Source organism: Cryptomeria japonica, chromosome 4 (genome assembly GCF_030272615.1).
Source record: "Cryptomeria japonica chromosome 4, Sugi_1.0, whole genome shotgun sequence".
In the NCBI taxonomy this organism is placed as follows: Eukaryota; Viridiplantae; Streptophyta; class Pinopsida; order Cupressales; family Cupressaceae; genus Cryptomeria; species Cryptomeria japonica.
In genome coordinates, this window is record NC_081408.1 from 529,179,248 (window position 1) to 529,323,426 (window position 144,179).

Below are 144,179 nucleotides of genomic sequence, written 5' to 3' on the forward strand. Positions count from 1 at the left end.
TGATGCTCATTCTGAATTTCCTAGTTACAACACTAATTTTTGGTTTGAAGTGACTTTTAAACTTTCATGTTTAGTGTATTCTATTTTGGCATCTTCTAATTGTTGGAATTGTGTTAGAACTTCAATATTCACTTTGTGTGCATTAATTTTTAGATCTTTGGCATTCATTAGTTGTTGGAATTATATTTGAACTTCAGTATTCGCTTTGTATGCATATTTTTTTTGAATTTTAGTATTCACTTTGTATGCATGTTTGAATTTTGGCATTTTCTTGTATTTTTTGAACTTTGTATGAAGTATGTTAGTGAATTTTGAAATCCCCTTTTGTTTGATTAATGTTGGCATCCCTTTATTGTTTGATTGAACACTGACATCCTCATATATTGTTTGTGTGTTTATATGAAGTGTGTGTTTGATTTTTGGTATTTAGTTTGTGAATGTGTTTGAATTTTTAAATACATTAATTGTTTGTTTGAATTATTTTTAAAATTATTTTTTATTTGTGTTTCACTTTGGCATCCACTAGTTTGTTGGATGTGTGTTTGAACTCTAGGCATCTAATTTGTGTATATTTATTGTTTGAACTTTTAGCATTCCCTTTGTGTGCATGTTTGAATTTTGGTACCCTCTTATTATAGTTTAGAATTTCGGCATCCTCTTATTATATTTTGGAATTCATTTAGCAATCACTTTGTGTGCACGCGTGTTTATGTGAAGTGTGTGCTTGAGTTTTGGCATTTACTTTGTGCATGCGTTTGAATTTTGGCATACATTAATTATTTGTTTGAATTATTTTTTATTGTGTTTCACTTTGGCGTCCACTAGTTTGTTGGAAGTGTGTTCGAACTTTAGGTATCTACTTTGTGTGTATTTGTTGTTTGAACTTTAGCATTTCCTTTGTGTACATGTTTGAATTTTAGTACCCTCTTATATTTCAGAATTTTTGTAACCTCTTATTATATTCTAGAATTATGTGCACGTGAGAGAGAGAGAGAGAGAGTTTTGGCATGAATTTTGACATATTGTGTGTGTGTGTGTGTGTGTGTGTGTGTTTGTGTGTTTGTGGACATGCATTAATTTTTATTTGAATTGTCTGTGTGCATGTGCGTGTACGAGTTTTGGCATTTAGTTTGTGCGTGTGCGTGTGGGTGTGTACGTGTGCGTGTGTGTGTGTGTGTCCGTGTGCGTGTGTGTGCGTGTGCGTGTGCGTGTGCGCGTGTGCGTGCGTGCGTGTACGAGTTTTGGCATTTAGTTTGTGCATGTGTTTGAATGTTGACAAACATTAGTTGTTTGTTTGATTTGTGTATGCACATGTGCATGTGTGTGTGTGTGCATGTTTGAATTTTGACATGCATTAATTGTTTGTTTGAATTATGTGGGTGTGTGTTTATATGAAGTGTGTGCTTGTGCGTGTGTCACAATGGATGAATTGTAAGACACATGTAAGACATTAAAGTATTTGAATATATGATGGTATGGATGTGTATATATGAATAAATGCAATTTATTGTAAATATATTTATACTTATTGCATATATAACTTCTCCCTTTTAATTGCATCACACCAAGGTTGACTACACATAACATAATATTAAACCTCACACTTTGGTTAAGGTTTTCTTGTCAATAGGAAGGAAAGAATTAGTAATTGAGAAATAAATATTTTAGAGGTATAACATCATCATTATACTATACCAATTTTTTCAGATAAAAGGCTTAATCCAAAGGCTTGCTTACAATTGCTAAAAGCTTCTTATATTACCATTTTATGATGTAAACTACAATAGTCTATTTTATATAATGTCATCAAAATAAATAGGTAGAATATGAGGAGATGGGAAGTGATTAGACATAAACTAGCATGCTTTTTGTTGAGGTATCCAAAAGACCCAAGAAAGGATAGCTTGATAGTTGTGCATTAAGCCATATTTTATTTGTGTATTGATATTGCATCAAATGATTTTTTTTCTATTTTTTTTTATATCCAAAAAATAGATTTCATTCAATTATGAGTATGCATGATCAACACTACTATTATACTATGAATTTTTTTTATCATTGAATCAATAAATATTATCACAACTATTGAAGCATGACCAACTACCAAATTATATAAGTACTACTTAATTATTTGATTGGAGACAATGATTGGACCTATCAAAATAAACTAATATTCCTTAGTGGAATTAATAAATAAAATCTATCATTATATCTATAAACTTAATAAAAGCACTTACCGAAAGTGTAAGCACTTATAGAAACAAGAAGAATTACATAAAGGTAAGATGAAAAAGGTATGCGTGGGAAAAGGTGGAGGATAGTAGCATTAAAATTCTTGATAAACCCTTTTTGGTCTCTCCATTTATGTTTGGATGAATCTGCGATGCTGAATAATTAATAGTATCCTAACTCCGGGTGAAAATTTGGGGGGTTTGTAATGTATTTTCTACAAGTTCTAGGGATTTTGAAGCTTTTTGTGATAGAAACATTTGGTTGATGCTAAACCAAAGAAAGGTTGGTACACTCAGGGTAATAGCTGGATTAAAGAAGGATGTATCAAAGTGCACCTAGATAGATTTCTCATTAATTCCGAACGGATTCAACATCATTTTAAACTAAAGTTTCACCTTTGCAGCATCAAATCATTGGCTAACGTGGTTGGAAGGTTAGAATAAAGGGGATTCACTAAATTAACAAGGAACAAAATGTAATGTTGATAAAGCTAATATGCTTGAATGATGTAATTATTGAGGCCACTCTTTGCTCAAGAAAAGCCCCTAAGCCCCTAGCCTAGACAAGTTTTAAGCTTTTTTATTTTTTTTAATGGCATATTTTTGGGGATGATGTGTGGAAAGCAACTAAAGAATGTAGAATTAGGAAAGCTATATCTAGAGATTAGAATTCCAACTTCTTATCACAAAGGTGAAGATTTCAGTTTTCTTTGATGCCTTTTGATCAATTTCTCTATGCAATGTAGTGTATAAAATACTACAAAATTTGTAGCCTTAAGACTAAGATCCCACCTCAATAGTATAATCTCAGAAAAGACAAATTTTGGATGGGATTGTGGTTGCTTACGAAGCTATTCGATGCATCATAGGTAAGAATAAGGATGGGATACTTCTCAAATTAGATATGAATAAAACCAATGACAAAGTTTCTTGAGATTTTCTTCTAGGAGTCTTAGTTAAACATTTTGATTTATTGAGAGCTAGCGTCGGTGAGTTTAAAGTTGTTTTTCATCAATATCATTTTTTTTTGTCTTGATAAGTGGAATCTCAACTAATCTTTTATCCCCCAAACATGAATTGAAACAAGGAGACCCTTTGCCCCTCTTTCTCTTTCTTATATTGGTAGAAGCTTTGGAGTAATCCTTAAAAGAAGGGGTGAGCATAAATAACATCAAAGGGTTACAAATATCCTCACTTGTGGAGAATATTTCCCATTTCCAATTTGTAGATGATACCTTGTTCTATGGGGAAGCCTCTATCTAGGAGGCCAAGGTTTTTAAGAGGAAATCAATGTGTTATGAAAAAGCTACAAGCCAAAAGATTAATACTAATAGTTCAAAGATTTTCTTTCTTGAAGACCACTGTGACAAGTCACTTAATATTCAAAGGATTTTCAAGTTCAACATAGCTAAGTTGCCCAACACTTGACTTGGGATGCCCCTAATAGATAACAAAGCATCTGGAAAATTTACCTTGGTGAATAGTGTACAAAATAAGTTATCCTCCTAGAAAGGTAAGTGATCGTCTTTGACAAGTCCTTATTACTCGTTCAAATTTGTGTTATATCCATTTTTTGCATCCCTAGGAATATTGTTAAGGTAATCACAAACATAAAAATATTTTTTTATGGAGAGGGAGAGATGATAGGAGAAAATACAATTTGGTGAGCTGGGATTTAAAATATGAGGATAAGGAGGAGGTAGCAGTTGGCTTCAATGTTTTCAAGTTGATGAATTGAACCTCAAGTATGAAGCTCCTATAAAAAATGCACGTAGAAAGGGACAAATTGTGGAGGAAGATCTTGCATTCAAAGTAAATTGATATTCATTAGAAAGGTAGACTCGTCACATAATGCATGTTACCCTTGCAATTAGGGATTTGGAATTTTAATAAATCTTGCAATGTTTACTTCATGAAGGATCCTAGGTGGAGAATAGGCAAAGGAGACAAGGTAGATTTTTGGAAGGGCACTTGGGTTTGCAATTTGCCTTTGTCTAGAAATGAGATCCTTTGCCACTTGGCTGGTATTTCGAAACTAAGTTGTGGATCTTCTGTCCAAGATTACTTTCAAGTGAATTGAAAAAGAATATGGATAGATATAAGAGAGCCCACACTAGAATTGAAAGATGCTACAACCCTACGTAATTCCTTAGTGATTGGACAATTCCAACTAGGAATAAAAAGGATTGTGTTTTTCATATAAGACCTTGTTAGGTTGAGTTTTAATTAGAGAGTTTTATTTAGCTCTTCATGAGGGCTTTATAAAGGCAGCTTTGTTTCCAAGTAATAAATTTTAGTTTGGTCATTGTCTTCCAAAGGCTAACACCTTTCTTTGGGTAGCAACAAGGGAAAGAGACTTCACTTGGGATAGACTAGTAGAAAAGGGATGGATTAGTCCTTCATGGTGTGTGCTATATAAATCAAAAGAAGAATCTAACCACCATCTCTTAGTTAAGTGCTCCTTTGCCTCCCAGATTTGGAATAGGTTGTTGGAACATGGGATTTATCTCCAGAGTTGCTTGCAAATCTAACGATTCTCCTAAATAATTAATATTTTAAACTCTAAAGTCTTGGTTTGGAATTGATCTAAAATATTCTCCCTTCCTTCATAGTGTTGATTGAGAAAGCTCCAACAAGAGGATAGAGAAGGTTTGTAGTGGAGGGAAACTCTAAGGTGGTCATTAATAACATGAATGGTGGTTCCAAAAAAAATTGGCTTGTCGATATGGTGCTTTTGAGTGCTCTAGGTTTTGTGGGGAGATTTGACACTATTTCCTTATCCCGCATTAAGAGGGTTGGGAATTTCGGAGTTGATTGCACATCCAATCAAGGGGTCCTCCATAGTCTACAAGGAGGTATGAAGAAGTGGTGTGGGAAGTTCCCAAGTAGAGCTCAAGCTCTTTTGGTGAAAGATTTGAAGAATGATGGGGGATAGCAACTCAATAAATGGATACATGCATTGGGAATAGTGATTGCTTAATGATGAAAATCAATGCACATATAGAATGATAGTCTTTTTGAGCTTGTGGCATTACAAGGAGTCACATTATGCAAAAGGTCTCAAGAGGTTTTAGTTTGAAGAGATGAAAGGATGACAATGCAATGTTAAGTGGTTGTTCATGGCCAATAATGTTGTGGTCAACACTTTGCTAGCAATTAAGGCCTTCAACATATGACATGCTACAACCTTTAGCTTAAAAGAAAATAATGGGCAATGAAAGAAGCAAATGAATGGAGAAATTGAGAAAGAGGTTGTGAATTTAGTCAATGATAACCAGTTGGATGTTGGTAGGGTTGCGGAAGACATTGCAAACTATATTTCATCAAATGTTTCCAACATGGAGCTTAGAATCTAGATGCCAAGGACGTGGGAGGTGGTGAAGGAGATAGATGGGGATCAACAAGTTACCATTGATGAAGCTATGGTGAAATTGCTTTTGGATCCTAGACAATCTATAGGACATTGGAATGTTTATTATGCGAAATAGGCTTTGAGTTGTGCTTCAATGGTACTAATGGTTACATCATTTTTGCTACAAGGACATAGATGGGGTCACTAAGCAAGTTGAATTTAATCTCCAAAGTTGTTTAAAGCATCTACATACTATCATGTTGAGCCAACATAAGTCAAATTGTAGACTTGAAAAAGTTGTTGAAGGTTTTAAAGCAAGACTTTCTAAGGATGCTATGGTGGATGATGTGAATTTTTGTGCGGAGTCTTCTACCAAACTTTTTGTGATAGGAAAAAGAAAATTGCACTTGCAAATAGACTTGATTTCAACATGAATGGTTAAGCTAGTGTAATTTGCACCAATGCTAAACAATGTGAACCATATTTAGTAGCTAAATTAATAGTTCCTTTTGCTTGCAAAATTGATAAAAATAGGATGGTTGAATTTATTTTTAATGGATTTGGTGAACATCAAGTTCTAGAATTTGTGCTTAGGGCAGGTCCCCATGCAACTGCTTAGCTTATTTTGGCTAGCGGCCTATCATGTCCCCATTTTTAAGCCATCATGTTTTGTAAGTGTTGGTTAGTTTTTAAAGTTTTCCATAGGTTTCCAATTTCTCTAGGAGAGTTCCAATGTTCTTAGTGAGCCCAGTTGTCAATTTCAATGGGTTTCAACAACAGTTGCTATTTATAGCACCAACCTTATTGGATCTTTTTGGGTTTGTTCTCTTTGGTCCTCAAAGAACATTGATATTATAGTAAGTTATTGTATAGCACTAATCTTTCTAGGTTTCTCTAGGTTTGTTCTCTTTGATCCTTAGAGAACACTGCTAGTTATAGTAAGTGGTTGCATGGCACAGACCTTTATAGGTTTTTATGGATTTGTTCTCTTTAGTCCTCAAAGAATGTTGCTATTTATAGCTAAGTTGTCGGTTCGGGTTCGGACTTGGGTTTGGGTTTGAGGGTTCAAGTAAAACAAATTTTGGGGGGTTGGGTTCGTCCATGCAAAAACATATAAAAACCATAAATATATACATATTTGCAGCAATAATTATGTTCAAAATACACCACCATATTTATAGTCAAATAACATAGCAAAATACACCACCATATTAATAGTCAAATATTAGTCAAACTCGAATGTCATGATATATGTTAAACTTTAAAGTTAAAATATAATAATGTCAAGTGTCAACAATCAACCATCATTGTCATTGATCAAATATCATATGGTTCATCAAAAATAACACCATCATCATCCATATTAGATTACTATCTTCCTATACGTCATTTGACTTGGGTTTACTTGACATGACAATCATTTGTGATTATGAGCTCTATAGACTATAGCCTCAATTTACCACAAATGACATTTCATAGATAACAACTAGATGACTATCATAGGCTCTTCTTAGAACATTATCATGTATTATATACTCTTCATAGAACACTATGATGTCTCTTTAGATACCACTATCGTTTTAAGGTTAGTATGACTCTCTTGATGGCTTATTTGTACAATGTCTTTGTTTGGTGCTAATCACATAATCTTTACTCATATTAAGACTGCTTGTTTTTGAGCTTATAGGACCTTTAAGTGTGTCAAGAATTTGAAAAAGGCTTAAGGTATCCTTAAAGTAATAAACTGGCCCTAATATTTTAACATGGTTCTAACCCTTTCTCACTATTACCTACAGATCACTTCCCCTACACACTTGATATCGTTTTGAATGCAATCATTTGATACTCTTGTAGATACAATCCATTGTCCTTAACAATGATAAACATGATTCATGCATAGTTATAAATTTGATAACATTAAAGATTGAGAATTGAATATGCAAGGGTTTATGATTTATATTAGACCTTTTACTTTGTTTCAAGCATAGCAACCCGGTGATTATTCCTTGATGCCATGGTTTTGAAAATACTTTTACCACTGCAGCACCCACAACCTATGGGCAGGACCCTAGCCGAACCCACAGAGGACTACAACATAGTAAGAATTATACCTTTCATGAACTTGCTAACTTTGGTATATGAGTCTTCTATCCATGTATCTATCAATTGTGTTGAATTCCTCATTTTCTCCATATGATCAACTGATTCCACAGGAAGCAAAGGTTGTGGTGTAGCTGTTGGATTCTGTTGTCTCGATGGTTCTTGCAATGGTTGGAAGTAGTTTCTCCACACATTTATCTCCTTCTCTAACCTTCTATTCTTCTCTACTTCCTCTCTAAGCATATCAATAACTGCCTTTAATGAATCATTTGCATAATCTATGACTTGCTCGGAGGTGAGTGGACCCAAATCAATAGTTTCCATATCATATTCATCTGTTGTGACTTCATCTTCATACTTGTCAACCATCGGAGTAGCTATTTGTAACTTTCGAGAACCTAAATCATCTCTGATCACTTTAGACATCTTTGTAGTTTCCTTTTCTCGGTGATCTCTTGAGTTCGACTTAGAAGGCTCTCTAAGTCATATGTTGGTTCGTCATCAACTACTGTCACTTCTCTGGCTAGCCTTTCCTTAAGCCATTCGGGAATAGACGATCTCCCTTCTTCAACTTGTGTTTCTTCAAGCATTTACTCATCTCTAGGTGGTGCAGTGGTCTCATCATTGTCTTCTTCATCTTCATTGATCTCTTGAATGTGAGGAGTGAGATCCTCTTATTCTTGCGATTACTTCTCTTTACCTTTATCATTCTAAACTGTGGATTCCATTGATTCATTTACTCCTTGACTCAATTCCTTATCTATCCTTTGTTCTTCATGTCTTTCACCCTTATTCAACTCTTCTTCATGCCTAGATTAGGTACTAGAAGGATGACTAGAATTTGATTTATGCTTCTTCCTCGATGACTCCTTTTCTCCACTATCATCTTTTCTCTTCGAACCTCTTGAGTGAGATGATTGAGAAGCACTTCCACTAGCACTTGCATCATCTTCATCGTCTTTCCTTGCTTCTAAGTGGAATGCCATCATTATGTTTTGTTCTTTCAATTTCTGACGTTGGATGTCTATCCATATGTGAGTGTATTCCAAGACTTGCTTCATCAACTCCTTCAAATCCATGACCTCCAAGTCAACCCAATTGATCTGGATCTCCTTGCTTTCTTTGGCATAGGTTGATTGGAGATATTTGTCGCTATCGTTTACTTGATCAACAACACGAAACAACTTACATTTGTGGATAAAATCAAGAGGTAGCCTGGAATACATCCTTTTCTTCACTTCTACATCATCTTGAATGTTCATCCGATAGTCTTCTAACTGCCACTGGTGTCCATACCTCTTTCCCAAAATTCCTTTTACATTGTCATATGGATCAAAGTGATCTCTAAGAGTGAATGACTTGAGTGAATGAGGGCTAACTCTCTTTCGACGTTCTCAGTTGCTTGAAGAGAAGGACACATTTCAATAGAGTATTCAAGTGAAATAGGAAAACACTACTATATTTGACTCCAAATTCCGACGAATGTTTGTCGATATATCAACAAACTTTTTTTGGATTACCGACGAAACACCCATACAATTTTCATCACAATTTTTTCGTCACTTTTTCGACAAAATTTATATACGTCGAAATTCCGACGAATTATCATCAAACAATGACACGGTCATTGGATCTGATTTTCATCGGTAAATCGATGAAAAATTCATCCAAAATAATCACAAAATATTGTACAATGTCTCTTTAAATGTCTCTTTAGTCATTGATTTAGTCATTGATTGTTGCTAACTAGTCATTTATTTAGTCATTAATTGTTGTTAACTGGTCATTTATTTGGTCATGCTAGTCATTTATTTAGTTTAAATAAATTCAAACTTAGACTATTGAAATTTAATATAAAAAATTAGACATTAATTTTTTTTTATTGAAATAATGCAATTACAAGAATAAAGCTACCATCATGTAGCTGAAATAAGAAAATATTAAAAATTGCATATATATATATATATATATATAATTTATTTTAAAAAAATTTTAAAAATAAAATAAAAAAATTGGAGCTGCAACCTCCATGGAGGCCGCAACACCCACGGTGGGGGCTACGACCTCCATGGAGGCCGTAGAACCCATGCTAGGGGCTGCGACCTCCATTGAGGTCGCAAGTCCTCATGGCAAGGTTGAAAGGGAGGGGAATTTCAAACCCCTTCTTGTAAAAAAAACAATAAAAAAAAATGTAAATCCTGCAAATTGAAAGGAAACAAAAACCCTATAATATTTTCATGGCGGCCATTCTTTTCTAGTCCACACCTATGAGATATCTACAAAAACAAAGAAAATATGCAAAAAATTAGATCTAGGGTTTCACTGAGAAAACAAGAGGGAAAGAAAAATATCTCAAAATAAAATTGGTGCGAACCCAAAACAAATAAAATGGAGATTTTGATCTTCCACAAATGCCTATGGCCACCACTCCTTCCCAACTTGGAAATCTTCAAACAATATAAAAGAAAAATTACATCAGATCTAGGGTTTTAAAAATACTATAAGAATTGATTGGGTGAAATCTTTGATCTCCATAACTTATTGGATGAAGCCAAAACACTTTTGAGAAACCTACAACAATGGCTTCCATGGATGAGGCTACGGTTAGAAAGTTTTAAAAATGTTCAAATGAGAGAATAGGGTTACTTTCCATCATAATAGATGTTAGGGTTTTCCATTCAAGCCCTAAGATCCAATGGTAGATATTAAAACAATCTAATGGATGCGATTCTTTTCACAACCCATTAGGATTGTGATTGGAAGTTTTTTATGGAAATTAAAATAATTAATTATGACTAGTATCATGGTGTGGGACCATGATGTTAGGTACCCATAACTTGGTGTAACTTAAATATGTATTATATTAAAGATATATATTTATATATACACACATACATATATATATATATATATATATATATATATATATATATATATATATATATATATATATATATATATATATATATATATATATATATATATATATATAACTGTTGTCCATGCATAAATCTAATGTTTAGTTGTGTATTTTATCTGATGATCAAATTAGTCATTTATAAATCATCGAGCTCGCTTTTATTTATTAAAAAACATTCATACAAATTCCGACGAATGTTTGTCGAAAATTTTCGTCAGAAATTTTCATCGAAATTTTGACAAACGTCGAGCATAAATTTTAATTATCCGACAAAACATCTAATTATGCATCTTTCATCAAAAAAATTCGTCGGATTTTGCAATCAAATGAATTAGTGAAAGAGACACTGGTTTTGTGCTTATGCATATATGCCTTAACATATGTCACTAATTGTCTCACCACCTCCAGCAGCACAATTTTGTCTGTTGAGTAATGTGGCAACATGTAGGGAGGGGAAGGACATCCTTGAACTCTGATATAAGTGAACTTTGAGAATTGGATGAACCATGCACCATATTGTTGAACCAATGCTTGTGCATTTGGAGAGAGACTTTGATGAAGTGCACCTTGAAGCGACCTCGTGATGTGCATAGTGAATGCATCATTCACTCTTCTATAGTGTTGTTTAGTCAGATGATGAAGTTGTGTATAATACTCATGCACTTTTATTTCTCCTGGTCCTCTTCTAACTATGCCCCTATACATCACTCCAGGATACTTGTAATTCGTTGTAAGAGAGTATATAACCAGGGAAAACTTTAAGAAACCCCCCTCCTTGGACAAGGTGCATAATTGCAAAGGAAAATTTTAATTTTACTGGCAAAAGTTTGCGGTTTACAGAGAAAAAATAATGCTCCATTGGCAAATCATTCGTGATCGCTCAAAGTTTGTGAAAAATCCAAGCGAATTGTAATGTTTTTAAAACCAAACAAATATTTGCATGGGCGAATTGTAATGATTTTAAAACCAGAAAAAATATTTGCATTGGTGATTTCAACATATTTTCAAACCATAAAAAAAAATATTAGCGATTTCAACCTATTTTCAAACCATAAAAAAAAATATTTGCAATTTCAACCTATTTTCAAACCATAAAAAATATATATTGGCGATTTCAAGATAATTTCAAACCAAAAAAATATTAATTGGCGATTTCAACCTTTTTCCAAAACGTAAAAAAAATATATTGGCACCTTAGCAGTCCCCGTCAAGTCATTAAAACACGTGGCACACAGTCATCAACTCTCTTCCTGAAAGACTGCCCATTAGAAAATCTCGCGACCTAGTGACAAGCCCTTACGACTCTATCTTCAACTCGCAAGTTGAAAATGCTAAGCCTTCATAACCTCGAGATCTAGCGACTGAGGGAAATTGAACCACCACTCGCCAATTCTCGACCACAAAATGTTAAGTCCTTGTCACTGCAGCGACTTGGAGATAGTGGTAACTTTAACCCTTGTCACGTACTCGCCAACATAAAATTGTTTCTCTCTTAACCGCTGGCACTTCACTCGCAAGCTCGCAGTTTGATCAAGTCTTCAGACATTTAACTTCGCAAGCTGGCGATAACCATAAAACTTAACCACAAACTGTCTAGTCGCTAGCTCGCGACCTTAAAATGCTAACATTAAACAAACATGAGAGCTAGCGACAATTGTATGAAATGAGTTACTTGCTAACTCTCACGGCTATAATGTATGACATCAGACCAACTCGAGACCTCGTGACCAAAGCAATTTCATTAACAATCTCCAGCTCGCTAACATAAAACGCTAACACCCAAAAAGCTAGAGACGTCGCGATGTAAACCCAAACCAACTTGTCGTCATCTCACGACTTGATCACGTCTTCAGACATTTTACCTCATGAGCTAGCGATAACCATAAAACTTAACCACAAACTATCTAGTTGCTAGCTCGCAACCTAAAAATGCTAACATTAAACAAACATGAGAGCTAGCGATAACTGTGGTGGCAAGCTAATATGTACAAGGAATTTCTAAAGCTTGGATGCCGACTCATTCCTAAGGGACTAGTTTGAAGGTTTCTCCCGAGTCGAGGTTGATTAGACAAGCGAGGGCGACAGATTCAGAGGCATAAAAGGATTGGATAGCTTCTGAGTTAGAGATGGGAGATCACGGATTTCTCTGAGAAATCAAAGGTTGCTTGTTGTCAGGGAATCTGAAGCAGAATTTGTACAATCAAAGAGGAATAAAATCAGAACAAAATCATTCACATAAGATGAGCCTTAGCAGGATGCAGTGAATTTGATAGGCATGACTTCTAGAGTCTAGAGTCATGTTGAAAAGCACCAAAACGATGATTTTTCACGTGAATGAGCATCACCAGATGAAGTGTTAAAAACTTATAAATACAATGGAGCGGTGACTTAATTGGTAGAACAAAAAAGAAACCTTTTTCATTTTCTGAGAGTGGTTTTTTCCTCAGAAAGGAAGATGATGTTTGAGCAGGATCGTGCATGGAGTTGTGTGCTCTATGATACCGGATGGGCGTTTTTTTGTTTTCTCCTGTGCGAGTTTGTTTATTGTTAGAGGGGTTGTGACAATGAGAAGGATTGCTAGAGGGGGTGTGAAAGCCTTTTTTTATCAAGAAAGGTCACGCATGGCACATCCTTTACTTTTACTCTGTCATAGGATGGCAGGGGGTTTGAAGGAGTCTGCAGAGGAATGAAAGAAGGATTTGTTTAGGTGGAGAGTGGCAGCCAGTCATCTTTGTGACGACATGGAAGCTGCGACCCCTCCCCAACATATTACGTTTGCCCTAAAGCTCTCGTTTCCACTTTCCCTGATCTTGGGCATGAAGGCTAAAGCTCCTCTTTCTATGTTCTTTGTTCTTGGGCATGAAGGTTGAAGCTCCTCCTCTATTTTAAAATTTAGGGGTGACTTTACTTCTTGCCAGGTCCCAATATCCCTTCTGAGAAGGGAAACGATATGTTGGATAGAACGTAACATCTCACATTCCATCCAAAGGCATCAGGGTGATAATGGCATGGCTCAAGCAATTTTGCTTCTACCAATTTTCAATTGAAAATTTTGATTCACGACCAACGCATGGATAAAAAATATTTTTGTAACAAAATTCTGCATACGGCCTAATTGTTGAGAGTAAATGTTCTATTGACATGTGTCACTTGGCCTAAAGCTTGTTGCTCCCTTTTCTTCTATAAAAAGATAAATCAAGGCCATTAGAAGGGTTCCTTTTGGGGATGTCTCTTGAGGGTTCCGAAATTCTGGTGCCTTTGGAGTTCCTTTTCTAATTCCAGTAGTGATTCTAGACTCTAGGTGAAGGGAGCAAGTTGTATAGTCATTTACAGAGCAAATGAAAAGCATTTAGTGTCAAGCTTTGTGCAGGTTCTTGGAGTTATATATTAATTTATTTTGTGACGGAAGTAGTAATTTTATTCAACAGAAATTAAATTCTGATCTATTTCTCTTCGGTGCATAATTCTCTCTTTCAAATGATCAGAATCATGAGTTTTTTCATTTGTTGCATTGTTATGGTGTATGTAATTTTTCATTTAATGCTTCCTATTATGCCTAGGAATGCAAAATTTATGTTAGTCTGGAATCATATTAAGGATTCACCTGAATCACCTCATTGTAATTGGTGGGCGAATTACTTAAGGGAAGAGGGTATTGAGGTCCCAGAAAACTTGCCGAACATACCGATGGATAAGATACAAGAAATCTTTAATGTTCACAACACACACACACACACACACACACACATATATATATATGACAAGGATACAAAGGTCGAGATACATGTTGATTATAGGTACGAGTAAATGCCAACTTTATAATTATAGAGGAGGAAAAACATGTACATGATAGTCATAGAACACCTCCATATATATTACACAAGCATCCATAGCATATAAAATCATAAGAGTATTAAGAATGAAAGTATCAAACACCACAATAGATAGGAATACAACATAATTAGTAAAACTAAAAACATGCATGCAACTCAATTAAAGGGAATATCTTTTGAGGATCCAATTCCATGATAGATGTTATAGACAAATCAGAATTTCAAAATCAAAGGCAAACAAGAAAACATATTCACCCACAATGAATCAACTATTATAATTGGAAGGTCACTTCACCAAGACAACATCAAGACAATAGACCAGTGCCTTATCCTAGGGTATAGAGTCACTTACAATTCAAAGACAACCTGATAATAAACTTCAATAAGATTCATTTGCAGATAAACATGAATGAATATGGCATTACATACACAACCCAAATTCATACAAATGATAAAATCATCAGATTTGTATTTTAAAAAATGATTTCACTGAAACTACCCCAAGAACTTTAATTCTTTCCTTAAAAGAAATCCTAGAACAGTTCCATAATTTGTCTTGCAGATACGTAAATTGGAAAACCCTTGACCATTCAGATCACAGTGAAAACATAAATTCAACACAAAGACAATTATGTGAAGATCTCAAACTGCAAATGATATTGATATTATATTCATAATGATATCAAAAAGTAAATTCAAAATACGATTCAGCTATGCACTTATCAAATTCTTGAACAATTGAACTATTATAACTGTATTAGAGTTTCCAACATTAATAAAGTGGCCAACTGGCCATCCCTCTCTACCGATCAAAAAAAAAATGGTCATCCCTCTCAAATTAATCTTGGAATCCTTTTATAAGATGAGGATTCAACAAGCTAGAATTACTTTGAGGAATCTTGGGTAGCAATCTGACATTTCTTCTTTTGCTTTAGCATGGCTTGCCACCTGTCCACCTCTTTGTCTGTTGGCCAACTGAATGTCTTTACCTCTTCAAAAATTTGCAACTGAATTTGTCCATCTGGCATCTGTAACTGCCCTGGCCTCAACAATAAACTTTGCATGGTCAACCTCAACCTTGAACAATGAATCAAGCATACCGTTAAGGAAATCAACATCAACCTAATCATCTATATGCTTGATTATTTCTTCTTCCTCCAGAATCAAATCAAATTCCCTGGTCCAATCAGAAATTGATTTCAATTCTCCATTACTACCATAAATTGAAGGCACGGATTTACTATAACCTTCCCCAAATGTCTGCAATTTTTCATTTATAAGCACATCCTTCCCTGTGAAAAATGCATAAGTTGCATTCATTACCTCCGCCATGTCTTTAGTGTCACTGATCTTGGGAGGGAACTCGTCACTATACAACATTGCAATATCTAGCTTATCTATTAATCAGCTTCTTCCTGACCAAACATTGAACAAAGGTCCAAGAAAAGCGACAGCCTCAGAGGATGTTTTACTTGCCTCTTTCAAAGAAATGTGCAAATCATGCACTACCATCAATTTTCCTTTCAATACATTAATCCTGTGTTTCAGAACTCTTGACACAATAGAGATAGCCTTGACATTTTGTTCATTTTCAAGCTTTTCAATTTTCTTTGTGTATTCCTCCATTTTTGTTGTCACATCAGCTGGTATTTCTTGTATTTGTTTTGTAATCTGTATTGGAGGGGGCTCATTTGCAATTTTTTCTTTCAACTCCACTAACTCTTCCTCCAGAGCGCCCTTCTTCATCAATGTCTCTTCATATTTTTTAGATAATGCAATCAATTGGCTATATGTTTCTGTGTATCTTCTTGACAAATCCTCTATTTTTGATAAATTCATGAAAGAAACTTGAGTAAAAAATGAGACAATCTTTGTGTCACTTGTGTTCTACAAATTCCAAATCATTCTGTCAGCTTTCTTTTCTACTTCAATATTTAGAAGGTGAGGCTTTTGAGTGGAAGGGGCCAAAGACCAAGTAGCAAGTGTCTTTGACTTAGGATTAAATCTTGATCCTCTTATTACATCTCCAATTTCAAATTCAGTTTTAAACATTGGGTCCTCTTGCTTCCTAATTTGATCAATAATAAAAATAGACTGGATATCCCAATCAGACATCATAATCATACCAGTATTCTTAATCAATTGTCTTGCATGTTCCACAGATATTTGCTCCCTGTCAGGATCATATTCCTGCAGTGCCTTGATGATCTCCTCTTTCTTTTTTACATTTCCTTCCTCTATGATCAAATTTTGTCTCAATTGATTTTGTTTCAACCTTGTCAAAAAACTTTTAAATTCATCTAACTTAATAAAGTCATCATCTTTCATGAACTCATTTGACAACATCACACGCTCATCAAAGCCTTGAGCAAGGGCTTTGTTTGTTTCTCCCTATTTTTCATTCTGCCCTGCTTCTCTGAGATGTGTCATTATTTGATGAAAGTAGTGTCCTTGTTCTGTAACAATTGCTCTAGCACGATCTCTCTTCACAATTGCACCGACCTCTTTGGTGTTTTGTTTCTTTGCAGGTGGCACTCGGGTAGATTGAACTTCATCCTCACTCTCTACATCATCAATAGACACAATAAATGGCCTCTTGCCATGTGAAGATTGTCCATCTTGGGGGTCGTGTTGCTGAGCAGCCACTTTTGAAATTTGAGGCATTTGTTCCATCAGAGTTTCATATAAACTTAGCATTCTATTAATCCTCTCCAGGTACGGGTTACCAAGGCAAAAACATGAGAAACTAGGGTCAACAACCTTCAATTCTTCTTCAACTCTCATCAAATTTTTCCATTTTCTTCTCCTTTCTTGTACTTCCTCTTTTCTTAGCAAATTTCTAACCACATCTTCATCATCCAATGGTTCATGGTCCTTTATTGTGGCCCAAGGTGTCATTTTTGGCAATGCACATTTAATAAATTGTTCAGGATCATAGAATCTAGACACACCATTAACCAACCTATATTGTTTAAGGAAATTGTTTACTTCATCAAAGGAACTCCTACCAATGGTAAAATCAGACACAACCCAAAGCCTAGGAAGAAGAGAACCCTTCATGTGTTTCTCAAGGTATGCTTTTCAACTAGAATCAATTTGTTGAGACATGGACCAGCTAGGACTCGAACCTAGGACCTTCCATGTGTTGTTGGAGTGCTCTACCATTGAGCTACTAGCCCCTCTTGGACTAGTCCATTGTCGGTCCGAGTGTGGCTTATTTCCAACACCAACACCCCCTTAAGCCACACCTCTTGTGTGCTTGGGCTCCTAGCCTGGACCTGGCTCGTATACCATGTTGAGACATGGACCAACTAGGACTCGAACCTAGGACCTTCCATATGCTGCTGGAGTGCTCTACCACTGAGCTACTGGCCCCTCTTGGACTAGTCCATCGTTGGTCTGAGTGGCTTATTTCCAACACCAACACAATTGACAAATAAACTCCATAGAAACAATCCTAATTGGAACAAATTTTGGTAAAATATGGGGAGGCTAAGGACACCCATAGACTCTGATCACATTAAAGTTATCAAAAAAGAAAAAGTCCACTCAGTTATGTGAAATAGACCAGTTTGGAACATACTGGTAAGGTCTCAAAACTATCCTCACATTAATTGACAATCTTTCCCTATTTATTCCTAGCATTTCCATAATTGGCAAAACAATCCAATTTTCAAAGAAAAGGAAAGAAGAATGGGGAGAACTATTGTCCCAAACCTAGGTCCATCTTTGTATTGCCATTAAGACACCCAATTCTTCTTTGAAAAGTTCCAATTCTTTGTCCATTAACTCAACATTATAGATCAAGATTAAATGCATCAGCAATGAATAATGCTTAAATGTAGGGTTGGGTGCACCACTTTGAATTTCAACCCTATTATTCCAAAAATAATGAAACAGAGCAATAGTAGTCATATGAAGCGTGGTCGGGTTTCTACATTGGCTCCATAAATCTTTCCATGCCAAATCATTTGTATTCAAAGCAACGGAAGTCCTTGGCAGTAAATCTACAAATTCTTCTTTGTATTTCTTATCCTTCTTTTCCTTAGTGGCCTTGGGCTTGGAACCTCCACTTGTCGTGGCCTTGGGCTTGAAACCTCTAGTTCCACTCGTCACCTTGCTCATTTTAGCTGTAGGAGAAAAACTTAACCAATTTTTTGAAATTTTCCCACACCCAACACTCTGAATTCTCCAACGTTGCTGCATAGCTCAATTCACTGGATTACCTCGAAGATAGAATGCATTAATGTAATTATACAAAATCTCAACTCAATCATGCAATTTATGGTATTTGGGCGTCGTCACTTCTCTCATTAATTGGCACACTTGCATGAACTGGCTACTGTGGCATTAATTCAAAGCTGAAGTACTAGAGCGAAACTAGCTACTGTGGCATTAATTCAAAGCTGAAGTACTGGAGTGAAATTTGAATTCATGCCCTTCTATTTCATTGGCAATTGTCATTCAAAACTTTTACAGAACCCGACAAACAAGTCCATGTGTCAATCCCCATCTTTAATAGCACACTCGCAACCGGTTATAATAATTTGGAAAGTAACCGGTGAGTTAGCGACAATGCTACCAAATCCTCTTAATCACAAGCTCGCAACCCCTTTTACGAATCTTCAAAGAATCTCGCGAGTGAGCGACAGCCGTTGATCTTCATCAAGCGCTTTAGTCGCAACCTCGCAACAACATTTGTAATATTCTTTCTTTACCTGCGAGCTAGCGACCACTGCAAATCTAACAAAACAACTTATTTCATCGCAAGCTCACAACTGGAAACTTGACTTAAACCCTTGCGAGCCCACGACAACAAGACACTTAACCGCCATCGCATGCTTGCAACACTTTTTGACTTTAGACTTACAAACTCGCGAGCATGCGATGACCACAAAATCAAACCAAAACTTACCTGTTGCCAGATCGAAACATAAAATGCTAAACAACTTCAAAAACCGACGAGCAAGCGACGAAACCAACTAAGCTACGATACCAACCACATCGCATGATCGCAAATTAAAATGACTTAACCGCGAACACCTCGCGACCTTGAGATAACATAAAATCACACCCAGTCGCAACCTTGCAACATAAAATGGTCAAGTGCAAAACATATTGCAAGGTAGCAACAACTAAAGTCTCCCAATACTCGCAAGCTAGCGACTTAAACTGACTTGATGATAAAGGACCTGCGAGCTAGCGATAACCATAAAATCTCAAACTATTTATCTCTTGACGGCAACAACCTAGCGAGTACCAACAAAAATCGATGTTTTATGTTAATTACCTTCATAAACGGGTGCAAGCAATGGCACACAAACCATTAATGACTTACTCGCTAACTCTCGTGGCTATAATGCATGGCATCAGACCAATTCGAGACCTCGTGACCAAAGCAATTTCATTAACAATCTCCAGCTCGCTAACATAAAATGCTAGCACCCAAAAAACTAGAGACCTCATGATTTAAACCCAAACCAACACTCGCTAACTCGCCACTTAAATTGTTAAACATGAAATTTATCTGCGAGTTAGAGATGAAACATTAAAAATGTCTCATTGTCTCACCAATCGTTTGACCACACTTGATGTTGACATGGACAAATAGAGAGAGGACAACTCATATTTTCAACGCACGACAACTTCGATTTACTAGCCAACTAAGACAAAAAACAAACACAAAACCCTAATCGCCATGAACATCATGTTAAGGATTTAATGTAGAACAGTAGAATGGTTCTAACATTTATGCAATATGAATAATTTTATGGATCTTGTGACACAAATTGTTGCATTTCATGTTCAACATAATGTGGAACCAATTTACTAATAATTCAGAAAATAAATTCTAATTGTTTACTAATAATTCAAATTCATAATTAAAAATATGAAATAAGTATCTGTTCTGATTGACAAATTCAAGGAATACAATATAAAAAATCATCAATGACAACTATAGTATTGCAAATTGTAACATGACTTAAGAGCTGTAGTATAAATACCTATAAACTGACTGCTAATTCACTTCAGTGACTCAGTCTGAGGCTTCTATATCCCAAATGGACTCAAGATCCAGAAACTGACTAGTACTAATAGGTTCATCTTCATTCTGAGTCGGGTATTCAAAAATTTCTTCGTCTTCATGTTGACTCTGAGTCTGCAATCCATCATTTGTCTCAGCACTAGTAGTAGCACCACCAGCTTTTGAAGTGTTGCACAACCCTCATCTTTCACGCATGGAATTCCAGATTGTCAGTGCCCTATCATATGGCAAATCTCCAACATTATATTGAGTTACAAACAACCTTAAGCAAGTTTCCAAATTTTTGTCTAATTTGTTTCTAATCTTTGATTTCAAAAGCCCTAATGCATTGAAAACTCTCTCATCTTCCACTGACCTAATATCATTGTTTGACATAAATCAACAAGTTTGAAATATTCTGGCATTGCAATATGCAATACTTCACTTTGATCTACCATTTTCCAAAGCCTTGTGATTGATCCAGGTTCAAATGGATTCTCCAAGTCAACCAATTGTTGTTTCATACACAATGCAAATTGTTTACATTGTTTTTAAGATGATCTGAATTTAAAATTCCTTCTATTGGTTGTCCATTGCAATATGCATCTTTTGAAAATGTCAATATCAATTCCTCTAGTTTTTTATGAAACACCTTTGCGTCATTTGGATTATCTCCAATTGAATGCCAAAATTGAGGATACACACAACCCATGGCTTCAAGTATTTCTTCTCGAGGGAATCTTTCACGAATCTCAGTTGAAAGTTCATATGCAATAGACTTCAAATTATCACTAACAGATTTAACAATCCTGTCAAAATCTTCCTTTTTAACTAGTAGTGCTCTGCCTCGCTTGCCCGTCTTAGATTGGTGCATTGGTATCTGAAATCCTTTTACAAAGACACATAACTCATTTTTTGCATTGAAATGTAAAAAAATTTCAGCATGATTCAAATCTGTAATTATCTACTACCTAAAAAAATTTGGGCTTCGCCCTGTTAAATATGAATATAGACCATCCAGGCCCAAGCATGTCATTTTACGTAGAGTGCTATACTCATTGATATACATAGTTCTGTCTTGAGCTTTCTTAACAAGTTTGTTCATTGAATCCAACATGGGGAGAAGACTAGCTAAAGTTAACAGAGTCTCTATATCACTTAACTTATGTAAGAGATCAAGAGCTTTGTCTACTGTGAGGCATTGCTCATACATTAGTCCGATCAAGGATTGATATTTTGTTAGAACTCGTTTCGCTGGTCCATGCAAGGAGATCCATTTGGTCTCAACATCCTTGAGAAGTTTTTTTCCTGTTGTTACTCCCTCAGCAAAAATCTGAAATTCAGCAAAATGTTTAGGACTTCGGTAGAAGTATGAGTGGAGCTCGTGGACCAGATCTTCAACTTTTGACACTATAGGGAAATTGCTTACAATTTTATATGCTAAATCCATTCGATGGGCCATGCAGTGAATGCCAACCATGTATGGTGCAATACTAGTTTGTAATCTTGCACAAAGACCAGTCATTTGACCTTGCATTACTGCAGCTCCATCAGCTCCAACACACACCAACTTCTTGGCAATTGTCAAGTCATCCATACCAACAATTTCATTCAAAGCTTTCTTAACTTCCAAATATAAATTTTATGTTGTTGAATTGCCCCTAATTTTACGAACACAAAGTAGATGAGCTCGACGGACGTGTTCTTTTACGGTATACACACGCATAGAGACCCAAGTAGTGTTATCTACCGCAGTAACTTCATCTATGGATAATGAAATGAATTTTGACTCTTTTACACTCATGTAAAATTTGCTTTTCCACCTCAGCGAGACAGTTTGTCATTTCTCATCCAACGTTTATTGACCAATGTGACATAGGATAGTGAGGAACATTCAAAAAAGATAATAAATTATTATATTCTAGAAAATCTTTCATAGGACACCCTCTCGACAGAATATGAAAAATAACACTCATCTGAACATTCTTTGCCAAGTTTGCATCTTTCGCTGCATGTTCAAGCCCAGCCTTGATTGTATTTCCAAATCCACTATTACCAATCAGTGTCATTTTGTGGTTATGCTCTTCATATTCTGCATCATACTTAACATGAAGACATTCTTCCTTTGATTTCCATCTTACTATTGGTGTTTCCTTTCCATCTATGATTTGTTTTTCATAAACCTTACCAATATGCTTTTCTATGGTGTCAAGCTTTAGCTGCATCTTCTTCTCTCTTTTAGTTTTCCAGCTACAAATCTTACACCTGCATTCTGTTGGTTGTTCATCATTGTTTGGGACTGGTTCAAAGAATGGGTACTTTGCTACCCAATCAATCTTAAAACTCCTTGTCATCTCCCACTCCTGCCCCAGTTTTACTTTGCTTTTTCTTTTCTTCCTACCAACATCATCTTCAGTACTAGCATTTGCATCCGAGTGAATTATCTCATTGTGTGTATCCCTTAGAACATCATCTATCGTGTCGGTATTGTCATCCTCATTTGATGCATTTAACTCAATGACAATCCCACCTTGTGGTGGTGGTGAGCTACTGTGAATGGCTTTTGCAACTGCAGAAGTTGATGGACCAGAAACTTTGCCAATTCCAAAGTAAGACTGTAAGGTAGTATCTTTAAGTTTTGGGCGTTTTGATGGCCTCCCAATCTCTTCAGTTTCACCGCCCCGAGGAGTCTTGCCCTTGTCTAAGATCCCAATCCCTTCACCCTTCACCACCCTGAGAAGTCTCAGTCTCACCCTTGTCTGACATCTCAATCCCTTCACCACCCTGAGGAGTCTCACCCATGTCTGACTGTGACATCTTGAGTCTTGACCTCTCACTACGAATTAAAAGTTCAAACTAATACTATCAAGTATGAAGAAATGATTACTCACCTTTATGTCTTCTCAATTCTCTGAATTAGGAATGCATGGGCCTGTGTTGCAGGATTGTAACTCTGGCCCTTCGCCCTACAATGAACTTCGACGTTCCAACTCAAATTGCGGAATGCGAATCGAGAGCTCCCAAATTTACTAATCAGACACAAAGAAATTGTAAGAAAGAGTGTTTCAAACTTTCAATTGTATTTATATCAATCCATGATTACATTTTTGGCGAATTGCGCGGGTGTTTCAAAATGCATCTTGATTTAAGCGGGGCGAAATGGGTCCTCGAATGCTTATAATGTTTTAATTGATATTGGCGAATTTGGTCGACGCGTGCAATGAACATTTGATTTACCGTTGCCGAATTAGGTCCTGGGAACATGGTCGTTTTATTATTTCTAGAGAATAACAAAGGTGATCTAATACCCACGTTCGAGTGATTCCAGGTGAATATTACGAGCATGCACATCGAACGGTGTGTGGTCAATGGCGAAGCCAGAATACAGTGGACATTTAACCCCGAAATTCCGGGCAATTTGACAACTATGTTGCCCCAGACTATTCGCCATTTCCTAAAAAAAACGTCTGTATATAACATAGGAGCTCATGTAGAATGTTTTAGTGCGCATCAGTCTTCTTAGCTACACATCAACACTGTTGTTGATGAGCCTCGCCCAATTGATTGTGTTCTTGCCATGAGTGATAGTCTCTATGAAAGAGAACATCCAATCCTCGAAATATGAAGTCTCAAGTGCACCCACCACATGATGAATTCTTTGAATTCATCTTTGAAGTCCACTCTATGTAATCTGTTGGGCATTCTGCTCTTACCACCTCTACTCTTTGATAACCAAAACTTGTCGATGATCCTCAAACAAGCTTCTGGATCATCATTATGCGCTGACTTAGCTCCTTCCACACTCACGCAGATCATGTCCTTAGGCTCGAGTAGATGAAATGCTTCACTAATTACTGACTCCGAGAGATATGCAAGTACTCTTCCATCCTTCGCCACTATTCTTCTTGAGGGGGAATCATAGTGTTTGGCATATTCGACAATTAACTCATAGCATCACACCACATGAGGGAAGCCAGTTGCATTTATGATCACGCTATCGATCATCTTCTTCATTGTAGCAATAGGCTCACTTGTGTACAACGGACTCCGAAACTTCTTAGTGTTGAACTTCCCAAGATTGGTGTCTCCTATTCTACTCCAATGAGAGGTGATCTTGGTTTCTAATGTACCGCTCCTTGAGTCTTCCTTGATGAGTGCTTCACAGTTCACAATCCCACTAGGTTTAGGTGCTGCCATCCCTCACCTATAAGAGATGTGTAAATTAGGAGAGTGGTGAAAGATATGTGAAATATTAATGTAATGAAGCCTATTTACTTATGAGAATGATAATGAATAACCTACAATATTGATTTAAATCAATCTTAAATTCAAATAGATATGAAATAAGATGCTAAATAAAATTGATTTTTTCACCCATTTGCACTTTCTTAATGAATTGAGGTCTTATTTACTAAAAAGATCAATATTCAATTCCATTCAGACCTGCACCCGATCTTTTATCAATCAATATGATGCACTTACCCCTATTTTTTTATGATTCAACCTGATATGAGTTCTATCAATCAAATGATGTGATTGAGGAACTTGCTACTGCTAAGTGTGAGTGAATAAATTCGCCCTTGTAGAGATGAATTCGTTGCTCCTTAGGATGAATATGTTGGTGATAATTCTACTTGCAGATGAAATTCGCTTCCTTTTAGATGAATTATGTTGTTTAATGATCAAGTTCGCCCTTGAATCTGCAATCTCGATACTAAAATTCGTCGATCTTAATGAACTTCACTGCTTGCTGATGATATTTGTTGCTTGTTGATGATATCCGCTGCTTGCTGATGATATTCCCTGCTTAAAGAGGAAGAAAATGTTTTGATTTGATGTTTGAATGATTGTTCGAATGCCTTCTTATAGGTGCTTAGGGCAAAAGTTGTGTCTTTTGAGGTGAAGGCCGACTTGGTTTGGCAAAAAGAAAATTTTGTTATTAATTTTCAATGTTGGCCGACTTTGACAATTAAACACATTTTCATTGAAACGTGAATTTTATTTTGGTGCCAAATTAGTGTTTCAATTACCCTTTGATAAGTGTGAAAATAAATTCAAACATAAGGGATTTCACTTTCAACAAGGATCACATGAAGTTTGCTCCTAAACCAATGCACATGAAGTTCGTTCTAAATGCCATGCACATGAAGTTCGCTCCACTTTGGGTGCACATGAAGTTACTCTTAAACCTCGCCTTTCATCATCATCTTAACTCAAAATCACTTTTTATAAGAATCAAACCAGCTCAAAGCAATGGTCTTATAAGCAATCTTGTAGATTCGCTCTCAATTAGGAGCACATGGAGTAAAGTTCGCTCCATGACCCATGCACTTGAAGTTTGCTCCAAATTACATGCACTTGAAGTTCGCTCTTGTGGTCATGCACTTGAAGTGAATTTGAAGTCAAATTGAACTCGTTCTCGATCATTTTTATTGCTTCATTGACTCAAACCTTCATTCACAAAAACATGTCAAACTTACCTCATGAAGGCCGAAAAGGAAAATTTGCTCCTATCAAAGAGCACATGAAGTAAACTTCGCTCCAAAAAAGGAGAACTTGAAGTGATCTTCAAATCAAAATCATGTTCATTATCTTCACTCATGACAACTCAAACACTTCAATTCACACTCAAACAAGGCTTCTAAGGCAAATTCGCTCCAAAAATGATGCACATGAAGTTCGCTCCTGAGGTGATGAACTTGAAGTTTGATCCTGAGGCTATGCACTTGAAGTTAGCTCCTAAGGCTATGCACCTGAAGTTCGCTCCTAAGGCTATGCACCTAAAGTGAATTTCAAATCAAAACTCTAATTCTCCTTCACTCACTCTCTCAACTCTAATGCATCATACCATGCTCAACATGAAGTCTTAGGAGGAATTTTTGCTCTAAGGGAGAGGCACATGAAGTTCACTCCAACTTTGTCGGAACTAGGCTCATGGAACAACCTCGCTCTCAACTAAGGGCATTTGAAGTGAATTTTGCTCCTCAAGAGGAGCACTTGAAGTTTTTCGTCTTTAACCTTAAGCACTTGCAGCTGCCTGAAAACGCCCTTTGAGTTGAACCTCAGCTTATGTCTCTATAAGACCTCAAAACTCATCTTGAATATGATTTCTCCTTTGACTTGAGGCAACAAGAGTGAAATTCTCTCTGGGAGAGGGGCACTTAAAAGTTTCCCTATCTAGCAGTCTTTCACACTCTTCAGTTGAACTCGCAATGGACTTGACTTCTCAAGACATCTAGACGCTACAAACTCACTCATTTATCTTGCAAGAGGGATATTAGACTAAGAGACTAGGACTTGAGCAAAAAAAGGGGGGGTCCCCATTTTGATGGGGCGATGTGTGAAATGGTCACAACAAGTACATTGTTTCCTTGTGACGCCAAAGAAGTTGGGCTAATTAAGAAGTATTTTTTGGACGCCTTTCCTACAGTTAGAGTTAAGAAGTGTGGACTTGGGAGGAGCTTTTCTCCTATGTGGTTTTGATATTGGTCGAAATCTTTAATCCTCATATAGTGGCATGAGAGTTTATCTTCAATATTGATAATACTAAGCTTATTTGTTTGGGTCTCTCATCTTATTTTCTGTCGCTAGGGTTGTTTGTGGCGCGAGAATAAATTATTCAAATCAAGGTGATAAATATTTGCAGAGAATCTTATGGGCACCTCCTAAGGAGTTGTGGTATCCTATTTTGGTTAATGCTGAATATATCTTAAGAGATTGGAAGTAGTTTGAGTTAGATGCTTCTACTATAGCTTCGTGGGATTCTTCCGTTCATAGGCATGAGTCTAGAGGGACAGGTTGTGGCCCTAAACTAAAGATTTTTTTGTTGTGCATTCCCTTAAGCTCCAACACAGTGAGAAGAGGACAGATTGAGGATGATTCGGTGCTTCTTGTGGACACTTTCATTGAACGAGTTGAAGGGTGGAGAGTTCATGGAAGATTCAAGCATATTCTCCCTGGACCTAGATTGGTCAAGGAAATATTACAAGAGTTATTGTGTTGTATTGTTGCTGCTATAAGATTCAGATTGATATATGTAAACTTTAGACATATTAAGGTTAGATACATGTTTAATTTGTATTTGTAATTTCTTTAAGAACATTCTTGTCAACACTTCATGATTATTTATGCAATGTGCAAACTCTATGAGATAAACAAAGGTTTGCAATAAACAATAAGCAACTCCATTGCCTACTGAAACTTCTCTCTGATCAAACAAGCAAACTGTTTTGACAAAATTATTCAGAGGGTAAAGTTGAAAATATTGGGTAGAATCCATCATGGATCTTACATAGCTACTACTCAAATTTTTTGAAGTAATTTGTGGAGTTGGTAAATATTTAATTTGCTACTTAATTTTAAGCAATCATCCTAAAAATATGCAGTTACTGCTTATTTCCACATATGAATGAATAGTATTAATAATAATTTTTGTGCATAAAATTTGTAGGGAGAAATTCTAGGCAAATGAAAAGGAGGTGAAGAAATTTATGGAGCCATTTGACATTTTTCTCAGTATGTAGTTGCTGCTTATTTCTTGGCTCCCCCATTTATTCCACACCCTATTTTCAATTCCTAAACAGTAGTTGCTCCACTAAAATAGGGGAAGATTCTAAATTATTCTTTTATCACAATTTTAAAATTGAATGGGAACACTCCAGCTACTTAAATTTAACCAGAAAATGCATTTAAGAAGCCACAAGGGGATATGGGGTTAGATAAAGAAAAATGTGGCTCTTGGAAGCCTAACCCAAATTATATAAGCAAAAAAAGATATTTACTCATTTAATTTTTTGTTCTTTTTTATTTATTTTACTACTCAAAATGATCGAGATTGTAGTTATGTGTGTGTGTGCGTGCGCGCGCACGCGTACACATTTCATATACTCATATTTGTGGAAATCCAAATACAAATAGATATGTATGTGTGTACTGTACGTATAAAAAAATATTGGCTTATAAAGGACTAGGTTTAGGATGTTTTGATGGGAAGTGCAATTGACCATGTAGAAGGCAATACATTGATGAATCATCAAGGTAAAGTACTGGAGAACTTATCGTTGGCAAGTGGTAAAGAGTCAAGACTAATCAATAACCCATTCACGAAAAAAACTACAAGGCATGATTATAAGAAAGATGGCTCTTTGGTAAGATGAAATTGTTTCCTACCTTCATTCTTTGGGTTGTAACTGTTGATGGTGTTTTGATGCACTATCGAACACAGAATAAAGTATTGAATACTCTATCCTCTCTTGAGTAAAGACTCACAAATGTTGAAGATTTGCATAAGGATCACTTGAGATGACTTTAAGGTTCTTTTATGTCAGGTCTTGACTTGTTGGATAGCTTCAATGATGTGTGATGTGATTTTGTTGGTATCACATGGTGGCCTTACACTGAATACTTGAATGCTCAAATGATGTTGAACGTGGGATTAAAAAAAAGGGAAAAAGGACAGGGTTGAGGAAGCTATTATAACTCTAAGAATGTAAGAGTAATAGATGATCTTTGATGAAACTCTAACTAAATCTTGCTTTGAAATGCTATGAACATCTCCACAAGGCTAGTGTGATCTTCTAAGGATAGCTTTATGATTTTCATATCACCTCCACAAGCATAGACGCCATCAAGTTGATGCATATCAATGAAGAAATGACAATTGAAATTAAGCTTTAGTTGAATGATTTTAGTTGACCACGCAAGGCACTTTACCATCAGCAAGGTGTTAATACTATGGATATACATATTTCACCATTGATCATACACAAAGTTTTCCATTCACCTAAACAACATGAAAATTAGGCATAGAATTCACCATTTTTCAATGAAGTTTACATGTCTTTTGCAACAATGTCTTGGCAACAGTCTTTGCCTTCTCTTTCTACTCTACTCTAATATATTTTCTACATCTATTCTCTATTCACTATTAACCCTACAAAATGAAGAAGTGGAGCTTTTCATAGTGCTCTCATTACAAATCAATGGCTCAGATTGATTCACAATCAATGGCCAAGATCGAAAGATAGAAACCCTAATTAGGGTTTGTTACACTCATTGCAAAGCATTTAATGCTTGACCAGTGATAAATTTACAATTAATGGGACGAATGACCATACTAGAAAATTCAACCAATAGATGGTGATGGTAGGTACATCGAACTTTGTGCCCATGTAGTAGTTATCTCCTTTTGATGGATGAGTCAGGTTCATTGAATCTGGACACCTTATCATGAAATGAAATGATATGATTGGATAGGTGATGACTAGGTGCCACCTCATCTTGCTCGATTTTTGTAACTCATCACAAGTCATAATTGTAAATGAGGCATATCTCTTGATACTCAACATGTACAAGCTCCTAATACGATGATGACTTCGCTCAAGTTGATCTTCTAACTTTGATTAACTCTTCTGAAACTATCTCGTCTTGATCACTTGCATTTTGGAGCTTTCATTTGGCTGTACTAACAATGATTCTTTAAGTGCTCGATGTTGATAGTTGCTCCTTAATTGAAGTATGCTTTGTGAAATCCTTTCCTTCGAACAACTTCCTTGTATCCTTCTAAAAGATTGAAGTGTTGCAATGAATCATCATGTTGATGCCGTCCCTGGTCCTTGTCCTTGCTTAAGGCGTATGGTGTTATTGCCTTGGACGCCATGTTCTTGCTTGTGACTTGACGATCCTAACAACTACCTTGTAGAGACTTGAAGTGCAATGTCCTTCTTGATGAGAACTCACCTTGCTCCAGCCATCCTTTATCTGTAAGAATTGGCTAAGTTAGTCCTTTGTAATAGCATTTGCTTGCAAATAGATAATCAATCTCTTAAGCTAAGTTAGAAAACCCTTAATTATGAACTTGACCTCATGTTGGATCAAAACACCCTAATAAAATGAAGATGAAGATGAAACCCTCATAACAAAACTAAATATATTCTAACATAGGGTTTGATCTATCTCACATCTGTGATGTGAATTGATCAAAATATGAAAACATCGATAATTGATCGTTAAAACCTCCAAAATTCTGTCAATGAGCTGGCCTATGGAGTGACTCGAACCGGTATGGTGCTGTCAAAATAATGATGACAATCAGATAAATGTAGTGACATCAGCAAGCAATAACATCACTTTGACAATGAAATTGGTTTGAAACAAAATGGGTATATGTGGTTGATGCATTACCTCTTTCAAATGCACAAAATTATTCCAAATGAAGACACTCAATCTGATTTGAAAGCAACTGATTCAAAAATCAGAACCCTAGATCGCCAACTTGGGAGGTCAAAATCATAGAATAAGAGGCCAAACTCACTATGTAAAATCGCTGATGAATGTATTTGAAATGGTAGCATAGGCTGAGTGAGTTTGGGTGTCTTGAAACCCTCATTGCGATTGATGTAGTTGACTGATAAAACTTAGAAAATCTGATCGCTCTAATGTATCAAATCGCTGATGATAAAATCAATATCGCCTTATTTTGACAAACTCGAACATGAAGTCGCTGATCACCAGCTGGCTGATATATCAAATCGCTGTTGCCATATGAATTGAATCGCTGATGTTAATTGTTTAGCCAGAATAAAGTCACCATATCTGAATTCCCTGGGCCTCTCTAATTGAATTGTTGGAGTTTTAGCTGAGATCGCTCAGCCTTTGGGATGAATTTGCTGATCTCTAAGACTGAGTTTGCTGAAATCAAGTCACTGATGAAGTACAGTTATCAAAATCAGAAATAAATCGATTGCAAATTGATCAATTTGGGGCTTATAGCTGTTCTTGGGGTTCGATACTTCATCACAGGCAGCTAGCGATCTTTTATTTAATGTTTTGCAATTAAAAAATCATATATCCAAACTGCATATAATGAAAATCGAAGCCCCCTTGAATTGCCACCTTTGATCATTGGTCAATGCAAGGTGACATGCGTTAAATTATTGCAATTGACATACGTAAGAAACTCTTAGTTTTGTAATTTGAACCATTAAATGAACATTGCTAGGCTCCATCCATTTCAACAAGTTGCATTTACCAAACCAGCTCTTCATCATATATCAAATGCATCATTTTGCTCAGCGATTTTTCATTGAATAAGATATCATTAGAGCTGCCAAACAACTTCAAACTTCACATTTTTGGTCATTAAATGAAATCACTGTATAATCATTTGCAAGGGGAGCACTCCATATTAAATGTATTGCAACGATTATTGATAGCTCAACCTTGAGCTCAAAACTATGAAATTAAATGCCTCATGATTTTCAATTAACAAATTGCATTTGATACTTGCAATCTCTCTCGAATTTTAAAATCTGGCATTGAATGTAATACACTTCACTTTATCAAGATTGCCATTTGCCTCTCCATTTTGAATGACTTGCATTGTTGAGAGTTCCAGCGTTGGGATGTAGTCATTTAGCATGAATCATCCTTCCTTGTTGATTGCATTGATTAAATGATGTGTATCGTTCAAAGTATAACCCTTTCTTCTCTCATAATTGATGGAAGCAATAACATGAGATATTAATAGCAATGACAAAATTATTTAAAAGCAAAGGCAAGGTGATTTCCAGCAACTACTTAGGTGATTGAGAACATTGACAAAGTAATTGCTAGCATAGACAGCAGTGATTGCTAGCAATGACAAGAGTATTTCCATTCCTTAGTCAATTTTCTTGATTTTTTCAATTTTGCACTTCTTCCAAAAAAGATAATAGCTAAACGACTCAACAAATATCCTAGAAAGGAGACAAAAAAGTGGGGGTCCCCATTTGCAATGGGGCGATGTGTGATTATGTCACAACAGTAACTTTGTGTGATGGTGAAGGCTATGACAAGGTACATGAATGAGGTAATGTATGGGACTTTTGGCAAAATGTATTCAATCGTTGGAAAGGCTGCCCATTATCTTAAGGAGTGTCTAGGTATGCTTGGGAGCACCCTAACAAGGTGGTGGCACTCTAGGCTCTCAACATTGGCATTCCATAGCCTCAAGTTCTTGTGATAGCAGCAAAAAGGGCACAAAAAAGATGAAGGCAGTAGTGGAGAAGGAGGACTAATTTGGTGGATGAAAGTTGTAGCCTCTCAAGCTACAAAGAACTTTGTAGATTACATTTCCAAAGAGCTCACCAACCCAAAACTCAGAATTTAAATGATGTGGAGAATAGCAAGGAAAATTGACAATTATCAATGTGTATCCATTCGTAAACAGTCAAAATATTGATTAATCCTAGTAAATCCTTTGTTAGAACACGTTTGATGTCACCCAAGCCCTAAGTTGCACCATCATGTTGTTTGTAGTCACAAGCTACTTTATATTACATGAGGATGTCAATGGGGTGGTCAAACAAGCAAAGGTCAGCCTAGAAAGCTGCCTGGAGCACTTGAACATCATCATGAGGAACCAAGGTAAGTTCAACTGAAGACTTGAAGAAATAGCTAGGGTTTTCAATGCCAAATTGTTTGAGCCTTGAGGATCCAAATGTGGGAAGACAATTGTTGTGAGCTGTCCTCTACTAAGCCATCAAAGTTTGGAAAATGATAATTTTATGTTTATTATGTGGGACGGGGTCTGTAATTTGCCTTTCCCTCCTTTGACCTCCAAACCTATTGCGTGATACTATGTCCTAGGGGTGTATGTCATGGTAATTTTCCCTACACCAAATAGTGAAAGCTTAGTAAGCTAAACAAAAGGTTTCTTTTGTTCACGAAGCTAATATGTTGGAGCTGGATAAATTAATACTTTGATTAGATATGGCGAACATATGCGTTACATGAGTCCACACTTGGACACTTTTTTTTGCAGCCATTGAGTGCCTAGCCCAAGTTATATAACCAAAAATATACATCTAAAACCTTGGGGCGGTTGTGCTTTTGGTAATAGATGAAAACAAAAACATAAAAAAAAAAAAAAAAAAAAATTAAAATTTATACAGAGAAAATTTGGGGAGCCTAGAGAACGGAGTCCTGCAGCCTTCTCTTTGGGCAGACACAACCCTTGTGGGGCAGTTGTGGCCCCTTCCCAGAAAAGAGCTCAACCCCTTTCCATTGAAACTCATTGCTGCCTTTCTTGAAACTACTGCCGCTCCTCATTGTTGGTGCCTACAAAAAATAACAAAAGGAAATAAGATTAGAGTTTCTTCCATGGACCTATTGTCTTTGAATAACATAAAAAATGTAGATCATTTCTTAATAAGTTATGTTTAGATTTCAAATAATATATGTATGCATGTAATGATTGCTAATTGCACTGAAACGATTTAGGGGTTTTTATGAGCATAAAACCATTTCAGTTATAAAATATGATGAAGATTAACATGTTGGCAATAATGTTAATATAGATTATATGCTGGTCATGTTGTGTATATAATATTTTGAAACAAATGTTCGACCAAATAAAATAAGTAAATGCATTGTTTTAATGCTTTGTAGTTAGCAAGAGTAAATCAAATAGAATGTTGATTTAATTACAAAAATAACATTGTAATTTGGTTATAGAAGTTTTGATATACAATAGAATTACAAAAATAATTGTTAAATTTTGTAATGTCAGTCGTACTATTTCATGCTTCCGATATATATATATATATCTGATTACATATACTAATATGTTAACGTTAACTAATGATAAATAAAACCAAAGTTAACTTATCGCGTTTGATCAATGGTTACACCATTCATGGTATCGGGTGGTAAAGCGATTCTCAAACAAGTCGCACTCCTTCCGATCAGATAAGTAAATGGTGACTAGTTTATATACTGTGGTGAGAGGTACGTAGGGAAGAGATGTGTCTTCCCACGTGGGAAGACATATCTCTTCACTAAGTAACCCCTCATCCACTTATATAGCATGCTTACATTGAGAAGGATGTACACACCGAAATTAATAAGCGTGGTGCATCTTCAAAACACGCTATAGCAGATAAAATACAACTTTCAGATCATATCTCCATCTCTTCTATTTTGATCACAGAATTTTGAAAGAACTTAACAATAATTAATGCATGTTTATTTGATAATCAGTGTTATATAATGTATTCTAAAATGGGAATTATTATGAAGTGGAAAATACAATCTTCAACCCTTTTCACTCTTGCTAATTGTTGAAATGCGAATAATTTCTCTCTCCCCCTTATTTACTTTTGAGTTGAATTTTGAAATGATAACATAGACCCATGTACATATTAGTGGTTGATTTTTATTATAATGGAAAGGAAAAGCTCAATTTATGTTAGTCGTAATAATTATTTAACATGTTTATTGGTAAATTGATTTATGCTTTTGCTTAATTAGTCATGCAGTTAGACATGTTCAGATTTTGGGATTACGCCTTGGGAGGCATATCCCTGTCACCTCATATAAAGGACCCAAAGGGGTGGACACCATGTGGATGTCACTCCCCTTATGTATCATTCATGTTGACACCATTCACCTCTTAATAAGCTTATGCAACGTCGAGTGTTCTGCATGGGGTTGTGCGCCCCCTCCCTCACTCTTATTTGTCTTACTTCCCTTCATGTGTTGCCAATGCATACCTTATGCGCATGTTCAACATCATGCAATGTTGCATGTGGTGACAACACATGTGCATGTGTTGCATTACCTCCAAATTCCAACTAGTGTTTTTCTGTTTTAAAAAAAATTGTTGGCTGCATTTTGCTTGTGTTACCCATGACAGATTCTTGGGCATTACATTTTATTATTTATAAATGAAACAAGGCAATATTATAATGAATTTGTGTACTTCGAGGATGAATCAAACTGTTGTAACACAAAATCTTTATTGAAATCCTCTTATTCATTGTTGATACATTGCTTTCCATCCCAATGCTCTGAAAATGTTGATAAAGTACTCAAAAAATTCCCTGAAAAGTCAAATTATTTGCTGCAAATGAAAAAAACAAAAAGAAATTGTTTATATAGGCAAAAATTCAGCCAGGTCGAAAAAATCTCCAAAAAATTGGAATAAGTCACTAGTTTAATGAAATTGGCAAAAGTAAGGTTTTCTGATTTTCTGCACAATTTGCAACTTTTTAAGGCAAAAAATCACATCTAAGCATAAGTCACAATTTATCATAACTGTTGCTTCTTTGATTTATTCTACTTGTAGAGAAGGTCATGCATCTTACTATTAGTGAAATCTACACCCATGTTAATTTTGTGGGAAGAGTAACCATTGTCTGAGAATGTGTTAGCGGAGGCAAGAGTTAGTCGAGGCAAGACATCAAGAGTCTATTCTCCAAAAAAGGGGGAAAGAAAAATGTTATCGATATTTTGAAAAAGGATAGAGAAATCTTCTTAGAAAAGTGGTACTCATTGCATTATCAATAGGCACACAAATGCCAAGTGTTAAAAACATAAATTCATATATCAAGTATAAAATGAGCTCATAGTTATAGATCCTGCACACAAGCCAAGAAAAACTACGCATATACATATATATATATTTGTCTCATCATTAGTGTTAGGTGAAATGCCTAATTAAACTACTATTAATGCTACACATATCAAAGTTGGGGGAGGAGATCAGAAGGGCTTGCTTAGAGCCATTTCTACACCAAGCCCAAGAGAGGTTGCCTCTTTCAAACCTCTTGCTCCACTTGGTGGCTCATGCTAGCTTACCCCTCAAATCCTCTTCTCCCTTGCTAACAAGTCTTAAGTTAAGGAAGAGATTGTAACCGGGTTATGTGACTCCTCAAGGTAAGGGCCCTCAAGGTCCTAGACGCCACCCTGGGTCATTCTAGAACGAACCAATTACGAGTCACTTAATCACCCCTCCATTACATCTCCTACCTCTCCTACAAAATAAACTACTACTAAAAACAATTCCTTATTAGAATATTAATATGCTGTTAATAATAATAGAGTTGTGACATTAACCAATAATGCTGCAATAATGGTATTGATATCCTAATAACCATAATGTCAAGAATTATTTCCAATGGACTTGTTGGAGCTCAAAATTGCAGGTTGTTGAGCCCTAAAAGTATGCCAAGCTTTATGATTAGGATCAACAATCAACTTTGGCCAACTGACAAAATAACCAATTTGGTTTTAATTCCCTTCACTTTAGGCTCTGCAGGACCTAGGCAGGTGTACCTTTTTTATTAAGCAGATTACAACTGTATTCTTCTAACTGAACTATTCTCTATTCCAGATTGGCATTAATATCTGAAACAGATTGATTTAACTTCTAAACCTACTCCTATCTCTTACTTGCATAAAACAGAAATTGAAACACTGTGATGGCTTGATTAAAAATGGGTTGAACACTGACCAGTGCCTTATCCTGGGTTGCAGAGTCAAAAAGATGTTTTGCTTTATCAAATGTCAGGAAACTCGAATTCTACTCCAATTTATGCCTTGCAAAAACTGGAAGTATGTGTTTATGCCTTGCATAAACGTGCAAATATGTAAATCATAAAATTGTAATCCAATCCTATCCCTCTAAATCACTGTATTCCTCCATGAGTATTTAACTATTCCTTAAAAAAACCCGTTAAATAGAATACACATGAGCACCTTGTGTTGTATTGACAAATCACATATATCCTTGATATACTGATTTATAGGATTGAGAAGAATAAATTTGGAGACTATTAATGATATTTTGTATTTAAAACAATAAGCAATTGAAGACAATTTCAAAGCAAAATGTTTCTACACTTCTCTGTTGAAATACCTAAATATAAGACATAGTCTTTTAAAATAATATATTACAATGTTTCTTGATATGATAATATTCTCTATCCTATTTTTCTTTTCGGTCCTGATTTCCCTTTTATAAATACAAGGGAGGGCTTCAGACCGTTACATCTTTTGTGAATAGAGAATTAATTAATTACCCCAAATTACAAAAGCACTTTAATCTTTAAATTATGCTGGAGTACAGTTATTGCATGTCTTTATCCAATATCACCTTCAATTTTATCCCCCTATGTGAAAATTACTCTTTCCCCCTTTATCAAAATATCACTATTTTCAACATATTTCAGTTAGAATAATCCTTCTCAATTATACCCTGATCCATTTTTCTTACCTTCACTGAATATTTGAATAGATGTGAAATATGAAGTGTCCTATTAATATGATGTATTCAAGTTTCACCCTACTAGTTGAAACCATTCCCTTTATGAGAAGAATTCCGCATGCATGAATTTTTAGTTTCACTAATTAGAAACTTTGTGAAATATTTCCAATCCCACGAAAAAGGTTTGCCTTATATTTTACTTCTTCATAGCCTTATCACGCTGATTTTTTGTCTTCACTTTCTTATGGTTTGTGTGTAATAAGTTTTAAATAAAAGGCAATGCCTTACACTTACCCGAGTGAAAATAAATTTATGTCAAATGTAAACCAGCTTCATAAGAATTAACAAAATCAAATGCTGATTTTAACCTTCCACTTTTTATAATGATTTGCCAAATCAACCATAATACTCTTGTTTTCATTTTTTGTGCCCTAATATCCTCACTTGTGCTTTCCCTTTATACTTTGGAAACCATAAAGCTCATCATCGATAAATCCATATTCTGCTCATTATTATTTGATAATTTTTCTGCTGAAACCAGTTTTAGTAAAACGTCCATAACTTTCTTGTCTCTCAACGAAATTAAGAATTTCAAAATGTTCTGGAAAGCTGGAAAGGAGTAGGAAAAAACCCAGAAATCTTTCTGGCAGATTTATTTTAATGAATGAGCAGCTCTGATCATAATATGACGTGTTTTGAAATCATATGCATTTTGCATATCGTGCAATCACAGCAATCCATGAGATCTCACATTTCTTCGAAGCATTTTTCAAACAGTCATCGCACAATGTCTGTGCTTCTATATTTTGCAAAATACAATCATCTAGCAAAATTCCTCAATTATCATTCGCTATCCATATTTTGCACTCATGTCTATTATGACAGCTGCAACTGTAACATGTGACAAAACGCTTTACTGGATTTTGATCCAAAACCCCAATCTACTACAAATTTCATAGATGCGCCACTGATAAAAATCCTTTATGCTTTAATGGACGTTCCTAAACTATTCCTATGGTGGCACGGCTAGGAGCATGCTGATAAAGGTTTTGAAATCTGTTTTACATTATTTGAATTGCACGTGACAAAAGGTTTCTAAAGCCTTTTCAACAAATTCATATTTACTTTGCGATCACGATATGTGCAATATATGACTTCATATCCTGTAAATATATCCACCATTTTTCGCTTTCACGGATGCTCATACACACTCATTTTGGCATGGACTGAGAAGATACTGGTAAAGTTTGTTGAATTTAGTTTTACACCTGCTAATCATTTTTGCTTGAAAATTTCTATCGATTTTCAACAAATCCATTATCTATTCCAAAGCTCCTATCCTGATAAGAAGGATGCTAATAAGATTTAGGGATTTCGGCTTTATGCCTGTATATTGTTTTTGTGTGAAAGTCTTTAAATTTTTATTATTTCTTATCAGATCTTGTGCATGTCCAACAATGAGATTTGAGGTATTTTGTCAAGCACCTTACATAGCCCGTTCGTTTCATATGTATTTCTTTGATTGTTAACATTTCCATTACCTCCAATAATAATAGCCTTCATCAATTGGGTTGATTATTAAAAAACTTTACCATGTTCAATAATATTGTCCAGGAAAAGTGTAGCTTCACAACTTTAACATTACACTGATCCTTCATCGGCTAAGGCCATTATCCTCAGGCGTGCATAAGAAAGACGATGCTACATTGTAGAGTAATCATTGTATTTCATGAAATACCATCCCTTTTAAATGGCCCGTGGAACAATTTGCACCCTGTCTGAGATTTCCGACTTTCACCATGCATGTTCATTGAAGAAGCAGCAGCGATAACATCTTAATAAGAAATTTGTTTGCAACGCTTTGGTGGATGCCAATAACTTGTTCAAAGTTCTTATAGAGATAATGATTGCAAGCATTGTGGATTGGGTTTGCACCTTTGAACTGCACCGGGCTGAAAGTTTTAAAAGCATTTAAACAAATCTATGAGATCACGTTCCTAGTGTACCAACCATAGTTGGACTACTTGCAACTCGGCTCGACTCACCAAGCCCCTATGAAAAAAACTCGGAAAAACTTGGAAAAACTCAGCGAAAAACTCGGCAACTTAAAAACACGCTTAAATTTAATAAAAAAATGCATTTTTTTGCAAAATTTAATGAGAAGATGCATCCAATGAGTCAATAAATGATAACACAAAAGAAACAAGCTGATTCTAGATATATTTAAATGCAAAGTGTCTACAAAATCGCATCCTCGTGAGGAATGTTGATGGCTGGAAGCCTAAAAGCAATATAGTAAATACATCAATACAAATTACAATTACAACTTCCTCTTCCCAGCTCTAGCAAAAACTTGGGGAGAGGTAGAACTAGAGGGTCTAGTCCTATAAGTCTGCAGTGGACATGACTGTGCCTCCTCGCTTGATATGGTTGGCTCATCCTCCATCCCGGATGAAGCTATGTCTCCACCTACTTCTGGCACTGGCAGTGACTCCTCATCCTCATCCTCCTCCTCTTCCTCCTCAATGTCATCCAGCGTGAAACCAAATCCACCCCCCTCCTTCTCCATAGCTTGCCTCTCCAAATCAGTGATGTCAGTGTCGAAAAACAATGGAGGCTGCTCCTGTGATGTCCAATCACTGTAAGGATCTATATCATCCAAGTCAATTGGACCACCTTCTAGTTCCTCTACCTTCTTTACGCGCAACCGAAGATTATATTGCACGAAGACAAGGTCATTGAGCTATTTATGCGCTAACTTGCTCCGCTTCTTCGTGTGGATTGCTTCAAACAAGCTCCAATTGCGCTCACAATTGGATGAACTACAAGGCTGACATAAGACTCTGAGGGCAAATTTTTTGAGATGTGGGGTGTTTCCACCCCAATTTTGCCACCAAGCATTTGCAAAATAAATAAAATGGAAAAGTTAGAAAGCAAAGAGAAAAGAGAAAACATAATTTATCAATCATTTTAGATCCCAAAATCCAAATGGCAAATGTTATACCTAGGGTTTGAGTGGTTCATCCTCTCCTAGCCAGCTTTGAAGAGAATAGCTTACCCCTTCCTCCCTCATAATTTTGGAGCTCACTCACAATGAGGTCTCTCTCCTCAACATCGGGTACCATCCTCTCAATGCATGTACTAAGGCCCTCCATGACCTCTCCATTCGGATCTGAGCAAGAACCCCCAAACCTAAAACGAGGGTTGAGGAAGTACCCTGCTGCATGAATGGGTTGGTGGAGCTGATTGTTCCACCTCCTATCAACAATTTCCCAAATGGGATCAAATTTGAGTCTATCCCCCTTGTAGTAATTTTTGATAGACTCCTTGGCCTTATCCATGGCCTCATAAAGATATCCCATTGGGGTTTTATCCCCATCCACCAAGCGAAGAACTTGAACCAAGGGCTCTGACACCTACAATTGAAAAATACAAATTACAAAAAGATTAAATAATGAAGTTACAAATTAGTAATGAGAGACTTGAATCAAGAATAATTAAAATTTAAAAATTAAAGTTTTGAAGTAACCTTCACAATCTCTGCAGCCCTTTGTGCAAATTGGTTGTCGAAGACTATGCATGCAACAGCCTCTCCTTCAGGCTTCTTTGAATAAGGTGAGTTAAGCCATTCTCCACTCACAAACATTTGTTTCAAAGAAGTCAATGCAGCAAGAAGGCTTTGCAACGTCAAGAAAATCGTTGCAAACCTTGTGACACCAGCTCTCACCAAATCTTTCCCTTGGGTGTGCTGTCTCATCAAATTTAGGACCCAAGGGTGATTGTAAATATATTTGGTGATCCTCCTTGCATCTTCCACAACGGGAGTCACCCACTCAAGTTTTCCTATGCCCTCCAAAAGAAGGTCAAGGACATGTGTTGCACAAGGTGTCCAAAAAAGAGTGGGGTGCCTCTCTTGGAGAATTCTTCTGGCAAAAGAAGCTGACACATATGCTGCTGCATTATCTGTGATGATTTGCACCACATTCTCTACCCCCACCTCCATGACGACATGCTCCAACATTCCAGCCAATGTTTCTGCATTTTTCACCTTGCTGGAGGCATCAACAGATTTCAAGAACACTACATTGTCCTTGCAAGCAACCAAAAACTTGATGATGGTGCGGTTCTTGCCATACCCATCAGAAAGAATGGTGCAGCCATAATTTGCCCATTCAATTTTTTGATCCTCCATCACTTCTCTTGCCCTAGCAACTGCATTTGTGAGCAACCTGTAAGAGCAAAGTGAAATTAGGTCTTAGTACACAATTTTGATTTAATAAACAAGAAATCTAAAAAATAATTAAAAATGAAATCAAGTGGACTATGTAGTAATTTACTAACCTCCCACTCAAATCCTTGCGAGAAGGGGCCTTCTACCCCTTTCTTGAAACTATCATAGCAGTCACCAAATTCAGCCAATAAGGATTGTCTGCCACATTGAATGGAATGTTGTTGAAGTACCAAAAATCAGCTGCTGCAATGTCGGTTTTCTCATGTACCTCCTTATTCCATCCAATGGCCTCTAATGATGGTTGCGCTCCAGGTGTGATCCTGGACACAAAATAATCACCTATGGACCCTGATCGTGATGATGGAACAGTGTCAGGTACTCTACTAGAGGAAGCAGAAGCGATGGGCAAGGTGGTGGTGGGTTTGCGGATACGTGGGCCACGCCGAGAGCCCACTATGCCCTCAAGTGCTTGTTGTTCCTCTTCAATGTCAACAAAAACACCTTGAGATTCAGCTATGGCTAGCTTTGCCCTCTCCCTTTGCAATTTCTTCTCCTCACCAGCTGCAAGTAGGGCATTCATTTGTCTTTTTATTTCTTCATTGGTCCCAGGGCATGCTCTAGCATCATGCCTGTCTATTCCTGCAAGGTGGTATTTGAGGCGGTTGATGCCTCCATGAAGTATTTTCTCACACTTTATGCATATAACTGACCCAGGATCGGGTCCCTCATAGGCATACCTCCATGCCCCATCTCTAGCACCTCTAGGATGGGTGCCTAAATATCCAGATGGGCATGGATCTAGTGGCCATTGCTCCCTTGCCATGATTAATGCTTACTTAACCTACGCATACAAAGTGAAAAAAAAAATTAACATTTTAGTTAAACAATTTAGCAAACTATCTACATTAGTTTAAATAAATTTAGACATTCAAAGTTTTAAAAAAAAAATATTAGGGTTTGAATTTTTTTTTGAAAACTAGATTCTTCAAAAAAATTGTGAAATATTCAACAAAACTTGTCAAATCTAGTGTTAAATCTTGTGCAAATAACTTAAAAAGGATTTAGACTACCTAGGAATCATTTCTAATTCATCTAAATACAACAAAAAATAAACAAATTGTTTTAAAAAAGTATAAAAAAAAAAAAAAAAAGTAACCTAGGAGTCTGATTTTTCTTGAAAATCCCCTTCAAATCCACTTGGACTCACTCCAAATCACCTTGCAAGTCACTCCAAGTCAACCTTCCCCCTTAGCCCAAAACCCAATCAAAAAACACAAAATGAATTGTCTTTTTGCCGTTTTCGGTTATCAGGCACAGGCGGGCGAGTTTTTGACTCGGACTCACCGAGTTTTTGCCAAAAACTCGCTAGTTTTTGGGGCAAGTAGAAGTCATATTTACTCGCCTAGCCCAAAAACTCAGCAAGTTTTTGCTACTCGCCGAGTTTTCGGCAAGTAGTCTATCTATGGTACCAACGGTTCACACATCTTGCATGATTTCACATTTCACATTAATCTTTGCTACGATGTCTGCAAATTCAAAATCTGACAGAAGTCCTCCATCTCAACACTTCGTTGGTCGTCCTCATTCGATTCCAATCTATGGTACAACTTAAATGCCTTCATTTTGCTTTGGCGATTACCCACACTCCGTTCCAAAGCTCCTGTGAATCACATTTGCTTGACAGTCTTTCATCAAATTGATTTATTTTATATATCATCGATTACTACATTCCGTATGCGTCACATTTTTACATTTTGTAAGCATGTCTACCATGGCACTTGCAATGACAATAAAATTCCTCTATCCATAATGCTTTGATAGATGCATATACATTGTTTCAAAAGCTTCCATAGATTCATAGAAGTTGGCTTCAAAACACTCTAATTATCACTTGCATGAAGGTTCATTAAGCATTTTCAACAAATTCATGTTTATCGATGTAACTCTTTTTTGCCCTCATAGATATGCAATGGTAGAAAAAGTTGGGGCCCACCATGTTTTGCTTTATTATTTGAAGTCTTCAACCCTAAAATCAGATTAAGGCAACTTTAGCTTTTTTCAGTGTAACATTGCATTTCAGGGAAGCCTTTTTATGTGGTATCAAGCAAGCTTGTCTTGCCGATGAGATCGAAAACCTATTAGTGAGCTTCTTCACCTTATAAAATTAAATACGGGGGCCACCATTTAGATTTTTAATGTTTTATTTGTCACTTATATGTTTTTAATAATGAACTTAAATCATTTTAAAATGGCTCCATATTTGTTCTTACCTTTCTTGACTTTGGGAATATATGTATATAACCATTGCACCTTTATAACATAATTCCAAATCTGAAATCAATATTACCTTTGCATTCCATGATACTCGTCTGCACTTTTTATGACATATGTCGGTCCCCTTCTGAAACTATATGTTGGGCTCTACCCTTATGGGAGCCGCATTTACCCCACATACAGTTTAAACATATAATCTATTACTCAGTATGAGTTTTAATGCTCTTGGTGAATTTAAATCATAGTATTGATTTAAATTGTCAACTTTAGAACATTCACCCTTGTGTGTATTATTTAACTCACAGAAAGATTAAAATCAAGCTCTTAAATGATTTAACTGGTGTCAAGAATAATTTGGAGTGATTTTGTGATCATGAATTGATTTTAAACATTATCAAATTGTGCATTTTTGACCTTTTGTAAAGATGTCCAAACTTGGTTTTTTGCATCTGGAATCAACCCTAAAAACTGACCAAATCATACCATGAGGTCACGAGAGTTGGCAATCATGTAGACATTTAACCAAAGATTGCAATGCAACAAACGGCTTTGAGAAATTCATTCTACAGTGAGATATTAATTTCCAAAGATGGCCTCCAATTGTTTTCTGAAAATTTAACTGATAAAACTTTGTAAATTGCTTTTGCTTTTGGTCTTGAAAACATGTCAAATTAATTGATGAAGTTCTGCCATTCGGCAAAGGAGTATATTTTCATATAGAGAATCATAGGGACCGATCCTTCTGATGAGATATTCATCCAACTAGGAAAAATAAATTTCCAAAGTGGGCCTCTAACTGACTTTTAGCTTTTGTGTCGATAATAAACTAAAGAGATTCTATTTGATTTTAATTTTGAGAAAATATCATATGGACTGTTGAAGCTCTAAAGACTTGCACAGGAGTTCATTGTGACACAAACAATTGCATGGATCAATTGGTTTTATCTAAAGATCATCTGGGTGTGAAATATGAATTTCGATAGGAGGCCATTTTGATGAACTTTGTAATGTGTAGGCAACAATTTGAACAAATTGTGAATGGAATTGACTTGGGAAAAATAGCAAATGGTGTTCTAGTATTCTGCAAATGGACATAGAGGTTTATTATTATTAGGACAATTGCAAGGAATAGTCGGTCGGGGAGGAAATACATCAAGCATTGAAATATTGAGGCTCAAAAATGCTTACTCGAAAGAGTTGAGATATTCAAACTATTAACTTGATCGGAGACATGTTGTGACGTATTCACACATCGCCCCATTGCAAATGGGGATTCCTACTTTTTGCTTTCCGGGGTTAGTTTTCTTTGCTTAGTTGTCTAGTCTTGGCTTTTAGCCTTTGCATTGGAGCGTTGCCAAAGAGATCATTAGGATAAGGGGATCTGCTTGAGTTGAGGTGGGTCAGTAGGTGGTCCAGGTCAGGGTCTCTTTATAAGCCTTCTCTAGGTCAGGCTTTGCTCTTGTTTCTAGGTTAAGTCTTGATTGAGTTTGAGGAAGTCCTTATATCCTGCTAGGAGTCTTGCCTTTTGAGACCTATGTCTTTGAGTTAAGGAAGTGAATGAAGGTTTGTGAGTGAGTATCATCAAGGATTTTCCCTTTGAGGGTTTGAGATTGGTCCAGTTGATGAATGATGAAGTTCTAGGCATTTGATTGATGTGAAACTGACCTATTTATCCTTGGAAAACGCCTAATGATCAAGTCTAGACTTGAAAATTTGGAGAAAGGTCAGGAATTTGAGCATTTTAGGAAATTTCGCTCCTGACCCTTCCAAAGGGTCCAGAGCGAAATTCCCTAAATGACCTAGTTCCTCACTAGAAACATTGAATGGTGGTCATGCATGGCAGAGAAAAGGATCAAAGATCAAGTCTAAAGCAAAGCTAAGTGAAAAAAGGATGAGAATTGAGCCAAAAAGAGCAATTTCGCTCCTAACCCTTCCAAAGGGTCCAGAGCGAATTTCTTCATAAAGCATTATACCTTACCTTGCTCAAACCTTTGAACTAACTCATTCCCAAGAGTTTTTGAAGGTGAATTGACTTGATCTTGATAAGGTAAGGGTGGAAAAATCAAATCCAGGGCAAATTGAATGTGATTTGAGCCTAAAAAGCAAATTTCGCTCATGACCCTTCCAAAGGGTCCAGAGCGAAATTCCTATAAGGACTCCCCAATTTCGCCTAATGCACTAAAAGAACCTTATTTTAAGCTAAATTGATGGCAAGTTGACTTGATGGTGATAGAAGGAGGTTTGACAAGTTAAATTCAAGGCAAAGAAAGGAGAAAAGAAGTGTGAATTGAGCCTAAGGAAGAATTTTGCTCCTGACCCTTCCGAAGGGTCCAGAGCGAAATTTCCTAAAACCTCTATTTGCTCCTTGTTTGTGACCAAGAACCTTATCCCTATGGCGTAGTTGAGGGAAGATTGATGTATACTTGCCTTGCAAGGTGGATTGGAGCAAAGGAAATGATGGAATTAAGACTAAATGGCAAATTTCGCTCCTGACCCTTCCAAAGGGTCCAGAGTGAATTTCACTTAAGCTCCTGACCCTTCCAAAGGGTCTAGAGCAAATTCTCTTGAAACCTCCTTTTGCTCTCAATTTTGTATCAGGCCTAACATTGATGGAGGTTGATTGAACTTAGAGGCATCCCTAGGCATGCATTTGAGTGAGTTGTGGTCTCAAAGTGTGAAGAATTTGTCCAAAAATGCCAATTTCGCTCCTAACCCTTCCTAAGGGTCCAGAACGAAATTCTCAGAAGGTCTTTTGTTTTGCCTAGGCCCTTGAGCAAAAACCTATTCTTAAGCATTTTTGGAGGCAAAAGACTTGTTTTTGATGAGAAAACGATAAGAAAATGAAGTTTTATGAAGGAAAATTGAACAAAATGTCAATTTCGCTCCTAACCCTTGGAGAGGATCTAAAGCAAGAATCTCATTATAGGGCATGTCCTTGGAGAGGATCCAGAGCGCATTTTATAGGTCCTGTCCTTGGAGAGGATCTAGAGCGAATTTCAGTATAGGGCCTGTCCTTCCAGAGGGTCTAAAGCAAAATTAATCCTAATGCCTTCTTGTTGATGATTTAAGGTAAGAAATGCTATGTTAGGATAAATATATTATGTATACTTAATCATCTTTTGGTTTGTTTTGCAGATCAAGAAGGTCGGGCTGGAGGAAGATTAGGCAAGGACAAGGACGGCCTCTTCAAACCTCATCATCATTAAGGCCACCTTAAATGCATGGAGGGAGACCCAAGGTGCTGCTAGGGTGAAAGGACTTCGAATGATCAACAATTACAAGCAATAGAGCAAGATATTCTCAAGGACCTCATTCTATCACATGGAGAAATCACAAGATGTCAGAGGAGGAGTGACTTGACCGTGAAGAGGCTTCATCAAACACAAGAGAGCCAAGGAAAGGTGCGCCACTCATCAAGTGCATCAAAGACAAAGGAGGATCGACCAAGGTCATCACAAAGCAAGTACCAGACAAGGTGGCATCCAGTCACCATTCCTCCAGTCAGAAGGGTCCACATCAACGTGTCCAAATTCGATGGATCCCACCTATGTACGGAGACACAAACTCCGATGTACCTACCCCTGTTTCCCATTGGCTCTCAAATTTTGAATGTAATTTTCTCATTAGCTAAAGGAGTTTGTTGTAACAAACCCTAATTAGGTTTTCCATCTTGTAATCCTAGCCATTGATTGTAAATCAATCAGAGCCATTGAATTTTAAAGAGCTCCCTATATAAAGCTTTGGCTCTTCATTTGTAAAGGTTAATAGTTGGTTAATAGTGAGTTGATAGTTAATAGTCGGTAGAATAGTCAGTAGTTGAAGAATAGTGAAGAAAGTAGCAATTAGAGTAGATTAGGAGGAAAAGGCAAGAAATTGTTGCCTAAATTGTAAATGAACTTCATTTTCATTGGAGTTAACATGAAATGTGTTGTTTCTTGCAATATGCATGGTTTCTTGTTGAATCTTCATTCTTAGATGGTAAATAATTAGATTGAATGAGAGAAGTTACTGAATGCACTCGCATGGAATCCACCTAGTCCAAACCACTAGCCTCTTATTGATTGTAAGGGCGCCCTGCGTGGTCAGTTGGCATCGAATGAGCTTAATCATGACTCGTTACGTGTCTATTGTTCATGCATTAACTTGAATGGTGATCAGTGTTTGACGGTGATGATTTGAACATCTTCAGAACTACCTTAGAAGATCGCACTGAGTTGGTGCCGGATTGTTCAACCTGATGGTGAGACCCAGCCCAGTAGGACTCCGCCTAGTCGTTCATCCATCTTCTTGCATTCTAGGTCTTCGATTAGATTCTCCAAACCCTGTATCTTTTGATATTTCTTTATCTTCCAGCTAGTAGATAGGAATCAAGTTCCAACAAATTAAATGCTCAGGCAGTCGAATGTAAGTCCCCTTGTTAATCCAGCATAATAACATCACACCAACAGAGCTTATCCACATGTAGAGACCCTACATATAAGAACCTTGGAGTCTTCTCGAATGATCCTTAGGCGAAATCTTCAGCATTCAGGGAAGCTTTGTTCAAGAGAGGATAAGGTACCTTTGGGTATTTTATTCTATGTTTGATCGTGTATAAAAGACACATCAACAAGACCCTAAAACTTGATACTTCATAAAATTGTCATGGCTGACTCTAGGGAGTTGAAAATGGACAAACATACCTATTTATGGTGGAAGAGCATGATTTCAAAGTGAATTTTCTTGCAGGTCACCAAATTTAGGGAGGCATTTTTTAGGATTATTGCTGATTTTCTTAGAATACGGAACTCTAAATTTTGCAAAATATTAGGGTTCCAACAAGACTGTCACTATGTTGAAATTAGATTGCTTAGTGAAATTCATGTACTACAATGAATCAAAAACCAGCTATATATAAATTAGAATTTGCATAACTATATTTATATCAATAATACTCATAACATTCTATGCAATCAACTTTTGATTAAAGGGTCAAACAGATTATGAAGGGACACGAAACACTATATACAAAATGCTGCCTTCAGCAAAACATCAGTAAAACAGCAAGAAAATGGCAGCCAACCAAAAGACAAAAGACAAAGAACAGACAACCAACAAGGCACCAGGGCAAGACAGAAGAAAAGTTACTTTGAGAGTCTTCAAGGCCTCAACCTCACGCAGGGAGGCCTCATGAGCGAGTTTCCTAATATCTTGTAGGTCCTTCAACGATTGATCAACAGTCTTCTTGAGATGACCCCTAGTGCGAGTACAAGGCCCTTTGCTATCTTTAGCACCAATCTGATTACCTTTATGCTCCAGATCGATGAATTGAGGATTAACTTGTTGTAGCCTTTCAAATTTTTCGTCCAACATCCTCATACTATTTGCAGACCCTTTAATCACATTGTGGCTAAAATTCACCAGTTTGACCATATTGACATTGATATTCTCCATTTTGGTTTCCAGCACCACCATACGTCCTTCAACTCAGATTTCAAATTGGCCACATCCTTCACAGCCTTTTTAAGGGACACAACCACATTCATGCCTTCTTTATCAACCCACAAGTCACCATGCAGCAAACCCTCATCCAACTTTGATTAAATAGACCTGACCTTAATGCTCATTTGATTGATCTCATGAAAATACCATTTGTGCATCTTGAAGGTATCCACCACCACATCCTTGGCAATACCCATAACATCATCATCATTTTCCCTCTCCAAATTGAGGTGGGGAAAGTCAGCTTCCAGGTGACGCAGAAATGGTGATCTATCAACTCTGTCCAAAGGAGCCTACTCATAATCGCTTGACGAAGAAGAATGGTGATCAATCTATTCCTCAAAGTTAGGGGAAACAAGGGGTCTTCTGCTTTTTGCCTCTCTTCTGATTACTACCAGTAATCGGCTTCCCCCTTTTGTTTCCCACCCTAAGCTCAAAGCCTCTTCAGTATCCCACCCCTCATCCTCCGAAACAACAAATTATGAATCCTCATCCTTTGGGGGGGTCAAATCCTTAGAAGGCTCAAGCAAACTCCTAGAAGGGACAGGCAGAGATTTGATATGCTCCATGATGAACATAATGAAGCCTTCGTGCAGAATAGGCTTTTAAGGATTCTTTTTAAAATCCCTAATGCCCTCATTTAGGGAGGATAAGAGGTAGAAGGGAAAAGAGATCCTATCCTTTTATCTGAAATGATTTAATAGCACAAAATGATGCCCAAAAACATTGGTAAAACGACCATCAAGGGAGAATATTGCATGAGTACCTTGAGAACAACACCTCGAAGGGGTTTGAGGGAACCCATGTCAAAACCGCTCTTCGGCTTCCTAAACAAACGCTTCCCTTCTTCACCCTTGGGAAATTTTGCACCGCTTCTTCTGAAGTCTTTCTATCTCTCAAGACCTTCCTGTCCATCAGCATGCCCATAATCTCATAAATGAGCTCTTCCGTGAGGTCAACCCTCTTACCATACACAGAGACATAAGTCTCCTTCCAGCCCTTAGAAAAGAGTTTGGACAATTTATGGTCATACCCATGAAGCCTTTCCAGGTAAGGGGTAACATCTCCTTTCTGCAAAATCCATCAGATAGAAGCGTTCTTCACCCCTTCATAGTTAGTTGGCTCCAAATGATTCTTTTCACCCCCCATTTTAGAGTCTCTGCACCAGCAACCAGAGACCCAGGAAAATAAAAAATCCAAATCTCAACAAGCAAAATAAACACCCAAAAAGCATGGGAGTTGGGCAACGTGGCACGAAAAGCACGATGCAAGGAGTTTGCCATAACAATTAATCAATGCTCCCTACACAAGCATGTAGCCTATCATACACCATCAAATCCAAGGCATTCAATGGCAATATATCCTCCTTAGCCCATAATTTTTTAATATTGCATTGGACCCCCACATTAGCAAAGTAATCAGCAACACAATTGGCCTCCCTATAAGATGGGAGATGATACAACTATCAAATGAATTAATTATTTTGATAGCATCCCTTATCCAACTTTGGATAGTCCAAGAAGGACATTGAGACACCTTAAAACATTGGATTATATTATTAGAATCCCCTTCGAGCCAAACTTTTTTTGTAATTCAATTGGGAGGCCAGGCTCAAACCATGGTAGGTAGCAACAGCTTCAGCCAAGTGATTAGTCTGATTTCCCAAAGCGAGTGCCACCACCAAAATAAACCCACCATATTTATCCCTCAACAGTTCCCCACAACCAACCTGACCAGAGTTACCCTTTACCACCCCATCAAAGTTCACTTTCACCCACCCCGAAGGAGGAAGTTTCCAAAAGATATTAATTCTAGGAGTACGAGGATTCCTCAAAGGAATAGTAATGTCAAAATTGAGTCTCCAGTTAGAAGCAACCTGAAAATCATAAGCTGAAAAATCAAACCTAGGACAAATTAACGCTTCAGTAACCCCACAATGGATATTGTCCACAATTGCCCGAGTAATTTTAGAGGCCACAACTGGAGCGAGCAAAGAGATGTTTCTGAAGACACGGTTGTTTCTCTCTTTCCAAATCCCCATGCCACATGGGGAAGGCAAAGAGACCACAAAAATGAACAGGCAAAGTTAGAAGTGGGGGGAACCCATTGTGCCCACAAATCAGCAAGGGAGGAGAGGAAGACCAAAGAAATGTTCCAAAGAGCAAAAAAGTGAGACCAAATATCCTACACAAAAAAGAAATCTAAGATGAGATGAAGAGCACTCTCACAGTTATCACAACATAAAAACAATCTATTGGCTATAGTAAGGCCCCTTTTGCAAAGGTTGTCCAAAGTGAGGATTTTTTGTTGGAGGATCCAAAAAAAGATATTAATTTTAGGGATCAGTTTGGAGTTCCAACCCCCGCCCAAAAGGAGGGTGATCCAAAGAAGACAAAAGGCCAAAAGAAAAGGAAGTAGAAAAGCTGCCAAAAGACAAAGCGGCCTAGATAAGAACATCATCAACAGAGGGATCCAAAGACAACCTGATTGAATTCAAGATGCATTGTAGACTGCCAAGCTCCCCACTAATCACATTAAGATCCTTCCATCGGCCATCCTGAAAGTAATCCTTGACTCGGATCCCAAACCTTCTAATACAGTCCTCCTTGAAGCAGCTGAAAATCGAAGAGTCCAAAAGAGGGGTATGACCCAACCAATAGTCGTCCCAAAAATGAATCTGATTGCCAGAACCAACTTTTCGAATAGACAAACCCAAAGGAAAGTTTTGAGAATCAACATACCTATTCAGAGAATCAAAATTTTCGAGGTATTTATTCCTCACGTTCAAGCTCCATCATCCGGAAGAGTTAAAGATCCTCCAAGTTTGCTTAGCCAAGAGAGCCGTATTGAAATCTTTTAACCTACGAATACCCAAGCCTCCAAGCTGTTTTGGTTTACAAACTTGATCCCATGCAACCAGGGGAATCCGCTTCCTCTTTCTTTAGTACCAGATCATAAGAATCTCTTTTGAATCCTTTCAATGGCTTCTGCAAATTTGGCTGGAATTCTAAAAAAGACTCATAGTGTACACAAGAAAATTTTGAAGAGAGGCTTTTAGGAGTTGAACTTTGCTCGCTTGACTAAGAAGAGCCCACTTCCATCCAGACAACTTCAAGTTGAATTTGTGAATGAAATGCAGCCAAAAAGAATCAAGGACCTTAATACAAAGGGAAAGCCTCAGACAAGTCGTTGGGAGAGACTCAATCTTACATCCAAGAATGTCAGCAATCTTCCTCTGCCTAACCTTAGGGGTGTTGAAGAACAAAAGAGAGCTCTTGTGAAGACTCAACCTTTGGCCACTAGAAGCTGCAGCAAGGAGGCAAAAAACTAGCAAGATTTTGAGCTTCGACTACAAAAGAATCCCCAAGGATAATGGACTCATCGACAAATTGCTGATGAGAGCAGATAAGAGGTCTAGAAAAAGGGCGAAGACCTTTAAGCTTGCCACTTGAGACCATATGCAAAATGAATCTTCCAAAGACCTTAGCCATAATAATAAATAAATAACAAGGATATAGGGTCCCCTTGCCTCAGCCCTCTAGTGCTCGTAAAGAACTCATAGGGGGAACCATTGATAATCACTAAAAATTTAGCAGTTACAAGGAATTGCCATATGATGTCATGGAATCTTTTGTCAAATCCAAACGCATTGAGCACCTTAAGCAAAAAATTCCAGTTCACTCTATCATAGGCCTTCATAAGATCCAATTTTAAGAGGAAACTCGCCTTTTTATTAGTAACTAAAGAATGAATATTCTTACGGACTATCACAATGGAGTCCAGGTTTTGGTGACCAGGCATGAAGCCATTCTACTGATCAGCAATAATGTTGGGCAAGATTCTCTGAAGCCTAATAGCAAGAATCTTCAAAAAAAAAATGTAGATGGAATTACATAGACCAATGAGTCTAAAATTCTCAAAGGAATCAACCCTAGGTGTCTTCGGAATAAGAACAATAAAAGTCAAGTTCAATTCTTTGAGTAATCTTCTGCAACCAAAAAACTCCTTAACAGCATCCCCAATATCAGCAACAACAATGTCCCAAAAAAACTAAAAGAAAAACATCGGAAATCCATTAGGCCCAGGAGCTTTGTTACCATCAGGAGAACACTGCCACCTTGATCTCATCCAAAAAGGGAACAACACCAAGAATCTTGTTCTTATCTGCCTCCACCATCTTTGGAATGACTTCAAGAAAAGAACGTTGCACATCTTCATCTAGGGGGTCTTCATCAGACAAAAGATGAGAAAAGAAAGCCACAGCCTCATTCTTGATATCAGCCTCGTCCTCCATCTTCCTCCTATTTCTAAAAATGTGAGAAAATTTGTTAGAGGCTCTATGTTTAAGAGTTGAAATGTGGAAAAATCTTGTGTTTTTGTCTCCACATTTCAACCATAAGGCCCTAGATATTTGCCTCCAGAATTCTTCTTCCTTCACAATAATCTCATGCAACTGAGAGAGTAATTTTTTTTCTTGGTCCAAGTAATCAACATTTATAGCCTTCTAACTGAATTTTCTCCTAGATCGCCTAAAGATCCTTTTGAAGGGAAGCTTTAGTGGAAAAGATATAACCAAAAGACTCCATGTTCCATTTACACACCATGTCCTTAATATGGCTTAACTTCTTGGCAACATGATACATAGTTGAGCCCTCAACTCTAATCCCCCACCAATATTTAACTTTATCTCTAAATTGCAGATGGAGAAGCCACATCTCCTCAAATCTGAAGGGAAATCTCTTTTTAGCTGTCATTACATCAGCATCCAAACAAGTCAGGAAATGATTGGAACCAATCCAAGAGAGGTCAGATAGGGAACAAGAGTATTTTAATTTTTATCAACCAATCAGCAGAGATGAGAGCTCTATCCAATTTCACCAGGATTAAGCTATATCCAACATGCCTATTAGACCACGTGAAGGACGCCCCTCTGAGGTCCAAGTCGAGCAACGCATGGTTTTGGATAAGTCCATTAAATCCGTTCTACTATCCAGTGACACCTGATAGCCCCCAAATTTCTCATCTTTTGAGAGGGGGGTATTAAAATCCCCAATGACAAGCCAATTATCATTAGGGTGATCCAGTCTGAAATCGACCAAAGCTTTCCAGAATCTTCTCCTCACCACCTTATTATTGGGAGCATATATGTTAGACAAAATCCAAGAGAATGCATCACAGATATGAGCAAATCTGGTAGCTATATGATTTGCATCCTCCCAAACAGCAAATCTCGTGGAAAATTTCTAGTTCTAGAAAGTCGCAATCCCTCTGAACACCCCAACAAAGTCACCACAATTAACACCACTGTCCTTGAAGCAAAAATTCTTAAACTTCAATACCCTATCACTTTTCATTTTAGTTTCTTGAACAACCAGAATATCAGGTTTGTGATCTCTAGCAATATTGGATAAGAGATCATGCTTATGGGGATTATTCAATCCCCTAATGTTCCAAGAAACAATCTTCATTTCTTGAGAGGTGTGCTTTGCAAGCACATCTCAGGGGTTGTCTTTTGAACACCATCCGCACCATCCTGAAGACTCTCATGTTCTCTACACCATTTATGAGGTTTTCTACCTAAACTTTTAGAAGGCCCATAGTCCGCTTTAGACCTATTCCTGGTAGTAACCCCCAAAGATAGAGGTTTCCTCCGGCTTCTAGACTTAACCACTATGAAGGGAGATCAATCATCCAAATCAGAAATGTGCAATCAGTTATGCATTCTTTAAGGAATCAGTTCCTTCAATCAAACAATCAGCGCCCTTAAGCAATGTGTTAGTTAGCAAAACAACACAAAGTTCTACACTACTAATCAGTTAGTTAGGTACATGAAGAGCATTATTGATATTAGGCAAGATTACTTGATAATAATCTGAGATAAAGAATGCCGATGTGAAAATTGTGAAATCTTGGATTCCAAACAATTTTCTTTCCTTGATTATGATACAAGTATAACAACGATTCATTTAAGATAGATTAGCAAGATTAGTTAAGGAGGATAGGTTTTAGAAATGCATTATTATTACAATATAAATAATTCATTACATCCGATTGAAGGGAATAGGGAATGACAATCCGGCCTCCCTGAATTTGCTTGTCCTCAAGCAACTTAACAACTTCTTCTCCTTCCCATGTAGTGTCTTCCTCTGGTAGAACTTTCCATTTAATCAAGAACTCGGAAATAGTTCCATTCCTTAACTTTTTCTCTCGCATAACTAAGATAGTTTCAGGCTCCAAATTTAGTTTACCTCATCACCAAGAAGTAGACATTCTACACATGGGGTAACTTGTCATCCAAGGACCTTCTTGAGTCTAGATACATGGAAGATGTTGTGGATTCTGCGACTTTTGGGCAATTCCAACTCATAGGCCACTTCTCCTATCCGTCTTAGGACCTTTGTTAGAACATAATGTTATTAGGGATCACATCCTTATAACATTTATATATAATGTTCTAATATAAGGTTATAAAACCTTATAAATTATATGCTTTATAAGCATATCCCATTTAAAATAATTATAATCTAATAACTATTAGATTATTAATTATTTATGAGTGGGGGTTATTGAAAAGGTGTGACTAGTTAAGTCACCCTTCCTCCTATATTTAAGGAGGTTCTCTCACATTTGAGAGGTGTGAGAATTTGGAGCTTTATGGTGAGTTGTATCACTATGCATATGAGGTATTATTGGCCATGTGGAAATATTGGAGGAGTGTCCCCAGGTTCATGTCTATTTTATGATAGACTATATTTGTAAGTGTTTTTAATTAAATGATGCTTTATGGAGTTTTTTACCCGAAAAGGTTTTCCCCATGTATATCTTGTGTAATGTGTACATTTATGCATGTATGATTCTCATTTCATTGATTTTATATTTTGTTTATAATGATTAGTATCCTAAGATCCTAATTTCTAACATGGTATCAAAGCAGGTTAGGCTATACTAATCGTTTGTACAGGTTATACTAGAAGATAGTGCTATTCTCTATTATTTTTAAAATTAATTTATCAAGGCCAAGTAAGGAAATTCTAACTATTCCTTTTCATAGGTGATATTTTCAACAATATTTCATTTTTTTTTTTTAAATATTCATAATGCATACAATTATGATTGGCAACTATTTGATTATTAGATGATTATGATATTTAAGTTTTACATTTCATAATTTGTTTAACTCAAAAATTATTCTATTGTGAAAGAACTATATATTATCAAAACCTTTTAGTGCCTACTCTATAGAAAATTCTTCTTCTTTTAGTAGACTATTATCCCTTATTAATGTCAAAAGAATGACTTTTTTTAAAAAGTAAATAAGTCTTAGAATGACATTCATGATCCTTGGTTATTAGTTACAAAGTATTTATCTTCCTTCTCTAAGAAAAGAAAAACATTTTTCCTCTAAAAATACTTTTATCAATTCTACTATATATTTTTAAAATAAAAACTAGAATAAGATTTTATATAAAAAAAAATTATTGATCAAAAAGAAGGATGTCAACAACTAATTTTTTTACATTTTCATTGTAAATTATAACTAGTAGTCCTTGTGAACTACAAAAAATAAAAACCTTAATTATGATTAGCACCATTTATTACATTTCCTTTACACATATTTATATATCTTTAAGATCCATAGTATATAACCAAATGATTTTATACTTTTCTACATTAAAAAATGTGCTCCTTTTAACAGACCAAATTTCATTGGTAAGAAAAGGATGCAAATTTGCCTCATAAGATAAAAGTAGTCTTCCTCAATAATTCATATGATTTGGACTAGTTGTACCCTTTCATAATAAGTCGCATCTCTTAACATTTTTTCCTCTTCATGATGATAAACGCATAAAAAAATTACCACTAAGTTGACTGGTCCTTTACTCCTTTGTTTTTTTTGCAATGGTGTAGTGACTTTGACATTTTCCATTTGGAATCTTATATATTTCACACACAGTCTGATACATTTTCTTTCATTCCTTACTCCTCTCGAATTTTCATTTCATAATTTACTTGGGTCTATGTGGTAATGGATAACTCATAGTTTTTCATGTATATACATGAGGAGTCAGGAGAAGTAGGTAACAATATCTATTTGCTTCTTGTGTGATGAAGTGCGTCCTTTGATACTTACACACATCTGCATAAAAGACTCTAAAACTCATTGCATATTAGCTTTGTGAGTAGAAGAAACTATTGTTCGCGTCAAGAATAATGAGCAGGTTTCTGAGCAATTGGACTTCAATCCTAACAGCTTTATTTTCAATTTCATCTCAAAGACAACTAAGAGTACCAAGAGTAAAATATTTGGAGCTTAACAGTTTAACTGAACTAAAATATCTTCCTGCAGATACTAATTTAGGCATAGATAGGTGGCGTAGTTAGCAGAAATGGAGGATCAAATAAGTGATCAAATAAGTGAGCCATCTTTATCAGCTATTGGAGTTTTTTTTTTTTGCAGTGACATTAGTAAACTCTCCAACGCTACATACTACATCCAGTTTTGGGTGTCTGACTTTATATTGTACAACGATATTGTCTAAGCGCTTATAGCACCATTTTATTGGCACTCACTATTTATTTTGTAGTCAATATCCCTTGCTATTGGTGGTTGATATTGGAAGTTTGTATTGATTCTTGGCCTGAATATCCTGTCTACGTGGTTAGATTGTGTGTGGCTAAGTGTTTGATAAAGAGGCTAGGATTTTAACTTTTTTCCTTGCCTTGTCATTGAGTTCGCGCATCATCAACATTCGATGGAGGCTCCTATCTATCATTTAGCAACAATATACATATTGCAATTTTGTGGTTGTGTTACGATTAAAATTGGAGCAATATTTCACCTTCCTTCATCAATTCTATTACAAGCAACAATATATATTTTCTCACCACCCTTCTACAAACAAGCCATATACTTGAGGTCTCTTTGTCATTTTAATTGACATCTTATTATTATTATGGGAATATCTCAAACTACACTTTTGATAGGGTAATTTTTGGTATCCATTGTCATTATCGTATAATTTGTCTACATATGACATTTCCCATCTACTTTCAATATTTAAAAAAATACAATAAATAAAAGGAAGTCTTCATATATATTTAAGACCCATGGAATGAATTTTGAATCTTCAATCAGCTAACTTTACTTTAATGTGCCACATGCCCTTCAAGTGGCCCTCCCAAAGTACCTGTTATTATTATATTAGTCCTTTAAGCGCATCACAAAAAGTCACATATGAACTAGTAGGAATAAAGGAAGGAACATCATGAATTATCTTAACTTATTTTTTTAGTATTTGATGAAGGATATGAATTATATTAATATTGAGGATATTCCTACTTGTACTATGTTTGATGTACGAATGATTTACTATCAAATTATCACAATGATCATCTATAGATAGAGGATAAAATATTTACCTACGAAATATAAAGGCTATTAAATATGCATACGTAAATTTAAAAATTTCTCATTAGCATCCTTTTTTTGGAGATCCAAGTGATTTGTTATTCTATTCTATATTTGATCCATTTTTTTTCAATCATACTATTTATAATGGGTGACTATCGCCCTTATAAACTGTCTGGGGAGCAAACCTAGAAAGGATAGCTCACCCGTTGCCTAATTTTTTATGGATCATTACTATATGTAGTAGCATGTCTATTTTTGTATTTTAAACAAGACAACAAATTATTTCTCATGAAAATATATGTTGATCTCCTTTCTACCAATCATTGGACTATACTTTTATAAGGAATATTATATGATCTTTGGAAAATGACAAAAAAATAATATTATGTTCTTTCTTTGCACCAAAAATGAAGTTGATTACTATGTTACTAACTATATTGTTTCTTCTATGGCGAGGTTATGCCTTCAAAACATATGGTGCAAGTGCTATTACATGGATGCTGCAATACTTTAATAAGAAGACTATCTTCTATGTGTCTTTGAATCAAATGGACAAAATATGAATGTAGCTCTTAAAGAATAAATATGGCCTTGAAGATTTATGGAAGAGTTCCATTTGGATACATATGAAAGTACCATATTACTTGAAGTTACTTTACTCTTTCTAGAGAATATCATTTCTAAAGATCAAAATGAACATTGAAGATCATGGGCACCTCACTCAAGTGAAAGCATTCTATAATAAAGGCACCTTGAAGATCATGGGCACCTCACTCAAGTGAAAGCATTCTATAATAAAGGCACCTTGAAGATCATGGGCACCTCACTCAAGTGAGATCATTCTATAATAAAGACACTTTGAAGATCATGAGTACATACTATATATTATAATTTTAGCCATCACTTTGAAATCCTCTATGCAGTGATTGGCTTTGAGGTGATGCCATTAAGGGGGAGTGTACATGACACCACCTAGCGGCTAAATCCTAGATTTAAGACCTAATAGGCATAAGACCTTTAGGCGTTATATGCTCCAAATTCAAATAATGCTTGGCCTTAGGTGATGCCATTGAGGGGGAGTGTGCATGTCAATGACACCACCTAGTGGCTAAATCCTTTATTTTTTAAGTCCTACGGGCAGTTTTTTTTTAAGTCCTACGGGCACAGTATCGTAAGACCTACGGGCAGATTTTTAAGTCCCACGGGCATATTGTAAATTCTTCTCCTTGTAAAACTTCCACTTGTAAAAGCATTGTATTAAGACCTACGGGCACTATGTAATGAACCTGGGGAGAGGCTAATTTGAGGGGACCGCGGCTCCAATATAATTTTTAAGACCTCATAGCATCATTTTTAAAACACTGGGATTATAAATTATGACAAGATGACTTTCATGTAGTCCGAAATGCATGATCTTCATGTTGGCATATATTTGTGTCCCTATTTATTACTATCAAAGAAGACCTACGTTACTGGGGTGCTTAATTTTTTCTTCTATGGAAATTGACATGTGATCCCCTATTAACATTAAGGGGGAGTGTTAGAACATAATGTTATTAGGGATCACATCCTTATAACATTTATATATAATGTTCTAATATAAGGTTATAAAACCTTATATATTATAAGCTTTATAAGCATATCCCATTTAAAATAATTATAATCTAATAACTATTAGATTATTAATTATTTATGAGTGGGGGTTATTGAAAAGGTGTGACTAGTTAAGTCACCCTTCCTCCTATATTTAAGGAGGTTCTCTCTCATTTGAGAGGTGTGAGAATTTCGAGCTTTATGGTGAGTTGTATCACTATGCATATGAGGTATTATTGGCCATGTGGAAGTATTGGAGGAGTGTCCCCAGGTTCATGTCTATTTTATGATAGACTATATTTGTAAGTGTTTTTAATTAAATGATGCTTTATGGGGTTTTTTACCCGAAAAGGTTTTCCCCATGTATATCTTGTGTAATGTGTACATTTATGCATGTATGATTCTCATTTCATTTATTTTATATCTTGTTTATAATGATTAGTATCCTAAGATCCTAATTTCTAACAACCTTGTATGGCCCATAGAATCAAGGCTTAAGCTTTTTTGCCCCGCTTGTCTTGATGGAAGATTGTTTGTGTGGTTGTAGTCTTAAGAAGACGAAATCTCCAACTTCAAATGTTCTCTCTACACAATTCCGATCAGCATAGGTCTTATGTTGGTTTTGAGCATGGTGAAGATTATCCTTGAAAGTATTCATTAAGTCTATGTTTTGTAGTATGAAATCCCTCGCTCTTGGTACCTGGCTAGCTTGTATGGCTAAGCTTCCAAAGGAGGTGGCATCATCCATATAAAGCCTTAAATAGACTCATTCCAATTGACATATAGTGGGTAGTATTATAGCAATACTCCCCTAGGCGCAATCATTTGATCCATGCATTTTGTTGGCTCGTAACATAATTCCTTAAATACCTTTCTATCCATTTGTTGATTATTTCAATTTGCTTGTTTGTCTGTGGGTGGTAGCTTGTGTTGGGTGTTAGTCCAATCCCTGCTAACCGAAAGAGCTCTTGCCAAAATTGGCTAAGGAAGAGACTTTCTTTGTCATTGATTATGTTCTTGGGTAAGCCATGTAGCTTGAAAACTCCCTTAAAGAACACTTTGGCTATTTGCAATGCCTTAATACTCTATAGATATTGCAAAGAAGTGAGCATACCTGGTAATTCGGTCTACTACCACATAGATACAATCCTTCCCTTGTACTTTGGGTAATTGTTGTGACCATTTCACACATCGCCCCATCACAATTGGGGACCCCCTCTTGTTGCTTGCCTTTCGCTCGCTTTTGCTTTCGTTTTTAGGGTTTTGTTAGTTAGTTGGTCGTCTGGATTTAGGGCCAAGCCTTAGGGTTTTAAATTTTGTCCTTTCGAGCCAAAATCCAGTCGTTTTTGAGAGCTTTTGAGCTTCCTTTTCTAGGATGCAAATTTTGAATGCAATAAATTTGCCAAAATGGTCTAATTTTCAATTGGAATGTTAATGCAGAGCTGGAATTTGTCTAAGTGTTGACCGTCAATGTGAATTTTTGTCCGATTGAATATTTTGACCAAATTTTGACTTTTTCGAATTTTGATCCTGGGCATTGGAATTGATTTGTTTTCACCTCGTGAAGTGTTAAAATGTGAAAAATCTTGTTATTTTGGCCTGTAGGAGCAAAATCGCTCCTGTCCCTCAGTGAAGGACGGGAGCTCATTTTCAAATATCTCATCGTCCCTGCAGAGTCCAGACAGATTTCAAGTTGGAAGTGATGGAGAACGGCAATATCTTTCCATTGAATATAAATTGAAGATTTTCATGAGCACAGAAATGCCTCCAGGAGGAAAATCGCTCCTGTCCCTCAGTGAAGGACCGGAGCTACAATTCAAATTTCGCCTTGTCCTTGCAAGATTTTGAAAACTTAACAATTTGAAAGGGTCCGAAGGAAGATACTTTGCCAAATGAATATAATTTGAGATGCAAAAACGAAGGAGAATGACCTATATTGACCAAATCGCTCCTGTCCCTCTCCAAGGGACCAGGGCGAGGTACCTTGTAGCTCTCGTCCCTCTCCCAGGGACCAGAGCGATTTCCTTCATTATGCAAAATCCAAACAAGGGTCAAGGCAAGTTTACGTTCAAAAACAAGGGAAAACATGAGATGAACGCATTGAATATAAATTGAAGATTTTTGGGACGTCCATAACAGTGTTAAATGCCTAGTTCGCTCCTGTCCCTCAGGAAGGGACCAGAGCGATTTTTGATATAATTGCTTTTCTTGCAAGGTTACAGATGATGTCAAGGCATGGACGAATGGAGTGAAGAGGGACGAATCCGTTGAATACAAACTTGGAACCTGGCAAAGTGAGATAGGGGCCACCAGGGAAGGATCGCTCCTGTCCCTCTCCAAGGGACCAGGGCGATGTTGAATGCATTGGCCATTTCATGCAAAATTTACGTAAGGATAAGACGTTGCAATGTTTTAGAGGGTCCATGGTATGATAAAAGGATGATAAACAAGAGTTTTGAACGTGAAATGATCATCGTTTTGAGCATGGAGACTATATCGCTCCTGTCCCTCTTCAAGGGACCAGGGCGATTTGCTTTGGATTCCTTGTTTTGCTTCAAGATCAAGCTAAGTCAAGACGTCCTAAGATAGCATATGATCCAAGGCATCGTTTGAAGATAATTCGCAAGGGTTTTGAACGTCCAAACATCGCCAAATAATGTATAAGCCTCACATCGCTCCTGTCCTTTGGACAAGGACCAAGGCGATATCATCAAAAGCACGCACGTTCCTTCAAGATCAAAGCAAAGCGAAGTTAGGTAAGGTGAAGGATGACGTTTGAAGGACATTACAATGAAGATCGAAGTGCAAAGTTGACAAGGTCAAGGAAAGGACATGGATCGCTCCTGTCCCTCTCCAAGGGACAAGGGCGATGATCCCTTTAATACGCTCAAAACTTTATGCGAGCAAATGGAATAAGCGCAAAAGACACGAACAAAGGATGTTATTCGCCCACAATAAAAGATCGAAGTTAAAAGATGCAAGATGGACATGGAAACAAGAAGATCGCTCTTGTCCTTTGGACAAGGACCAGGGCGATGTACACTCAAAAGGCACTTAAACACACATGCAAGAGGATCAAATGCGAAGAACCTATCAAGATGATCGATTTTTAACGTGGAGATGAAGAAGTTGATCGTGAAAAAATGCAAAACCAAGACAAAATAATGGATCGCTCCTGTCCCTCTCCAAGGGACCAGAGCGATGAGGTACGTCCCTTTGTCTTCCAATTTTGGTGCCAAATAAACAAATTTAAATTTCCTTAAATGCTAAATCGATTAAAAAATTGAAAATCCATTTTTATTTAGCATTTAATACGGCGTTCTCTTTTATTAATTATTTTTTGCCTTTATTAAAAATCGAAATTCTCATTTAAAAAATGCAAGGCATTAATAATTAATTATTTAGTTAATATAAAATCGATTTGAAGCGCCCAATTAGGCAAGTCGGCCTTGTTATTTTATTGCAAATCATTTAAAAAATGGTTTTATTTGTCAAGTCGGCCTAAGGGGTAAAAGGATATGAGCGCTATTTATAAGGGGAGTGAAATGTTCATTTTCACATAATCATTTTTACCTTTCTTCATGCGAATCAAGAAGAGGCGAATATAGTGCGAAGTGTGTTCAAAGGTGGTGCGATTTCAAACCAAAGGTGGCGCTAGTATCATCTTGTGTGGAGTGCGAATTGCGTTGAAGGCCAAAGGTGGTGCGAATTTCATTCATCCAAGGGTGGCGCGTAGTTATCAAAAGGTGGTACGAATTTTAAGACCACGCCAAAGGCGAAGTTGAAGATCATTTAAGACCACGTCTAAAGCAATACTTGAAGATCACGTTCTCTCCAGAGGTGGCGAAGTCTATTTTGAGGGAATCATATTGAAGATTATCTTATACCTCAAATTTTGCCTAGGCGAATTTTGTTTTTGCATTCTAGAGTTAGCTCTCTATCGAGGTATGGCGATTTAATTGTTATTGCTTTATTCATTCATCGTCATATTTCAAGTTTTGAAATTTTTGAATTTTGAATCTCTTGGCTCAATCGTTGTATTTTAGGAAATGATAACTCTAGAGACTTATCATGAGGTTTCCTAAAATTTATCTCTCTTATTTACGTTATTTATTGCAAAATCTATTTCTTATAATGAAATGTTGTGTAGGTATGGCGACCCCAAAGGCGGGAGCATCCACCAGCCGCTCGGCTCTCATGAAAGAAGATCAGAAGACCGAAGAAGTAGAGACCAAGATCGTGTCTAAATGGAGCAACATTGGAGATACAAACTTGGGGAACTTTAGCATGAAGAAGTTCCGGGAGGTCCCTTACATCGGCAAGCCATCACCTGTCGCCCGGAGAATAATAGAGAGTGGCATCATCAAGGCGGCCGGTTTTCCTCCAGCCATTCAGTGCCACGAGTTGATGATCGAGTGTGCCCGTCACTACAATCCACAGTCCAGGACAATTGTGTCCAATGAGGGAAACACTTTGGCGTACCTTTCAGAGGAAGCCATAAGTGAGGCCTTCCATCTTCCAGAGCACAGGGACATGATATACAAGAGCATTGAAGGAGCCAGATCAGTGTACGATGATGATCCAGATGCTTGCCTAAGCATAATCAACAAGAACTGGCTACTCAAGAGTCGTCCCCGTCTGAGCAAAGTACCGAACACACCACACAGGATTGATTTCCAAGAGGAGTACAGAGATTTGATTACCATGCTCAACAGAGTTACAGGAGCACCTCATGCCTTCTATTTTGAGAAATGGATGTTTTACTTCATCCAGGTGATTGTTCAAGGAAAGGGTACAATACATTGGGCTAGGATAATTAGCCATTGCTTAGACGTACAGTTGAGAAGACTCAGGGCTACTAAGTCCTTCCACATGAGTTCATACGTCATCTATGCCTTAATCAGGAGCGTTGAATACGCAGGACTACCTCACAGAGGAGTGATTGGAAGAGGACCCGGCGAGGTCAAAGCTTGTGAATCCTATACCTACTTGCATCATCCGCCAGGGAAGAACTACAAGTTAGTCAATGATACTTTCACGATGAACATCACAAGGACGTTGCAAGGAGGGATTCACAACAGATTATCTCAGGATGCCCAGGAGTTCATCAAGAGGTACGGTGCTTGGTTCATTCAGTTTCCCAAGTTCACTTACATTAGAGTGCATGGATGTCCTTTACCTCCATACATGTTGTCGAGATACCCGACAGACAGAATTGTGTTACTTGAAGTAACAAGGCAGTTGGCAGCATATGTGAAGGCATTCAGACACAGACATCAGAATGGAGTTCAGGTACCTATTATTTTGGGTAATTCAGTTGAGGTATGTCCTAATGTCTTAGCCATGGATGACGCAGAGAAGGAGTTAGCCTTGTATCCTTTTTCATCTTTTGCTTGGAGGAATAGTTTTGATCCCCATGGACATTTAGAAGAGACGGTCGGTAGAAGATTTAGACATGAGCACCAAATTGAAGATTTTATGATGAATCTCCTAGATGATCTCGAAGTGAAACGAAAGATACATTCTAGATTGCCTTTGGATTTCATCAGGAAATGTAAGATTTACAGAGTGGCCGACCAAGCTCAGGACAACGGCAGGCACATCCAGTCTTCATATGATAGAGAAAGCAAAACAATAAGTTTGAATTGGAATGAGCCCGAGGCCGTGTATTTAGATGATTTGATGGCACCAGTCTTGTCTTGTACTCGCAGATGGGTAGACGTTCAGCATCAGAAATTGAGAGAACAAGGCATAGCTATGTCTTTTACTTTGGAAGAGAAACCAGCCGAAGGTGGAGCCAGTGTTAGCGAAGGCAATCCTAATCCTAGGAATTCAGGTGAAGGTAACCTTCGATGTGCCAGTGAGGGCAATCTCCATTCGAGAGGTTCGAAGAGAAAGGAAAGATCAGAAAAGAAAGAGCCTTCCAAGAAAAAGTTAGGTGCCAACAAAGATCAAGCACCAGGTACTTCTTCCAGACCAGAGGATAGAACAGTTCGAGTGGAAGAATCCATGGAGTCGATGGTACAGAATGACAGACAGGAGGAAGGACAGGCACAGCATGTTTCGTCAGATGGATCTCTCCAAGACTATGATTTAGATAATGATAACGAAGTAACATCTCCTCCCAGACAAGAAGAAATAGTACATAAAGAAATTCAAGTTCAAGAGACAAGATCGAATATCCCAGATTGGTTGAAGGAAAGATTGACTAAGGTGATCGTAATAGAGGACGAGGATAGTGCAATTGATTTAGAGAGCCTTGTTGGACGTTCACATATGACAACAGAGAAGAAGAAGGCTACAAAGATGTCCAAGATGATTCGAGATGAGACTGGATCTAGAAAACTGCAGATAGCTACACCGGCAGCAGAAAAATATGAGGGTGAGATCCTAGCAGAAGACTATCATATACAGACTATTGAGTTAGGACCATCCACAGCAGAGCAGACTTTAGATGATGCCACCGACACATTTGAGGCATTGAAGGACAAGCTTAGAGAAGAAGTAGAAAAGAATAGAAAGCTTGAGAGAGAGGTCGGTGCATGGAGGACATATTTCGGTCACATCAATGAACCTTTGGGACGTCAGGATCCAGTTAGATCACCAGTGCAGGGATTGCCCCTTCAATCGATCAATGAAGCAGAAAGATTCAGGAACCTGGTCCAGCGTACATGTAGTTGGATGGATAGATCTCATACAATGGCCTTAGAGTTTGTTACAAGGATGTCGAAGATCATTCATCAGGCTATCCAAGTTCTTGAAATTATCCACAGATTGATGGCAACAGTAGCTGCATTTGCCCATACTAAGGACGTTGTCATCCCTGTCTTGAAAGTAATAAGACACACATCCAGAAGAATTTTAACGCAGGAGAGGATCTTAGAAGGTGATTCTCACAGTTTGTTTCAGTGGTCAACCTTACTCCATATAAAGAGTGTTTTCTTCGAGGACATCAGTGTTAGATGTGGTCAAGTTGAGGAGGTGATCAATCCGATCCAAGACAGAGTATTTGAGGTACTTCGTACCATTCTTGGCAGAAGGATCGAGGTCGAGACAGATGTGGATATCCAGGAATTTGAAGATAGAATCAAGATCATCTTTCGCAAGGACGCAGATGTTACAGATGAGCAGTATGATCAGATGTATGCCACCATGCTCCTGATTGATAGAACAAAGGAACTTGAACCTACTTGGGATGCAGCTCTTCTAGATGCATTTGATCAGGTTATCCACTTAGAAGAGAGTATCAAGAATCTTCCCGAGATTCCAAACACAGAAATCGAAGGAATCGTGACAAAATTCATTGCATATGCTAAGAAAGAGAATTGGAAAGGGAATAAGATTCTAGATGAAAGGTTGTTACAGATGACATGACATCTTATTTCTCATTGGTTGATACCTCCTAGATTTTTGTGCCAAATTTAATATTTGGCTATGTATTTAATATTGTTCAGTAAAAAGGAGGTCATTTGTAACAAACCCTAATTAGGGTTTAGGTGTCATGATCTTGTCCATTGATTTGCTTTCAATCCGGACCTTTCATTGTAATTGGGGATGCTATTTATACCCCCATTTTTCATTTCATTTAAGAGGAGTGAATAGTATAATAGAAGAATAGAGTAATAGTCAATAGTTGATGTAAGAGAGATTAGAGTTAGAAGCAATTTTTATTTTGTAGCAAGATTGAGTCTTGAAGAGAGAAATTCAAGCAATTGTTGTATATGATGACTTGGAAATCAATAAAATATTGAAGTTATGGTGTTTTGTTGCAAATTTCTTAAGTTATCTTCATGGTTGTTGGATGTACTTGAATCACGCTCAATCAAAGTAGTTTGTTAATTTGAAAGACTAAGTGCGAGATTTGATATTTGGTAGGATTCGCAATCCAAACCACTAGCTTCTTGCTGATTGTAGGAACGCCTTGCGTGGTCGACTGGAGAACATTTTGAGTCCCTAACCTTCAAGCATTTTCGTATCCAGGATATGTACCTTCGTAGTAGTGTCCTTGGTCTTTGATGCATTGAACTTCATTATTACCTTAGAAGATCGCACTAATTTCAATTGAGTTGTTATCTTATGGCAAAATTGAAGTTGGTTGAGTCTTGCCAAATCTCATTCATGCTAAGTCGTTCATAGGGTTAGGCTAGATTAGACCTCTTTAAACCCTATCTTTTGCTATTTTCTTTTGAAAGTTCCTTTTAGTTTAGTAAAATCTTCGAGCTTTGAATACGTAAGACCCCTTGGAGGAAACAGCAAATCACATCATACCACTAAAAAGCTTGTCCACACGTGGAGACCCCACTAAAAGAACCTTGGAGTCCATCTAACTGATCCTTTTTGCAGATCTTCAGCAGTTAGAGACTATTTTCTCAAGAGAGGATAAGATGCCTTTAGGTATTTTATTCTGTGTATGATTGTGTATAAAATACACGTCAACAGTAATCCAGTTATGAAATCCATGGATATGCTTTCCCACTTTTGGTTAGGGATGGGCAATGGCTGAAAAAGGCTTGTAGGGTGGCTTTGTTCCAATATGTTCTTTGGCAAGTCGAGCACTCTTGTACATATTTTAGGAAATCCTTTTTGAGGCATTTCCACAAATAATTTTCCCATATCTTCTTGTATGTTTTAAAATATCCTTGGTGACCTGCTAATGGGTTATCATGGTACTCCTCCATGATTTTACTCTTCATCTTTGAGTTGGGTATGAGGAATATCCAATCCTTATGAATGATTTATTCAACTATTTTATATTCATCACTTGGTATGTTTCCCTCTAATATTTCATTGCCTTGGGGGTCTTTTGCATATTCTGTAGTGATGTAATTTTTCCAATCCTCAGTGACACTTGTTATGGTATTCAAATGAGGTCATCTAGACAAGGCACCGGCTACTACATTATTGGTCCCCTATACATACTCAATATCAAAATCATAAGCTTGGATCTTGCTTACCCATTTTTGCTAGCGGTCATTCAGATCTTTTTGTTTCATGAAGAAACTTAGGCTATTGTGATTTGTTTTTACATTGAATTTTCCGCAAACTAAGTCTTGCTTGAATTTGGCCAAGGCATGCATGATGGCAAACATTTCTTTGTCATAGATAGAATAGTGTTTCTCGATTTCTGTAAGCTTGACGGCTTTCGAATGCTATAGGGTGTTTCTTCTGTAGGAGGACAGCCCTAATTCCTTCTCCGGAAGTATCGCACTGTAACTCGAAGGGTAGTGTAAGGTCGGGGATGGCCAAGATAGAGCATGAACTCATTACCTCTTTTAGCCTCTCAAAAGCTTGTTGTAATACTTCACTCCACACGAAAGCTCCCTTTTTGGTTAAGTCTGTGAGGGGTGCGGCTAACTTGGAAAAGCCCTCAACAAAATGCCTATAACAGCTACATAGCCCCACAAAGCCTCTAAGTTGGGTTAGGGTTTTAGGTTTTGGCCATTCTTTGATGACTCTAATCTTTTCTTCATCTGTGCTTACTCCCTCTGCATGGATTTTGTGACCTAAGTAAAGAATCTCCTCTAGACCAAACTCACATTTTGAGGCTTCAACAAACAAGGATTTTGTTTCCAAGATACTTAAAACTTCTTCAATATGTCGGAGGTGCTCCTCCCATGTTCTGCTATAGATAAGAATATCATCAAAGAATACAAGTAGGAATTTTCTTAGTTGTTTTTGAGAGACAAGATTCATGCATGATTGAAAGGTGGTCGAGGCATTGGTGAGGCCAAAGGACTAGAAGCTCAAGATGCCCATAATGACATCTAAAGGCAGTCTTAGGTAAATCTTCCTCTCTCATCCTTATTTGGTGGTATGCCAATCGTAGATTGATCTTGGAAAAATACCTGGCTCCATGAAATTCATTAATCAATTCATCTATCCTTAGTATGGGATATCAATTTTCGATTGTCTTTTTGTTTAAAGCTCTATAATCTATACACATGCTCACAATACCATCTTTCTTCTTGACAAGTACCACCGAAGATGCAAAAGGACTAGAACTTGGCTAAATATGTCCCATTTCTAGCAACTCCTTGATAGAGTTTCAATTTCTTCCTTAAATCTGTAGGGATGTTTATAGGGGTGGTGATCACGAGTTTGGCTCCTTCTAATTCTATAGTGTGCTCAAGCCCTCTTCTTGGGGGAAGACCTGAGGGAATATCCTCAAAGACCTTCTTGTGTTTTCTCAAATAGGAAGAATGTCTATGTGGATGGCTTGCTCTTGGGAGGAAGACTTATCGACGATCATACACTATGCAACCCATTCTCCTTGACCATGCCTAAGGATTCTCTCCATCCTTTTACATGAACCCATTTTTGGAGAACCATCTAGTAGTCCTTTTGATGTGACATCTTGCCCATTGTGTTGAAAGCAAATTTCCAAATTTGGGAGGTCCATGGTGAAGCGTCCCAAAAAGAGAATCCAAGGTGTTGCCAATATTACATCATTTTCTAATGTAACTACATAGAAGTCTCCCTTGATGGTCTGGTCTCCCACCTTGATCTCTAGTTGGGGAATGATTTTGGTGCATTGATCAATGGATCCATTTGCTAGGGCTACTTTGAAACCTTTAAACTCTTTGGCTTCTAACTTTCTTTTTGATACTAGGTTCTTGTTAATAAAATTGTGGGAAGCCCCACTATCTACTAGAGCAATTACCTTTTGTCCTTTAAGAGTGCCCTTAATTCTAAGGGTTCTATGCTCAAAGAGTTGGGAAATGATTGCTAAGATCCCAGTTACCTCAACATCATATTTTACCCTTTTGCTCGAGTTCTCATTAGTTTTCTCATTGGAACTTGCCTCTATTGTGTGCACTTGTCCTTCTTTGCATTGATGATCTTTGCCCCACGGTTCCTTGTATTTAATGCACAAGTTCTTTTTCCTTAGGTCATCTCTTTGTTTTTGGGCTTTCTTTGTTTGGCATGAATGACCCGACCTCCATTTTTCCTTACAAAAGAAACATGTTCACCCCTTATTTTCTGACTTATGACTCTCATTCCTATGGGGATACTTAGAGGGTTCTTTAGATGGAAAGTTTTTAGACTTGTCCTTGAAGGGATTGGCCTTGAACTTCATAGCTTTTTGGATTGCTTCCTCTAGATTTGGGGGGTCGAAGGCACTTACTATACTTTTGATTGACTCCTTTAGTCCCTCCACAAATAAATATGTGACTCTTCTTTGAGAGATTTCAGGTACCATCATAGCTAATTTTTGGAATTCAACGACATAGTCTTCAACTGTTCCAAGTTGCTTTAGTTGAGTGAGTTCCTTAAAGCACCACTTGGGGTGTTTTGGGTCGAATCTTGTGATGAGATTTTGGGTAACTCATCATAGGTGGTAATTTGCTGATGGCCTTAAGTAATGAGGCCATGGTGCTACCAATCATGGGCTATCCCTACTAAATGGAGCACAACGAACTTAATAGCATTCTCCTCGGTCATAGAACTAAGTGATAGGTAGGCATCTAGTTTTTGGACCCACGACCTTGTCGTGTACTTCCCAAATCCATCAAAAGTTGGAATGATCATCTTATTTATCCTTTCCTTGAAGTCTCTATCAGCATGTCTTCGTCTCCTATTAGGGTTGACCTTGGTTTTCACTTAACAATAATCTCTGAAGGATATGCTTCTTTGTACCTCAGGGTCTAACCTAGAGTATATTTCAGCAAGATCCTCTACACTATCAAAAGTTAGTTCCTCTTCTTCTAGCATGTGTTCTTCTCTTGGTAAGAAGGGAGGCCTAGTAGGTCTAAGGGTTGACGCCCTTGTGGGTTGATCATTTTCAGAAGAATTTGAATGGGTATCCCTACCATGGTTATAATTGGATCTAGTATTGTTATTAATATTTATGCTTTGGATGGTTTGTAGGAGGAGTTGGGTTGTTCTGTTGAACTTTTCATTTTGACTAATAAGAGTTTGATTTGTTTGTTCCATGAAAGCCCTCAATTCGTTGCCCAATTGCTCACCCATAGTGGATCTAATCCCCCTTCTTTGGTAGGTTTGCATTAACTACTCTTAACAGGAAGACAGGAAATTTGTGCTAATACCACTTGTAATGTCCCCTTCCCAAATTGCAATAACTTTATCTAAAAAAACATAAATTCATAAATCAAGTTAGGGTTTGACTTACCAAACAATATCTTGCTTAATAAAATGAACTCCTATTTGTAGATCTTGCACAAAAGCCAAGAAAAACTATGCATATACATATATATTTATCTCATCATTAGTGTTAGGTGAAATGCCTAACTAAACTACCATTAATGCTACACATATCAAAGTTGGGGAAGGAGGTTGGAAGAGCTTGCTTAGAGCCATTTCTACACCAAGGCCAAGAGAGGTTGCCTCTTTCAACCCTCTTGCTCCACTTGGCAGCTCATGCTAGCTTACCCCTCAAATCCTCTTCTCCAATGCTAACAAGTCTTGAGCTGAGGAAGAGATTGTAACTGGGTTACATGACTCCTCAAGGTAAGGGCCCTCAAGGTCCTAGACGCCACCCTAGGTCGTTCTAGAATGGCCCGCTTACAAGTCACTCAATCACCCCTCCATAACATCTCCTCAAGGTCCTAGACGCCACCCTGGGTCGTTCTAGAATGGCCCGCTTAAAAGTCACTCAATCGCCCCTCCATTACATCTCCTACCTCTCCCACAAGATAAACTACTGTTAAAAACAATTCCTTATTAGAATATTAATATGCTGTTAATATTAATAGAGTTGTGACATTCACCAATAATGCTGCAATAATGGTATTAATGTCCTAATAACCATAATGTCAAGAATTATTTCCTCTGGACTGTCACTAGCCTAAGATTAGATTGCTTAGTGGAATTCATGTACTACAATGAATAAGAAACCAGATGTATATAAATTAGAATTTGCATATTATAAATGATGTTCCTTAACTATACTCATAACATTCTGTGCAATCAGTTAGCAATATTATCTAATGGGATTTCCAAAAGTTATGTAATTGTCATCAGCAATGGTGCACAGGTGTGATACAGCAAACCAGGAAGTGATGCTTTGCTGCCTTCCTCGTATGAGATGTAGTTTGTCCTTGATCCTAGGCTGTCCTATCTAAGATGCAGACATTTGATCCTACAAGTGGATAATTCTCTTCCTTTACGTTTTCTGCGCTCCAACACACTCTGCTCTATATTTTTCTTTCTCCTATTTCAAACCTGTCCTGTGCTAAGGCCCGACTCCTCTATTTATGGATGCCAAGGATGGCATCTTAGAGGGAAGAGTCACCTCTCTTTCTTTAAGGAATCAGTTCCTTCTATCAAACAATCGGCGCCCTTAAGCAATGTGTTAGTTAGCAAAACAACACATAAAGTTCTATACTACTAATTGGTTAGTTAGGTACATGAACAGCATTATTAATATTAGGCAAGAAAACTTAATAATAATCTGAGATAAAGGGGGTTGACCCCACAGTGCAATGGGGAGTTGCAAACAGTGTTAATACTGTGGTCACAGGTTCAAATCTCTCCCAGGCGTGCTTGGTGGCTGAAGAATGTACGGATGGTGTGCTCAATGGTCAGTCCCAGGTGATGATGGCGACTGTGTCATTGTCAATACTGTGTGATGCGAGCAGAATAGAGGTGGTGTATGCTTCTGGATCCAATTGTGTGAGAATTTTTGCATCAACGTTTCAGATCACACTCCATGATCCAAAACGTTGATGCAAAAATTCTCACACAATCGAATCCAGAAGCATACACTCAATCGAATGGATTGTGGAAATTTACTGATGTAGAATAGAGGTGTCTCGTATGCTGCCACTGTGGAATGGTTGATTTGGCAGGATGCACGGTGGAGTGGACGATGCTCGAAGGAGGTATCCGCAGCAGTTCCTTGGCACAGACAGTGTGATATGGAGTGGATGGCTACAGAGGGAGATGGAGCAGATGCTGAAATGGAGTGATAAGGAGCAGATTGTTGGCGCAGACAGATAAGGAGCAAAGGGTGGCGAAGTTATAAGGAGTGCTCAGCGTGTCAAAGAGATAAGGTGTGGAGTGATAAGGAGATCATTAGGAGCAATAAGGAGGTGCTTGAGCTTGGTGTGATAAGGAGAGTAAGGAGCGACAAGATAAGAGACCAAGATGGGAGATCGAAGAAGAGAGAAGAACCAGGAGAGGAGAAGATCAAAGGAAAAAAAATGATGCCAAGAGAGGTGTTAATCAAAAGCAATTACCAACCAAAAAAATGAAAAAAATAAAAAAATAATCTGAGATAAAGAATGCCGATGTGAAAATTGTGAAGTCTTGGATTCAAGACAATTTTCTTTCCTTGATTATGATGTAAGTATAACAGCGATTCATTTAAGATAGATCAGCAAAATTAGTTGAGGATAGGTTTTAAAAATGCTTATTATTACAGTATAAATAATTCATTACATCTGATCAAAGGGGAATGGGGCATGACAAATAGTAAAAAGAAAAAAAATACAAGACTGCCACATATAGCACAGGAAAGAGCCAAGACACCTAAGAATACAAGGGTGAATCCGTGTTGGAGAAGCATACAGTCTTCATCTGAGCATGGACAGCTTAAACGATACAGAATTAAAAAGAACTCAGAAGAGGTTCAGTCATTCGAGTAGCAAGGTTGGAACCACCTGTTCAAAAAAATCCATAGAAGGAATTTCCTCGCCTTTTCAAATACATAAGCTTTTGAGGGGACAAAAATTCTTCCTAGAAAGCGCCACATGATAAGTGTACAGTATCATCAAGGAATCCTCCCACTATTTGGGGAAGATCTGGAATATTTTCAACCAAGTAATGGCAATAGCAACAAGCAAGTGCTGTTGATGAACAACTGTAAATCAATCCCAGATATTCTTAAGACAGAAGCAAACCAACAGTCTAAATGCCTAACAAAAAATATTCAGTTTGCAGGTGCTGTGATTTGATTACTGGGTGTGGCATGCATAAAAAGACAAATTGACAGGATAAAATGGATATATGAATCCTCTGAGTGATTCATAATCAAAAGACTTGCATCAGGATATGGAACAGTCATCAATGACAATTTTGTACCCAGCCAAAATACTCACCATGAAATTAAGGTTCTCACAACAGTTTCAGCTGAAAGAAACTGTCCCCTATTTAGAAAAACTGCATAGTCCACAGGTTCAAGAGGAGCTAAAGTTTTTGGAATTCAAGCATTTTTGAACTCCGGAGAATGTTGGGCTTCTCTTAGAAGCCTTCTTGTGCTCTTGTAATATAAATATATCCCTTGACAACTTGTAAGAAGAATGAACGAACTTGTGTAAGTTGCATTGTTTCCTTCTTAAGCTAACATGTAAGGTTCAGGCATGTGTACCTTTCTCTTCATTTTGTAGCTGAGAATCAAATATTATATATGATTCTCTATGTTGTTTTGTATTGGTTGGTGATCTCGTGTGGTTTCCAACATAGTGAATGAATATATAAATATAGATATATATTATTCATTATGATGGTGCTATATTAATGATTTGATTTACACTTAAATATGATTTTGCCTATGGATATTTCATGTTGGTTATTACATGTTGCTTCATCTATCTGTATCATGCCAATTGGAGTCTAACAGATGTTTTGCCTACCCGTCTTGCTCCATGTGTGGTGATTGGACATGTGACATACCTAACTGATGAAAAATTATCCAAATCATTTGTGATTCTGGATCTCCATTTGATGCAAAGGAAGGACACTCTAAAATGTTACAATTCAGAATGACAATGGTTCCATAATCTATCCCTTATAGACACCCTTGGACACACCTATTGGTTTCTAGACTTGATCACCATTCAAGGCTTGAACCAACATTATAAGGCAATGTGAACAACATGGTACACTGGTCTTGGGCTTGTGACATCATAACAAGTACAAATTGGTGACTCCCAACACTGCCACACACACTATCATTGGTAAATACTTGTCCTTAGCAATTAGGACTGTCAACATTGATGGCCAAAGGCCAAATCAACACGCTTATGCCTTGGGAGAAACCATTGAGCCTGACTTGGGGAACCTGCACAGGTACTAGTATCAGTCACTAGGACTTCCAACCCCCAAAACCTCCCAACAAGACTTTGTTTTGCAGCATTAGTGCTGGTAACCGTAAATTGTCACAGTCTGTCCTTTTAGAACAGTCAATCATATCTTTGTTCTTGCTTCACAAAATGGCCTTCAGCCAAGTTGATTTGGTGCATAGGGTCCCCTCACATCCCTTTTACCATCATACAAAAGGTAAGCCAAACTTTTGTCTCCTTTTAAAGTGTTTCTCCAGCCTTTCTATCCTCCACAGTCTGATACATAGAGATATCAGACCCTCTAGTGCCTCATCACAAGTGTAAACCTTCTCACCAACCCCTGCAAGCTTGACATATAATACAAGACATGAATACAAGTCTCTCCATCCATTTTTAGAGTTTTTCACCGATGGACTCAACCACATAATTATTTAGCCCACTGGCTACCCTAGATAGGGTTTCTACCAGTCTGGGAAGAATTTACAATATCTTGCTTAATACTCGATGAAATTGAATGAAACAAAAAGCAAATTGAAGTAGATTCAAAGAACTTCCATTCCCAAGTGATCTCAGATTCTCAAATTACAAATCCAATCCGTACCAACAAGATTTGCAGACTGGTACGTTAGAAAAAAGTGCAGAAATTGATAAGTTTTATTGTGCAAAATCTCATCTACAATCATACCAACCCTTGGGTCGTGTGAATTGTTAAATTTGAACCAGAATAAATAGATAGCAGAAAACTAAACTTATGAACAACACAAACACAAGAACTTATCCTAGGAAAACCCTCCACCTAAGGGTGAAAAACCCAGCCCACTCAAAAATGAACTTTATTATATATCTGAAAATGAATACAACTGTTGAAAGTTTCAGATTACTATCAATCACAATAAGATAAATTTGATTCTTCACAAATCAATCATAACAATGAAGTCAAATGCTACATCTCATATATCATGACTTCATACACATTATTCTCAACTTTCTCTCAAACAAAATGAGAAGCCACATAACCATCAATCTGCCGAAGAAGAAGACCCACGGAAATGAAAGAGCCATGAATATAAAGCATTGAATTGCAAATGAAGAGACCCCACGATGTAAGAAGAAAAGACACCATCTTCACCAACAACCACATAAACATGAAATCTCACCGACAGCCACCAAAGCGATCATGAAAAGAAAACGGAAGTCAATGAACCGATGCAAGGTAGATAAAGGAATTGAATCCACTAGATAAATAGGGGACGTTGCATCTTTGATCTCTAACACAGCTATACCTTCAACATAAGGCCTATTTATGCCTATACAAACCAGTTATAACCTCAAACCGACCCTCAACTGACATTTAACAACTTTTCAAAAAGTTGTCATTGACAACATTGACAGCAAATGAGCAACTTTTGCAACTTTTAACCAATTAACCCCAAAACTTCACAAATGACCCTAGATGCTCTATAATGGTCCAAAATGACCTTATTTACATCAATCCTTACAAAACGAGACAAAAACCCAAAATTGGGCATAGTTGCATGAGAGGGTGCCCCTGCACCACCATTGTTCTAGTCCATTACCATGTTTGCATTCTTGCATTTTTCGATTATTTCCTTATGCGCATGTTGGTTGCCAACAGTGATATCAGTTAAATGGCTTGGTGAAATGTGACTTAGAATGCATTTGAAATGTTAAGGGTGACATTTGGAATTAAAATAGGGAATTTAAAGGTATCAAACTATTATTTTTATGTTTCTATTGCAAAAATGAAGTGGGTTTCCTATGTGTATGTCTTAGGAAAGTTCCTAACTTATCAAAAAGGTGCAAATTGACTTTCTATGCAAGATAAAGAGGTCATATTAGATAAATTGACTGATATTAGATAGTTTGATTTGAAAAATATATTTTTTGAGATAATACATATTATCTTGTAATTCAAAATAATAAAAAAGTTGTGAGCGTGAAAAGGAGAAAAAGGGGTCATTGTTATTTGGGATTGATATTTATGTAAAAGGGATTCATTTCTTTGATAATGCATCATGCAACTTTCAATTTGAGAGAAAAAATAATAGATAAAATGAGCATTTCTTCATCCCTAGCTTGTGTTAGAAAGGAGGCTTGGATTGTGCTTGTTAAAAGATTGATTGTGAAAGAGAAGAGGATTTACCTTCTTAGTGTTTGTGGATTGCAATAAGGTATTTTCCTTGTATTATTAATTGTAAAATTGTAAGAAATTGGTTCAAATTTAAGTTAATAGCTTAATATAGAAACTATGTTGTTAAAGCCTTTCCGGATTCCATTGTGAAAAATAGGTTTGTTGGGGTTTTGGAATGGGAATAGATTTCATTTGATGTGTAAATTTAAATTGGAGGTTTTCATTTTGAAAAATATGTAAATTGCACTCGGTCCCTTGTAAATTTTGTAAGGAAATTATGTGTTGATAAAAGTGTAATCCCTAGCCTACTTAAATCTAAAGGGCACTCTTAGTTTTCCAATTGGAATTAGATTTCTCTGAGTTGTGCAAATCTTAGATTGGGGGTTTTACTTTTGAAAAAAATGTAAAGTGTTCCATGAAACCTTGCAAAGCCTTATAAAATCTACATGATGATAAAAATGTGACCTCCTTGCTATTTAGATCAAAAGGATATGATTCAATTTTTGAATTGTGGAGTTTCATGTTTTTGTGTAAAAAGCTTCAAGATCCATCAATGGTGGACCTGGCATGCATATGGTTCCTGAATAATTTGAATAGATTATTTCTAAACCTTATTTTTAGTATGTTATTTTGTGGCTTTAGAGATAAAAAAGGGTAGTGAAATATTGTAGGTGGGAAATTGGTGGTGAGAGAAAACCCAATTTGTCCTATGTTGGGGGCCAATTGTAGAAGTATTTTCCTTAATTGTGTAGGTTGGTATTAATAGAAGGCTTGGAGCAGTTTCTTACTCACCTCAACTATTAGAGATCTAGGTAGAATGCATCTTCTTACTCACCTTTGGGATAATAGAGATCTAAGGTGTAGTGTTATTCTTAGCCACCTTAGATATTAAAGATCTAGGCATGGTCTACCTTCAAGCCAACCTTGGATACAATAAATCTAGGTGTAGTATGTTTCCAAGATTCACCTTTGGATATTAAAGTGCTAAAGTGGATAAATCATCCTTCTCATTGGAATCAAATGTGATTCTTCATCTGTTGAGAAAACCATGTTGCTTGTGTGTTTATGGCCAGTCTTTTGTGTCATTAATATGTGATAATTATGGTGTTCATATACTATTATAATAGTTGGGCCTCAAGATCCCGCATGGTTGGGTGGTGTTGAGCACCATTGGTTTGTGCATTGGAGCTTCTTAGAGATTGTGCAAGGATTTCATTTCATCTCACAGTTGTTGTAACTTGAGCAATTAGAACTTGTGTTGTTGTGGAAGTTGTACACTTTAAAAAGTTAACATTGTGTAATTGATGCTTTTGGGCTTATAAATGATTTTGAAAAATCCCCATCCATGTATTCATTGGATGCAGGCTTGAATTTCTAACAGTTATTGTATTATAGAAAATGAGTGAAATGCTCGTGTAACTAGAAATTTCATCTGAGCAAGATGAATTTCATTTTCTTCATTTTTTTAGAAAGCGTGAAATTGAATGTTTTTTATCAATAGAAATAATGTTGTGGATGAATGAAATTCAACGGTATTTTTGGTTTAAACCCAAATTTAATTGGTTAAAAGTTACGTGTGGAAACATGATTTAGGTCCTTTGGCTTGCTTAGGCTTGACCATCTCTTGGTAAATGAATTTTTGATCTCGGAGGTTGTTTTGTCATTAAAGCTTAGATTTTGGGGTTGGTTAAATTGGTCGTCCATTAGAAGAACCATTGACCATGTCTAGATTTGTCAAGACCCAACTGTTCTTTTCGGGCATGTTTCCTACTTCAAATCGCTTGTGGCAAAAAGGACAATTTGGGCTGGAAATAGTGGCAATTTGGTCCCTCAAGGGCAATTTGACAACAATGAGTTATTGTTGAGGTTTCTTGGAAAAATTTCCCATAAGGGAATCGACCCTTCAGGTCTATCTACCCTTAATCAACTTAGTTTGATGTCTTGCCATGCCATCTTGTACCTTTTGTTGTTTCTAGGCTGCATATACGTAGTCGATCTCTCAATAGACCTAGGTGAGTGGTCATATTTCCCTTCCAACCAATCACTCTTAACTTGTCAAGAGAATGCTTTAGTGATGTGAGTTTATTCTTTTGAGTTAGGCACATGCCTGGGTGTAGGCTTGGATATGAGAAGGGTGAATTTTAGCATAACATGCTTTCCATTCTTTCCCCCTATTGTGACAATGTTGTGAGCGGTGCACTCTATCATCAATTGTGAGGAGACTATATTTCCTCTGTTTTTCATCATGTTGGTGTCAACCACAATGATCGTATAAAGTCTTCCACTAGTTTTATTCTAAGTTCACGGTGGTTAACCTTACGCTTGGTTTGTGATGTTATTCTATGTTGGCAACATCATTGTGTGTGAGTGCGAGTTATGGCATGTGTCTGTCAAAATGTAACGTAAAAAAATATTGGTTTGTCCATCATCCATTAATGTACAGATGTAATAATAGTTGGAGCATTACATAATACTTAGGGAGTTGGATAAAGGTAACAGTGCATGTTTCAGCAAGTTGAAGAGCTAATTTGCAGGTGTTGGAATACTGTTGTTGTTGCAAAGTGTCTCCAGAGAATTTGAAACAAGTCATTTGCAAACATTAAGAGAAAATGGTGGCTTAAGGAGGCTTATACCTCACTCTTCATGGAGCTGTTTACCAGTTACCCTATTGGATTTTTTCAAGATTTCTGTGTATGCTCTGTTTCTGATGAGATGACTTCTCAGTCTTCACTCTTATTAATGCTTGTAATATACATTTACATTTCAGCACTTAAAACTACTCAATTTGAGACAACAAGGCTGTTATCCTTAAAAAAAATGTACACAAAAAGCAAGCAATTTTACAACAAGTTCTCAGATTCATGTTGGCAAATTTGTACAGTATGATTTGCTTTCCAACATCACTCATGTTGTCATTGGGTACAGGAACAGCTCAGATATGTAACCAAGACATATCTAGGATGCATTCCGATCCAAAAACACATCATACACAGAAAAGCATAGGAAATGACGGATTAAACATTGATTCCAAGCTACTTACAGAATGACAATGGCATGCAGACTTACTAAGTTATAAAAAAAATGTATGTTAAAGTGAGAAAACTTTTGCTAATTGCAAGAATGGCATAGAAGATACCTTGATTAGATGCTGAAATTGACCTTTATATGCACTGTACCCATTGAATTATCAAATTTCTCTCAACATCTGTCAGGCTGTACCAGACAAGTTGGTGTGCTTCCATGCAAAAGACCTGGGTTTAATTCCCAATGGATGTTCTGTATTTGACTACCCACATCCAAGATGGGGTCGTAGTACCAACAACCTTGGTGGACCATACTTGAAAAAAAATCAATGCCTGTTGTAGGTAGCTGACATGTAAGCTCAAATGGCAGTCACACTCCTGAAGAAAGGTTCTGATTAAGGTAATAAGATTTGGCATTATGAAGAACAAGCCATATAATTAAAAGTTTGATCTTGTTCCACCATCTCATTAAAGAGTTTCATGGCTTCAGTTTCTCTGCCATGTTTCAATAATCCCTTCATCAAAGTGCCATACAAGATATCATCAGGATTGATACCTTTATCCTGCATCTCCAGAAAGCATCTCAGAGCCTCATCAATATTACCTTCATTGCACATCCCAGCAATCAGAGCACTGTACATTATTAATCCAGGGGCATGGCCTTTTTTTAAAATCTTGCCAAAAAGTTTCCTTGCTGCCGGTACATTGCCTTCCTTGCAATATCCATCAATAAGTGCAGTGTATGTGATATCATTTGGACTAAAACCTCGTTCCTCCATATCATTGAAAAGCATCTGAGCTTCCTTCACTAGACCATCCTTGCACATCCCGTCCACCAAAGTAGTATATGTCCAAATATCTGGATTAATACCTGGTACAAACCAGACCATGTGTTGAGTTATAATCATTGAGGATAAAATATAAATTAGCATTGAACATTGATGAAACATTTTTTGAGATTATTTGCACATGTTCTCATTTTCGAAACATCTAGTGATCCAATTTGTCAATAGCTAGATGTTATGAACCAAAAACAACATGTTAGGAAAAGTAAATCAAATACAGTTGTTTCAAGATAGATGTTCAGAAATTGAAGAGATTAGTACATTATCAATCCATACAGCTGAAAAGGCACACCTGTCATAGGCACTACACTTTGGTATATAAATTTGTAATGTGCCCTTTTGAAATGAGATTTAACAATAAATAATAATAATAATTAAAATATAAAAAATATTATAAAGATATGATATAATTAAGATTAATGAAAGGTCAAAAAGCATGAAATGAAGAGTTATGGCTCCCTCAAACATGAGATATAGAAGAGAAATCATTTCATTTGAGAAGGAAATCCATCAATAATTAACTGAGAAGGAAGCAATCAATCAATTTGGAAATAAATGATTATTCCCAAAAGACAGCAATCAAAGATGAATAGTTGTGACTCTTTCAAAGGGCAGAAATCATGAAAGGTTGTGACTCCCTCAAGAATAAGATATAAAAGGGAGATCATTTCCTTGGGAGAAGATCTTCAAGCAAGGAATAATTAAATCATAAATTGGGAATGAAAGAATTCAATTCAAAAATAAATTATTATTCTCAAATTCAGCAATGAAGGGTGGTGACTCATTTCTTGTGAAGGGTGGTGACTCGTTACTTCTGAAGGGTGGTCACTCCTTAAATAAATAGATATAAAGGGAAAATCACTTCCCTGAGAGAATCATTGAATAAATCATCAATTCATAAATCAAACAAGCATTCAATCTATCAATTAGGAATAGAACATTATGTGACATTGCAAGTATATTAAATTACGTTTTCAAGAGTAGTGATGGTGTGAGAAAGGCTGTGACTCTTCCATAAGAAAGATATATATATGGAGATCATTTCAAGCAAACATCAATACATCATCACTCATCAATCCATCCATCAAGCAAACGTACCAAATCACCATTCATTCAATCATCATTAAGCAATATATTAAACCAACATCCATTACCTTATCACTCATCAATACCTCGAATCATCCAATCAAAGGAATTCATTCAATCAGTCAATCAATCTTCAACAGCAATCCATCAATCAATCAGTTGTCCACGTCTCAAACATTCAAATATCAATTATCCAAAACATCAATTCAGAATATAGATAGAGAGCAGCAACAAAAAACATTCAGAAAATAATTTGTAGCAGCCATTTGACAATAAATCTATTAATTCATTAAGAGGCATTTAATTAGAAATAATCTAGCAAATTCCTTTAGAAATTATGCCTTGGATTTGTGAAATGTATTTCAAATAGGAAGGACGGCCCGACTTTCGAGTTCACGAGAGGTGAAAGGGCAACCAGCCTTCCATGCTCATGGGCCAAGAGGTGGAATGCACGACCAGCCTTCCATGCTCTTGGGCTTGATCAAGGAGGACGGCCAGCCTCCAAGGTGAACTGAGGGATAGAAAGTTGGCCCACCTTCCATGCTCTCGCAGTACAAGGACAACCAGCCTTGAGGTTGCGGCTTGCAAGCATTTCCAAGAAAGTCATGAGGAATATGCTATGATGTGTTGATTCAAGTATTAATGATGCTATGATTTATTGATCTAAATATTATGATGCTTTGATATATGGATTTGAATATTATCATAATTTCTTGTTACTTAAGATTACTAATATCAGTTTTTAGTAATAAATATTGTTTGCAGGACTAAAAATCAGGAATATCCCAAAAAGGAGCATTACAATATCACTAATTAAAACTATAAGAGGCAAACACTAATACCTTCCTCCAGCATTTCTTCATACAAACTAGCTGCCATTCGCACATTCTTTGCTTTACATAGTCCGGCCATCAATGTATTGTACAGAACAACATCAACTCTGTGGCCTCTCCGCATCATTCTGCGCAAAATCTTCATAGCATCCTCCACTCTATCCAACTTGCAGAGCCCCTTGATTATCGTGCCAAAAGTGACAACACTAGGATCACAACCAATTTCATCCATTTGCTTTAAAATTTGAAAAGCAGATCCAATCTGGCCACACTCACAGTAATAATTCAGAATGATATTGAAAGTAACAAAGGTGGGATCTACCCCTGCCTTAACCATGTGACCATAAAGCCCCATCGCAGATTTAAATTCTTTAGGCCCCTGCTTGCAAAGCCCATCCAACAACGTATTGTAAGTAACTACATTGGGACTGAGACCTTTTAAGAGAATGTTTATGTGGAAAAACTCCATGGCATCTAGAACCTTCCCTGCTTTGCAAAGCCCCTTTACCATCGTGCCCAAAGTCACATCAGAAGGAGAATAACCCAGTTCTTGTACTTTCATAAAAAATTGTGAAGCCTTGTCTGCTTGGCCAAACTCAAAATAACAATTGAGGATTATATTGAAGGTGACAATTGTGGGAGTCACCCCTTTCTTGAGCATGAGGTCATATAGTTGTAATGCAGCTTTGTATTCCTTGATGCGAGTTAGGGCTGCAAGAACTAGATTGCAGGTTGAGAATGCAGGAATGAAATCTCTAGTTAACATCTTTTTGACTTGGACAAGGGCTAATTTTACATCATTGTTGTTTGTACAGAGTCTCGATATACAGTTGTGGAAATCAGATTGCTCTGACGAAGGACTTGCATTCAGATAGCTTCGATAAGGATTGTTCCGGTGAAAAAACCTGAGCAGCAAGATGGAGGAATACATGCCTGTCTTGAAATGGTGTTTAACGAAAGCCCTGTTTAGTGCCATCTTCAGATGGAGTTCAATGGCCGATCAAGTCCAGTGATTTATTTGAACGGCCTCGTACAAATGGGGAGGAAAATTTTGTTCCAAGTGTCGAATGCATTCACTAATTTTTTGAATACCTAGGGTCTTCAGCACTGGCTCGTCTCTCTTCAAGAACGGTTCAACCATTTTATTGTATGTGAGAATAAGGATCACCTCTAATTTACAAAACAAACCCTCTAAAAAGATTTATAGGTTAATAAATTAGTACTTGTTGTTTTTAAGAGTTGTAATGGTTGTTCAATAGGATATTATGGTAAATTTATGTTTAAACAAACCCTCTAAAAAGATTTATAGGTTAATAAATTAGTATTTGTTGTTTTTAAGAGTGTAATGGTTGTTCAATAGGATATTATAGTAAATTTATGTTTATTGTTTTTTTATGGAGGATTTTATATTAGAAATAAATATTTTGAATAGAAATTGTGTATATGAGCATATATTGATACCTCATCATTGAGAGTTAAGGAGTCAGGTATATGTTTTTCATCAAATTTGTCTAGGGTATGATTGTGGTCTCATCTTCTGTATTGTGTATCCAAGGGTTTGAATAGTGATGGATGATATAATCAAGGAACATACCATCACCCTCATCAATTGTGCTTAACCAATTGAAATAAAATATTTTGATATTGTTTATTATTTTGAATAATATAATATTTTTATAACAATTAATTAATTATTTGATTTATTAATTTAGCTTAATATTGCTAATTAGTTATATAGCAATATACTTATAAATTATTTTTAAAATTGTAAATAAATTTAAGATCTTTATGTTTTAACATAAAGATAAAATTATAGAATTTTGAGGGTTTTTAGATTGATGAGTTTCTAAAATAAAACTAGTATACCTATTTTTAAAGAAATATAGGTAAAGTACGTCGAAAGATATCGTATTTGTTCATTATTTCACTTCAAAAATAATTATATTATTATATTGTAATTAATATTAAATTATTATTATATTATGATATTGTGATCAATATTAAATTATTGTTCTTAAGATATTACTATTTTTGTATATTTTTTATATTATTTATTTTATTTTGTTCTATTGTCTTCTATTAATTAAACAAATACTTTTCTTTATTTAATTAATTTGTAAGCCTCTTTCACTATGAATTAAATAAGTATTTTAATTTATTTAATTAATTCACTAAGCATCTTCTTTCTAATTCAATAAATATTTATTATTTATTTAATTTCAACTTTTTTCCTAAATTAAATAAATATTGTATTTATTTAATTTATCTAGCCCCTTTCCTTTATTAATTAAATGAATACTTTTGTTTAATTAATTAATTCACTTACCTTTTTCCTCTTTAATCCTAACCCTTCATCTTGTTTACATGGGTCATAATTTAAAATTGTAGGCATGTGATAAGTTTCAATTGTCTCTTCATTCACTTGTGCTTTATCCCAAGTCAACCCATTGCTTAATCACATCCCTCAATTCCAAATTAACCTCTTAATCTCATTCACTCTTATCTTTTACCTTTTCACCTCTTAATCTCCTCCTTCATCTTTACCTACCCTTCAATCATATTGATTCTCTTTCATCTATGCGATCCTAGTCATTCACAAGTTAACCCCTTAATCTAAACCCCTCCATTTTTAGGATGGTCTTTATAAAAGAGGCTTCCTCCCCTCGTTCCCGATCACACATAGATTGAGCATCCCTATACTCTACCAAAATCTATCTAGAGCATACATCATCACAATCACATTCATTCCTCTTTGATTTCTTGTGTAAGTGCATACAAATTTGAGAGCAAACATCATAATACAAGATCTTGGAGGATAGGAGAACAATGGCAACAAGCCTACCATGGATGTGAAGGTATAGTAACTATGGTTTTATGATTTATTTACATTGCATGGTAGATCTCTCTATTGATTGTAGGTCCAAATCCTAAAAGGTCAACACAGCCAGTAAGGTCATGTCCAACTTCTAATGAAGAGTTGGCTTCGAAAGAGTCCTGATTGTTGGACTCCAACCCCTTTACGCAGGAAGAGAGAAATGGACCCATTTATAGATCTTGATTGTATATATCTTTTGTTCCAGTCAAATGGGTCAGACGATGCACCCTTTCTTATAATTCAGGAAGCAAGGTGGGAAACTATAGTTCCATTGAATGAATTTGTAGATCTAAGGTTTTGATTGGATCGTATTAGGGTTTACAAATAGGTCAATATTCAGCATACACATTTTGCCATGCCTAGTGGGACTCTTGTCTCTTGACGCTAATCATTTTCTTTGAGTTTTAAAGTATTTTTTAAAGTTGCAAGTCAAATTTGCGATGATTTTTCGTTTCGGCATTTTTGCAAGATATTGATGTGTTTTTGTCTTATCTTATTACATTTTTGCATAATATTCTTGCTTTTTTGTTCTTAGGAATTTTGGGTTGCAAATTTGCAACTTTCATTCTATTATGTTTTTGTTTAATCCTATTGTGTTTTTATTAGTTTTTACTGCATTTTTGGCAGGATACTCTTGCATTTTTTCTTGCAACATTTTAGGGTTCCATATCTATCTTTTTGCATTTTTGCAGCTTATTTTTGTTTTTCAGTTCTTTTGGTGTTTTTGATAGGGTAGTTGTTGGTGCAGTTACTTATTCTTATCGGATATAATTACACTTTACTTAAGTTGACTTGGGATAATGCATCGCATCATAGTTTGGATATGAGACACTTAGGGAAGTGTGCACATAGGGATGATGTTTGTAGGAGAAATTCTACCTTTTGTGGTTTTATCTTGTTGTTACATTCCACCTTCGGTGGGTGATCCACCTCTTGTGGAATATTTTACTAATTCTCCTACCTACCCTTGTTTCTCATTGAGCCACATGTCATGATTGTGTACTCACATATCCATATGGCCTTGCCTATATAAGAAGGCTCATCTCTCTTGTATTAGTTAATCTAGTTGATCATATTTTTATATTGATGAGAATACAATTTGTTCTTGTCAAACTATTATCTCTCTTATTTGTGATTTTCATTGTGCCCTTGATCTTGTCAAATTCTCACATGGAATCAGAGTCATTGGGGCTTCATTGATTAGTTTTTGGGAGACATTTTGGAATGCTTCATATTCAAATTGAGGAGATGCGCATTTTGGAGGCATCATACAACGATTTAAATCTTACAATTGAGTCCAGAAGGTTGTTTCCATAAAAATTAAGTATAAATTCGCCTATATTTGGTGAAAGTGCATTTTGGGGCATCAGAGGAATTTTTTACCCAATTCGGGTAGGTACGGTACGGTACGGATTTTCGAAAAAAAAAAATATTTTGCAAAATTTTATTTCAATTATTTTTTCAAAACAAAATCTGCGAAAATATTTTGGGGGGGGGGGTTTAAAAATACCCTGCCCCCCCCCCCCCCCCCCCATATCTTTTGTGCCCTGTGTTTTTGTAGGGACCGTACTTCTGGTCGGCCCTGTCAGTGGCCACCACGCCTGTTGGCCCCTGTTGCTTGATTCTTGTCGTCCTCGCCACCGCGCAGGTCACCTTCCAGCTCTACCCATGCTATTGTAGCCCACACCGCTCAGCTCCTAGTCGAGCACACAGTTCACTTCATCGCTCGGGCCACCTGCTGCAGTCGCCACTTGGCCTCCTTGCCGCCTTGTGCAGTGTTCTCCATGCTCGCACCGCTCTGCCTATTCTTTGTACATGAGTCACTCCACCAACAACCATTCCCCCACCGAGAAACCACCGTTGGGCAATGGCCTCCATAGTTAGCTCAATGCTTACCATGCTGCAAAAATCCACATGTCCAGTATATTGACACATGCCACCACCAGACTCGTTGAACATCTGCACAGTCAACACCTACACGAGTGTCACTCAATGCCATGTGGCACTCCTCCACTATTCCATGTCAAAGCCCAGTCATAGCCACGTAATCAAGCGTACGACGTGCACAGTCATCTTGCCATGTCAGCTTGCACAATCAGCCTACCACGTCAGCATTCGTACGATCAACAAGGAGGTGCGACGGTTTTGTGATGGCCATATGGTCATCAAATTTAACATAGTGAATTGCTGATATCGACACTTTTTGAAAAATTTAGACCCCCTCTCCATTTGAGTTTTTGATTTTGCAGTCCAACTTTGAAAGCTCATAACTTGGTCATTTTGAGGACTTTTTCAGTGCAATTTTTTTTTATTTGGGCTAATTTTTCATGCTCTCCCTAGTGGTGTGGTTATTTTCTGATTTTGGTGGATAGATTATTCAAAAAAATTCAGTTTCTCACAATTGTACCTGTCTAATCCTCAATTTTGCAACTTCAAAGGCTTCGTTCGGGCTCATACGACCCCCTTTTCAAGTGCCCTTTTTTTTCAAAGTGCGTATTTTTTTGTCTACTTTCACATGGTGCTATCATTTTTTCACCATTTTGGGTATAAATTATTGTTATCACGGGGATGGGGATTTGCACTTGATGCAAGTGTGAGAAACCTTCAATCCCATGAAACATGGGACTACTCTTAGGTTGTGGGTTATTAGTGAGTACAACCTTAGAAGCTTATTGATTAGAAGGTTGAGCAGTCAAAGTAAGGTTAGATAAAGCATCTTGTAACAAATCCTTTTGTCTAGGTAGAGCTAGGGAATCCCACATTGACACACTGATGTAAGTTTTCTTCAACTAATCCAAAATATTAAAATCAGTAATGTAACCTTCAGTTGTCCTTTAGTAACAACGACGTCTTTTTGCACTTGTGTTGGTTGAGGTTGATCCTTAGCTACTACAGGTTATGTTCTTGGAAGCACTTGGGTACTCTAAACAGAAGTAGACCCCTTTTGGCCTTGCATGCTTGTAGAAGGTTGATCCGCATTCTTATCAATTTGTTGCCCCATGTCAACAACCCTTCTCTTAGACCTTGCATTGGCTGCTATAGGTGTGCAAGATTGATTTTGTGATTTATTGACCCCACAAAGCTCTTCACCTTGCCAATTCATCAATATGACATCCAGGGTGCCTTGTTCCACGTGTGTTGATTGTTGTTCCTCAACTTTATGAGGTGGATCTCTTTGAACTGTAGCACTATTTTGCACCATTGGTGCTTGATTCTGAAAACCATTATGACAAGGATTTTGGCTATGTTGTTGATTGCATGGATAACACCACTCAAGATCAACTGCTATGTTGTTCTGGACTGGAACAATATCTCTTGAAGAGCTGAGGGGTATTAGGATTATACTGCTAGTAGGGCCTTTGGTTCATATTCCTCCTTTGAGCTTGAGGATTGGGTTGAAACGGGGCTTGGTAAGGTGCCTAGTTTGGTTGCCTTCTCAAACTAAAAAGCTCATTGCTAAAAGTCTACAAAGTCTTTTGCATATTGGCGTTTTTCTCCTTGATGGTTATTAGCTCTTGCAAATGGCTAGGAACATCAAGTTCTTGAGCTGCAAATTGAGCATTATATGCTAGAAATGAAGGGACAACAACTACAACAGGTGGAACTATAGGGGTAATTGACTGTATATCAACAAAATTTGGCATGGGAGGCCTAGGTGCTATCTTCCCTGCTTGGATTAGACTATTTTCAGCCCTAACAACAACATCAAATGTTGTTGGTAAAGTATTCCCCTCCATAGATTGAATCATGAGTGCAATGTCACTATTCCAAGCCTTTAAATAAAAAAGGAATGCATAATCATTGGAAGGCTTTAGTGATGCTGGAATTCAATTCCAAGTCCTTTGAAACCGGTAGTTGAAATTCGTCATGTGCTCATGTGGAGCTCTTTTAATGGTAGTGAGTTGCTCCACCAATGAGAGATGATCTAACTTGTCTTTGAAATGTTGGTTCAAACATTGTCCCAGCTCATCCCATGTAGTAATTGAGTTCACAGGTAAACCCCTGAACCACTAAAGGGCTTTCCCCTTAAAAGAAGTTGCCAAAAGCCTCAAAGCAACATTTTCTACAATAATGTGATGTACTCCACACAAGGAGGCCACATCTCTAATATGTTATATGGTTGTTGTATGATTTTCACCAATGAAAAATGGCAAACTCTTAAGTATTGCAACTCGTATATCATCATGTTGAACCAAATTTAATGGACTCCCTTGATTAAAAGGCACAAATAGCTGGTTCCTATGAGCCATATTATTGCTTGGGGTAGTAGCACTACTGGAACTAGTAGTATTTGTTGTGTTTTAACTAGAAGAACTTGCAAACAATGGGCTATTGTATGTTGTTACAGCAGGATAAGAATTTGGGATAACTGAAAAAACACCTACTGCTGGATTTGGAACCTTATTAACCACTTTAGCCTTTCTTTTTGGAGGTGCTGAGAATGATTGATTGTGGTTGTACTTTGCCTAGTCTGATATTTTCTCATAAGCTAAAAGGTTGGACTGTTGAAAAAACCAAAGACTTGAGTCGCCAGGTGTGAAAATTTTTGTATTGTTGCACACACAAAGGCAACGTACGGTGGCCTTCTATGAATTAAAAAGTCCAACAATCCCACCAAGCATGCCAAAAATTGTTGTCACAAGGATTTGCACCCAATACAAGTGTGAGAAACCTGCAATCCCATGAAGCATGGGACTACTCTCAGGTTGTGGGTATCCTATTGTGAGAGCAGACCTCCAGATTATAGGTCGGCTTCCTATTTGATCACCTAAAACTAACTAAAATATGACTAGAAAAGGGATAAGAGGATATGTAGAAAACTGAAAATTAAATTACTAAGGTGATCCACCAATGACTGAAAATGACTTTGCTATGAAAATTAACTCACAAGATTCCAATAATGAAACTAAAATGCTCGCAACTCAACACTGCATACTTTGCATAAACGCCTCATGTGAAAGGTTTCAGTCTTTCTGATATTTGTATGAAGGAAAACAAGGTAGTTTTCACAATCTTTATTTACCAGATATCATAACACAAACATTGATCTGCACTATAGCGTGCTAAACCATGAACTGAACATTGAAGGAAAAGAGATAAAATGAAGGAGTATTTAATAACAATCACAACTATTTCATCCAAAACATTCACAACAATTTTTAGAACACAGAAATAAGAGAAGGAAACAACTGTTTATTGAAAATAAGGAGTCTTTTTCATTACAAAATATTAATAATGCTCATGAAAATCTGAAAATATTCATAAGTAATGAGTTACAAGAGGTGGTGGTGGTTGTATGCTAATTTCGTTAACAACTTGTCTTTGAAAATCTCAACATTCTCATAATGTTTTTCTTTGATGTGCAAGCTGGATTTTTCTTTTCTCAACTTTAACAATAGTCCAACCTTTTAGCTTATGAGAAAATATCAGACTAGGCAAAGTACAACCCTAGTCAATCATCCCTAGCTATCACCTCCAAAAAGAAGGGCTAAAGTGGTTAATAAGGTTCCAAATCCAGTAGTAGGTGTTTTTCCAGTTATCCCAAATTCTTATCATGTTGTAACAACATGCAATAACCTGTTGTTTGCAAGTTATTCTAGTAAAAACACAACAAATACTACTAGTTCCAACAGTGCTACTAGCCCAAGCAACAGTATGACTCATAGGAACCAACCATTTGTGCCTTTTAATCAAGGGAGTTCATTAAATTTGGTTCAACATGACGATATACTAGTTGCAGCACTTAAGAGTGCCATTTTTCACTGGTGAAGATCATACAACAAGCATTGAACATATTAGAGATGTGGCCTCCTTGTGTGGATTACATCACATTGTTGCATAAAATGTTGCTTTGAGGCTTTTGGTAGCTTCTTTCAAGGGGAAAGCCCTTCAGTGGTTCGGGGTTTTACCTGTAAACTCAATTGCTACATGGGATGAGTTGGGACAACATTTGGACCAGTATTTTGAAGACAAGTCAAATCATCTCTAATTGTGGAGCATCTCACTACCATCAAAAGAGCTCCACATGAGCACATGATGGATTTCAACTACTGGTTTCAAAGGAATTGGAATCGAATTCCAGCATCGGTAAAGCCTTCCAATGATTATGCATTCCTTTTTTATTTAAAGGCTTTGAATAGTGACATTGCACTCATGATTCAGTCTATCGAGGGGAATACTTTACCAACAATATTTGATGTTGTTGTTAGGGCTGAAAATAGTCTAATCCAAGCACGAAAGATAGCACCTAGACCTCCCATGCCAATTTTTGTTGATATACAGTCAATTACCCCTATAGTTCCACCTGTTATAGTTGTTGTCCCTTCATTTCCAGCATATAATGCTCAAGTTGCAGCTTAAGAACTTTCTTTTCCTAGCCATTTGCAAGAGCTAATAATCATCAAGGAGCAAAACGCCAATATGCAAAAGACTTTGCAGACTTTTAGCAATGAGTTGATTAGTTTGAGAAGGCAACAAAACCAACCACCTTACCAGGCACCTGACCAAGCCCCATTTCAACCCAATCCTCAAGCTCAAAGGAGGAATATGAACCAAAGGCCCTACCAGTAGTATAATCCTAATACCCCCAGCTCTTCAAGAGACATTGTTCCAATCCATAACAACATAACAACTGATCTTGAGTGGTGTTATCCATGCAATCAACAACATAACCAAAATGTTTGTCCTAATGTTTTTCAGAATCAAGTACTAATGGTGCAAAATATTATTGCAGTTCAAAGAGATCCACCTCATGAAGTTGAGGAACAACAATCAACACACATGGAACAAGGCACCCCGGATGTCACCTTGATGAATTGGTAAGGTGAAGAGTTTTGTGGGGTCAATAAACCACAAAATCAGTCTTACATACCTATAGCAGCCAATATAAGATTTAAGAAAAGTGTTGTTGACATGGGGCAACAAACTGATAAGAATACGGATCAGCCTTCTACAAGCATGCAAGGCCAAAAGGGGTTTACTTCTGCTTAGAGTACCCAAGTGCTTCCAAGAACACAACCTGTAGTGGCTAAGGAACAACCTAAAGGACAACCTCAACTAGCACAAGTGCAAAAAGACACTATTGTTACTAAAGGACAATAGAAGGTTAGTATGACTAATTTTAATATTTTGGATCAATTGAAGAAAACTCATGTCATTGTGTCAATGTGGGATTCCCTAGCATTACCCAGGCAAAAGGATTTGTTACATGATGCTTTATCTAACCTTACTTTGATTGCTCAGCCTTCTAATCAATAAGCTTCTAAAGTTGTACTCACTAACAACCCACAGACTGAGAGTAGTCTCATGTTTCACGGGATTGCAGGTTTCTCACACTTGCATCAAGTGCAAATCCCCATGACAACAACAATTCTTACCCAAAATGGTGAAAAAATGATATCACCATGTGAAAGTAGACGAAAAAAATACGCACTTTCAAAAAAAAAAGGCACTTGAAAAGGAGGTCCTATGAGCCCGAACGAAGCCTTTGAAGTTGCAAAATTTAGGATTGGATAGGTACAATTGTGAGAAACTAAAAATTTTGAAAAATATATCCACCAAAATCATAATATAACCACACTACTATGGAGAACATGAAAAATTAGCCGAAATAAAAAAAAATTGTAATGAAAAAGGCCTCAAAATGACCAAGTTATGAGCTTTCAAAGTTGGACAACAAAATCAAAAACTCAAATGGAGAGGGGGTCTAAATTTTTCAAAAAGTGTTGATGTAGTGTTGATGTTAGCAATTCACTATGTTAAATTTTACCATCATATGGTCATCACCAAACTGTCGCACCTCCTTGATAACCTTACGGATGCTGACATAGCAGGCTGATTGTGCAAGCTGATGTGGTAGGATGATTGTGCATGTCATATGCTTGATTACATGGCTATGATTGGGCTTTGACATGGACTAGTGGAGAAGTTCCATGTGGCACTGAGTGATGCTTGCGCAGGTGCTGATTGTGCAGATGTTCAATGAATCTGACAGTGGCATGTGTCAATGTGTTGGACGCATGGAATTCTACCGTGTGGCAAGCATTGTGTTGACTGTGGAGGCCACTTCCCAATGGTGGTTGCTTGGCAAAAGGATCGGTGGGGAATGGTTGTTGATAGAGAGGCTCGTGTGAAGAGAATAGGCAAAGTGGTGCAGGCGTGGAGAACACTGCATGGGGCAGCAAGGAGGTCGAGTGGCAGCTGCAGTAGGTGGCCCGAGCGACAAAGGCAACTATGTGCCAGGTTGGGAGTTGAGTGGTACGGATTGCAGCAGCATGGACGGAGCTGGGAGGTGACCTGCGCGGCAGCGAGGAGGACAAGCATCAAGCAATAGGAGTCGACAGGCGTGGTGGCCGTCGACGAGGCCGACAAGAAGGGGAATACACCTAAGAAGGGGAAACCAACTTGTGCTTATTGCACGAAGTATGGTCATGATGAGCATCGTTGCCACACCAACCAGGTTGATGAGTTGACAAATCTTCGTAAGAAGAACAACATCAATTTGCCATCTGCCTACAAGATGGAATCATCTCCTTCCACTTCCTCGTAGTCCAAGGAAAAAGGGCAAGCATTTTTGGCTACAACAGGTTCTTCACAGCAGTGGATACTTGACTTGGGTGCCTCTTATCACATGGGTTCTACAAAGGAGAAGTTTTCTTCATTGGAGCCATCTAAAGTACCTCACATTTACATAGGTGATGATACACAAGTTAAGGTAGAAGGGAAAGGTTTGGTTGTAAAGGATGAGGGACATTTGAGAGTGTTCTTTATGTTCCTAACTTGACCACCAATCTTCTCTCTATCTACCAAATCACTCGCTATGGGAATGGGAAAAAGGTTGAGTTTACACCTAATTCAATTATGGTCAAATAACTTGATAATGATGCCTTGGTAGTAATGGGACAAGTGAATCACATTTAACAACTTTATTCATTCTCCCACTTTGTGCCAAGATCTCCTTCTATGGCCTTGCTTACTCATTCAAATTCATAAAGCAAGTTGTGGCATGAATGGTTTGGTCACCTCAAATACCGCTATGTTCAACAACTGAGAACTAAAGGCATGGTCACAAGTCTACCTCAAATTAGTTTTTCAGAGGGTGTATGTTCAAGGTGTTCCATGGGCAAGCATCCCGAAGAGAAGTTTGATAAGGGGAAATCTTGGAGAGCTTTGGAAGTTCTTCAACTTGTTCACAATGATGTAGTAGGTCCATTTCCATCACCTTCATTTGGGAAGGCCTACTATGTCCTCACCTTCATTGATGACTACTCCCACTTCACTTGGGTCTACTTTCTTGTTCACAAGAGTGAACTGTTTGATAGATTTCTACCCTTCAAGGCTCATATGGGGAAGCAATCAAGGAAAGTGGTCAAGATCTTTCGCATAGACAATGGAAGGGAATATGTGAACAATAGACTTGAGGAGTTTTGTACACTTGAGGGGATCGATCTTCATCATTCAGTTGCCTACACTCCACAGTAGAATGGAGTTGCAGGAAGGAAGAATAGAACTCTCAATAAAATGGATAGTTGTATGATATATGCATGTTCTCTTGATCCCGCCTTTTGGGCAAAGGCTATCAGTTATGTTGCACACATCCAAAATTGAGTTCCTCATAAAGATTTGAAGGGTATCACTCCTTTTGAGGCTTGGGTTGATAGGAAACCGATTCTAAGACATTTAAAAGTATTTGGGTGTCCAGCATGGGCTCACATTCCTCTGCCGAAACACAAAGCATTGGAACCTCAGAGTAGGCCTTGCATATTTGTTGGTTATCCCAAGGTTGTTAAGGCAATATCGATTGATGGATCCAAAGACACATGAGGTGTTTAGTGATAGGAGTATTCACTTTGAGGAAAGCTCTGCTAGATTAGCCTCACTTCCTCCTCCACCTTCCTCCATTGTGGATAGTGATGAGAGTGATTTAGATGATGAGACTCCTTCAACTCCAACTCACAGGGTTAGACCTCTACAGGGTCCACTTGCAGATGAGGAGCCTCATCCTCCATCTCCACCAAGACATCATTGGGCTTAACAGACACTTGAGTCAGCGGGTTCTCTTGTTGGGGGTCCTTCAGATACATAGAGGACTCGATCATAGCATTAGGAGCTTCCACATGCATACATTGCTATCACTTTCGATCCATATACATTTTAGGAAGCATCGGGGGTTCCCAAGTGGGACCAAGATATGGAGGAAGAGTATAGTTCCTTGATGAGGAACAACATTTTGGAGTTAGTTCCTCTCCCTAAGGGGAGAACTATGGTTTGATGTAAGTGGATCTATCAGACCAAGTTTGCAGCGGATGGTAGTGTGGATAAGTATAAGGCTAGACTTGTTGTGAAAGGTTTCTCACAGGTTCTTGGTGTTGACTATACTGAGACCTTTTCACCCGTTGTCAAGATGAACTCCATTCACTTGACACTTTCTATTACCACAACTCATGGTTGGGTTGTACATCAGATGGATGTGAAGAGTGATTTTCTTCATGGGGATCTTGATGAGGAGATTTATATGGAGCAGCCGCAAGGTTTCATCCAGGATTCTTTCTTGGTTTTCCAACTGAGGAAATATATCTATGGCCTTAAGTAGGCCCCTAGGGCTTGGTATGCCAAGATGGATTCCTTTCTTCTCTCAGTAGGGTTCACCAGGTGTCATTCTGATTCAAATGTCTACATTTTATGGCATGATGACTCACACTTGATACTTGTGCTCTATGTTGATGACATGATCATCACAGGGAGCACCTCATCCATCATTAATAGTGTCAAATCTTCTTTGCATGACATATTTTCTATGATAGACGAGTCTTTTGCACTACTTTCTCGGGATTACACTTTTGCAGCCCAAGTATGCTCTTGATCTACTTGTACACTTCCACATGGCTGATTGTAAGCATGCATCAACTCCCCCAATGGCAATAGATCCTTTTCCAATCACATCCATGTATGTATGATTACCCATCAAAATATGTGGCATGTAGCAAGGCTCAAATGAAGAAAACATAGACTGCGAAGATGTCATATGATGAGAAACTCCTGAATCTAGAAGCCATCTCCTCGAATCATGACTTGTAGTAGCACAAATAGCTTGTCCTTTTCCTTTTGACTCAAAAGAGTTATGCTTCACTTTATCCTTTTATTTGGAAGAAGAAGCCAAAGTAGACATTCTATAAGGGAAACTAATTTTGTTCTTCTCAAGAAGATAATTCAATTCATCAATATCGTTCTTGTAACAAAATTGTTCATCATATCCCGACTTCTTACAATATGCACCAAAAAGATCTTCCTTACATGATTTCCTCTTAGATGAGGATGTCTAATCGCCTTGTTGTGGAAAGGATGATTGTTCTCCATCTTGTTGTGGCTTTGACTTAGATTGCTTTTGGTTCTTGCCTTTTCCTTGATTTCTTTGATTCCCTTTATTAGTCATCAAAGCTTGTGACTTTGAATATTTGAGAATCCACATCTTGGTTAGCTTAGATTGCTCAAGTATTAACATATTCATGAATGCATCAAATGATGGTGGAGTGTGAAAGCTAGAAACAAAGACTGCATACTCTGATGGAAGCTTGTCCAACAAGTTGTAAATTGATTGAGCATCCTTTTTGTCAATGCCACAATCCTTAAGCTTTGATCTTATCTCATTAGCCTTAGTGACATAATCTTGGATTGTATAAAAATTCTTGGGATCAAAGTTGGTGAGCCCATTATCAATCTTGTAACCTCTGATTTCATCAACTAAACCATACAATTTCTAAAAGATATCCCAAGCCTCTTCGATTGTGGTGCATTTCTCAATGTGAAAAAAGAGGTCATTTGATACATACTTTCTAAAAAGTTCCAAGAGCCATACAATCTTTAGTGAGCCATTCTAATTGAGCATTAGGATCAGCCTTACGATCTGCTGGTGTTGTTATTGTTCCATCTATGTAATGTGTGAGTCCTTTTTCCATTAGTTTACTCCATGATTTAATTTTCCATGATGCATAATTATGTGGTGTTAAAAGTGGAAATTTAGGAGTGTCGTGCTTTGTGAAGTGATCAATTTGTTTGCGAGAAGTGTTTTTAGTGTTGATCCAAGGGGTTCACCAATGTTTGTAAATTATCTTCGAAAGAAAGTTTTAATAGTTGCTCTTTGGTGATTGTTGTTTTGTTGTGTTGTTGTTGAGTGAGTGGATAAATTAAAAATCGGTTGTTTTGGTTTCACATTGTTGTTATCCACTATTCCATTGTTGACGACATTTCGATTTCTATTCCAAAACTTTGGCTTGTCATTGTGATTGTTGTTATTGTTGTTGTTAGGTGGATGGACTCCTTCTTTGTATATTTTCAACTCACCTTTCTTTATCATGGCTTCCTCCATTCTGATTCCGTTATCGATCATTTTTCCAAAGCTTTGATTTCCTTGCATTTTTAAGTGATAGCTCATTTGATCATTTAAGTTGTCGATGAATATGTCCATTTTGTTGTATTTTGGCACTGTACGAGGATACCACGAAGCTAACCATCTCCATCGTTGTAAAAACGTCATGAAAGGTTCTCCAACCTTTTGTTTAGCATTACATAGGTCTAGCATTGTTACTTCATGTTGTATGCTGTAAGAGTATTGTGAGACAAACTTATCCACCAATTCTGAAAATGATCTGATTCCTGGTGGAAGTTTGGAGAAACATTCCATAGCTAGCCCAATTAAGCTCTTCAGAAATAATCTCATTAAGTAGGTATCCTCATGTGCAAACTCCATACTCATTGTGCAAAATTCTCGTATATGATCTTGAGGGTCAGTGCTTCCATCATATTTTTCGTATCTAGGAGTTTCAAAACCTATAGGAAATGGTATCATGTTTAGATTTATGTCAAATGGATAAGGACAGATTTCTTGAAGTGAGTATCTTCTAACATGTCCTCTTTGCATATCTTGAATTTGTGTTTGCATTGCTTGTAGTTGTTGTGTGAGAGTTGTGATAGGATTATCAACATGATTTGTTCTTGTATGACCATGATTTTGTATTCTAGGAGAATCTGGATCTCTTCTTGTTTCATCTCTACCCCTTCTTGTATCTTCATTGGATTGAATGTTATTCAGGATATCTACTTCATCTCTTCTAGGTATGTACGCTTCTTCCTTTGTTATGGTGTTATTGGGAATTGATGTGTCATTCATGTAGAGACCAAATATTTTCTCATATTGTTCGTTATTAGGGGGAGGATCACTTTTCTTTTATGTCAATTTGTTTACATTAAAATCTTGGGGGAGTGTAGCACCAAATTTGGCTAAATTATGAAGTTTTTTTCTTTTTCGTCTTCCAACAATTTCTGCATAAATTTGTCAAATTGAGGATCCTTTTTGATGTCTCTGATGTTTTGTTCTGTTATTTCTTCTTCAACTTGTATTTCATCTTCAAGTTGCATGTTTGTGATTGTTTCCAATGTTTCAATTTTTGTCTCTGCGATTCTTCGTCTCTGAGCTCTAGTTAGAATGGGCATACACATGTGTTATTTTGCTAGTATTCGATTGTCCAAAAGGTTGTTTTGATAAGTGATCAACATTCAATTTCAAGGCAATAGAGTGATATAACACTAAAAGAGAATTCAAGTGTTTAAAAGTTTGCAAGTTTTTCGATCTTCGGTTTAGGAGTGCAATGATGGTGATTTTATAAGAACCAAGTCTAGTAGGAACGATATATCCTACGATGTGGGACAAGATTATCCTGACCAAACATTTCAGTTTCGTGATAAAGGATGATTGATCCCGATGAGAAACTATGTTTGAGTGATCAATTTACCAAAGAGGGTGATAATGCACTTTGAGATGTTTAGATCTTGAACTTGTTAAGGGTGAGCATTTGAAAATCTTGAGGTGTTTATGTTCTAGAGTAGATTTTGATGGGTGATATTTTGACCAAGTGAACCAAGACAACAATCTAAGCATAGATTAATAGATAACAGGTGTTTATGTTTACTGCAAATTGATTAGGCAGAAATGATAAATCTGAAACAGGCATGTAAGACATAGTTCTATACTGACAAATGCAGATTTTCGTACGACAGGATATGCAGTTTAGAACGACACAAAATATATGTCTGTATGATAAAGCAGAAGTTTTCATGTGAAAAGCAGAGGCTCGTACGAGACACTTTTCTGAACCATACAACAAAACAACTGACTCATATGACACATAATTTTGTGTGGTACGACACAAGATTTTATGCAAACAGGTTCGTACGACAGAGATCCTAACTCATACGACAGATAACAAAGCAGAGATAAAAAAAATGTTTGTTCGGTTGAACTTTTGATAACTGAAGTTTAATGTTTTGCTTATGTCTTCCAGTTTTTGGATGTCTGATTTGTTGATTTAGGGATGAATACACAACAAATACATGATATGATAAGTGACTCAAGCATGCTAAACCCTAAGGAAGTTGGTTGAGAATGAAAACCTTTGCTTTCTAACTTAGGTACACACCCACTAGCTATTCAGAATATGGTCGCTGAGTCTCATGCAATGGATTCTCAACACCGTATTATCTGACTCCAAACGCTAATTGGGGCACAATATGGCAAGTGTCTTGGGAGAGTTACTGTCTCTCATGCATAAAGATTATTACCCTTTCGGAGGTGAATCGGGTAGCTTCTATTTTAACCGGCACTAGTAAGGGATCCGTTCGGCACGTTGGGGTATAAACTCAATTAAGAGGTCTCCCAGCCTTGAAAATCAAGGTTTGATATACCCAAAGGTACGGAGGAGAGCTATTCTCGAGCACTCCCGTTGCTTTTATTTTTATCAAAAACATGTTTATTTTATAGTGGGTTGGATTACTTGGCGTTAGTCATTCCCACTTAGGTTGTTTCTCTCTCACCGGCCTTAATGGCTAAGAGTTATTACTCCTCAGGAGGGCAAGCCTGCTAAAGAAATGCACTAATGAAAGCAAAAGATGAGTCTAGCTTTTTGATCACCTAAGAAAGGTGAGAGCATACTTGCCTATCATCAAATACACAGAATACATGATAGTTCATTTCCTTTAGCAAAATTGAAGTGTGCCTAGAAAACTTTAATGAATACACAAAGTTTAGTCGGATTCATAGGCAACCTGCAAAATAGATCCATTAGTAGTCATTGATTGGTTTTTGAATTATGTCTTTGACAAACATATCTTCGTCAATCATCTTGCAGAAAAGAGTTAGGCTACCAAAATCTCACAAACCAGTCAGGGTTAGTGTTAGAAAATTTCACATTAGAATCATAAAACCCTAACATGCAGTTTATCAAAAAAATCACAGATGCAAAAACTCGTACGACAAATATTTAGACGTCTAACACAAGCCGAAACCAACTCGTACGACACAAAATTATATTTAGTACGAGTAAAGAATTTGCAAGAAATAGACTCGTATGACACAACTTTAGACCTAGTACAAATAAATAACTTGCAACATAGAACCTCGTACGACACATATTTATGCCTAGTACGAGTCAGGATGAGGTGTCGTCCTAGGCTGAAAGGAAGTTCGTATGAGCTAAAAAGGCAACTTGTACGAATTTTTGAACCAGAGCCGGACAGAGATGAAGTTTTCTCAAGATTAAGAGGCCAAAAGTGATGATTCCGGCCCCACGATGGGTGCCAAAATGTCGTGCTTTATGAAGTGTACCTATACTTGCAAACACAATGCACTCAATAAATCATTATAAGCAATGGTTAGTGAATTGAAACAACGAAAGACAAAACCATAGCTAAGCAATCTATCGCCTCCCACTAAATGCGAGTATGAATTTTGCTCTCAGATCTTGGTATGCAAACTCCAGTGACTTGACTACACTTAAATGGAGGATTTGAATGATGAAGATGCATGATCTAGCAAGAATAGCATGATTAAGCTACATGATTTCATAATTATTCAAGAAAATGAACTAAGATTAAGATACAATTAAGCTAAAATCGAGCATGATAACATTGCTAAGAATGATAAACTAGAAGCTAGATGCCTATATTAAAAATGCATAAGATGAGATGAAATTGGGATGCAAAATGATATGAAATTGGGGCCCTTTGTGCTCCAAAATGAGGTCTATTTATAGGATTTCCCAAGGCTAGGGGTGAGGTGGCAGGAATCAACGGTTAAGATTGATCTGAAGATATCAATGGTTAAATTGGAAGAGGTTGGCAAAGGGGTTGGATTAAAGGGAACATACATCTCTATGGTGACAAGTGTCAAGAGGATTCTAGAAGAGGTTGGATGAAAGGGAACACTTAGTGACAAGTGTCACAAAGCTTCTAGAAGAGGTTGGATGAAAGGGGACACGTGGGTAGGTAGAATGGGTTAGGTTTAGGAGTGGTAGAAGTTAGGAGAATTTGAATTTAAAAATTCAAATAATAGGAAAAAGATAATTAATTCAACAAATTCAACAACTCATGATTTTGATTTGTTTTAATTAATTAGGGGATCTAGAAGAAATGATTTTGGATGGAGGGAATTAATTAATTTGAATTATTTAATCAAAGGGGATTATTGAAATGGACCTATTTAATAAATCCTTAGATTTATTAATAAGTAGATGAAAGGGGGAATTTAATCAAATTGCTTAGTGAATTCAATTAAATTGGGAAGGGGGATTAATTAAATAATTGATTATTTAATTAATTATCTTCAGACCATTTTTAGGGGTATACAAGGAGAACCCATAGCACCAAAATGAACAAACATGAGATAGAAAGAGGCACAATCACACACGACACCTCCCAAAATCACTCAATCAAAGAATCCATGATGCATAATTATGTGGTGTTAAAAGTGGAAATTTAGGAGAACCCATAGCACCAAAAATGAACAAACACAAGATAGAAAGAGACACGATCACACAAGACACCCCCCAAATTCACTCAATCAAAGAACCCCTCCCCCCAAAAAAAAAATTAAAAAAATGATGATTTGGCACTTTATAATTAGTGCATGTACAGTAGGCCACTTGCAAAAAATGGCCAAGTGGACTTATAATTTAAACTTTACAACTACCTCAAAAAGGCCAAAAGAGACTCAAAATGATAATGCAAGAGATCTAAACTAAGATCCAAGCAAATTACAAGTACTAAGTAGGCCAAAAAAGACCTATTTCTAAAAGTGCATTTTCTACCCAAAATGGTGAAAAACTGATAGCACCACCTGAAAGTAGACAAAAAAATATGCACTTTCAAAAAAAATGGCACTTGAAAAGGAGGTCGTATGAGCCTGAACGGAGCCTTTAAATTTGAAAAACTGAGAATTGGATAGGTATAGTTGTGAGAAACTAGAAATTTTGAAAAATTTGTCCACCAAAATCAGAAAATAACTACACCACTGCGGAGAGCACAAAAAATTAGCCCAAATAAAAAAATATTGCACTGAAAAAGACCTCAAAATGACCAAGTTATGAGCTTTCGAAGTTGGAAATAAAAAACTCAAATGGAGAGGGGATCTAAATTTTTCAAAAAGTGTTGATGTAGTGCTAATGTCGGCAATTCACTGTATTAAATTTGATAATTGTAGGGCAGTCAAAAAACCATCATACCCATGGAGCGGTGTAGGAGGTTAGGGCTTCGCCCCAGGGATTTGCAGGGTTTCCGATTATAGGGGGGCATTTCCAGGATCGAAGATATGAATTTCAGGGTACGCAACAAGGTTTCAAGAAGATGCAAACTGGTAAACGACCATGGCAAAAACCAAGCAAGGTTTGGGAGGATCAAAACAAGTTTTTTTTATCCCCAAAAGCAGTGGGGGGAGGAGGCCAGAGCCAGGGAACCCAACCTATTTAGAAGTGAGAATGTTAGTAGTTTTGGGCATCGAAATAAAGAATAAGGACCTAAAACCATCTGGCAACATTTTCAAGAAAAAGAATGGCGACCTAAAAATAAAATGCAGAAGGCGACCAATGATCTTGGGAATAGAGAAGGTGAGCGGTTGAAGAAAGTCTCGTTGATGCTAGATAATCAAAGCTGGACCGGCTCAATGGCTTTCTTCCGTGAGCGGGGTCTTTTTATGAAATTGTTTGGAGATTGGCTGACTGTGGGAAAGTTGAAAGGTTGGTGTGCAGAAATCTGGAACTGCAAAATCGATCTAAAAACACTGCCAAATGGTTTTTTCTTGGTGATCACCGATGACAATAAGGATAAGCAATGGATTTTGAATAGTGGGCCCTTTTTTTATGGATGGTAGGGGACTGTATATTAGAGATTGGGAACCTAACTTCAATCCCTTGCTAGCACCAATTGAAGAGGTGCCCATCTAGTTACGATTATATAATCTCCCTAGAGAGTATTGGAACGAGGAGTCCTTCCAAGCAATAGGTAATAAACTAGGGTTCTATATCAAAGCTGATCAGGCTATAGAGTCAAAATACTTTAGCATGTATGCACGAATCTACATCGGTCGGAAACCCCATTATCCACTTCCAGCACACATTGAGATCATTATCAATGCAAGGCAGTGGCTACAAAAGATTGAGATCGAAGAAACAAGTGAAAGATGCAAATACTGCAAAAAAGATGGACATACGGAGGATACATGTCTGATTGGCCCAAAAGGGAAAAATGTGGAGACAAGGATTGAAGAAGAGGTAATTTTTTGTGAGCAAAGCAAATGAAATGGGTGGGAAGGAAACAAAAAATGACACACCACAACCTCCACAACAACCTTTCCTTCAAGGGGAGGTTTCAACGACCACTATCAATAGGACCTCAGTGGAGGATGAGATAGTAATGCATGTTTCTCTCATAAATAAACATCTAGAGACTGCAGGTTGGGTAGAAGAAGCTATAGTTAGAGTGGAGAAAGTAGTAGAGGTCTTGGACGAAGCAAAGTCCAGAGCTTCACTTCCTGTGGGAATAGGACAAACTTCGGAGCCTTCTAAGAAGACTAAGGATTTTCAGGATAATGACCCTGAAAAGGATGGAGTTAATGAAAGTAGAGAGACTAAGGGAGATGAAGATGATGATGAATGGGGATGGATGGATGAGGAAGATATCCTGGAGACAAGGATAGTAGAGCAAACTGACCCTGTGTGGAACAAGGTTTGTGCGGGTGAAAAGAAATCCAGAGGTAGAAAGTCAAATCAAGTTAGACTTGCAATGGCTAGGAGTGCTAAGGGACAAAGCAAACTTATAGTAGGGAAGGGAGTTACTCTTCCTGAAGGACAATGGAAATCATAATTTGGAATGTCAGGGGTTGTAATGACCCTGACAAACGTCGATTGATCAAACGAGGTTTGGATCAATTAAGGTCAGATGTAGTGTTTTTACAGGAAACTAAGCTTGATAAAGAGGAAGCCAATTTTCTCATGAGATCTTGGAAGCAGTGGGCGAGGGTTTTTGTAGATTTAGAGGGAGCCTTGGGAGGGTTGGGTATACTTTGGAACTCGACCAACCATAAGGTAGAGGTAATCGTTGGCTCCTGTATGTGGCAGGTGTGTAAGATTCACTCCTTTCCCTTGAATGCTAATTTCTTTTTTATTAATATTTATGGGCCGACTAAACCAAATCAACAAGGAAACTTTATGCAATCCCTTTCTTCCCTCATCCAAGAACTGGAAGGAGTTATCATTATTGGTAGTGATTTTAATGTCATAATGGAATCAAATGATAAAGTGGGGGGCAAGAGAGGACCTACTTCACCCCAAGTAAACTTTCAAAATTTTGCGATAAGTAATGGTCTCAGAGAAGTCAAATCCAAGGAAGGAAAATTCACATGGTCGAACCGTAGGGTTATGGGAAATCATGTAGCAAAAAAACTTGACCATTTCTTCCTAGGAGGGTCTTGGGTGGAATCCCATCTACTTTTTGCCTCAAATATCCAACCAATGGTTGCTTCAGATCATTTACCAGTGGAACTCATCATAACATTTGATGGCCCCCCCATAAGGTGCCCTTTTAAGTTTGAAAAGATGTGGCTGAGGGAAGGGAGTTTGTGAGACCTAATTGTAGAATGGTGGTCTGGGTCTCTTGAGGTCTTTGGTACTATGGCTTTTGGTTTTGTCAAGAAATTGCAATTTGTTAAGACTAAAATTAAAGAGTGGAACCGCACTAAATTTGGCAACATTTTTGCTAATAAGCGAGATCTGGAGGAGAGGCTAGCCACATTACAAGAGGCAATTATACAAAATGGAATGTCATTGGAGACCTTTTTGTAGGAACGAGACCTCAAAAAATAGTACAATGAAATCCTGGCATGGGAATAAATCTATTCGTGGCAAAAATCGAGGGAGTGTTGACTTAAGGAAGGGGACAGAAATACAAAATTCTTCCATAATTCGGTCAAGGTGAGAAGGTCCTAGAACAAAATTACTTCCATTTATAATAGTGAAAATGTCTTGCTGGACAATTTGGGGGATATAAATAGAGAGGCAGTTGAAATTTTTCGGCATTATTGTCTAAGGAGGGAAATACCAGTTTAGAGTATCAACAAAATAGACTCAATGTTATTTTGGAGCTGATAATAGAAGCTCAAAATCAGGCACTCATGAAACCTATCCAGTTTGAGGAGGTTCGAAAGGTGATTTTTAGCATGGTGGGTGACAAAGCCCCGGGGCCGGATGGCTTCCCAACTTTTTTCTATCAAACCTTTTGGGATATAGTAGGGAAAGACATTTGGGCTATGGTGGACGAGTCGTAGAGAAAGGCGCATGTAGCAAAGGAACTGAACTGCACACTTCTAGCCCTTATCCCCAAGGTGGAACATCCTACTTCTTTTAATGAATTCATGTCAATTTCATTGGGTAATACCATTTATAAAGTGGTAGCGAAAGTGATTTCTAATCATTTGAAACCAATTTTGAATCACATTATTTCAGAAGAACAGTGTGGTTTTGTCCTAGGTAGATCGATTGTTGAAGAAATAATAATTGCACATGAAGCTATTCATACTGTATGACAAGAAAAGGTGGAACACATGATGATCAAGCTAGATATCAGGAAAGCATACGACATGGTGGACCGAGAATTTCTGCTCCAGGTTCTTAATGGGTTTGGTTTCTCAGAAGGATGGATTAATTGGGTTTGAGCATGTATAGGGTGAGTATGGACCTCTATTTTGGTTAATGACAATCCACAAGGCTTCTTTCAGACCTCCCGTGGGATCAAGAAAGGTGATCCGCTTTCACCCTTTCTATTCATTATTTTGGCTGAAGTTTTGGGAAGATTATTTCTATCTCAAAAGAATCGAGGATCTTGGAAAGGAATTAAAATTGTGGAAGGAATTGATCCGGTAACCCATCAACAGTTTGCGGATGACACCCTTTTATATGGACAATCTTCACTTCAAGAGGCTAGAGTAATTAGAAGGACAATAGATACCTTTTGTTGGGCATCTGGTCAACAGGTTAATTGGGCAAAATCAAAAGTTCCATTTTTCAACATTGGGGGTAGTAGACAACAAGAAATTACCAACATCCTAGGAATCAAAATGGGCAGACTACCTATGAAATTCTTGGGTACTCCTTTATCTGGTGGGCCAAATCGCATGGTTTAATGACAGTCTTATTGACGGTTGTGTCAATCGTCTTGAAGGTTGGAAAAGTAAATGGCTCACTTTGGTTGGACGAATTATGCTCCTTAAATCGGTTCTCTCTGCTCTTCATATATACTCCATGATGGCTTTAAAGATATCGGAGAAAGTGATTAGCTGCATTAATAGAGGAATGAAAAAATTTCTATGGAATGACAAAGAACTACGTGATAAAATCCCCTTGGTTGCATGGGATAAAGTTTGCCAGTCCAAATTGGCAGGGGGTGTAGGTTTGCGGAATTGGAATTTGCTTAATGAGGCAATGGGGGAAAAATTGTTATGGCAAATTTACTCTCATCCAAATCAAAAGTGGGTACAAATTTTAAAACATAAATACCCAGATCAGATGAGTAGAGAAATAATTTTTACCATCAATGTCCTACCCAAAGGCTCTGCAATCTGGAACTTCCTTTGCTCCTGTAGACATGTTATTACTGAGCATATCACCTAGGAATTAGGTAAAAGGACAAAGGCCAATTTCTAGATGGACTTCTGGGAGGGGAGACCAACCCTCTATGAGAGACAAGGTTTTGCAGAAATCAAACAGGTCACAGAAGCATAGTGGAGATTGAAGGTAGGGTATTTCCTTATGAAATGCAGGACAAATGGGGTAGACCGCTGGGAGTGGAAGAAGGTGGATAGCCTTCCTCTGACATCAAATCACGAAGATATGTTGAAGTCCATCCTGTAGGAGTACACGCCACCTTTATCTAACAAGGAAGATACTCTTAGATGGTGTGGTTCAAAATCAGGGCAATACTCGGTCAAGATTGGTTATGGTATTTTAGAAAATCTAGAAGGAAGGGTGGACTGGTCAACTAAATTACTGTGGATCTCTCCTATCCTCCCGAAAGTAGGAGCCTTCTCTTGGCTGGTTTTGAAAAAGCGAATCCTGATAGGAGAAAGATTGTGCAGATTGGGCTTCCTGGGTCCCTTTAGGTGCATAATGTGCAAGAAGGCAGAAGAAACTTTGGATCATTTGCTACTCCAATGCGAGGAGGCACAAAAGGTATGGAGCTTCCTGCTTGGTAAGATGGGTTGGGCCATATCGTTACCCAACTCAATTTTTGACATTTTTATAAGTTGGAGACTGCCTCATTGTAAGTCAGTTTTCTCTAGCCTCTGGCTAGTATCCCCCTCCCTTGTTGTATGGGAGATTTGGAAGGAGAGAAATAGGAGAATTTTTCAAGAAAAAGAGGAATCAGTGGAGAGTCTGTGTGCAAGGGTAGAAAGAGCAATAGCTGAAGTTGTCTATGTGGTGGCTAGGAATCGTAATCTGGCAAAACAGCCTTTCATAAATGAAGACAAAGATATTCAAGTAAACTGGTCTCTTGTGTACTATCAACCCATTAATGGGTCCTCGAGGGTTGATCCTCTCTCTGTTATAGGGGATGTTAAATGGGAACCACCTAGTAAAAAGTGGATAAAGGTTAATTTTAATGGTGCTTGAAGAGGAAATCTGGGAATCTCAAGTGTTGGGGTGGTGGCGAGGGATGATAACGGGTCTATCCTCTTCAAAGGAGCACAACGTTTGCAGTATGGTACGAATAATGAAGTTGAGGTCCAGCTGACATTTCTGGCAACTAAGTTGGCTTTAAATATGAAAGTCCAACGGTTGCATTTGGAAGGAGATTCTTAGGTAGTTATTAACGCAATTGCTAAAGGCAACACTCCATGCTGGAAAATAAACCGCTGGGTGTCTACGATCCAAGAGAAGCTCAAATCATTTGTGGAATTTTGTTTCTCCCATGTTAGACAAGGAGCAAATGCAGTGGTAGATTTTTTATCTAATGTTGAATTTGAAATGGACAGTTATACGGCCAAGTGGTGGAAAGGAGATGGAAGACTATGGAGGTGGTCTTAAATGTAGTCTTTTAGGAATTTGCAGCCTGTAATACATAAGCGAGGGAAGGTTTTTTGGAAAGTACACCACGCAAGTTGGAGCTTGCTCCTTGAATGTGGCAGTTATCTTTGGCAGGTCGCACGTTTGGTGTGGGTGGCAGATGGCAGCAAATCATCCTTGAAATCTCATGGCATTTATGCCATTATTTTGGATTCATTACTTATCCTAAACGATGATGGAGGATTTATTTCCCTTTGGTTTGTGAGCTAGTGTTTGTGTGTTTTTTAATTGATTTCACTACTTTGTGGCTTTTATGACATTGTCATTGCAGAAGTTGGTGCAGTTTCAATTTGCAGGTGACTATGGAAGCAAACTTCACTCTGCGCACATATAAGAAGTTGGTGCCATTCCTGGGCAAGGTGATGGAGAAGAGGATGCAGGGACTTTTCTGTTACAAGGCAGAGAAGTTGTGGAGTGCGGCTCACCTCATGCTTGTAGAAGAGGTGGTGTATGTCCATCATCAATACCAGATGAATATGGAGGTGTACTCCTTGATTCTGGCATGGGCATGTGAGTTTGAGCCGGAGGTGGAGAAGACTAGACTCTCATTGACCAAACTAATTGATGGGGAGTAATTGATCAACCTTGACTCACTTCTGGAGTGGGTTGTGCCTCAAGTAGGCATTTGTATCAAGGAGGGAGATGACCAGGAGGAACTGCAACCTTTTGTTTGTTGGTCGGAGGATGATATAAAAGAAAAATGTCATGAATTTTCTCGTATTGGGTGGGAAGATATGAAGCTATGTGTGAAATTAATTAGGGTGGGTGAAGTCCTGAAGGCATTAAAGGTGGAAGGGCAGGAGCAGTGAATTGATTTCCTGACTAGACTGACTCTGAGGAGGGCTTTCCCCCGTAGCATCAAAAGGTGAAGGGGGGAGAAAGCCTGAACTACAGAGGCAGGAGAGTAGCATGGATGGAAACCGGAAGAGACTTGAGAGACATGTTTGAGGAAGGATGGGCTGTTCAGTTGCTGGCGAGCTTGGAAGGTGACCCTAATTTCGGATGTTTGGATTGCATTCCAAAGATAAAATATGAAGCGGCAAGAGGTAAAGCTCCGACCACCAAGGAGGGAGGGGAGAAGGATAGCCAGAGCGATAGTGAGTGAGTGGCCATTTGACCATTGTTTTTATATGCTTTTACAAATTTACTGTTAATAGTTATCTGTTAAAACTAAAAACTATCTATGTAATATTTGGGTTTGGCGGGAGCAACATTGAACTGGTCTTTTTTTGGACTTGCATAGGTTGTATGGTTTTTTAGAACATATTGTATGGTTGTGGGTAGTATGGAGGTTTGATGCCTACAGTATGTAAATGGACTATGGGAGACTGCATTTCTATAAGCTTAACATTTTGCATTAATATAATACAAAAACTATTAACGATAAATAAAAAACCATCGCAACCCTTGCTGACCGTATGGATAGGTTGATTTTGCATCCGTACTATACGAACCTAATGACGTGGTTATTCCTACAGCTGACTATGCGGGTGACTGGGCATTGATGTGTCTCAGGCATGGCTGCCATGTGGCACTGAGCTAGAAAACTAAATCAGTGCTAGTTGTGCATTGTCGTATGCCTGTGTGGGCTAAAACGAAATCATCGCGTGTCAATGTCTGTGCAGGATGATGGGTCGAGGTGGCATGGTTTAGCAAGTTATTTGGTGCCACATGGCATGGTGTGGTACTCGTGTGGCTTTGTTGTGGTGCTCATGTGGGAGTTGTTGTGATGCAAGATGGTTGGTGACAATGTTGGGTGACACTACAGGTGGCGGCGTTGTTGTGGCACTCATGTGGGAGTTGATGTGATGCGTCAGGTGACGAGTGCAAAGTCGCTGGGGTGGAGCGGAGGTCGGGTCGGTGAGGAGCCGATGGAGGGCTAGCTGTCGGGAAGTGAATAGGGCTGGTAGGCCCGTGGATGTATGGGCGGCGGCATTAGAATTTTTGCAGTACTTGCAAACATGCAGGCTGCGTATGGTATGAGGGGTGGGGTAAAATCCCCCCCCAATAATATATTTCTTGATTTTTAAAATAAAAACTTTACAATCAATCAACAAAAAGACTACGAATTTTTTTATAAAAAATATGAAATTAAAATGATTTGCATAAAAATATTTTTATTATATATATATGTTTAAAATTTCATACCTTACTTAGCCGAATTGGCTAAAAAATTCCTCTGATGCCCCAATATGCGCTTTCACCAAATATAAGCAAATTTATACTCAAAAATTATGGAAACAGCGTCCCAGACTCAATGGTGAGGTTGAAATCATTGTACGATGCCTCTAAAATGTGCAAGTCCTTAGATCCGAAAATGAAGCCCTCCAAAATGTCTCCCAAAGAATAATCAATTAAGCCCCAATGGCTATGATACCATGTGAGAATTTGCCAAGATCAAGGGCACAATGAAAAACACAAATAAGAGAGACAATAGTTTGACAAGAACAAACTGTATTCTCATCAATATACAAGTATGATCAATTGGATTAACCAATACAAGAGAGATGAACCTCCTTATAAAGACAAGGCCAAATGGATATGTGAGCACACAATCATGACATGTGGATCAATGAGAAACAAGGGTATGTAGGGGTAGGTAGGAGAAATAGTAAAATATTCCACAAGAGGTGGATCACCCACCGAAGGTGGAATGTAACAACAAGATAAGACCACAAAAGGTGGAATTTTTCCTACAAGCATCATCCCTATGTGCATACTTCCCTAAGTGTCTCATATCCAAACTATGATGAGATGCATTATCCTAAGTCAACTTAAGTAAAGTGTAATTATATCCTATGAGAATAAATAATTACACCAACAGTAGTGTTGTAACGAAGCCCATTTTTCTCTTTTGGTAGGAGGCCTACTTGGGGATTTCATCACCTTAATGTTTGACCTCAAGCACATAATCTCCAATGGGATATATAAAGGGACGAAAACAAAATCTCGATTCCAAACCAATTACCCATTGGCAGTCATTTCCTGTGTGTTCCTGGTGATGCATGACACATAGGGTGAGGACTTGGGTTTGGTTATGGATATCGAATACATATTGGGTCTCAATGTGTTATTGCCCTAGGAACTGGTGGTCTTGGAGCCCGTAATAAGAACCTTTTGTGTTTTGAAGTCACCCTATTTTTACTTGATTGGTTAAGGGAGTGCGGATCGTACCTTGTAGATACTCTCCATGTACCTCCCATAATAAGGCAAAAATCCCTCATGTTATAAGGTTTCTTTTGAACCTTTCGAGGTAAGAGGAAAGGTGGGTCAGTTGTCAATTGAGCTTATGCTACTAGACCTATGCCACTAGACCTCTATTTGTCAATTATGGATACATATTTTATTGATCTAGGAGCCCCAATCAAGTAGTATCTCACCTTGAATCTAGGTTATGCTTCTTATGAGTGTCTTTATATATTGTGAGACTTGTTTTGCCAAATTTTCCTTGGGCCCCATTTTAGGGCCCTCTTTTTATCACCATTTTTAGAGTTTTAAAGAGTATCAAAAAAACCAAAGATAAGTGTATTATCTTGCTTGTTGGTTTTGTTGCCACATTCATCACAAAAATATTCAAACCTAATCATACTTTCGAGATTTCAAACAAATTTAGACAAACAGACACCAGACTTGCATTTTTTATAGTTTCTGCATATCTAAGACATTACAATATGTTTTTTTGTCAAATTCTCCTTTGTATTTGTCAAATATTGTTGTGTATTTGATCGGTCTTATTGTGTATCTATCGGATTTCCCTATTTTTTGCCAGATAGTCTTGCATTTGTGTAGGTATCCTATGTATCTATAAGATCTTCCTAAGTTTTTTACTAGCAACAAACCTTGGTTCAAATAGTGAGTTAGACTTGCAACCTATTAGTCTCAACCCCATATTTGACATTACCTAAGTCCACTTCAGTTCTACCAACCCTTGTTTCAGACACATATCAAATTAGAAAAACTTGTCCTCATAAGTTGACACTTTGATGATCTTGTTAACGTTAGGTCATCTTTCACACTAGGGTTTCTTGGTTTTAAGATTTCAGAGGTCCTATCTTCTACTGTTTGTTGCTCTTCCTAGGCTTTTTGAGGCAGTAGACCAGTATTTTAACTTGCATTGATTTGGTTTAGCATATTTTGTTTATTTTTTGCATATTTTTGCCTTCATGCATTTTTGTCACCTATCGTTGCATTTTTTTCTTTGGGAAGCTACATTTTTGCATCATCCTGCTACTTTTTTTTTAATCAAAATCTTGCTACATTTATAACCTTTGGTCCTATGTTTTTTCTTTAGATAATTTTTAGTAGGTCTTGAGTCCTTAGATTGTTTCATCAAGATTCATAGGGTTTTTGATATGTCATTCTAGTCATCCTCCATTATCTAGTCAACCATACAACCCCTCTTTCATCTTCTTGATTACATCAAATCTTGTCAAACTCAACCCATCATTTCAATCTCAAAATTTGTCTTTGTCTCATTGATCTTACATCAATATTGATTCAACTATGGAGATTCCTACTCCAATGTAGGATAAGTAGAGTCTGGATTTAGGAAAAGATACAAAGCCTCACCTTCATTAGGGTTGCAACAAAACAACCTTAGAAAGAGGCCTACTAACAAGATCGATAAGATACGTTGAAAAAATATCAAGACACAATTAGAATTCTGGGTGAATCCTTAGTGGAATGAAGGACAATCAAGACCATTGACTCTCATTTATCCAATTCCTAGAAATGATTCTTCTCTCATGAAATGTGAGGGGCTTGAACAATTTCCTTTGACAAAAGATTGTTCAAGACTTAATTAAAGTGAATTTTCATGATGTTGTATTTATTCAAGAATCAAAATTATTTGTGCATGGTATGTTTATAATCACTTCCGATTTGTGGTGAAGAGATCAATGCTAGTGTATAGGAGATAAGGGTAGGGTTGGGAGTGGTGCTTGTTTATGGAACCCACATAATATTTCTTCTATTTGGATCTCAAGCATGCATTATTTGTTTGTGATTGCTTCTAGTTTTGAATCTAATAAAATTATTATGTTCACCAATGTTTATACTTTGACTAAATTTAATGGTAAATCTTGTCTTTGGTCTCATGTTTGGTTTGTTCAAACTTTAGCACTCTTGTTGTCATGGATTTGGGTTGGGGAATTTAATGCCATTATCAATTTAGAGAAAAAAATAACTAGAAGTGGATAAGTTGGATATTTAATGCTCATTACTCTAAGACAATTATTTTTCTCTTAATTTGGTGTACATAAAGCCTACTAATGGTTTATTTACTAGGATCAATCAAAGAGGTGGTTAGGAGTCTATATTAGAAAGGTTGGATAGATTTTTAATGTTTAGCTATTGGGTGGGAAATAACTAATCAATCAATTCAAAGATTCTAGAGAGAAGAGGCTTAGATCATTTGCTTGCCAAACTTTTAGCTTTTGTAATTGGGGTCACTAATACCCCTACTTTAAGTTTTAGCTTATGTGGTTGAGAGAGCCTTTGTTGCGAGACCTTATGATTGAGTGGTAGAGTCAAAGTAAGCCCTTGTATGACACGATAGTGTTCTCTTTAGATAAGAATCTATAATTTGTGAAGTACCAACTCAAGAGATGGAATAGGTAGTGTTTTGGGAACATTTTTTAGCCAAGTAAAATGCTCAAAACTATTTGGATGCTATATCTAGGAGGAATAGAGATTATGGTGTTTCTGAGGAGTCTATTAGAGAAAAGTGGGAATCTTGGAAGTAGCTAATGGTATAGGAATTATGTGGAGAGATCCTCTAGAAGAAAAATTATAAAATAGATTAGTTATTGGAGGGTGATAATAATGTTGCTTTCTTTTTTAATTCTTTCAAGGCTAGAAGACATGGGAATATGATAGCTTCTATTGTGTCTTCTCAGGATGACAAACTAACCTCCCTGAGAGATGTATCAAGAGAGTCTATTGAATAATTATATGTCCTATTCACAAAATATTCACCCCCTGCAATAAAGGAAGATAATATTATCTTGGACTACATTCCTTTTGTGGTGACTAACGAGATGAATGAGATGCTAATAAAGCCCATCACTCTAGATGAATTGGAGGAGATTTCTTTCTAAATGATAAAAGGGAAAACCCCTGGACCTAATGGATTCTTGATGGCATTCTTTTAGTAATTTAGGAATGTTTTCAAGTTTCATCTGTTGGAAGTAGTGTAGGAATCCCAGAGAAATAAATAGATGTTGAAAGCTATGAAATCCACATTTCCTATGCTTATTCCCAAAATAGAAGGAGCCAATTATTTGGATCTATTTAGGTCCATTGCTCTTTGTGACATGTTTTTGATTAAGGAGAAAGCAGGTTTTGAAGGGGCCCTGAAACCCTTTACAAGAAAAACTTAAACAACAAAGCTACGAGAAGCAAAAAAGGAACAAAAACCACAAAAAACCAGCGGAAAACCGAAGAAAACCCAAAAAAGCCCCCAAAAGCCAGTAGGCCTTCCAGCATTTAGATTTTTTCCAGGGCTTTAGCAAGGGTGTTGCTGATATCATACATCTCTTTGATGTTGTCTTTGAAGTTATGGGGATCCTTTGCTGAAGTAGCCACAACTTTCTTGATACTGGCCCTGGTTCTCTTCGCAGTACCGCCCACCGGATTAGCATCACCGCTTCTAGTCTGGATGGTCTCTTCCTCCAGGTCAAGATCCACGACCGGTTTAGGAGTGCAGGTATGATCAACGACCTTGGCGATGTCCTCCAGGTTTTTAATGATAGCAGAGAGGATACTTGGGATAACTCCCATAAGATTTTTCATCGCTTCTTTTCCCTCTTCCAGCGATTTTACCTTATTCTCCATTTTCTGCTTCCAATTAATCTGCTCTTTGTTTTCATCCTCCCTCTTTTCATCCATTTTAATCCCTTTCTTATCCAGGTTTTTCAGGGTCTCGTAGGTCCATCTATAGAAATCCATTCTGGCCGTAGAGAGCTTCTTAAGGTTATCCAAGATAAGCCCTTTACTAGCACTTTCCTTGTCCTCGCTATCCCTATCCTCAGTTAGGTCCTTCTTAGAGTCTTTGTTCATTTCCTTCTTAGAATTCGCTCTGGTTTCCTCATTATCCTTGGGTTCCGCTTCTTCCATCAGATGGCTATTGTCCTTACCAGGGTGTTCGCTAAGGGTAGGGCTTTCTTGACCAAGCTCACTATTGCCGCTTTCTTCCTCGTTACCTAGCTCCTCATCTTTCCAGCTATCTTCACCATTGGAGTCGTTTGTCTCCATTCCGTTGCTTTCCTTAACAATGTCCTCTATTTCCAACCCAGGGATGCTTTTCCTTTTTTTGTTGGAGGACGCCTTCTCCTTGCTAGTTTCTCCCTCTTCCATCTTTCTCTTGCCCGGAGAGGCGGAAATCCTCTTATTCTCCAGCAAGGTGAGGGTTTTGCAATGCTCATAGATGAGCAGTAGAAGCCCGCAGTGGAGAATCGGGCTGGAAGGGTTAGTCATGTGTTTGTTGAAGGACCTAGAGAGAGACCGAAAGAGGTAGTAGGGGAGGGACACCTTTTTGTTGTGTTTGAAATGGTTTAAGAGCACGAAGTGGTAGGTGTGGGCCCTGGAAAAATGACCTTCAACCATGATGTACTCCATAATTGCGTTCAGAACCTAGCCCCACAACTTCTTGATGTTTGCAGCTTCGTAGTAGCCCCTAGTAGCCTTGCCAATTTTAGCTCTCTCTTTCTCTTTTCGCGGGAATAGGTTAACCACGTTGTTGGAGACCTTAAGGTCTTGAAATAAATTAAGCCCAAAATGGGGCATTCCGGTCATAGTGGAAGTGAGCCCAGCGTCCAGCTTAAACTTAACTCCATAAAGTTTTAAAGAGCCATTAGACCAGTTTTTGAAAATCTTGGAAATGACTAGTTAACCCTACCTTTGTCATAGTCCTCAAGTTTCTCCATGAAGCTGGTAAGAGAGCCCTTCTCCAATTTCACCCAGACTTTTGGCATCGCTTTCCAGGTTGACGTATTGTCTGGTTCTTCCCGCCTTAGGTCTCCTCCCATCTTCAGATACAGGCTGTCTACTCTGTGTCTCTGCAAGATATCACCTTCTTTTTGATGTTGCTCAAGTTTTCGAACTGGGTAACCCACAAAGCGTGCGACATTTTATTAGAGATAATAGAAGATCTTCCACGGTGCCAAGTAATGATGGCCTTTCCAGCAAGGCATAAATGATGCTGTTTACTTGTCATGATTAAATTGTCCTTCTCTCCCTGTATAATGGTCCTTTCTAATGAACTCTTTGATATTTAAATTAAGATCCTCCTCATGCCAAATCATTTGGGAGTTAGAGTTAACTCCAGTATTCGCTAAGCAATCCACCACGCCGTTTTGCTCTCTGAAGGCATGTTGAATAATGAGTTCTTTGAAACTAGCAATGATCTCCCTAGCTTTCATGATGATATTTTCAATAGACTAGGAAGGCTCTGATTCCCCCTTTAGGAACTTTATGATATTGAGTGAATCTCCCTCAAGCCATATTTTATTATAATTTAGATTTTTGGCTATAATTAAGGTATTCGAGGCTGGAGAGGCTTCAACAAAATGGCTAGTTTGTTTCCCCAGAGGACCAGCCACTGCCTTAAGACAACTTCCAGCAAAAAACCTGACAATGCTCCCATATCCAGCTTTACCCAGATTCCCTTTAGAGGCCCCATCAAAGTTAGCCTTAATCCATCCCTGCGGGGGAAAACACCAGACTAGACCTTCTCTTCCAGTCTCCTTGCTAGTAGTAGTGGTAGAAAGGTTCCACCTATCTTTAAAATCATCTTTAGTAGCAGGTCCCTGATCAGTGTAGTAGAGGCTTTCAAAGATACTCCTAAAGATTTTATCTGCAACCACTTCAGGAAAAGCCCTTTTATCCCTAAAAATCCCGTTGTTGCACTCTTTCCAGATATTCTAGATAACAATCGATAGAGTAAGTTTCCAGGTCTCTACAATTTTAGGATTAGAATTAGGGCAATTCCATTGAAGCAAGGTGTCACCAAGAGAGTTCGAGAAGACCCAACTCAGGGTCCACCTAGAAAGGATGATTTTCCAGATATTTTGGCTAAAAGTGCATTGATTGAGAATATGACAAGCTGTCTCTTCTTCCCTGCAACAAAGAGAACACCTGTTAGGAAAAATAATACCTCTTTTGTGAATATTGTTGAGGGTTAATACCTTATTTTGGATGAAAATCCAGAAGAAGATATTGAACTTAGGAACTAACTTCTTGTTCCAGACTTTAGCCCGAATGGGAATTTCTTCCACCGAGACATTGTGAATAGCCACAGCAGAGGAAACAGAGTATTTCCCATCCAGAGTTTCCCTCCATATCAATCTGTCATCTTTGTTGTCTCTAGGGATTTTGGCAGAGAGAGCTATTTGAAGGAACTTGAGTCCCAAACACTGCTGGCTAAAGTCAATCCATTTCTCATTTCTCTAGTAATCTCTTACCATTTCTCCATACCTACTTTTGAATCGGTCTTTCCAATCTTTAAGGATTGGGATTTCCTCCAGAGGTTTATCCAGGATCCATCTATCTTCCCAAAATCTTATTCTCCTCCCATCTCCAAGGTTCCAAGTTCTACCACCAGCAGCCCAACTTTTAGCTGATTGCACAACATTCCATATTGCGGATCCTTCAACATTAAAAGAGTTGTCAAAGAATTCTTCCTCAAAAGGTTGCATATAGAGATATTTGTTTTTCCAGATAGAGTTCCATTCTCTTTCCTCCCCTTTGAATCTCCATATTTGTTTGGCTAATAAAGCTTTATTCATAGAACCAATGTTCCTTAAGCCCAGCCCACCAGAGGCCTTAGGGGAGCAAACTTTATTCCAGGCAATAAGAGGAATTCTATTTTTAGCTTCCACTCTCGACCAAAGGAACTTTTTTTGGATTTTTTCAATGGCTTCCACAAAATTTGAGGGGATTTTGAACAAGCTAAGAGCATACACAAGAAGATTTTGGAGAGTGGCTTTGAGCAGAGTGATTTTTCCTGCTTGACTTAGGACAGCCCCTTTCCAGCCAGCAAGTTTCAAGTTAATTCCGTCAATTAGCTTGTTCCAGAAGGAATCCTCAGGCTTGAGACACAGAGGAAGCCCCAAATAGGTAGAGGAAAACTCAAAGATGTTGCAGCCAAAAATCCTGCCAATCCTTATTTGCCTTTGAATTGGGGTATTGATGAAAAATAGAGAGCTTTTATCCCAGTTAATTTTTTGGCCAGAGGTAGATTCATAGGTATTTAGAATAATCTTCATATTTTTAGCTTCCATGATGGTGGCTTCCCCCATGGTGATAGAGTCATCAACGAATTGTTCATGAGAGCAGACAACATTGGAAGAAGAAGGTTTCAGGCCCTTAAGATTGTCATCTTCCACATTTTTAAGGATGAATCTTCCCAGGCATTCAACAAGAATAGTGAACAGGATAGGGGATATGGGGTCCCCCTGTCTAAGACCTCTAGAGCTTTTGAAGAAACTGGATGGGGAGCCATTGACAATAACAACAAAGGAGGAAGTTTCAATTAGTTGCGAGCAAAGCTGAATAACTTTGTCACCAAAACCAAACACTTTCATGATCCTAAGGAGAAACTGCCAGTTCACTCTATCAAAAGCTTTAGCCATGTCTAACTTTAAGAAGAATCCCTGGTTATTCACCACTTTCAGGGAGTGGATGTTTTCATGAACAGAAATGATGGACTCCAAAATCGGTCTTCCGGGGACAAAGCCATTATGCTGGACAAATATAATCCTTGGTAGAATTTCCAATAACCTGGAAGTTAGAACCTTAGATAAGATCTTGTAGACAGAGTTACACAAGCTGATGGGTCTAAACTTGTTAAGAGAATCAACTCCGAGGATCTTTGGGATTAGGACAATGAAGGTAGCATTCAGTTCCTTTAGGAGTCTTCTAGAGCCAAAGAACTCCTTAACACCATTGCATATGCCAGCCTCCACTATGTGCCATAAATTTTGGAAGAAAAACATGGGGAAGCCGTCCGGACCAGGGGATTTATCACCCTGAAAGGAGAACACCGCCTTTCTGATTTCCAGATTAGAGGAGCTATGGGATAAAAGGTGGTTGTCAGCTTCCGACAGTATAGGAGGGATAGCTTGTAAAAGGGTGTTTTGCTTGCTGAAATCCAGGATATCCACATCACCGAGCAGGGTACTGAAATGCTTGAGAGTTTCCTTCCTTATGTCACAGTCCTCTGTTAAGATGCCCTTATTGCAATTTAGTTTGGATATTATGTTGGTTTCCCTATGCTTAAGAGCAGTTAAGTGAAAGAAGTAGGTATTTTTATCGCCTTCCTTCAGAAACAATGCTCTGGATCTTTGTCTCCAGAAAGTCTCTTCATTAGAAATGATGGAGTGGTATTTATATAAAAGATCATTTTCAGCCATCCTAAGATCTTCGGTCAACCCCACCTCTTGGATTCTATCCTGAACATACTTTATTTCAGCTTTGACTTGAATTTTGTTCTTGAATATGTCCCCAAAAAACTCTTTGTTCCAGGATTTAATTTTGGCTTTTATGATGTTGAGCTTTTTGGCAATTCTAAAAATAGCCTTGCCCTCCACTTCAGAGTTCCACCATTCAACAATGTAAGCTTCCAGAGAAGGATGGGAGAGCCAAGCTTTTTCAAATATGAAAGGGAAGTTTCTCTTTGCCGAAAAAGAGTTGGTAGTAAAGGAGATGGGGTAATGGTCTGAACCAATTTTGATAACAGAGGCAAGGGAACAATTATACTTAGAAAGCCAGTTAGGAGAAATTAAGGATCTATCAATCTTGACTTGAATCAGATCAGCTCCAGTTCTTCTATTGGTCTAGGTGAAATTGATGCCTTGGAGATCCACATCAATGAGAGCTTGGTCGTTAATGAAGTGCATGAGGTCCTGTTTCCCATCAAGTTGTAAGGGGATACCTCCCATCTTCTCTTCATCTTTGAGCGGGGTATTGAAGTCTCCCATAATAATCCAGCTTTGATCAACAAACTGGAGTCTGTCAGCTGCAAGGCTTTTCCAATATTTAGCTCTCCCAGATTTGGTATTAGGTGCATAGACATTAGATAACACCTAGACAAAGTTGTCCTTAATATGCTCAAGCTGAACAGAGATCCTATTAGTAGCAGAGATGATTTCCTTTCCAGTAATAGTTTTTTGGTTCCAAAAAATCGTAGTTCCTCCAGAAGCTCCCTCCGAGTTTGATCCTATGACTCCATTTTCTTTGAAAATTATAAACTTTTCAACTTTTTCTTTAGACATCTTGGTTTCCTGAACAAGGACTACATCCGGTTTATGATCTCTGATGATGTTCCGTAACACATCCTGCTCATGAGGGGCATTCAACCCTCTAATATTCTAGGATATTATCTTCATACTTTAACTGGGGATAGGGCTGACTCAATGGAACTCTGTGTTCCCTTTGATGTTTTAGGGATGGCCTACCCTGCTTTTTGTTCTGACTTCCAACATCTACCTTTTTCTTGATCTTTCTTCTAGTTGAGATTCCTCCATTGAATTCCTTCTTGTTTGATTTTCCTTCTCTCGATATGAATATCTGAAGATTCCCATCCAACAAATCCACACTATGAGAAGGGGTTTTATAGAGGTTGGGTTTTGGGCTTCCATTGGTTAAAATTAGTAAAGGCTCAGTATCAGAAGGGACTTGAGCTTCATAAAAGTTTTCCTCAGCCGGTTTTGATAGAGATAGGGCTGGAATGGTCTCTTCCTTTTCGTGACTCACTGATCTAGCCTCCTCATCCGGAATGGAGTCTTCCTTCTCCTGACTAACAGATCCAGTCTCCTGGTCCTCTGGATTTTTTTTATTGTTCAACTTAGTTCCTTGCTCTGCTTCTTTAGTTCTCTCTGGTTGGTCATTGCTATGACTCCCATTCCTCTTGGCTTCATTCAAAAGTTTCATCATATCCTTATTTTGGTTACTCTTAGTTGTTGATGAGTCTCCTTTTTTATTTATCATTTACCAGGTCTTTTTGTTCTTGTTGTTGCTATCAATCTTGTTTTCCTTGTTTTTCTTGAGCGGACATGATTTAGCCCAATGCCCCAATTTTTTGCAGTGGAAACAAGCAAACGATAGAGATTCATATTCAATAGCTTGGGACCATTTTCCAAGTTTAGAAATGATGTCTATGGATTGAGGCATATCTGTCATTTGATTAACATTTACGCAAATGCAAGCAAAGACTAACCTTGATTTAGCCACCATCATCAGGTCGATCGACAAGAGTTCTCCAAAGGATTTCACAATACCCTTGAAGACTTCCTCATTCCAGTGTTCCAACAGAAGACTCAGGAGGCGTGTCCAGACTGGCACAAAAACAAAGAAGGATTCATCGAGGACGAGATTCGGGGCCCATTTTTGAAGAGCTAGGGATGACTTTCCAAACATCCAAGGGCCTTCACAGAGAGCTTTATTCATGTCTTCTTCAGAGTTGAAAGCGAAGGTAAAAAACCCTCTGGGCAGCGCTGCCACTTCCACTTGTCCTTTAACAAGCCATTTTCTCCTTATGAAGTTCCTAGCATCATCAATGTTAGGCCTAAAGCCAGAGAATCCTCCTACTAATGTCATAGAAAGGCCAGAAATAGTCATATCAACCACTTTGTCTGGAACAAAAATAGCAAACTGTCTAGAGGCAGGGTCTGAAGTGTTTGTTACTTTCGGGAGCCCAGATTTAACCAGGGGTTTCACTCCGAAGAGCGAAGACCATTTTTTTCCTTTACCTCTATCGTGTGGGTCCCTGGGGTTTGAATCTTTTTCCTCTCCCAATTTTTCTTTTTCCTTGTCCTCTTCTGACCCTTGAGGCACCTGACCCCCTGCTTGATCACCAAATCTGATCCCAGAAAAATTGCAATCTCCAGGAAATCCGCTGTTCCCAAGGATTCCACCATTTCCCAATTTGAAATTTGGGATTCCCGCTCCTTTTCGCTCTGCACTCGCCATTTGTTTAGTATACTCAACTCTTTGTGACATGTTTATAAGATCATAAACAAGACTTAAATTGTAACTTAACATGATTATTTTGAATGAGCAAGGCAACTCTGTGGCTAGTAGACAAATTTTGGATGGGGTGACCATTACTATTGAGTCCATACATTCCATGGAGAATATAAGGAGAAGGATATGTTCATCAAACTAGATACATGGTCAAATCTTATGATAGGGTGAGATGGTCTTACTTTAAAATATTCTTCTTACCTTTAGTTCTAGAGTTGATTGGGTTAGTTGGTGGATGAGTTATGTCACTCCTTCCTCTTTTTCTATATTTATTAATAGTGATCCCTCTTATTTATTTGGTCTTTTGTGGAGTCTTTGACAAGGAGATCTCTTGTATCCTTATCTATTTATCATAGTGGAAAAGGGTTTGAGAAGAGATTTAAAATCTCAAGTTAGACAAGGAAATAGTCAAAGTTGGATTTGGGGTAATAGTTTACCCCCTCCCCACACTTTCAATTTGTGGATGTCATTGCTTTGTCGGGAACTACCAAAATCAGAAAAGCAACTCATATCAAGAAAAAGTCAGATATGTATCTTGTAGCTTTAGGCTAGAGGATTGGTGAAGAAAAGTCCTCTTTCTTTTCTTCAATACCTATCCCCTCATTTAGTCTAGAATTCCATGAATCCTTAGGTTTTAGATTGGTACTCTTCCCTTAATGTATTTAGGTATCCCTCTATGTGTGGGATCCTTTCCCAAGGGGACTTGGAAAAATGTGTTGGACAAGTTTTGGAAGAAAGTGATCCATTGATTTTAAATGGATTTTGTTTGTTGGTCAAGTTTTGTTGTTCAAGGTAGTTATTCAAGCCCTTCCTATTTACAAGTGCGTGGTGTAAGTTTTCCCCATGTTTTGTTAAGGAATTAGATACTCTCTCTAAAAATTTCCTTTGGGACAAGAATTTGAATTCTTCAATGTGGTTTTTAGTTAAGTGGGAAACTATCTACAAATGGAAGCATGAGGGAGGTCTTGGGTTGCGGCAAAAAAGTCTTGGCTGCTAAACTTTATTGGAGATGGTGTATCAACCGTGATCAAACTTAGGATAGAATCATATCTTCTAAATATATGAGTGGTGTGGCATGTGAGGAGGTTCTTAAGATCAATTTTCTAGGACCTATGATCTAGGACACCCTAAAAAAGGGTGCCAACTTAATTAAGTGGGGTCTATTAAGAATTTAGAATAGGGTTTTGAGGATCTATTTTGGTTTAAATCTTGGGATTGTTATCCCTCTATCATGTCCATGTATCCCCATATTCAATCTCTTTGTCTCTACTTTTTGGAAGTTGGGTGGTCTCAATTTGAGGATTTCAAAGTTTCTCAATGAATAGGACAAGTAGAGATGTATAAGTGGAAGGATTCTTTAGAACGGCTTCTAGGGAATTCAGTGGAGGATTGTGTTGGAATACAAAATATGTTAGCTATAAGGGTTTATAGTTCATTGGTAGGGAGAGATATTCTAGCTTGGAGTCACGATCTAAGAGTGGGATATTTGGTTTCTTTTGGGTACTAGAATTTAGATTGTCAAAATTTAGGGGGATAAAATCCCCTAGTGCAAGCATGTTTGGAATGAGTTCACATCACCTAAATGTAACTTCTTATTTTGGTTGCTTGTCTAAAATAGATCTCACTTGGCACAATATTTGAAAGCACAAATTTCAAGGCCCATCCATTTGTGTCCTATGTGGTAATAGTGAGGAATTATCTTCTCACATGTTTTTCCAATGCTCCTTCACTAGAAACCTTTGGTACCTTTAGAGGGGAGTTTGGAAGTAGGTTTGTTTTCATGCCTCTTATCTAATTGACATCTACAAGAGTTTGGGATATCCTTCAACTAAGATCTTTTTCCTTAGGTGGCTTGGCACATTTTTCCTTCTTGCATCCTTTAGTAGATCTAGTTGGGAAGGAATGATATGATCTTATAGGGAATGTCTATGATGATAAAATATTTATGGAAGAGGATCATTGCTATGATTTAAGATACTATTAATTTAAAATGTGATGTGGCCCTCCCATTGGAGCCTTGGGAGGATTAAATTAGGTAGAGTTTAGATCTTGGTAATAATGGTTTGGGATTTCCCCCATCAAGGGGGTTATGGCACCCCATAAGGAAAACCCAAATGGTATGTAGATGGTCTTCATCTCCTTTAGCTATTTTCAAGATTAATATTGATGGGTCTTTAAGGGGAAACTTGAGTCATGCAGGGATATGAGTTGGGAGGGAGAGTACTAGTGTGGTACTCTTCGTTTCCAGATATATGGGGCAATAGTTGAATACCTATAGAGTATAAAAATTAAACCACTACGAAGGAAAATCAAACCCTTCAAGGATTCAAATATCAACTATCCACTTAGACAAACCTTCAAATAACTAGGACCTTTGAGTTTTTTTACTACTTAACTAAATGTGTGTTTTAATCAAGTACATAAATTAATTAGACCCTTTAGACTAGAAATTAAAAATATAGATCACCAAGGTCTCTCTGGTAGCTTGGTGAGCTCCTTGTCTAGGACAAACATGTGGGTCAAGGATGACAATGCAACACACTAGTGTCCTATACGAACAAAAAACAAGAGCTACCTTAGAGAGATGAAAAATGGTTTGTATATCATTCTAAATGCTAAATATTATTAAATGTGACTACACAACAAGTATAAAAGGCTGGAATGCAAATACTACGTGAAACTAAATGATTGAGGGACAAAGAATAGATTTATTAAATCACCCAAAGATGCTTTTATGGCTCTAGAGATTCCTTCTAAACAACTTTTCCACCTATACCTACACATATATGACCAAAGTGAAAAGGTTGGGATATTGTATAGGAGTTTTCCTTAATAAAACCTCCATTTAATGTTTCCACCTCCATGAACAGTCTTAAACAAGATTAAGATAAAAGGACACAAAGAAAATAGAAGAACAATATGCTAAAAATATCAAGAAAATACGCAAAATAAGTCCAAATAATGACCACTCCCAAGCACATAAGTTGAACAGTATGTTGGTGCAATAAAGTAGTGAGAGACTCTAGAGTAGTAGTGATATTATTTGAATGATAGTAGTGTAATAACAGAAGGTCATTGTATCAATTATAATGGTGTATGCATAGTACTGTGGATGAATGAAAGAGAAAGAGAGTCTTGTACAATGCAAGTGAAGTGATAGCCAACAAGAAGAATATTTGATAATGTTCAAAAGATGGATTTGTATGCAGAATAGAAAGGGTTAAGCAATCACAAGTGACTCTCAATATCGATGCAAGTTGGCACAGGTTTTATACTATTGAAATGTAGCAACTATAATGTCTTAATGACTAACACAATCAGAAATAAACACAGGACATTGGTGTGGCACATAGACGTTTTTGTGATGTGTACATGTCTAGGTGCAATCTTGACCTAACAATTGAGGAATTAGGAATGCAAGGTGGCAAGGAATGTTTCAAATTGAGGTTAAGTTAAGATACATAATTGTCTTGATTGTAACTAAAGTGAAGGGTTATGTAAGTGCAATTTACAACATTACAATTTTCCCCTAGTTTAGTGAGTAAAATTGTTCAAAAGAGAATGTGAGCTAATGTAGAGAGAATAGAGTTAAGAATATTGTGAGGATATGAAGAGAAAGTGGAGTCTTTTATCCATGCATAGTTGCCTCCAGGGAAGAGACCCGAGTCATTCCTAAATGAATATTGTTAAGTTGTTGAACACACAACAAGATTGAGACACGGGGGTGAATCAATCTAGACCTCAAAATATTTTACTTTAGATCTATCAAAATTTAAACCATAATTAACTTATTACTACAATTATGAAACAAGAAAGCACAAAATACGACAAGCATATGAACACCAAATTTACATGGAAAAACCTAAATAGTGGAAAACCATGATGATCACACTCATGATACAAATAATTGATTACAATATTTAGGCTCAAGGCTAAGGAGCTCAAGACTTGCAAGACTAAGGTGCACAATCTTAGGGCAAGATACAAATGGGCTGCACAAGCTGCCACAAGGAACACACCTTCTTTTGATAGGTGTAGAGGATCAATGAACTACAATGAACAAGATCTCTTGATCATGAAATTTTCCATGAACCACTATATCAAGCAACCAATATCATGTAAAACGCAATTGAGAATAAACATTGTCACAATGCTCTTCACAAATTGTCTTTCGCAGTTTCTCTATACCAAATCTGCTTGTACATCATTCATATCCACTTCACATCAATTCACATACATCCTATACCAAACTCATACATTCGCACTCCTATATATGCAAGATAATTCATTGAAACCCTTGTTGAGGGTTGACCACAAATAAAATAAATAATATTACATGAATTTGGCAACATGAACCCTAACATCCATTATGGTCCACTCCAAGAGATAAAAGGAACCCAAATACATCACAACACATCCTTTCCAAATGATTGTAATGAATTGCACATGCTAACACATCCTTTAAAGTCAATATCAAATGAAATGTGTAGATAAACAAAAAAGCATGCCAACTAGTCGAACCCAAAACACTTTCCAATGCGCAAAACTCAATTCAAATCTACACACACCATGGTGAGACCCATCTAAACATCCAAAAGAAACCACCATAGCATATCCAGACCAAAAATACTTGATCTAGATAGGATACACTACCATAGTCAGTCGAGCCAACTAACAACACAAAACTCTGAAAAACCATAACTTCACTTTCCAATCAAACCATCTCTAGAAAACTAAACTAGAACACTGCACAAACCAAATGAACATATCGTCCAAGCCGAAACATAGAAAACCACATATCAAAGAACTACCAAGCAATCTTCAGACTAGTTCTAACATATAGCCCACTATCAGAAATAGAAACAACAATAGCTATCTCTACCATCTAAGCAATGGAGGACCTATAAACTTGATAGCACAACATACACAGATAATAAACATTATATCTAGGACCACGCTCTGTAATCTTCACTTATTGGATAAATGAAAAACATTCTTCCACTGGGACATTAAAAACTCTTTCCTAAATAAATAAGTACTATTTCCTGCATATTGAAACTTCCACTACACCAACCTTTTGAAAACTCCTCAAACTTACTCAATATCACTACCAAACCACACAACAACATCAAAACATTCATTTCTAGACCATCTATAACACATGGTGACATTAATGGAAATACTAGACATTGACATCAATGACAACACAACATAACAAATCAAGTTTCCAACATTCTCCCCTTTTATCATTGATGGCAACATATATACCACCAACAAAAAAGAAACATTTAACTCACAACTAATTTGTCTCCCCATATGTATTTCTTTTGTCCTATGACATCAAGGTAAAAGGGCACTCTACTGAACTCTCTCCCCTTTCTGATATGCACTGATAATTGCAATACTCACTACTCCCCCTGAGAGCAACCACCGCATCAATCTAGGAGCAAAAGATAAACTTTAGAACTCCCCTTAGACATATGCACCATCTGAATACATCTAATTCAAAGAAGCAAGTGAAATAACCCCCAATTCTTTTTAGAGATACTCAAATGCATCCTTCACCAAAGTCTTAGTAAAGATATCAACAACCTGTTCTTTAATAGGTACATGCTCTAATTATCTAGCTTCCTTCTTTGCAACCTTCTCTCTTAATAAATGATATTGGATTGCAAAGTGTTTAGCCATTGAATGAATTATTAGATTCTTTGAAATGTTAACACTTGTATTATCATATATAATAGGAATTGCCTCATTATACTTCACCTTAATATCACTAAGATTTTACTTTATCCACATAGCCTAAGCACAACAAGATGTTGATGCAATGCATTTCTATTATGTAGTAGATAATAACACTAAATCTTGTTTCTTATTTAACTAAGAAACAAATGTCTCCTAACAAAAATGTGCCACTACTTGTACTTCTCTTGTCATTAGCACATCGGGCCCAATTAGCATTTGTATACGCTTTCAAATTGAAATCATCATCCTTCTTATACCATAATCCATAATTCAAAGTCCCTTTCAAATATTTGAATATCCTTTTCATTGCTTGATCATTAGATTGCTTAGGATTAACTTGATATTTAGGAATCAAACAAACAACCTACATGATATCCGATCTTGAAGTAGATAAATACAACAATCCTCTAATCATAGATCTATATTGTTTCTGGTCAACATCCAAAGATCCATCACCCCTTCTTAACTTACAACTAGTAGCCATAAGGGTTGTAACTGGTTTAGAGTTATCCATCCCAAACTTGTTCAACATCTCCTTGATATACTTGGTTTGAGAAATAAAAAGTCCCTTTTCTAATTGAGTAACTTGAAGACCAAGGAAAAATGATAGCTCACCTATCATAGACATCTCAAATTCCTTCAACTCTTCTACAAACCTCCTACATACATTATCATCTCCTCCAAATATGATATCATCAACATACACAACAACAATAAATAGCGGATCACCTTCAATTTTGAAACTAAATATTGCTATATGTATTACAATTTTTAAAATTCTAACAACAAATACGTATCTAACCTTGCATACCAGGCTCTAAGAGCTTGCTTGAGTCCATAAAGTGTCTTCTTAAGTCTACAAACTATATCTGGATCTTCTGATAGCTTGAATCCATCCATCTATTCAATGTATACTTCTTCGTCAAGTTATCTATTCAAGAACTTTAACTTGACATCCATCTGATATACTTTAAAGTTCTTGTGAGTAGAAAATTCAAAAAACATACTTATAGCCTCCATTGTTGCAAATGGAGAAAAAATATCCTCAAAATCTATGCCTTCAACATGTGAATAACCCTTACACACCAATTTTGTCTTGTTCCTTGCGGCTTTTCCATCTTCATTCAACTTATTCAGGAACACCCACTTAGTTCCTATCACATTTTTATCCACCGGTGTAGGTACTAATTCCCATGTTTGATTCTTCTATGTCTGATTCAACTCCTCTTCAATTAAAAGTAGCTTCCACATAGGTCTTTGGTTCCACCCACGATAGAAATAATAGTTTGCTTGTTCAATGGTTTCTACAAGTCTTCTTCTTGTCTAAATTCCTTTATTCTTGTCTCCAATGATATGTTCCTCTAAGTGATTCTATCACACATACTTTATTGGTGACTTAGGCATCTTTTTAGGTTCTTTTTCTTCTACACTTGTCTCTTCTTTATCTTTTGAAGTAGCCTTCTCTTTTACAACCACTGGAACAACTTCTATCTCAATCTTAGATTCGGGTACAATCTTAGTCTGATTCCATTTTTACCAACTTTGACATTTGCACTCTAAACAATCTTATTCAACCTCTTGTTGTAACACCGGTATGCTTTACTCCTTGTAGAGTATCCCAAGAATATGCCTTCATCTAAACTTACATCAAACTTCCCTAGATCTTCTTCATCTCTCCTTATGTAGCACCTGCTTCCAAAGATTCTAAAATACTTGATTGCAAGAGGTATTCCATTCCATAGCTCATAATGTGTCTTTGTGTGATTCACTCTTATTTGTACCCTATTAAAAATGTAAATAGTAGTATGCATAGCTTCTTTCTAGTACACATTAGGTAGGTTAGAATCCTTCATCTTAGATCTATCCATTTCAACAATGATTTTATTCTTTCTTTCAACAACTCCATTCTATTGAGGAGTCCTAGGACCAAAAAAAATTCTTTTAATACCATACTCTTTGCAAAATCTATCAAATTCATTTGAAATAAACTCTCCTCCTCTATAAGACCTTAAACATTTAATCTTAGCATCAACTTGATTCTCAACCATAGACTTGAATATTTTAAATTTTTCTAGAGCTTCTTATTTTTCTCTCAAAAAAGTAACCCATGTCATTCTAGAGTAATCATCAATAAGCAACATAAACTACCTTTCACCATCTAGTCCTCTTGTCCGTGTAGGTTCACATAGATCTGCATGCACCAACTCCAAAGGTTTTGAAGTTGAATACTACTTGTTCTTCAATCTTTACTTGTTCTTCAATCTTCTCTTTGTTTGCTTTCCCAATTGACATTCCATGCACACAGTATCAACATGTTTGATAATCTTTGGTAAAACTCTTACAACATGAGTGGAACTGATCTTCACCATATTTTCAAAGTTGATATATCCTATCCCTTTGTGCCATAGCCAAAATTCACTGCTCTATGCCAACATACAACTAATTCCTATGTTATCCTTCACATAGTAGACATTGCCATTAGTCTGTATACCTTATGCAACTAATCTTTCAAATCTTCCTTTTTATGATCTTACATCTAGACCCTTAAAATATTTAGCGTATAACCCTTACTACACATCTGACTCATACTCAAGAAATTATGTATCAAACCCTTAACATAATAGACATCATCCGTCTGATGCTTACCATCAATACAAATAATACCTTTACCACAAATAGGTGCAACTTCCTCACCTACAAATTTCACAGATCCACCATCATACTTCTCAAAATAAATGAACTTTCCTTTATCATCTGTCATATGATTTGAAAATTTAAAGTCAATTATGCATGCTTTAGGCTCTACTTTCACATGCAATGTAGTCTTCACATTCATTGGTTTTTCACTATTCTCCATATCTTTCAAATTAACAGACCTTTCATCACTCTTCTCCTATATAGCTAGAAACAATGATTCTTCATTTGAGTCATTACCATCTTCTTCTTCGGATGAATAGGTATCCATTAAACAAAAAATTCTTATTAGTTTTGTCTCTATCATATATTCTCTTATTTATATTATATTCCATATGTTATTGTCTCTTCCCTTGTTATCATCATTAGTTCTTCTACCAAATTCTTTGCTATAAGTACATCTAGAAGCATAATGACCAATTCTTCCAGAATTGAAAAACTTGAAGGGTAATTTACCTTTTTATTTTTTATTTTTTATCCTTTCTTTAGTCTTCTCACAAAATTTGCTTATATCTCATCCATGCCATTGCTTGCTTCAGGTTCATCTTCAATCTTCTTGATAGCTTTGAATGTTGCTTCTTTCTTCTCTTTCCGCAAATCATCTAGTTCAACAATCTCAAAGATAGAGAGTGAACCATACAACTGATCCAAGGTGTATTTGTTCATATCGTGAATTTCTTCAATAGCACACTTCTTAAGTTTGTATAATTTAGGTGACATCAACATCACTTTTCTCACAACTTCACTTTCTTCCAATTTACTACCAATACCCCTAATTACACTCACAACCTCATTCACTTTGTATAGATAGCCTTCAATCTTCTCATCTTTAGACATCTTCATGTTCTTGAAATTGTGCTTTAGAATTGTTAACTTGGATTTCTTTGTCTTTTGATCACCTTCATATACACTACTTAACTTCTCCTAGATCTATTTAGCTGACTTCAACCCTATAATTTTAGAAAACCCTGAATCACTTAAATAGTTGATAATTGCAACTTTAGCCTTTGCATTGTTCTCATGCGCCTTAATATCATCAAGAGTTTGAGAGCCATTCAAGGGAGCAATATACCTCTTCTGGATACTCTCCCTTATTCCAGTTTGCAAAAATTCCAAATGACATTCCATCCTTTCCTTCCAATAAGAGTAACTTGTGCCATCAAATTTTGATTCTTTGTAATCTAGTTCCTATGCCATTCCAGATATTCGTCAAGTGGTTAAGCTTCTCTAAGAGAAACCAATCTCTGATACCAATTGTTGAACACACCATAGGACTAAGAGGGGGGTGAATTAGTTTGGATCTTTAAATTCTTTACTTCAGATCTATCAAATTTCAAACCATAATTAACTTATTATTGCCATTACGAAACATGAAAGCACAAAGCACAATATCACATGAACACTAGATTTTTATGGAAAACCTAAAAAAGGGAAAAACATGGTGAGAATCATGGCCAAGGAGTTTACTACCCTTGAAGGACTTGCAAGACTAAGGTGCACAACCTTAGGGCAAGATACAAAGGTCCGAACAAACTACCAAAGGGAACACACCTTCTTTCGATAGGTGCAAAGGATCAATGAACTAAAATGAACAAGATCTCCTAATCATTAAATTGTCCTTGAACTATTATGTCAAGCGACCAATATCATAGATAACATATCTGACAACAAACACTGTCCCAATGCTCTTCACAAATTATCTTTCACACTTTTGCCAAATCTTCTTTCTCATCATTCATATCCACTTCACATCAATTCACATGCATCCCATACACAAATCATACACACACAATCCTATTTATACAAGACAATCCATTGAATCCCTATTTGATGGTTGGCCACAAACAGAATAAATAATATTACATAAATTCGGCCACTTGGACCCAAACACATTACAACACATCCTCCGAAGTCGACATCAAATGAAATGTGTAGATAAATAATAAAGTGACCCATATCAACATATAAAATCAACCACCAAAGTATATCTAGACCAAAAAGACTTTATTTAAATAGGATACACTATCACAGTCATTCAAAAACCATACCAGTTGACAACACAAAACTTAGAACACCATAACTTCACTTTCCAATTAAACTATCACTAGAAAACTAAATAGAAACACTACACAAACCAAATTAACATGTCCTCCAAATCGCAACACAGAAAACCACATATTAGAGAATCGCTAAGAATTCTCTGGACTAGTTCTAACAGACACCCCACTATCAGAAACAACAATAGCTAACTCTACCATTTGAGCAACAAAGGACTCGTAAACTTGATAGCACAACATACATATATCATAAACATTATATACAAAATTGCACTCCATAATCTTCACTTACCAGAGGAATGCAAAGCATTCTTTCATTAGGACATTAAAAACTTTTTCCTGCATAAATATTATTTCCTGCATATTGAAACTTCCACTACACCAGCCTTCCGAAAATTCCTCAAACATACTCAATATCACTATCAAACCACACAATAGTATCGGAATATTCATTTTCAGACCATCTTCAACACATAGCGACATCAATGACAACACTAAATAGGTTGAAATCAATGACACCACAACACAATAACTCAAGTTTCCAACATAAGCTACATCACCATACCCATGTTATTTGTAGATAAACAAATTAGGTGAAAAGAAAAAAAATAGACATAAAAAATCATATAGACACAAGATGGCACCAATATGTATGGATAGCAAGTTGTGTTATGCTATGGCCATAAGACAATATAATCATCTCATGATTGCTACAAACTATGTTGTAGGATAACCATAACATAGTGACATAGATATGCATGAAGACAAAGTCTAGTGGGTTGCCGTCACACTAGACGATAGATAAGACAATTGGATGTAGAGATATTTTGAAAAGAAACATAAGATAAGAGATCTATAATATGTAAATGATAGGCCCCCTTAGAATGAGTTTTTCTATGCGGAAAGGAACACACATTATACTAAGGAGATGATATGTATTCCCATGAAAACATAATGAGATGTATCATTGGCTTGCTACCTTGAAACATATATCACATAAAACCCACAACATCAACAAAACCATGGAAAGATATGGGGATCTAATTATTTGGAATCAATAAGATTCATAACAGTTGCATCTATATATATGTGTGTATGAATATTCATCACAATCCTAATTTTTTTGAATCATGAATAAAGAGCACATGAAGATAAAGGAAAAAAAAAATGTTTTAACTTGGAACAAGGTCTAAATGCCCCCAACGCTTTTCATTGTCCCCAAATGTCTAAAATCAATGTATGACAAAGAGAAAAATGATTATACAAATAGAGTAAGTGTACGATAGATTTTGTTTCATATATCCTAGTACCTATGAGCGTATCTCGAGTCCTCTAGAAGAGAGAACAAACATATATAAGCAAGTGTTTTCAAGCAGTAAATAAGCATAAACTGCATAATCAGATATAAAAGAGCGAATCACAACTCTAATCTAATCAATATTACTCCTAAATGACAATAGAATAATGCATTATCAATTGAATTGAAAGAAATATCTATTTAAGACTCCCTCAATTGAAACATCAAGACTTCCATTGCTCTTCTCCATTGTTGTTGATGTAGGTGGCTCTCAGGTATTGCACTTGATTTCCTACATAAAATAGACAACAATATTGAAGACTGTGATTCTAGCTTGAATTGAGAAAAGAGGTTGAATTTATAGATTTTCAACATAGAGGAGGTGAGAATTTGAACTCAAGTGTTGATTGATAGATAACTGATTTAGATTGATCAATAAGCTCAATTGATTAATTTGTTAACTCATTTGATTGAGTAGTCAACTGGATTGATTGGAGAGTGAACTCAATTGATTGACCAATAGACTAAATAGACTAGCTAGTTGACTGGATTGATTGATTAGAAGACTAAATTGATTGGAGAGATAAGTGGATTGATTGATCAATAGACTGAATAGATGAATTAGTCAGAAAAAGGTGATTGAGAGTTAAAAAGGATGATTGAAGAGTTAACTGATTAGACAACTGATTTGATTAACTAGTTCTGATTTTAGCATAGGAATTTGAAATTGAATTTGATTTTCATTTTCAATTTGAATTTGAATTTGGTCATTCGAATGTTGAAATGCACATGAAATTAATTGAAATTCAGATTTGGTGAAATGTGAATTTGATGATTTGGAATTAGATGGAATGATATGAAATTCGAATTTGGGGAAATATGAAATGAAATTAGATGGAATTAATTGGAATTATAATTTGGGGAATTGGAGGAATAAGTTAATTAATTTAAATAATTTAAATTAAATTATTTAAACATTAGCGATTGAATTAATTAAATAATAAATATTATTTAACTAAGGAAAAGGTCATAATTAATTAAATAATTGATATTTAATTAATAATTGAGATATGGTTAACTGATTAAAATGATTTGAGAATAGAAATAGAATAATTAGAAGTGTTGAAGGGCAATGATTAGAAGAAATAGTTAATTTAATCAAATAATTAAAGAATTACTTAATTAAATAGACGAATAATTAGTGTAGAATTAATGAGACATTTTTAGGTGTCTACATTTGCCCCTCTTGGAGACAATGTCGAAAGGTTGTTTTTTCAAAAAAAAAGAAAATTTTTATGCCCCAATATGCCTCGGTGACGTTAGGGTATAATACCCCCTCAGAAAAAGTGGTTGATAAAATGTGAAATAGAGACCGGTTTTTCAAAAATGTGGTAGATAGTGATTAGATGAAGTTTGAAATGTTTCCAATCTCATTTGCTATGTGTACAACTGCATTGAAGATGGAGGGGTCCACGGGCGTTATGTTGAAAAACCCTAATTTTGAGCGTATAAATTGAAAATTGGTATTGATTTGAGCTCATTTGCATTGTTTTGTTTTGAAATAATTGCTTAGAGATATTAGTGCTTTCAGCGTCCTTGGAGCGAAATGGCAGGTCGTAGAGCGAGGTTGCATTTATCTGAGCGAGTGCGGTCTTATCAGAGACCTCCCGACACTGGTGGCATGGTGAGTTGCACGATTTTTTGCTTGTTTATGTCTGTATTTTGCAAAGAAATTAATCATTTTTTTGGTGTGCCATCTGCCCTTAATTTCGCAATTGACTGCCAATATTACCGCAATTGATTTAATCATGTTGCAATTGATGTAAACACTTCACATTTGATATTTTATACCGCATTTGATAATATTGAATCGCATTTGACAAAATTGGATCGCAATTGAAAGTTTTGACTCACAATTGATAATATCGTGTCGCATATGTTAATTTTGATTCACATTTGGCATAAGTATGTCACATTTGAGAATTTTACTTCGCAGTTGATAAAATCATTTCGCATATGATAATAAAAGAATTTTTTCTTCTTATTTATGCGTCCTGATAGTTTTGATGATGTAGCTAACTCATTTTTATATTTTCCAAATGCAGGCGCATTATCCAGTACTTCTTGCTAGGCAGACAAGGCCAAATGGTCTTGATCTATGTCATGAGTTGGATCCAAAGGATACCGCTTTGTTACGATAGGTTGGATTATATTATATAGCATATTTGCTTGAGGTCAAGACCAACAGGGCCATGATTACTGCTTTGATTGAGTGGTAGCATTCAGAGACATGTTCTTTTCATCTACCGACTGGTGAGGCGTCCATCACACTTGAGGATGTGTGGCGTATTTTAGACATTCTGATATTTGGTAGATGAGTTACTTTTGATCGCCATGATGGTATCTCTTCTTTGTGTACATTGTTCAAGTGTGAGGACCAGGATCTACATATCCATGGTCATTACGAGATTCGTTGGGATGCTTTTGATTATGATGATCTCACCGTTGTGCTTGCTTGCACTGTTGTTGGATTATTGATTCCTGATAGACATGCCCATGGTTTTCCTATTGGATGGGAATGTGTCATACATGATATGATTATTGACAGACATATGTTTCTTGGTGTCCTTGTCTTCTTGCCACTTTGTATCATTAGATGCATGGGATTGTTTACTTGCAGCACAAATCAGTTGGATGTGGTATTACTTTTCTCCAAACATGGGCTTGGGAGCACATAGTTATCTTTCATCCTATGTTACATATGGATTTAGAGCCAGATCAACCATATGCTTTTGGGTATGCTATTGGTGTGACACATAGGGCATCAAGTAACATCTTGTATTGGCGTCATCAGATTGATATCTTACAGTATTTCTCATGGAGACCTTATCTTACTTGTCCTGATTGGATTGATGATGCTCATGATCTTCCTTTTTGTCGACAATAGAGATATCTTATTGGTCAAGACGTGGGTGGTCATAGGGTTATTGATATGCATCTTCTTGGTCGTGTACTTAGACAGTTCGGGGAAGTACAGGGTAATCCGGACGTTACAACTTATTTTGCTCACACTACTCGAGAGGTTGGTGATTGGGGTGCTTGCGTCCAACCTCATGTTACTATTGTTGAGTTTGATGCTATTGCTCCTATTTTGTGGGTATGGTATCTTGGTGTAGTGGATCCAGGGTCCATAGCATAGTATAGTGTATGGTGGATACAAACATAGGCCTATACCTTTGACAGATCCGACGGTTCTGATTGGTGATCCGCAGATTAGACATGGCAAGGGTCCTAGGGGGAGAGGGAGAAGTTGGAGATGGAGGAGGTAGGGATGGAGGAGGTAGAGGTGGAGGAGGTAGAGGTGGAGGAGGTATATATTTTATAGCAACAGTTGCAGAGCAGGTGGATAGTGGAGAGGAGAATATGGATATTGGTGGAGAAACTGTATCCATGAGCAGTTTTGATGAGAGTGATGAGTCAGGATCAAGGTCATCGAGCAATGATGGAGATGAGGGCAGGGATGATGGTTATGATGTGGAGATGCTCCAGGCTGTGAAGAGAGGAGATGAGGAGGGATTGATAGATCAGGTTAGGTGTTTAGAGGACTTGGTCGCTACTTTGCGACAACAACAGATGGAGGATAGAGATTAGTATCGACATGTGATGGAGGAGTTGAGTACAAAGAGAGATCAGATAGCTGCTAATAGAGATCAACTACAGAGGGGTAGGGATGAGGCAGTTAGGAGAACTCAGATCACCATGGATGCATATGATCAGTTATTTGGGCCGGTGACAAAGGCATGTAGCCAAGCAGATAGATATTTTGCTGCTGCACAGGAGGCTATTTATTATCAACAGGCTTATGAGAGAGCTATTCCTGAGGGTCAGAGGGAACCTAGTTTTAGTGTTTTTATGGGGAGAAGATTGAGTCGATCTACCTCTTGACAGACTAGCAGTGAAGGAGTGATGGGTCCACCTAGAGTGCCATCGAGACAGGCTAGAGTTAGTCGAGATGCACCTACTGATAGAGGTAGTATAGGTTGAGAGATTGGATATTGATGTTGTAGATACGATGTATTTTGACACATTCTTATATGATATATGATATGCGTTCTTGATGAGATTTTTGATGGTGAACTTCATGGTATAATGTTTCTTTATTGTGATGATGAATGCAATATGAATGTGATATCGTGTAGTGATTTGATGTAGCTTTATGTTGTGATACATAATGGTTGATGAAAATCCTATTATAATTATGGAATGATTATGAAAATGTAATGTGATGATGTTTATTTTTGCATGTCAAAATATGTGTTGAAGACCTTGGAAGAATTGTTAGATGTTAGACGTAGAATAGATATAAAATGATCAATCAACTGAATCAATATTTGTTTATTCCAAATTTGGATGTGATAATGGATGATTTGATAGAAATTTTTATGAGGAAGTCTTCATTGATTTATTCGTAGTGCAATACATTATCATCATTGAGCCTTATTGTATAACAATGGAGCTTATTAAACCAGCGTATGAGGAACCAAGATGTATAGATATCTCATTGCAAAGAAACAAACATGTAATAGATAAGGAATGAAACCTCCATTCTGGGAATTACACAAGGGGTCGAGGTATGTGTGGCATTCACAAGCTGAATGCTCCTATCACAGACACCCACTAGAGCAATTTCCCCAGAACTTCATTGGTTCAAACCACAAACAACAAACAAAGTAAAGGATCGTGCCCATCATGGCTTCTCTAGTCACTTTTGGACATCCTTGAGTAGCTAAAGGCAACGATCCTTGCCAATTTGATAAAATGAGTCAACCAAAAATAGACAAAACTCAGCAGTTAGACTGATTGTGCCTTTGTTTTGATATGTTTGATGTGATTTTGAAAATGTTTGGTTTCATAAGTTTTGGACCCTATATAAGACCGATCTGTCTAGTTTCGAGTGCATCGATTCTGTTTAAGACAAGATATTGATCACGTTGATAGTTTGATAAATCAATAGATTAGACAGTTGATCAGTTTGATTGCAGATGTTTTGACAAGATATTTGTATCCTTTATTTAGCTTCATGTGAAGTATTTATTAGACATCTGTTGGGGTGTTTGATTCTTGCGAGACAATTTATTGCAATTTTTTTAATTGATATTTGAATATTTTTGAATTTTGTAGATTGATATTGATTGGTTTCGGATTGGATTTTGGACTTTTTTTGTATGTTTAGAATTTTTTTAGGACTTTTATCTAAATGTTTTTGAATTTTTAGGACTTTTTTCTGAATGTTTAGATTGATTTCGATGTTTTTTAATGTTTTTGGTATTTTCTTAGGACTCTATATGATTTTTGAGATTTTCTTTTTCAAGATTTTTATTTGACGTTTAGAATTATTTCAGGATTTTTTAATTTTTAGGATTTTTTTCATGATCATTTTTTATTTTTTTTGTTTGGATTTTTTTTTTAGGATCGTTTTTTTATTTTTTTTTAGGATTTTTTCAGTTATGCCTCCAAGTGGAGACCTATGATAATGATATGCAATATGTATGTGTGGACAATGGATTTTCAATATGAATTTTGCAGGATGTATGACCAGCATGCAGTTCCTATTTGAACAAGTATGAGTGTGTGTCTTTCATTATGAAATGCACTAATTGGATTAAAGGTGAGAAACGTTTAAGAGATAGGAGTTCAATCCATTCTCAAAAGGACTTCGACCATCCAACTTAACACACCTTGTAACCAAGATTCATGAATGGAGGCGCGAAAAAATTCTCCATCAATTCTTGAAACTTTAATCTTTCTTTTGCCCATGTGTGTGCAATTGAGTTTATTCAGACTCTTACAACCATCAAAGACCCTTGGAATCCTATGCAGCTAGCTACGTGAGTTCTTCTGACTTCAAAAGCAACTTGGATAGAGCCTTGTTGCCAGCAATCTTTTAGGGCTCTGACAAGGTTATGTACGATAATCTCTCAAACATTTCTCCATTGCCAGTAGGCATCCATAGCCCTGATGGAGTTATTTACATGTTCCCATAGTCAAGCTTCTTTTTGTCGCACTTGTATGCGTGATATTTCAATAATATATCATTTGTTTGTTTTGCCTTGAGATTGACATAACACTTTTTTCTTTTATTTTCTTGCCTTGACTTGTAAGTAATAAAACCTACTTGGGTATGACAATTACAACGGCGCTGAAGAAAAATATTGAATTTTTCACTAGCCATATGATCAACTAGATATCTGTAACGACTTAGAGTTTTTGATTAATGTGTGAGATATAAGAATTGATAGATTTCAGGTAACAAGAATTGATAAGGAAATCTCTACCCAACCAAGGATAAAGCGTAATCACAATGTGACGTTGAAGATGAATGACTAAAGGCCTCCTAAGGATTTCATGAACAGGTATCTAGGAATTGAGATAACCTTCATTCCTTTCAGTGCAGACAGGTGAATGACTCACACAATCACCATATTTTATTGATGCAACTATATGAGAAAGGGATAAATACAATGCGATAGAGAAATATGCAAATGCAGTACTAAAAATTGAAATGAACCCATCCCTAGATGTAATATCTTTTTAGGTGCATATTGTTGATGGGATCAGCGAGTGAATCTCCCTCTATTTTTTGCAAATGATAAGCACCATTTCCAATTACTTTCATTATGACAAAAGGACCTAACCAGTTAGGTTCGAACTTTCTTGGTTTTTCACGTTCAACAAGGTTCCTTTGATTTTCTTTAAGAACGATATCTCCCATTTTGAAGCAACGTGGGTTGACTCGTTTGTTGTAGCTTCTTGTCATTTTGTTTTGGTATCCTTGTAAATGGTTTAGAGCTCTTTGTTGTTTTTCATCTAGGAATTCTAATTCTTGCAAACATGCTACTCTATAGTTTTCTTTTGAGATAATGTTTTTTAGAGAGACTCTCAGGGATGGCAATTCTACTTCGATAGGTAAAATGGTTTTTGCACCATAAACCAGAGAGAATGGTGTTGTACTGGTTGCCATGTAGATACTAGTTCAATAAGCTCATAGAGTTGGATTTAGTTGGAGATGTCAATCTTGTCCACTGTCATTTACAACTTTCTTTAAAATTTTCAAAATAGTTTTGTTTGTTGCCTCAACTTGACCATTGCTTTGGGGATAGTAGGGTGTTGCAAAAAATTCTTGGATGTTAAATTTTTCACAAAGTTCACTCACTTCTTGATTTTTAAAGGGTCGGCCATTATCAATCATAATGCACATGGGTACCCCATACCTACAAATAATATAATTCAAGATAAATTTAGCTATTTGTTTCCCTGTTGTGAAAGTCATCAGGATTGCTTGAACCCATTTCGTGAAATATTTTGTAGCTGTGAGAATAAACTTATGCCTGTTGGAGGAGGTAGGATTTATTTTCCCTACAAGATCTAATCCCCATTGTGAAAATAGCCATCGGTTGAAGATCTTGAGCAGGTGCATGAATAAGCTTCCCATGTATTTGGCATTTCTTGCATCTTTGGATATACTTGTAAGCATCCTTTTCCATTGTAGGCCAATAATCACCTGTTCGCAACAATATTTTTGCTAGAGAAGATCTAGAAGAATATGCTCCAC

General features: G+C 37.1%; 1 protein-coding gene across 2 annotated transcripts; it reads right to left on the minus strand.

Annotated features, from left to right (window-relative positions):
- Positions 1 to 29,311: 29,311 nt before the first annotated feature.
- On the minus strand, positions 29,312 to 85,622 carry LOC131069043 (pentatricopeptide repeat-containing protein At5g16640, mitochondrial). Of its 2 annotated transcripts, XM_058004355.2 has the most exons (4): positions 84,449 to 85,622; positions 81,789 to 82,546; positions 33,392 to 33,559; positions 29,312 to 30,220 (listed from the first exon to the last, which is right to left on the minus strand). In XM_058004355.2, the coding sequence occupies exons 1-2, from the start codon at positions 85,413 to 85,415 to the stop codon at positions 82,092 to 82,094; spliced, it is 1,422 nt and encodes a 473-aa protein (XP_057860338.1). In that variant the 5' UTR covers positions 85,416 to 85,622; the 3' UTR covers positions 29,312 to 30,220; positions 33,392 to 33,559; positions 81,789 to 82,091. The 2 variants fall into 2 exon arrangements, with proteins under 2 accessions (XP_057860338.1, XP_057860337.1); XM_058004354.1 differs by lacking the exon at positions 29,312 to 30,220 and having other exon boundaries at positions 33,179 to 33,559.
- Between the last annotated feature and the right edge of the window lie 58,557 nt (positions 85,623 to 144,179).

Bases quoted from the DNA above. Each gene is read 5' to 3' on its own strand.
- LOC131069043 (XM_058004355.2), bottom strand. From the start codon at position 85,415: ATGGCACTAAACAGGGCTTTCGTTAAACACCATTTCAAGACAGGCATG. The intron at 82,547-84,448 runs GTATTAGTGTTT...GGTTTGTACCAG, and splicing joins TGAAGAAATGCTGGAGGAAG to GTATTAATCCAGATATTTGG.